Genomic DNA, 142,189 nt, shown 5'->3' with positions numbered 1-142,189 from the left:
CTTCTTGAATAATACATCTCCTCGGGTACAAAGTGACACTTTAAATACCCACTTAATTATTTAAGAGAAACATACTTAAAGAAAACACTTCAATATAAAAAAATAACATAGACTACCACGCTCAAATCCTCACTCATGGGCTCGGACAAAACCCTTTCCTCGCCACGAAGCTCGGCTGTGTGTATGCTATATGTGGAAGCCCAGCTCGGTCACTGCTCGTTTTTTAGCTCAAGAACGTGTACCTATGGAAACCTGTGATTAATGGGTATGTGAAAAATGTTTATGCTTGGACAGCAATGGTCAATGGTTATGTGCAGAATGGAGCTTAAGATAAAGCATTTATTTTTTTTCATGAAATGCTGGTGAAAGATGAATGTTAACAAGAGTATTATAAAAAATATTTTTTAAAAAAACAATTAGAGAAGATAATAGAAAATTTAAAGTCCATAAAAAAAAAAACCTTAGGGTTTTTGAGATTCTAACATACGCAATAAAAATAACGGGCGGACAATTCAAACAGAAGCCCCAAAACAATTGAAAAATCGTGTAAAAATTATTAGAAATAGATCAAATAAATGACTTGGCTCAATATTGAAAATTGATATTGCCACAAACGGCGATTTTCAAAGGCAACAACTGCAACAAGTGGAGAGACGCTTTAACATGCACTAATTAATAAGGGTGAATTGTCTCCAAGAGGTGGCTCAATCGGCTGGGTCCACGCCTAATGAAGTGGAAGTCATTAGTTCGAATCTCCCTTATCCTCTTGTGTGAACATGTCAGAAAAAAAAAAAAAATTAATAAGGGTGAATTGGAGCAGCCAATTAATGATAAGGAATCTCACGGCCGTCCAAACAGAAAAAAGAAATGAAACATTTGCTGACTTGATGAGGTTACACTTCTATGAATTGTTTGTAATATAAGACTTCTTATATTGAAAATGATTATTTTGTTTCTCTACGTACAAGAGCGTATGATACAATTTTAGACACTTTAGATTTTGTATTTTTGTTTATTTTTATAATGCTAGTACTTACATGTTAACTTAAAAATTATATAATATTGCGTTAAAGAGCTTCAAAATAATTTTAGTATATTAAAAGTTGTACAAAGCAAAAATAGGTATGTATGGTGAAAAAAATGAAAAAAAAAAAAAAAAATTATTCTTTGCTTTTCTTTCTAAAAAATGCCCTTTTGGAAAATGAATCTCAAAAACTATTTCTTGATATATAAATCTAAAGCTCCATTTTTCAACACAATTTCACATAGATTCTTACAAATATATTAATTATAGGATATATTTATGAAATCTAATAATTAAATATACTTGTTGTCGTACATATGGTTTACATACTTTTATATATTATAATAAAAGCATTGTATATTGTATATAGAAGAGAGAAAACCGTAAGTGGAAGTTTTGACGAGGGAGGGAAGAACCTAGCCAAGAAGTTTTCTTGTTAACTTAGTAGAGAAGTTGTCGCATGAGAGAGAACGAGCAGAGTAGATAATTGCACTTTACGTTACTAAAAGTAATAAAGAATTTTACTTTTGTTAAAGAGTCCGTCAAGAAAAATGGCACTAGTACTACATTTGCTGGGTATTTAACATTTGCTCTGGTGTCGCTCTTTCTCCTACAATCCGACGCAAAAGAGAAGGAGAAAGATTCAGAGTGAGAGAAAGAAGTGAGATGGGTGTGCCGTCGTTCTATCGGTGGTTGACGAACAAGTATCCGACCGTTGTGGTTAAAGCTAGAGAAGATGAAGGAGAGTGCATCAACACCTCCTTGCCAAACCCTAATGGCATCGAGTTCGATAATCTCTACCTTGATATGAATTTGATTATCCACTTCTGCTTCCAGCCCGCTAATCAAGTTCGTTCTTTTTTGGCCTTTTTTTTCAGCTAGTCTAGAATATTTTAATCATAATTATTATTGTAATATTTATAAGCACCTTATTTTTGAATTTTAATTTTTGTTCTTTCTAGTAAATTAACTCATAATTTGTTTTATATTGTCTTATTTTGTTCATCAGCCTTGCCCTCCAAAAACCTTCGAAGAAGTATTCAATAATATCTTTGAATACGTTGACAACCTTTTCAGTATCGTAAGACCACGGAAGTTACTTTATATGGCAATAGGTGAGACTGCAGTCCTTCAACTTCAACATGCATGTTCCTTAATTTAAATGTTTGGTTGAAATACACGTGCTTAATTTGCTGCGCTTGATTGTAGATATGTAATTATCATTTGGCCTGGAAACTTTTGTCAACTATATATATATCTCTCTTACCTTAGACTAGTTAGGTCCACAACGGACAACAATTTCCTACGATCTGAATTGTTAGAAATTTCTTAAACGAGTGACATGTACGTGTCCTTAATTAGGATAGGAAAAGAATATGTTTGCTTCTCATAATAATATTAATAAGAAAATGTATTTTTTTTATATATATATAATTAAGTAATGAATATGTTTTATTAAAAATGTACTTCTCACATGCTTAAAGGACCGTAGAGATTAGTTTGTAGAAAAAATTCTGTTCATTGACAATGTAAACAAGTATTAGGCTATTCGCGTCCGTGTGTACTCGCAGATGTACCTGTTTAATTGTTGTTTGTTATCAAGAGAAACAGATAAAGATTTCTTTCAACCCAGTATATAAAAATGTGACATGTCACATTGCATGTAAGAAACCCATACTTTTAAAATAACAAGTGAAAAACACTTGACTTTTTAATAAAAAAAATTTCACCTTTAATTTGTCCTTGCAATAAAAATAAATAAAATAAAATAAAAAATGTGATATATTATCACATGCAAGGGGACACACAAAGATTGCAGAAAGTTTCTCCAATTTAATTTAGAGGAAAACTCTCTTTCAAAGAAACTCGATCTCTTTGGTTTGAATCTCAGGAAATGCTTTGCCTTTAACATCACGTACTGAAATTTGTTCTCAAACTTAGATGGAGTTGCTCCATGGGCCAAAATGAATCAACAACGATCTGGACGTTTTCGGACTATTTGGAGATGTGAAAGAGATGTGAGTTTTCTCATCTTGAGTCTGGCTGAATATAGATTTCTGCTTCCTGCTTGAGAGATGATCGTTTTCTTTTATCTTACTGTTATCTACTATATAGCAAGCCGAGAAGAAGAGGCTAATAGAACAGTTTGAAATGGAAGGAAAACCGGTTCTTCTTGAGTATCTTCTTCCGAAAAATGACAAACATGAAGTTTCAACTTCCCATGTAATCACTCCAGGCACAGAATTTATGTACAAGTTGTCAGAGGCCCTCAGAAGCTATGTTATTTCACGTATAAACACTGATCCAAGCTGGAGGGACATCAAGGTCTGGTCTATGTCTGCCTTCCTTTTGAGAATTAACTTTGTTAAAACCATCATATCTAGAGAAAAAATACTAGAAGATAAATGTTATTTAATAGAATACTATACGACTGCCATATAATTATTAGGATAACGTGCACAATCATGAAAATCAATACTTGATTTTTCCTTTTTAGAAGCTCTTCTTGATCCATATGCTGATTTTCATTGTGCATGCCACGCTATTCTAATTGTATGGCCAGTGGTAGAGTCAGACATTTTATAATGTAGGGGCCCTAAAAAAAATTTTGGCGTCCTAAAAAATTTTTTTTTGGGGTCTTAAAAATTTTCTTCACCTTAAAAATTTGGTAATTCATACAATATATGCATCACAAAAAAATATCTAGAAAAGTTCATAAATATGTGCTCAAATTGATATATTAGAAATATAACATGTCGACACTATATCAAAAAGACAGAAATACAAAAAAAAATGTCTAGAACAGCACTTTATGGTCTCCAATTAAATGATTAAATTTTAACAACTAATATCCTCAATATTTAATAACCAAAATATCTGAATTACAAGAACATTTAAATTAGGAATTGAGCTTAGAATACTAACCACAAACGAAATCATAGAGATATCGAGGAAATTAGGAGAAATTATGGTTGTGGCTAACCTTGATTAAGTTCAAAATAAAGTTTATACAAATATAAGCAATCATTCAAATTAATAAGCAATCATTATAAATGTTAAACAACTAATTAACAAAAGATCTTAACCAAACGGAATCAGAGAGAATCAGAGATATCGAGTAAATTAGGGTTGTGACTCACTAGATTTTGATTTTCGAAGAACAATTAAAAAAAGGAAAAACAATTAAAAACAAACCCTTGAAGAAGACAGAAAAGTGCAGAGAGAGAAAAAAAATTAAAATCATTTTGTAAGTTGTGCACTAAGGTGAGTTGGGACTTGTCGGACGAAAAAGAAAAAAAAAAAGTTTAAAAAACTTATTGTAGGGGCCGCAGTACAGTGTGTTGGACATTGGGTGAGGAAAATATGAAGAAATTTTTTTTTTTTTTAAAAAAAAAAAAAATCCTTGCAGGGGCCGTGGCCACTGCCCGCCCTAACGTGGTTCCGCCACTGTGTATGGCTATCTTATAATAATCTAATATATAAGAGGATGATTGTGATTGTGTTGGAAAATATAACTTTTAAAGTACCGATTTTTTTAAAAAAATATATATATCATTTTTAAGATTTTTTCGAAAGTGTGTTTTGGTCATTTTTAGAATAAAAAAATCAAAGAAGTACTTTCGAAATTTTTAGGTATTAAAAATATTTTTTAAGCTCCCTAACGCAATTTCAAACATACTCTAAATAGCATCACTCCTACTAGAAAGATACTTCTGAGTACTGTGGCACATATTACACTCACTATTTAGTTGACTTCTGTGCATTTACTATACAACTAGATACATGGTAATAAAAATCAGTCGTTGATAAGCATTTAGTTTTTGTTTACTGATTTTTACTGCCACATCATCCAATTGTATGACAGTTATAGAGGAGTCTACTGAATAGCATTACTCTATACTAAAATGCAACTTGATTTCAAAGTCACTCATATCCTGTCATTCTTTATTTTGATCATTTAAATAGGTTATTGTTTCTGATGCCAATGTTCCTGGTGAGGGAGAACATAAGATAATGTCTTTTATTCGCCAACAGAAAAACGTTAGTGTTGGATATAATCCAAATACGAGGCACTGCGTCCATGGTCTGGTATGACAACTCTGCTGGCTTCTGTTGTTTGTATTGTCATTGAGAAATGCATATTATGCTATTGCATGGTATTTATCATGTGATATTGCATGCAGGACGCTGATCTGATAATGCTTGCTTTAGCAACACATGAAGTTCATTTTTCCATTTTGAGAGAGGTGAATTTGACTAATTTTTGTAAATTTTAATGATATGTGGTATGGATTGCAAGAGTGAGCATTTTCGGCCTGTATTAGCAATTATTGTAACATGTACCAAGGAACCATGATGCCACTGGTGACATTAGGCCCAACAGAAGGGGTAGAGTTAGAGAGTGGTAATTATGGTATCATTTTGCATGTATTCTTAATCTTCACTTCTTCCTATCTGGAACATTACAGGAGCCTCCAACAAGCAATGAAAGTTCAGAGGAGGAAAGGGAATGGTTTAAAAAGCCTTACGAGGTATCATGATTCACCTAATTACTATCCTTGGACCTTGACTTCAGCTGAAAGCTTTCATATTTGATATTCCTCTTATGCTTTTTTTTTTTTTTTTTTTGTTCCGTTTGCATGCAGTTTGTACAAGTATGGATTCTGAGGGAATATTTGGAGCTTGACATGAAAATATCTGAACCTCCAGCCAATGTGAAGATAGATCTTGAGCGGATAGTTGATGACTTCATTTTCTTGTGCTTTTTTCTGGGAAATGATTTTCTACCCGGCATGCCTTCATTAGAAGTTCATGAGGTCTTGTAGCCTTTTTCATCTACACTGCACCCCTTGAGATTGATGGGGATTCCAATGGTTTTGAATTGAAGACAAATAGAGTAGTTAAAACTATTTGAATTGAAGACAAATAGAGGAGCCACCACAGCCACCTCCGGGGGTGGCTCGCAAGCCACCCCTAGGCCACCCCAAATGTGGCGGGTGGCTCTTCTCCCACTTGGGTGGCTGCAAACCCCTCTTAATTTTTTTTTATTTTTTATTTTTTTAAAAAAAAATCAATACTTTCTAATATAATAGGTGGTTTTTTTTTTTTTTAATTTCTTAACATGTTTTATGCTGAGGTGTCAACTCTTTATTGGTGGGTAAAAAAGGGCAGTTTTGTGCACCAACCCCATTAATGAAGTTATTCTCTTACTTCTTATAGGGTGCTATTGATTTATTGATGAGTGTTTACAAGAAAGAGTTCAAGAACCTTGGTGGCTATCTACTTGACATGAGCAGGGTAACATATAACTCTCATATTGTAGCTTCTTTCAAATACTGGCTGCCACTGTTAACCTTAAAACTTTTCCCATTTCTATTTACAAAAGCTTGTTGAAGAAGATCAAAGAAAGGAGTATATAAATCTATCCAGAGTCGAGAAGTTCATTCTTTTGGTTGGCTCATATGAAGATCAAATTTTCAGGAAAAGATCAAAAACTCGCGAGAGTAAACTTAGACACCTTCGCAAAGATTCAGATAATGTGAGTCAATTTGTTTTCAATTAAATTTCAATCAGCACTAACGTATCATGCATTCTACTCCAAAACTAATGGAACTGATAAAAACTAATATTGCCTTTTCTAGCAAGATGAAAATAAAGGTAGTAATATGGAGATTGGTACAAGAAACAATTCTGATGCATTATCTAGTGAGGAAGCTCCTACTTTCAGTGAGGAAGCTCCTACTCCCAGTGATTCAGCAGAAAGTAGTACATTATCAGATGGGTCTAAGAGTGCCGATGTTTCTGAAGTAAGTCATCATTTTCAAAAAAGAAAGAGAAATTTCGTAGTTCTGAATATAGAGCTGCGTTTGTATTACATAAGGAATTGGTTATATTTATTCTTCTGCTTTTGAATTGAATAATGGCAGTTTCTTTATTGAAGAGTAATTAAAAGTTGTTGAAAATTCTAAAACCGACTCCAAACGACACCTAATCAACTGTCTAGGTGTTTAACAAAAATTATGAAGAATTAGATCTAACCTAACAGTTAAAAATCAACCAAATACAGATATGAAATAAACATTCAAGAACACAGATATTTGGTTACGAAGAGAAAACCATTTAGAAAACTTTATAAATGTAAAATCTCTCCGGGAGAGCCAAACCCAGGAAATCAATCCACTATAAGAAGAATTAGGAATACAAGAAGGATTACAAAACTTTTGCAATTGACACTTCCTTGCACACGACAAGCGACCCACTTGACTTCTACCGCAGTAGCCCTTTCCAGAACATCTGACACAATTCTTCTATATGATTTCCTTTTACCGGAATTCCGATAGACTTCTGAACCGAGCGACTTATCAAAGAAATAACTAAAACTCTAAGATATTGAATTTAATGCTCACCACATATGATCTCTCTTAGCACAGCCTCCGACGAACTCTCTAGGGGTGAAAATTCGTGTCTTTCTCTTCTCCGACGAACATGTTTTTGGGCATAATAGGTACGGGGTGTCCGGACAGGTTAATGGGCTGTCCGGACACGGCCTTGCGGAGCAAAAATAAGGTTTCTGGAATTGCGGTCCGGACACAGCATGCAATGAGTGAAACAGCATTCTGAAAATGCTGTACAGTCTTGATCAACAGCTCCGATTGATGGGCGTTTGTGGTCCGATTGAGTTGAAATTTTGTAGAGATGTTCATGACACATGAATCTACATTATGAACGGTGGAGATTTGATTCTGAGTATTCTATATCAGTGTTTGAGCCCGTAAACAGTAACCTCTGCATTTTAGAACTGAATTAAGCCAACACAAGAACTAACAGTTGTGATATTGTGATATGATATTTTGTGTCTTAAGAGAAACTAGGACTTGTTCAGATGTTACTTGTAGTCTCTTATATTTTTCACTCAATCGTGTATATATCTTCTTGATAAATAGATGTCCCATTTGTTTATACGTGCAGACAAAATACTTTTGGTCCTCTATTATAGGTTACTTATTGGTCTTCATTAGTTTCTTACTTTCTTTCTTGGTGTTGCAGATTGTTAAAAATACAAATGAGTTGCTAGATAAGTACTATGATAATCTTGAGAAGAACTCCGACCTATTTAAGAGTGGTCATTTGGGGTCGGACAAAGTATGAATCACTGCCTTTAAGATTTTTCTTGTTCCTAGCTAGGATTCTCTTTAGAAGACTCATATGCATGTCTGTTCTTAGAAATGTCTGATGGTTTATGTTAATCCCACACACAGGTGAGATTGGGGACTGCTGGCTGGAAAGAAAGATACTACAAAGATAAATTTTCTGCTGAAACCTGGAGGGATATTGAAAAACAAAGAAAAGAGATAGTGAGCTTTTGTTACCATAAACTTTTTCTTGCAGTTTCTGTTATAACAACCCCTATTCCATTTTAAATTGATTGTGTCTTACTGATCTAAGTGTAGCTGAATATTGATTTAATTGTTGTTTCACTAATGGTCTTGCACCATTTTTTGGAGGTAAGAGGAGTTTAAATTGTGCTCATAAAGATTTAACCACTGTCGCTTGATTTCTTGAAGGTAAAGAAGTACACTGAAGGATTATTGTGGGTCCTTCTATATTATTTTTCAGAAGTCCCATCATGGTCATGGTAAGACAATTCTATAAAATGAAGTTCCCCTATTACAATGCCTCTTAATAATGTAATGCAATTTACTACAGGTTTTACCCATACTACTATTCACCATTTGCGTCAGATTTGAAGGACCTTGCTCAGGTCAGTGTAGAGTTTCAAAAGGGTTCCCCATTAAAACCATTTGATCACCTTTTGGCTGTACTACCCCCACAGAGGTAACAACTTTCCTGCTCTCTCTTCTTCTTCTTCTTCTTCTATGTTTGTGCTGAATTTATCATAAATCGGTAAATTAAATGAATGTGCTCTTGTGTAGTGCTCATGTGCTTCCTAAAGTTTACCAGCCTCTGTTGACAGATGCAGAGTCCAAGATTATTGATTTTTATCCTACTGGTAAAGCCTGATTTGTAGAGTTTGTTAAAACCAATAGATTTGATATAAAAACTGACTCTAGTCTTTCTTTCATGCTTAGATGTTGATATCGACTTCGATGGAAAACGCTTTATGTGGCAGGTTTGCTTATATTTCTTATATATATATTTTTTTTCATATGCGTATGATTTTGTAAATCCTTTGTATAATGTCTTAACAAGACACCTGCAATTCTACAAGTACTTGAATTTTTTTACACATTCCATATGGTGAAGTGATATGTTATATTTTCTGTTTCCGATTAAGGGAATCATTAAGCTCCCATTTATAGAGGAAGAACGCCTTCTATCTGAAACTAAAGAATTAGAGAAGGGTCTACAGGTATTGCACTTTAGCCGTATTTTTCCTAACTTTATGTTCTATAGAGATTTGAAGTGTTTTTCTAACTTTATTTTATAGAGGGATGAAGCACTAAGGAACAGAAACAATGTTGATCAGTTATATGTGAGTAGTACACACAATTTGGCATCACAGATTTTGTCACTTTCCCCAAATGAAAACAGAGTGGTTGAGATCGATACCAGTATCAGGTGGGTGGATTCTTGTGCTAGGTTACATTTTCTTTCTTTAACATCAAATTTATTAATATTGTTGTAATATTCTTGTTGACAAATGTATTCCCCACTAAATAAACTGATCAATTAACTTCTTGTTTTCTTTTCTACCTGTCAGTGATGGTATTTCTGGTTTTATTCATCTTCCTAATGAGGATACTGAAATAGTTTACAAGGAAGTCCATAACAGCATTGAAGAAAAATGTGTCTTGTAAGTAAACAACATTAAAAGCACATTTTTCCAGCCTTGTTTTCTCTTTTATGTTTCTTATGGTATCATTTCTATTGATGTTGCAGATGTGTGTCTTTTGAGATGCGTGATGATGTTGTGCATCTTCCCCACTTACTTGATGGTGTTATCTTTCCAATTAAGGTACTTCAATTAAGGGTTTTTTTTTTTTTTAATCCTAGGGGGAGATTCCAACTGGAGCTTTGCTTCATCAGACGTGGTCTTTATTACAACTTAAACAATGTCTTGCATCTAATTCTACCTGAAAATAAAAATGACAAACCATTCACTGTAGTCTATAAAACCACAGTTTTATGTATGCAGAGTATTACTGAAGGAGATATTACAGAAACAAAACTCTGGCATGAATATCAGGGTAACACACCCTCGAACAGGTATGATATCTCAGTTCTTGCTCACAACATATTCCATCTGTTCAATTGGTTCCTATATTTGGTTGATGCACTAGGGTGACTTGGATGATAGTTGCAGATTACAGTACAAAACATGTGATTTGAAACATAAAGGGTATCAAAGGAGATTTAGTACAGATTCATCTTGTGAGGTGATACATAAAGTTGCTGGTATTGGATGGGGTGGTGGTAGAGGAAAAGTGAATGATACTTCCAATACAAGCAAACATATTGAGAGCAGAGAAAGAGTCATATTACCTAGCTCTTCTTTTGCCCAACAGAAGAGTTCAGTGTCAAGTTTGGATAATGTGCAGCAGCAGAGAATACAATTCGGGTCTCCTCCTACTCATCAAGGGGGGGGACATCATGGTTCAGCAGTTTCTCCAACTTCTTCCTGGAAACACAGTTCTGCAACAAGCTCCGTGCAGGGCTCTGGCAGAAGCCAGCATGTTCAACATTCTTCTGTCGAGGAAAGTGGCAGCCACTGATCCGGTGCTTTGTAGCTATTTACCTCGTGGGGGTCATTACATGTACTAATCCAGTGCTTTGTAAATAATTACCTTTTCTGATTTCAAGTTACTTTGACTGAGATTCCTGTGCTATGACATGTCTAAGTTGCTATATTTAGCACCAAAATGTTTGCTCTTTGGACAGTTACTGCTCTCTCAACTATGCCTTAATCAACCACAATCATACTTCATGTCTTGGCATTTTCAAATTTGCTTCCTCTGCTGTAGCTAAGGAAGCTGCTTTGATCGCAGCTGATGGGTTTTGGCCACCATAGACTTCAGACTCCATACTTATTCCTAGCAGAGAGACTATACTAGCCGCTCCAGCCATGAATCCAATAATAGTAGCTTTTGAAAGAAAGGTAATTATAAAACCAAGCCTGCGCAAGTCTTCCAACAAAACAATATCCAAGTATGAAATTATTAATTCCATAACATATCAAATGAGTTTTTAAAGTATATTGCAGATTAAAAAAAAAAAAAAATCACTTTAAAAATCTTAAAGAAACAAGAGGGGGGTCATGGTTGGGAGATACTTCTTGCCTGAGCATTGATCCGAGTACAAGAGAAGCAATAGAAACTGGTCCTACTGCTAGGTCTTCAGCAGTACAAAAACATCTGGCTAATAAGGAAGGAAATTAATCATAGACTTACAAGGAAATTAAATAAATCTTAATATAAAAAATAAGTTATTCTAACATTCTCTCTTCAAACACAAAATAGAAATAGTTTGATTTTTTTTTTTTTTTGAAATTCTAGGTGCTCTGTTAGTGTTCTCCTGGTCGTAGGTGGATATTATTTTCTAAAGATTAGGTGAGAGAAATAAATGCTAGTTTCTTTTTTGTTTTTTATAAAATAATATCCACCTATAATCGAGAGAACACTAACATTCTTTTTTCTTTGTTTAATGGGATCCAATGCGGCAAACATCCAAAGCTGATTGTGAGCTCTAAGAACCATTGATGAAGCAGATAATGATAATGCATAGCAGGCTAAAAAACTTGGCATGCAAGCGTGACTCATATGGGCCAGAATCCAGATAGACGAAAAAAACACTTTCATTGTGAACCCGGGTGGCTAGGAGTGCTGTGAACCACCCACCATACACGGTGCCACGGTGGTGATGATGGCCAGTAAGGACGGCTAAAGAAGGCGCTACCAGAAGTAGGCTGTGGACGGCCAGAGGAGGCGCCACTTAGTTAACGATATTTTGAGGTCATTGAACAATGAACAGTTCGCTAAAGCCAAGCTTAATTCTCAGCCCATAGAAAACGTAATATAACTTAAATGTGTTTCACAATTTGGAACTGTAGTAGCTTCAGCAAAATGTGATCACTTACTTAGACATGTCATAGCACAGCAATCTCAGTCAAAGAAACTTGAAATCAGAAAAGGTAAATGTTTGTTACAAAAAACTGGATTAGCACATCGTCATTGAATGGCATTACACAGAAACATAGGGAACAGTGATTTCAAATGTACATTCAATGGCTGCCACTTTCCTCGGCAGAAGAATGTTGATCATGTCGGCTCCTGCCGGGCACAAAGCTGGTAGCAGAACTGCGTTTCCAAGCTGTGGCAGCATGCTGTCCTCTCCCTTGATGGACAGGAGCCCAAAATTTTGTTCCCTGACGCTGCATATTATTTGTGCCGTATGTCACTCCATTTCTATACGACCAAACATTGTTGTTCATCGACTGAGCTCCTCCATGAGGCCTGACCCGTTCATTTAAGTTACTACTTGACACTGAAATATTGGAAGCATTATTAACTTTTCCTCTACCAGCACCCCATCCATCACCAGCACCTTTATATAACACCTCTGAAGATGAGTCTTTAGTAAATCCCCTGTGATAGCCTTCATGTATCATCTTAGGGGACCGGCTTGAAGCAGAATTCAGGCTACTATCCACTTTTCGACATCTTTCATACTGCAATCTGCGACTCTCATCCAAGTCACCCTAGTGCATCAACCAAATATAGGAACAAATTGAATAGGTGCAATAAATAGTAAGCAAGAACAAGAGATATCATACCTGTTGGAGGGATTGTTACCCTGGTATTCATGCCAAAGTTCTGTTTCCATAATATCTCCTTCAGTAATAATCTGCATACATAAAATATTGTGATTTTACAGTGAATTGTTTGTTATTACACATAATAAAGCGAAGATCACCCGTTGGAATCTCTTATTTCCCCTCACTTGGGGTAAAGGAAACTTAAATGAAATACCTTAGTTGGACAGTCAACGCCTTCAAGTAGGCGCGGAATATGTACGCTACCATTACACATCTCAAAAGACACACATCTGCAACATCAACATATGCGATATCAGAGGATACATAAAAAAAGAAAACAAGAATGAAAAATGTGTTTTTAATGTTGTTTCCGTACAATACACGTTTCTCACTAATGCTGTTATGGACTTCAAACCAGTGAACTATTTCAGCATCTTCATTAGGAAGATGAATAAATCCAGAAATACCATCACTGACAGGTAAAAAAAGAAAAGAAGAAAAAGTTGATTGATCAGTTGATTCAGTAGGAATACATTTGTCAATAAAAATATAACAACAATACTAATAAATCGGATGCTAAAGAAAGAAAATGTAACCTAGCACAAGAATCCACCCACCTCATCCAGCTATCTATCTCAAGCACTTTGTTTTGATCTGGGGAAAGTGACAAAATCAAAATCTGGGATGCCATCTTGTGTGTGCTACTCACATATAACTGATCAAAATTGTCTCTGTTCCTCATTGCTTCAACCCTCTATAAAATAAGTTTAGAAAAACGCTTTAAATATTTAAAGAACATAAAGTTAGAAAACTAAGACTTAAGTGTAATACCTGAAGGCTCTTCTCTAATTCTTTAGTCTCAGATAGAAGGCATTCTTCCACAATAAAAGGGAGCTTGCAGATTCCCTTAATGAGAAACAGAAAATAAAACACATCACAACATCATGGAATGTGTAAAATCAAGCACTTGCAGAGTTGCAAGTGTCTTTTTAAGACAATAAAAAAAGGATTTAAAAAATTTCAAGCACATGAAAGAAATACAAGAAATATAATCAGACCTGCCACATAAAACGTTTTCCATCGAAGTCGATATCAAAATCTAAGCACAAAAGAAAGATCAGAGTCAGTTTTTATATCAAATTCATTGGTTTCAAAAAAACTCTACAAATCAGACTTTACCAGTAGGATATAAATCAATTATCTTGGACTCTGGATCTGTCATCAGAGCCTGGTAAGCTTTAGGAAGCGCATGAGCACTACACAAGAGCACATTCATTTAATTTGAAGATTTATGATAAATACAGCATAAACATGCAACAAGAAAGAACAGAAAAGTCTGTTACCTCTTTGGGGGTAGTACAGCCAAAAGTTGATCAAATGGTTTTAATGGGGAACCCTTTTGAAACTTTAAACTGACCTGAGCAAGGCCCTTCAAATCTGACGCAAATGGTGAATAGTGGTATGGGTAAAACCTGTTGAAAATTGCATTACATTATTAAGAAGAATTGTAATAGGGGAACTTTCTTTTATGAAATTGTCTTACCATGACCAAGATGGGACCCCTGAAAAATAATATAGAAGAACCCACAATAGACCTTCAGTGTACTTCTTTACCTTCAAGAAATCAAACAAGAAAAGTTAAAATTTAAGAGGACAATTTATATGGAGGAGAAACTTTGATGAGCTTTAGAGAAACATCAATTCAATCAACCATCAGCAACACTTGTATCACTAATGCACAATCAGTTTAAAATGAAAATAGGGTTTGTAATAAAAGAAACTGCAAGAAAACGTTTATGGTGACAAAAGCTCACTATTTCTTTTCTTAGGTTTTCAGAATCCCTCCAGGTTTCTACAGAAAATTTCTCTTTGTAGTATCTTTCTTTCCAGCCAGCAGTCCCCAATCTCACCTGTGTATGGGATTAACATAAACCATCAGGAATTGTTAAGAACAGACTTGCATATGAGTTTTCTAAGGAGAACTCTCTAGCTAGGTACAAGAAAAAGCTGTAGAAGGCAGTGATTCATACTTTGTCCAACCTCAAACCATTCTTAAATAGGTCAGATTTCTTCCGAAGATTAGATTTTAACTTTTCTTTCAACTCTTTTGTATTTTTGCCAATCTGCAACACCAAAAAAGAAAGTAAGAAACTAGTGAAGACCAATAAGTAACATACAATAGAGAACCAAAAGTACTTTTTCTGTGCATATAAACAAATGGGACATCTATTATTTATCTATATATATTTGATTGAGAGAAAAACATAAGAAACTACAAGTAACCTCTGGACAATCCTAGTTTCTCTTCAAATGCAAAATATCATATCACAACTTTTACCCTTCAATAAAGAAACTGCCATTATTCAATTCAAAAGCAGAAAAATAAGCATATCCAATTCCTTACATGATACAAATGCAGTTCTATGGTTAGAACTACAGAGTTAGACTATGTTTGATAACACTTTCTTTATCTTTTGTTCTCTTTTTTTCAAAACAAAATATTAACAAACAACCTAAAACAAAATACACTCAAAACTACTTTCACATTTACGCCACATCAAAACACTTTTTAAAACAAAAAATTCCATCTACAAAACATTTACAAACGAACGCAATTACTTTTTCTATTTTGAAAGACTTACTTCAGAAGAATCGGCACTCCCATACCCACGTGATAATGTAAGACTTTCTGCTGAATCCCTGAAAGATGTAGCTTTCTCACTTGATAATGCACGGAAATTGTTCCTAATACCAATCTCCATATCACCACCACCTTCATATTCAACTTGCTAGAAAGGCATTAATCAAATTTTCCATAAGTTCCATTGGTTTCGGAGTAGAACGCATGATACGTTAGTGCTGATTGAAATTTAATTGAAAAAAAAAATGACTCACATTATCTGAATGCTTGCAAAGGTTTTTGAGTTTACGCTCGCAAATTTCTGATCTTTTCTTGAAAATTTTCTCCTCATATGAGCCAACCAAAAGAATGAACTTCTCTACTCTGGATAGCTTTATATATCCTTTTCTTTTTTCATCAGCAAGCTTTTGTGCATAGAAATGGGAAAATATTTAAGGTAGACAGTTGCAACCAGTATTTGAAAAAAGCTACAATATGAGAGTAATATGTTACCCTGCTCATGTCAAGTAGATAGCCGCCAATGTTCTTGAACTCTTTTTTGTAAACAGTCATCAACAAATCAATAGCACCCTAGAAGGAATGTTTCAAACAAACTCACTACTAATATTAGGAATCGACAATCTGTCTATACTTTAATATAAAACAGAATTACAAAACCATTAAAAAAAAAAAAAAAAACAGAGTTACAAAACCAAATAAAGGCACTTGTATCACTCAAACTAGCTCTTCTTCTAAGATATCCATATTTTACATCTTTTATATAATACTTACTTTGTCCATTGCATCAATGAGTAATGGCATTAATAATATAATTACTTTTCATATCACAATTACCAATTTGAAACATGTCTTTCAAAAAATAGATTTTTTCTATTCCTAGTATTGACAATCTTGTCCAAGAACAAATGTACACATAAACAGAGCTTACCTAATTATATAGCTTTTTTCTTTAAAACCTTTGTTAAGATAATAAAGGAAGAATAAACAAGTAAATGAAACTAGTCTAAATTAAAAAGGCCACAAGAGAGACCTCACGAATTTCTAACGAAGGCATGTGGGGTAGGAAATCATTGCCACAAAAAATGCACAAGAAAATGAAGTCATCAACTATCCGCTCAAGATCTATCTTCACATTGGCTGGAGGATCAGAAATTTTCATGTCAAGCTCCAAATATTCCCTCAGAATCCACACATGGAGAAACTGCATGCAAACAGAACAGAAGCAAAAAAGTATTAAGAGGAATATCAAATATGAAAGCTTTCAGCTGAAGTCAAGGATGGTTATTAGGTGAATCATGATACCTCATACGGCTTTTTAACGAAAGATGCAGTTGCATTGACATTGTTAGAAGATTTAAAACCTCCTTCTGCTCTGCATTTAACATCTCCAAACCATCGGCATTGCTTCACTGAACTTTCATGAATTGGTTGATTCTCCTGCATTGCCACATCCTGCATTACAGATAGGAAGAAGTGAAGATTTAGAATACAAGTTTGAAACATGTTACAATAATCACAAAAAACAGGCCAAAAATGCTCGTATAGATGAGAAGGCCCAAGTTTTTGTTAACTCACCACTTGTCCCAAAAGCAAAAACTGATCGGAATAGGTGAATTTAATCATTTAATTAATATTCTAGCAATCTTGCAATTCATACAACATATCATTAATGGATACTATATCTAAATTTACAACAATTAGTCAAATTCACCTCTCTCAAAATTGAAAAATGAACTTCATGTGTTGCTAAAGCCAGCATTATCAGATCAGCGTCCTGCATGCAATATCATATCAAAATTAAGTGATGAAAAGCTAGGAGGCATAATATTTCTCAATGACAATTACAAACAACAGAAGCCAGCAGAGCTCTCATACCAGACCATAGAGGCAGTGCCTTGTATTTGGATTATATCCAGTACTAACATTTCTCTGTTGGCGAATAAAAGACATAATCTTATGTTCGCCCTCACCAGGAACATTGGCATCAGAAATAATAACCTATTTAAATGATCAAATACAAAATTAATGACAGGATATGAACAACTTCAAAAACAAGTTGCATTTGATTGTAGAGTAATGTTATATAGTACAATTTCAGTACAATTGCTGAATCATGACTTGGCAGAAAAAATCAACCCTCGTAAAAAAACTAAGTGCTTATCAATGAATGGTTTTTATTACCACGTATCTAGTTGTATGGCAGTTAGTGTAACATGTGACATTACTCGATCGGGAGTATCTTTTTAGCATGAGTAATGCTATTTAGTATACTATTATATGACTGTCATGCAACTAAGATGCGGTGGCACCAAAAATCAGTATTTGGATTAAGATAAATCTTCAAAAAATAAAAGAAGAGAAATCTGTAATGTCATCTCAATTGTATGACAGTAATATAAACATTTTTTATCTTGTAAATCTTCTCTTAATTATATGATGGTTTTAGCGAATTTAATTCTCAAACCTTGATGTCCCTCCAGCCCGGATCATCGTTTATACGTGAAACAACATGGCTTCTGAGAGCCTCCGACAATTTGTACATAAATTCTGTGCCTGGAGTGATTATGTTGGAATCCGAAATTTCAGATTCGTGTTTCGGAAGAACCGGTTTTCCTTCCATTTCAAACTCTTCTCTTAGCCTCTCTTCCTCAGCTTCCTATATAGTAGGCAACAAATGAAGAAAACTGAAAACTAAAAAAATAAAATAAGAAAATAAAAGAGAAACTCACAGATATTTCCCTGTCCTTAGCAGTCCGAAAACGCCTAGATCGTTGCTGATTCATTTTAGCCCGTGGAGCAACTCCATCTGCGTTTTTAAGGAAAATTTCAGTAGAAAGCATTTTTCATGAGACAGAAACAAAAGATCGAGAGACTCATCAGTCATCACCTATCGCCATATAAAGTAACTTCCGTGGTCTTACGATACTGAAAAGGTTGTCAACGTATTTAAAGATATTATTGAATACTTCTTCGAACGTTTCTGGAGGGCAAGGCTAATGAAGAAAACAAACAAGTTATATATTTACTCGAAAGAAGCCAAAAAAATTTGAGAAATAAAGCCGAAAAAACGAACGAACATGATCATCGGGGTGGAAGCAGGGGTGGATAATCCCATTCATATCGAGATATAAATTATCAAACTCGATGCCATTGGGGTTTGGCAAGGAGGTGTTGATGCACTCTCCTTCATCTTCACTAGCTTTAACGGCGACGTTGGGGTACTTGTTTGTCAACCACCGGTAGAACGACGGCACACCCATCTGAGTTCTCCTTCTCTTTGTGTCGAATTATAGCAGAGAGAGAGAGAGAGAGAGAGAGCGACAGGCGGCTTATTTAGGCATGGAATAGGAAGGGCCATCCATATATGGCAGAATTTGAAGAGGATGGAAAATCCAAGCGTAAGAAAGCAGATGACAGATTGCTTTCTCGTGCTTCTTCACTTTGCATGGCTCGAGGGTGACGGTTGTTTTAAATGAATAGGCTGCTTTCAATTTTGACGGTTGTTTGTCATCATTTTTACATGGAGAGTTTAGTGGATTCATTTTATCCTTAAAAATTTAATGTTGTATTTTTTTAAGAAAATGATTTTATTGTATTTATTAGTGTAAATGATCTCAAGCATTACTCTAAAAATTTAAATAATTTGAAATTATTTACAACATTAGATACAGCTACATTATATCGTGACAATGTTAGAGTATACTTGATTATCTTATATTATGAAATTTGATTGTATTAATTTTAGATATTTGATTGTAATTAGATTTTGATTGTCAAATATGATTGATTTGATAACCATACTTCTTTGTCTCAATTCTCCTATAAATAAAAGCCTTTTGCATTATAACATTTCAATTATAAGAGCAAAACGTAGCTCTTTGAGCCAATAATAATAGCAAAATGTAGCTCTTTAAGCTTTATTACGTGAGCATATATTATAGACCGAATCATGTAAAAAAATTTATGGGGAAAATACACTTTACTCCCTAAACCATCCACAAATTTGCACTTTTAACCTTAATGTTTAAAAAATAACGTTTTACCCTCCCCCCCCCCCTCCAAAGTATCTGACATTGACATTTGACCCCCATAAAGTACACTTTACCCTCTGAAGTATTTTGAGTTGACATTTTACCCCCCGAAGTAACTAAGTTTTGGGGAAGTAAAGTGTCAACTCAAGGGGTAAAATGTCAATTCAAAATATTTCAAGGGAGGTAAAGTGTCATTCATGTGAGTCAAGTGTCAATGGCAGATACTTTAGGGGTAATGTTTCATTTTTTAAACCTTAGGGTTAAAAGTACAAATTGATGGATAATTCATGGGGTAAAGTATATTTTTCCCAAAATTTATATTTATTTCCTTTTGTTCCGCTTTTCATTATATTTTCTTTCATACGCATGGAATGAATTGAATACATCTCAAATAAAATGTAGATGATGTTCCTTGTCCCATGAAGTGGCTTGGGGTTATCTGAATTGAGTTTAATCCAGTCTTTTAAAAATTTTTAGCATTTAATTTCATGTGTCGGTGGGATTATTTGTATATGGCTTGCTTTTGGAAATGTTGTGGCTCAAGATTCGACCTTGCTTAATTGTCCTGTTTTTCTCTCTCTTTTTTTCTCTTTTTCTTTTTGGCTTTTTTGTTTTGCCTTAATCTCGTTATTTGCTAGGAAAAAAACAGGGGAAAGGAATTTACTTTTTATCTATCTCCACCGTCTATATTACTTTTATAGATATGGAATAGTCTTATAAGTATTAGGTTCCCTATACTTTGTAAAAAAAGAGAAGTGTAGTCTCACTATATTCTTAATAGGTTTCATGTTGGCCAATTCGATGTCAAAATTAATTTTGATAATCAGAATATAACTTTAATTAGAATGCAACAACTTTGTCAAATTGATAGTTAGGAATACTTGGTCGGAACCAACTTGAGATCGAATGTTCGAATGAGACACTTTACATGAAATCAAGTTTCTATTCTAAAATCATCCAATCGGTTTGGCAGTTGCATGCACCATGTCCAAATGAGATACTTTTTTAAATATATATATATATATATATATATATATATATATATATTTGAACAAAAGAGATCTGATTTCTCATTAGAAAATTGAACAGTATAGCCTTAGCTCAGTCAAAACAACATCACAAATACATTCCGGGATGGAAAACATCCAAGTCTTATCTATGATATCGTGGGTAGCTGTCTTAGCCAAACCATGTGCCACTGCATTGTTTACTCTACTTACATATCATGCCCTCCAAATGACATACTTCAAAGCACAACAAGAAGGTTTTTAAAACTTTCTAGTCGAAGGGGCAGTCGGACTCACATCTAAACAAGTGTATTCAAGTACATAATTGGTAGCATGTGTATTAATTGTTCGGTCAATTACACGATTGGTCAAAGTTCGAATGCCATAAGGATTACAGTTGGTATAGTTATTTGGTTGGATTCACAGTTGGACATCATTCAAAAAGAAGGAAGATCACGTTTTATGAAGCGGAGGTCACTATTTCGAATCTTCCATCCACCTTCCCTTGTGTGTACATGTTACATTTCAAAGTTTTTGAATTTGACTGCATGCCTTGAAATAATTTTACTTTTGAAGAGTTATTATTTAAAAGATTTTCACTTCTTCGTCAAAATTCGTGTCTTTTATTCTTTTGGCTGGTTAAGGTGATATTACGAGTTGTTTTTAATTTTAGTTTGTCAAGATTTGTTGTACTTGAATCGAGAATGCCTAAAGGAGGTGTGTTTGGGGACAGTAGGCATAATTTCAACCACAAAAGAAGAAAATGATATAAAGAGCAGATGAAGTTTGACTGGACAGACATATATACTTCCTCCCCAAGAAGAGAAGGATAAAGAGTGGGATGAGGTTTGACTGGCCCGACCATTCACAAAAATGCTCTACCAAAAAAAAAAAAAAAAAAAGTGAAGAAAATGAAGCATTCACTAGTGACAACTAATCTTAGACATTTGCTTTGAGAGTTGTTTTTTTTTTTTTTTTTTTTTTTTTTGGTATTTTGGCGTTCATCTCGCTTTATCTTTACTGAGTTGGTATGCTCTGTCTACCATTAATTTAAAAAAAAAAAAAAAAAAAAAAAAAAAAACCAATAATAAATGGATCATGCCAACTCAATAGTAATTTAACACAAAATGAACATCAAAAAAAAAAAAAAAAATCTCTTAAAGTAATGTACGTTTATGTAATTAGGGTCTATGCATTACTATGGTAAGCATGTGTATGTTGCTATAGGATGGACGATGGTAAGGCTCATTATGATGCTTTTATGGGACACTTGGCCAAAGGCATCGGAGCAACGAACAATCGGATCATGATCGTTTAATACTATTAGTGGTTTGGCATGGATCATATGATATTTTATGCGCATGATCTAATGGTTAGAATTAATTAACTATTCATAATCTAAATTGTAAGATTAAATCAAGTGAGATCTAAGGGTCAAAATTATGTGATCACTACAAGTAAGTTTGATCTAACCGTTACAATTAAATGACCGTTAATAATAAGTGCTAACTAATCTATGAAGTTAAATGTTTGTTAATGAACAGACAAAAACAGTTTAAGGTAGTTGTTCACACAGATATCTTGAATACAATGCACCATTTCTTCTATAAATAGCCCACTCCATTTACAAAATAATCAAATATGCATATGTCTCTTTTTTTTTTTCTTTTTTTTTTTTTTTATGACATGTCCGCACAAGAAAGGGAAGGGTGATTCGAACTAGTGACCTCCGCCTCATTAGGCGTAATCTCTTTCATCTTTTAAAAGCTTAATTCTTTACGTTGTACATCAAATTTTGTAATTTTATAAACAAAACATGCGATTTTAAATCAAATTATAAAAAATAGATTGTTTGAGATTGCGTTTTTAAAAAATTGTGAATAATTTATCGAAATCGGAAATTTTGCACCAACAAAGGGAAGATCTATTAATTTAGAATTATTATATATATATATATAATAATAGATAGTGCAACGTGCAACGTGGCACTGGTGAACCCGATAGTATATATATATATATATATATATATATAGCTATATTATAAAGAGCCAAAGAGGGCCAATATTTTAGTCTGTTTGAAGTTAAAGTTCTGTTAAGCGTCTAACAATTGGGCTTTCTTTATCTACTCAAGTTGGGCCAAAAATGAGTTGATTTCGTTTGTAGAAATCTTGGTTAAACTCCTATTGTATCGGGCCTTGTACTATGGCCTACCATAAAAATATTCACAATATTTTAGATTTGTTACCGACTAATTATGATTGCTGCCTGAATTATCAAAGATTAGGGTTCACCCTCCGTAATTCAACCAAATGGATCAAAATTCATTTGGAATATGGGATCGGATCTTGAAATTACTAGCAATTTGAGCAGATAATATAAAAAAATTTATATGAGATTTATCTGTTCAAATAAATTTTGAATTGTTCAGCCACTTATTTAGACAAGTAAATTTCATATAAGACTTTTCATATTATATGTTCATTAGATCGTTATTGTGCCATGAGACGGGCATCACTGTTGCAAGCCGGAAGCTCTTCTAGCATTGAATATAAGGCGATGTGGGGTCGTTTGTGGAGATTACAAATACCCAATGCGGAGAAAAATTTCCTATGGAGAGCATGCCATGAGATCCTTCTAACAAAAGCGAGTCTTTATAGAAGAAAGGTCACCACGGATGTGTTGTGCCCTATTTGTGCTCGAGGAGACGTGTTTCCACATCTTATGAGGCTGTCCCTTAGCAAGAGATGTGTGGAGTTTGAGTATAAAGAATTTTCACAAAAGTTCTCTAAATGGCCCAATGTTTGGGCGGGTGGTGGAGGAGATGTTTAAGATGTGCAACGAAGAGGAACTCGGCTATTTGCGGGGATTGCATGAAGAGTGTGGTTCTGGAGAAACGAGATTGTTCATGGGGGTTCTTTCACTCACCTGAACGTGCTGGTCCATGCCAACAAGCTAGAGATGCTATAGCTTATTTTTCTGCAGTAAATACTCGAGAGGTAGCTACCGTTTTCGCTCTCGAAGAACTGAATGAGGGTAGTAGTTGGTGTAACCTTTGAGGTGGCGCTTACTGCTGTCAGTCATCCGTTAGGGAGAGAATGGAAAGTGGAAAAGGATGTTTACTAGATTGATTTGAGCTGTAATGAAGGAGTTTTGTTGCACTCTTTCTGATCTGATTCATTAATAAAAGTAATTACCTTCTTCCCAAAAAAAATAAAAAAAGAGTATGTACAAATTACCATGTCCTTTGCATAAAGTAGGCACATCAGTAAATGTGAAAGGGACTATATATCAAGTGAAAAAAATGCAGAGTACTACTTCCAATTGCATTAAACCCTAATAATAGCGATGCCACACGGTAAGTAGAAGTAGGTGGAGCAGTTAATCCCACCCCCCTTTTTTACAATGTACGTAACGAAAATTTTTATAAAGTAGAATGAAAGCTAGACTATGATTTTCTTTTATATTAAGATCGTAACATAATGATTTCACTCATAAGGTCCACAATCTGCATCCCACCTAACGTGACCAAAATTCACTCTCAACCCACAATTCGGTTGGAAAACATCACCAAATTTCATGGACTCAACTTGACAAAAAATAAATAATAAAATATTCTTCAATTCAGTAAAATACATGTGCAATTGAGTTTGACCCAATGCTTTATTTATCTCTAGTTCATCCTGATTCGACATTAGAAGTATATTGATTTTTACCCAAGAATATATTCACATCACACTAACACACTATTCTATTAATCCTAAACCAATTTAAATAGACTTATTTGAGGGTTTCATTGGCGTGAATCTAGTTGGGATTGAACCCGCAAATTCACTGGTTATGAGTTGGATGCTTAGCGGGAATCCTTGTACATGGTGAGTAAGCAAATTTCAATTGAAATGAATTACAAAAACATAAAAGACAAAAGAAACAACGTCAGTTTTAGAACAGTTGAAAATGAGTCAAGTAAATGACCCAGTCCATCAAAAGAACTGATACTGTCAAAGAAGGCGGTTTTGAATTAATAAGTGACCGAAATGAACATGACCGTCTCGAGACCTTTCGACACATCTGAATCCCTAGATTCATTTATATAGCAATAGAGACATAATTTTGGTTGGCAAGAGATATAAAACATTTTAAGCTTGTAAATGTCAGAATAGAGAACGTGATTAGGTAAAATGGTGTAGCATTTCCACGGAACACGATCCAAAAGATGTGCTACTTGATAAACGCACCCTTAAATGTTTGTTTTTTTTGTGTAACAGAGTAGATCATAGGTTTAAAAACCAGAGTACTGTTTTCGCAGCAATAAAAAAGGAAGAGAGATTAACAGTATGAGACCTTGGTCAACTCCACCGTGTCGGGCACATTATCAAATCTCTTATAGATTTAAGCCGTTCTTATTATATCATTAAATTTGTTTAAACTATACTAATTCAGTAGCTGCCAAATCTTTAACAAAGAAACTCTTACACAAGTAATTTTTAAGGACTTAAAAAGGAGATATATTACCTAACAACACAATTTTTTATGGCGAGGAACTCATTCACCCCTGTCGGATAAATCTCAAACCCGTGTAAAACGCTCCTCCACATGTATGCCGGTATCCCAAAAAATTGTTTACAACGTTTATGGCTCGATCCAACCCATTAGAGTTGAAAACAATTACCCTTTATTAATGAAGGATACCATGTCAATTAAACACATTTAAATGACACGATAACTAATGGGACACCAAATTGTTTTGTTATTAATTATTTTTCCTCCATTTTCTTGGGAAAAATACTTATTTTCCTCTTTGCTCAATATACATTAATTAATGAATCAGAAGCATAATAATAACCCAAATTAAAACTAATTATTAACCATGTAAAATGAGTACTATTTTCACCCTCTTAATTGTTTATAAAACTCTCTCTTACTTTGAAACAGAAAGTGATGATATAATCCAAAACCAAAAGAAAAAACAAAAGGCTAATGCGGATTAGATAGCAAGGAACGTACTAATTAACAGCAAATGATGATTAGTGTGGATTAAACGTCCACACTGCAAACTTGCGCCAACGTGAACTTCATTACCGGTCCAAAGGGACTCCCGGTATTGGCGCCGCCGAATTTAATGTACGCCGGACAATTCGCGTTCAAGTGGTACTTGCCGGAAAACCACGTGCCTACCTTCCATTTGACGCGCCCGTCGATCTTGATGTTCAGCAACACGGCGCCGACGTTCTGGTCCTGCTGCAGAGCCTCCATTAATCCCGGCCACACCGGCACGGAGTTCCCGTACATGAACGGCGACCACACCGTGTAGTCGTTGTGGCCCTGGTAGGTGGCCGGAAGCATGGTCGGGAGCGTGACCTGTAGGCTGCGGTAGGAGGCGTAGACGTCGAGGTTCTGGTAGTAGATTCCGACGCGGTCCATGCGGTTTTTGGCGGAGATGGTTATCTGCATGGAGGTGGAGACGGTGAAGGGAGGGGAGGCGGAGACGTTGAAGGAGAAGACGGTGGCGTCGCGGAGGACGAACTGGGGCTTGGTGGGGCGGAGGATGACCCAGACGAGAAAGACGACGAAGAGGACGAGGACGACGAAGGCGACGATGCCGTACAATATGTGGCGGTGGAGCTTCGCCCGCTCCTCGTCGTGGTGGGCGCAGTGCTTGGCAGTCATTTTCTTGAGCGGAGGATCCCGACTCCCGAGGTTTTACGGAGGCTTCCGGAGGGTAGCCTGGGTAGTGGGGACCCGGAAAACTCTAGCTGATAAGGAAGTTAAAGAAATGAACCCAATTGACTCTTTGAGGGAAATTTACCAACAAAAAAGTTTCACAGAGTGACAGAGGAAGTGTGCATCATATAGAACTAAAGAAAAAATAACAAAAAAAAAATCACTTGTAGACATGACTTAGGCACGTATATATAACTTTCTTGCCATCTACCCTCTTCTTCTTTTTTTCTTTTTTTTTTTAATATATAAAGCGAAAAAGGTTAAAGAGGGTGAATTTGAGTAGATACACTACCTAATGTATATCAAAAACTGTACACGAGGGGCCTAGACATGTAGTATGGCACATTAAAAGTGACTAATATCAATCAGGTTTAAAGATTTCCATTGCGATAGTCGAATTCTCACCCTATAACTTGTTCTACCACTTGAAAATTCTTTTGAGACTAATAAACCACTACCACAGGTGATTGTTGCTATCTAATCTTAGTTGTTAAGTGGTATGTCTTAAATCTGTTGTCAATACATTAATCGTAATTTTAATTAGATGTTGAAATTTGTGTTTGTGTGTTGATTTAGAATCGGGTCAATTTATATGTATAAAATTATAATTAAATAAATTAATCAAGCCATTCAATTTTAATCTAATAATTTTATATGAAGTCCAGGTCCAATTTGAAAATAATGAACTTAGGCTAAAAGAAATATGCATTGGGTGGTGGAAAAAAGAGGGCAATGGGTTTCCTTTGATGTCATGCCACCTTTTATCTTGATGAGTATACATCATACATGATACATCCCTCTACATCATGATGAGACAGATCAGAATTGGTGGGCCCCATCACATTAGTTGTTGGAGTTGCGAAGGGGTGAATTTATTAAGGTACTGATAATGTTCTTTTGTTATTATTTTTTTTTTCCGTCTAACATATATATAGGGTAAAGTAAAATAGCACGGGCAAATTGGTTTTTTTTTTTTTTTATGCATTAAAATATTTTTAAAAAAAATTTCTGTACGGCGTGCTTAGCAATCACAACTCATATATATAGATATATATAGATATATATATATAAAGTAATATTAAGAACTATTTTTTTATTTTTTTTATCTTCTTAATATTGATGTGGCTTTCAAAATTATTATTGAATCAAAATTCAAATATGATTTATTTAAAATTTAATGATGATTTTAAAAGGTACATTAACTTTTTGAGAATAAAAAGATAATAAAAATATGATCAATAACATTAGACTTTTAATATACAATACCGACAATAATCTGATGAGCTCAACAAGTTGGGACATAGCTTTTGATTTATGACAATTTAATTGTTTGTCGTGCATCGCACGGCCTTGAATAACTATTGGTGAATTTGGTGGACAATGATCTCAACTTCAATATACTTGCCTTTTAATAAAGAGTAGGAAGTCATGTCATGTTTAAATTAACATTACTGGATCTCTATTCATTCGCTGGTTTGTAAAAAATAAGTTATTGGAGAGAAGAATATTTACAAGCTTGTTTGATAATTAATTGGAAAATAGATATTTTGTAAAAGAGTGTATTCTTTGCTAATCTATGAGCTGCTTCGGTTATTTCTGTCGAATATGATATACTCTCCACTTTTGAAGAGATTACAATACAATACAATAGGGGCATTGTTAATTAATTGGTCATAGTAGCACCAATTTTTCCCATCTTTTCTTAATGTTTTTGTTCCACCTTGTTCCATCCCATTTCTTTAGCAAGAACTATTGCCCATGCCCTTAAAGCAGCAACAATTGGATCGGTAATATTAGCTTTTGAGGATTGCAAAATAGCCAACACCTAACTTATAGAATTACGCACAATCATTCATATGCCCATATAGGGATGATAGGTATCCAACTTATTTACTCAACTTAAGTCCAACTTTTGCCTTATTTTTTTATTTTTTTAAAAACAAAAACTAAATAGCAAATGAAAAAAAAAAAAAAATGTGTGAAGGAATAATATTTATTTTTAGTCCTTTTTTGATTTGATATTTAAAAAAAAAATACAAAATGATATTTTTCTTCATAAAAATGTCATTAAAAAAAAACCATTTTTAATGAAAAAAAAATATATATCATTTTCATTTTTTAAAAAATACCAAATAAAAGAAGGGCCAAAATTAGATATTATTGCTTCAGACATTTTTTTTCATTTGCTATTTATTTTTTTTAAAATAAATGTAAGGCAAAAGTTGGACTTAAGTTGGACAAATAAGTTGAGACTCTATCATTTTCCTATTCTTATTATGTATATCTACCGCAGCACCCCAATTTACCTTTACAAATTTCTCAAAATGAGCCTTTCAGCAATAGCACATAAATAGAGTGTTTTTACCTAAAAGATTCATTTTTATTTTGCACGACTTTGTAGTAAAAGTAATTTTTATGTTCTTTAGCCAAATAGACTTTCTCTGAAAACTTCCTTGCAACTTCTAGTTGAAGAAAAGTATAAGGTGGCCCGGGTGGGTGGGTGCTCGATCGGGTCAGGGAAGGGCCACCCCCTCCCTATTTTCTACACATTCCTTCCAAACATGATAGGAAGAGTGAAGAACATCATGAACTAATAATGATGACAAAAGTTTACTAGGAGTTTTTTTTTTTTTTTTTTCTGATTAGATGTGTTCAAATCAAATGAAAAATTAAAGATCAATCAAAAAAGTTTGTACCACGAGTAGCAGAAACCTAACCCTGAAGCAACCATGAACCATGGCATGACATTGATGGAAACCCAAAGCATCAATTGAGAGAATGAGAGTATCATGAGTTTTTTTTTATATATAAATTGAAAGTTAAATGTTATACAATAAGACTCTTATCCTTCGATTATTTCCCAACGTGACGTTTGAGGGAAAAAAAAATCTTATTTATAACATTACTCTAATTGAGAAGACTAATGACTGATGCGGGCAAGTCGCTTTTGTGGAAGAAATTTTTCATGGCTTCCTTATCACTTGAAAAAAGCTTTGTGACCTATTGACTAAGTCATCTAAGCAGACAAACAAAAACCTAATTGTCAAAGGTAATGGACACTTTAGAGGCATATATTTAAGGAGAAATATTTTTTTAAACAAGAAAAGTGATTTAATGCAACTCCAAAGGGTATTATTACATCTTACTTATTGACCTTGACTCCATGAGTCTACAATAGGCACTATAGTTCCTCGTTTCGGTTGGTAATATTTGAATTTAATTCCAACATCTTACCCACGCCACTCCTCTACCATTTGCATTCAATTCTTGAGGTTGCAATAATTTCCACAAAGAAAAATAAAATAAAATATGCTTGTTGTTAAGGTGTTGGTAGGTGTTTAATTTTCATTTTTAGTTTGAAAATGTATTTTGATGGGGTCCGTTTGGCATTGGCATGTTATTATAGTACAAATTGATTGACGTGAAAAAAAAAAAAAAAAAAAAAAAAAAAAAAAAGTAAGAATGCTTGGTATGAAAAAATAAATAAAAAGTTGTTTTATAATGATTTTTTTATTTGAATAGTAGTAAAAAGTGATTAATGTGATGTAAAAAGTAAGAATGTTGATAATTTAAATGTGTGAAGTATAAATAATAACTGTCTATGGCCATTGCCAAACACAACCGATATGACATAGAAGTGAAAATCGCTTTTGTATTTTTAAGAAATAATGTTAAAAATCATATCTTTATCTCATAAATATCCTATAATGCTGCCGTTATCAATTAAAAAATAAAATGTTAAAAGTTGGTTGGAACTACCAGACCAACCGTGTAACATAGTTGTGGGATAAAAATGTATATAATAATACTCATTTTTAACATTAATTTGTGTTTTGAGTTGTTTATTAATGCATGTCTTAGTTAAAAAAACACAGACAAAATAAAAGTACAAACAAATATTAACTAAACACAGACAAAATAAAAGTACAAACAAATATGATGATTTCTTGCTTATACAAAGAATGTCGAATGATTCCTTACCTATATTTTCAATTCATGGACTTCATGATTTGTGACCTCAGCTAACTATCTCATTATAGTTTCCAAATATTAATAAGGTGCGCACATGCACCATGGCCCAATCACAGAGCTAATCATTCACACTCTCCAAATGATCCAGTAACATAACTAATGGAGGAGTATCTGGAAAAGGACAACCTTTTAGGATTTGTAAAAATTTTAAAAGATTAATTCATTTGGATGTATTTTAGCGAAGAGAAATCCACATTCTCATTAAAATGTGGATGCTAAAACGATGTTAAATTCTGCAATCAGTCGCCGGCCACTAACTAAAACACGTTGTATTAAAATGGAATTTAAATTCAAATGAACCGCTAGTTCTCTCGAGTCCTACTCAAGACATAAGATTTAAATCGGTTAATGGTAAATTTAATTACTTAATCATTACTTTAACACTCCCTTCACGTGTGAGCTCAAACTCCTTTTTAATAAGTGACGACTAACACGTAAAATATTTAATTTAAGTATGAGTAATTTGACAGAGTCAAAGTTCGATCACATGATCTTTGGCTCTGATACTATGTTAAATTACTAGTTATTTTAAAAGCTTAAAATTATAGGAAGATGTAAATTTAATTACTTAAGCATTACTTTAACAAATACTAATAAGATTTAAAAATTCTCATTATAGGAAAACTTTCACCCTAATTTTTACCCAACCGCTTAAAAATTACTTTTAATGATACAAAAGAAGCACAGAAAAGAGTCTATTTTGCGATATGACCCATTAGGCACGTGAGTGGTTAATGATAATGTTCATCACGTACGAGGGAGACAACCAACGCTGGCCCCCAAAAATCAACGCGTCAACCAAAAAGTAGCGGGATCCAACGGCCGGAGTTCACAAAGGACAAATGGAGCTGCATGCATTCATACATGATGATGGAGTCTTGCTAAGTGCATGCATTTTTAGAAGCTTTCATACGAAAACGACGGCACTTTGGGTACCAGTATGGTCCCAGGATATACCGCCAGGACCTCCCAACGGTTTCATTAAATTCATGAATATCAAAAAGTCTGTGTGTGGGGTTGAGTGGAACCGGAGACTTGGAATCTAATGAAAAGTTTTTTAATACCGGGAAGGAAAAATTATTTTGTGTACCCACTTCTGTAGGCAATTCGGGACCCATGCGTTGCACTACTCTCAACACAGACCCGTTGAGTCGTGAAAAAATTGACCAAGAACGGTCAGTTTGCACTCAATGAATTTTGAACTTAAAAGATCATGAAGTGTATTACTTTAAAACTCAGGCTTTCACCAACTGAGCTAGCTAGCCACTTGAGTATCCAAGTATGATGCCCTCATTAATTTGGTTGGATAAGGATTTACAACAAATATTTGTTTAAATTACTATCAATTTAAGCCGGTAGCATAGAAATCTTATATGGGATTCACGTGTTAATTTAAATAAATTTTAGAATATTCAATTACCTATTCGGCGTATGAAATTTCTCACATTGTTTGTCCAAAAGCAAAAAACACTCCCTAATTAAATTTGTTTAAGAAATACAAATTCATTATGCATTGTATTAATTACCATCTATGTATTAATGTATAGATGCATTTTTCTCGCTTCAACTGTAAAAAGATTTCACTGCAATAGAGCTCCTTAATACGTTTTTTTTTTTTACATGTCTACACAAGGGAGGGAGAATGAGAGATTCGAACTAATGACCTTCGCTCCAAGAGGTGTGATCTACTGCCACCGATTGAGCTACTCATTGAAGACCTTAATATGTTTTTATATGCATGTTGTCTTCCTACACCTAGAATTACGACAATCAATAATGATAATTAATTAACAATTAACCTTTTATAACATCATGTCGTGGAGCCAGCTAAATTAAAGAAGTAAAGTTACACAGAAGAGAGGAGCCCATATATACTTTCTGATAAATAAAACATATTTATATGATGAAGACATTAGCGAAGGTGGTGGTGGTGGTGGTGGTGGTCAAATGTCAACATCCACAATACTTCGTTGATGTCCATTGATTAACGAACGCAACGATGTGCCGGTTTTCTGGTGGTACCGACCGACTCAAAAGAAGGTCAACAAACGACATGCTCTTCGGACATGTCCGTCACCCTCAACTGACGCTACCAACTGTCAATTTGGATGTATTCTGCATGCAAGTGCAAGCAACAGCTTCCACAATTCCCACCTAATACATCCGTCCAAATTAACGGTGGTTGGGAGTTGTTGACGCTTGGTGAGAAAAACATCCCACAGTTCACATTTTTGCCTTGGCTTTTACGGTAAACTTATAGATCCTATGACTTTTTGAAACTTTTGTATCTTTTTTATTTATTTTTCTTTTAAACAAACACTTTAAACCTTAAACTCTAAAAAGCATTAACAAACCGAAATGACATTCATGTCTGACATTTGCCTTTCTTTAGTTAATTACCGCACTATTAAATTGTACAAATAAATGTTACACACACTCACTCTTATACTTTTAAATATATACTTTCTAACATGACAGTAAAAATTACTATTAAATTTTGAATCTAATTGTGATATTTACTGCCACGTCAGAGATAAAAAGTGTGAGAGTAAAAGTATGTGTAACATTTTTCAATAGCGCACGCTTATGAAACTTTGTACGTACCCATGTTAGAGCATTCGCGTTGGATTAAGCCAAAATAGCTAGCTTTGCTGCTACAATGCTGAGCTCAACAATCTATAATTTATATTAATAAATAATAATAAAAAATCTATAATTATCTATATATTTTTTTGGAATATGGAAAGTAAATAAAGAACGAATATTTTCAATGAAAAATTGAAAGTAAATAATTAAAATAGGAAAAGTGAGTGATCTTACACGCATGTTTATCACCATACCTCTTTGTCTCTCCATCTAACAAAGAAGCTTTCTACTGATTGCTAAAACGTATTGATGAAGTTGAGGCAGATCGATGCTCTTCTTATCAAAGAATATGCGATTGCACTACTAAAATTTTAGCCTTAAAGAGAAAAAATAAAAAAATAAAAAATAAAAAATGATGATTACCTCGTCCTGAAGAATGAACTTTTCCACTATAACCAAAGGTAATTCATACACATCAAGTCTTTAAAGTTGTTTTCGTGTGTGTGCATGTGTTCGTACTATGCTTATGTTGCTCAAAAGATCCGATTGTCTTAGCTCTTGCTGATATTCTATTAGGGTTAAGTCAGGTTATAGGTTAATCAATTAAATTTGAAGGAGTATTTACAGTTCTTATTGTCAAGGCTCCTCATCTACTTCTACCCAAATAAAATAGTTATAATTGGTCTCTCCTATCTGCCTTTTTAATTAGATAAATTTTTTTTTAAAAAAAAAAAAAAAGAGAAAGAAAAGTGTAGTATCTTTAGAGATCTATCTTTGAGCAAATTAAATTAGCCTCAATATATATATATATATATATATATATATATATATATATATTAATCCAAATTAATCTTCCCCACCCTCCACTACATCTCTATTTTGGATTCTGGATTCAATTTCCATCCATCTCTTTTCCGTCAACTTTTCTTCTTTATCAATCATGTTCATGGTTCTTTTCGATAAAAAGAGAACAAGGCTTTCTTAAGCTACACAAGCTAAGGATATATCACACCAATGGCTTTATAACACTCACAATGCAAAAGGCTAGGTTCTCTTTTTCATTTCTTTTTTCTTTTTGTCAAAATATTTTTCTTAATTCTTAAGATTCTAATTCAATTTCTTTTAATTTTTCTTTCTATATATATATTAGAATAGTGTCTCGAATTTTATTCTTCCCGTTAGAATCCACTCAAGGGATTCTGAGCTGCCCTAGCATCTATGGATGGGATAGCTTGTTAGCAAAGAAAACATGTGTAATATTTTTGTTCTCATAAAACCATATAATATGATATTTTTTCAACCTTCGTCACATTTTTGATATTAAGATTTTGGGGAAACTTCACTCAAAACTCCTAAACTTCCACTTGATTTGATAAACCTCCCATAAACTTCAAAATCTCTCAATTTAGTCTCATGAGCTTTCAATTGTTCTCAATTTGAACTCCTTTGTCAGATTTTAAACGTTACATAACGTTTATACCCCCAACTTTGTATAAAATTTCAACTTCAAAAATGTTTTTTTATTTAAAAACAAAAAAAAAACAAAAATCGGAGATATTTTGGTCTTTTTTTTTTGTATTTTTAACGGCTAAAATTGACCGAGGAGTCCAAATTGAGAGGAATTAAAAGTTCAAATGACTAAATTGAGAGATTTTGAAGTTTATAGTGGGTATTTCAAAATTGATGAAAGTTCAAGGGTTTTCAGTGACGTTTCCCCTTAAAATTTTCATTAAATTATTTTCTTCTTCGAAAAACAATACAAATCAAGAGAAAGAAGGCAACATACAAAAAGTAGAGAATAAAGGAAAATACAAAAGGTTGTCATTTCATTGGTTGGGAGATTCTTAAGGCAGAGAATCCCAAAAGAAAAGAGGGAAGAGGAAATGGCAAAAAGAAGGAAAAGAATCATTTAATCCAATGCTCAAAAGAACAAACCACAATTATTTGTTCTTTTGGAGAGTTCAAACTAAGAGCTCCTTGCTTGAAAATTGAGTGAAAAATCTCAAGGGTGAAGGATCTTAAACAAAAATGGTGATAATTCTTATTAATTAGGGTATTTACTACATGGGAGATTTCTGTTGATGGCTACCATTATCTCATTTTATAAATACAATGACGTCTTTTCCCATCATATACAACTCGATCTTCTTTTAAGACTTGCATCTTTTTAAAGAGATGCAACCCTTGAAAGAGATGTGTCCATATAGCAAACATCAAATGACACCTCCCACCAAAATTTATCACTCATTAGAGATTATAGTGTGATTGAGGGTAGGGTGCATTCATGCACATTGTTATGATATCCCTAGCACAAACTTTCAAATGATAATGTTTGAGTCTAATATAATTCATATCAAATAGATCTAGTAATACACAAAATTACTTTTTTTTTTTTTTTTTTAACATACAATTGCCTCACAATAGTGACATAGCAATCTCAGTCAACCTTTTAGATCAACTATTGCCCTAATAAGGTCACCAATTACAAATTGTACAATAAAGGTTATTTCTAAGAGGAAACTCAATCGGCTAGGACTACGTCTTATGAAGTGGAGGTCACTAGTTTGAATCTTCCTCCCTTCTCTTGTGCGGACGTGTCAAAAAAAAAAAAAGTTTTAAAACTCTAGTATAGTAAAAAGTTAATCAAGAATCTCTAATTAAGGCCCTCAATTATGGTAAAAAAATAATTTTACAATATTGGAGCCTTAAACAATTTTTTAGATATGAAAATGAGAATTTATTGACTCTAGACATGTAGTCATTCCATCTCTTCTAATGTGTACAATATATTCACACTCATAAAGAATAGACTTTCCATGAAAGTTAATAATTAAGGCCTCACCGTCGTAAACTTTTCAACGTATATGAATTATTGAAATGTCCACTTATTTACTTATCCATTTTCACATTCATAAAAGTCCAACATGCATAACTTTCTCCAATGTGGCAATTTCAATTTCAATTACATTATCAGTAGAACATGAAAAGTCTTTTGTTTCTAATGTACTCCAACGTCAATCTAAATTGAATATTGAGAAGAATACAGAAAGTCTTGAATTAAATAATTTTGTTAGTAATTTTCATCCTAGAAAGCAAGAAGAATGATTTTAATTTAAAAAAATTAATATTAATTCTAATGTAAATATTTAATAGGGTAAAAGTCCATATAACCCACTCAAACTACCATCCCAATGATAATATATCCTCCAAACTATCAATTACGACAATTGATCCCCTAAACTATCAAACAATGACAATGTACCCCCCAATGCTAGCAAAATGACAAAATTGCCCCTATAAAAATTTCAATAAAACAAAAATACCCTTATTTTAGTAAAGGTAATTTCGTTAATTTATTAAAATTGGGGGTACATTGTCATTGTTTTGATAGTTTGAGAGGTAAATTGTCGCAACTGATAGTTTGAGGGGTAGATTATCATTGGAGTGGTAGTTTGAGGGAGCTAAGTGGACTTTACCTTATTTAATATTTAAGTATAAGAAAAAATTCCTTATTTGAAATTGTCGTCTTAGGTTTCAAAATGTATGGAACCAACCTTGATGATCGGACAGATAAATCTTATAAAAATTCTTTTATTTACTATGATTCTTATAACAAATTTGTCATCATCTAAAGGAATTTAGTGATGGGCTCAGGGTAGTTTTGCCCTTCTGTGACATTGAAAGGAACCTAACAAATGTTCTTATTGACACACAGGCCCACACATTATTAATTCTTAATTCAAAGGGGGGAAAGGGGGCATCATTATCCATTTTATTGATGAGAAAGAAAATGGACAAACTGAAATAGGAAGAACTTGCTAGGAAAAAAAAAATGTTAAGCAAGATGGACATGATGCAACAAAAATTATGAGCACATGGCATATGATGCAGATCAATTTACTGGTGACTTTTAACATTATTGATGCACCTGGCTTCATGCAATCCAAGGTTGTTAATAGTTCCGCCTCAGGTTGATTAAAAAGGCTACATTTTTGTATAGTTACTGGATCAAAATGGGCCGTTAATAGAAGTCTGAAAATCTGGTACAAAAATCTCACTCGACTCATGCTAGAGCGAGATTATGACTGGATTTTCACTTGACTTTTGCTCGACATTGGCTCAAACGATATTGTGACCAACCATGAAACAGAAATTTCACTAAACACTTGCACAGCATTTGCTCAAGCAAGTTTGACGATTATTTTATTTTTTATTTATTTATTTTAAAAAAGGGGGTAATTTCACTTACTCCATAAAGTTACGCGACTTTTGCAAACATCTTTCAATGTTCAAAGTCTCTCATTTTAGTGTATAAAACTTCAATTTTCTTACACTTTCTCCTTTTCGTTAGGCCCAAGGGGGCGGCCGAACCACCCACTTCGGCCAAACCCTCAAAAACAAATTTGGGCTAAACCCTTAGGCCAAGGGGGTGGTTCGGCCACCCCCAGGCCAAACAGGGTGGCCGGCCACCCCCTATGAGGTGGTTCAGCCGCCGCAACATATTTCTTTTTTCTTTTCTTTTTTTAGTTTTTTGTTTTTTTGGATTTTTTTTTTTTAAAAAAAATAAAATATGTGATGAGGGCATTTAAAATATATATATATATATATATATATATATATAAAAAAAATAATAATAATAATAAAAAAAAGTCAGAACCGTCGAATTGCAACAATTTAAAAGTTTAGAGGGTTAAGTGTTACGTTTTAAACATTAGAAGTAAAAGTGCAAATAGGTGAATAATTTATGGGGTAAAATGTATTTTTTTTAAAAAAAAAAAAATCATTACTGCATCACATCTTCAATAATTCGAAGCCCCTTTTAAACATTAGAAGTAAAAGTACAAATAGGTGAATAATTTAAGGGGTAAAATGTATTTTTTTTTAAAAAAAAAAAAATCATTACTGCATCACATCTTCAATAATTCGAAGCCCCTCATCAATTGAAGATCAAAGTTAAGACCACAATACAAGTTCACCAAAGTTTCATATCTTAAATTAGATTAAAAACATCTCATTCTTGATTATCTCCAAGCCAGGGCCAGAAACCACACTGCACCTGGAATATCTTGTCTAAACTTGGTTATAGTTGCTTCCAGTTGGCCTCTGTCATTCAATTAATCAGGTCACCCATTGGAACCACAAGCAGAGTTAAGAGGTATTAAGAACTTGACTACGTTGGAAACGCCATGCTTCCTATAGTACAGCTCTAGATCAATACAACCTCTTGGGATTTCCGCGGGCTTTCAGTGGAAAAAATTAGTAAAAAATTGAAGCTTGACCTTTCTGGCTTAGAAAGCTTTACCTCAATCTTTAAACGGATTTGGCTTACACGCTGTAGTATAAGCAACGGTTAAAATTGAATCTCAAAGTTGACTTACTTTTAAAAGATTTTAATAGAAAAAAAAATAAAAAAATAAATTTTTAGAGATTCAATCTTTACCGTTGCTTAAGCTACAACATGTAAGCCAAATCCTATTTAAACATGATATAGTAGATAAAAATGGATGGGGATTGGGTACAATGAGACTACTAATTGCATATGGATAGCCCTCATGTGAGAGGGCATTCAAGCCCCACCTTGCTTAAGCTGGTGCTACTCAGATTGTCTGGACACCTGCTCAAGTATGGTGGAATCCGAGTGCCATGAGCTGGCTCATTGCACCCGATCTGGACCTCAGAGAAAACAAACCACCTCTCCCAATATGGAAAGAGCAACAGCCAACAACAGTATAAAATAGAGAAATGTTATGGATAATACTTTTTTTATATTTGAACAATCTTATCTTACAAATCAACCATTAAATTTATAGACTTATATGAATTCCATATCAGTTAATGATAGACCCCACAAATTTAATAGTTGATCCCTAGCATTTCTCATAAAAATATACTCTTCAAACAACAAATTTTCAACAGACACGTAAAACTGCTAATAGGATAGTGGATACTGACAACACAAGGGCGTACATTGAAAGAGCAACCTCAACTTGCACGACATTGCAATGAATACAGCACTTTGTTCCTGTTCAGGCACGTCTTGTCCAGTTTTATCAAAATTTCACAAATTAAAACTTTAATGATCAGATGGATTATAACTTATCTTCATGTCATGGTAACTGAGCACAATTTGGAGAGATCAGGGAACAGTTCCATGATTCTTATCATATAGATTGATCTATTACATGAAGATTCAGATGCTGTGATAGAGAATTTCCGATGAAAATGATGAATAGTGGATGAATGTGGAAATGAGAATGGAAATGGTATTGATAATGAACTCCAATTAGGGTTGGAGACAAACCACAAGTGAATCTAATTGGGGCTCGATACAAACTACAAAGACATACGTCTAATCATTCTGTAATTCTTATTAATAACCAAATGGTCTTTAAATAGAAATATAAATAGATAAAGCTTAAAGTGATAATACCTAAAGTTCTAATATTCAAATTCAAATAAACTCTAATCCTAATAATCTAATCTTAATATTAAATAGATTAATACTAATTTAAATAATATAATCCTAATGAATTGGAATGCAATTCCAATTCAACTATTATCCAATCTAATCATAACATTATCCCTATCATGCTGCATACAAAACAGTCTCACATTTTTTCAAAAAAGAAATAGAAAAGATTATTATGTTTGACTGTGGGAATATGAGGCAAGGGAAGTGCCTAAATCGTTTTGAAAATACGTGGCTTGGGGCATAAGGCTTCATTGAGTAGGTGAAGACTTGGTGGAGTAGTTAATTAACTTTCAAGGAATATCTAGCTTTGTTTTGGATAAGAAATTAATAGCCTTGAAAGTAAACTTGAAAGAATTTGGATAGATTGGGGTTAGAAACAGCAAGTTGTTGGTTCAGATGAGGGAGAATAACTTAAAGGGCAATGGGAGATTTTTTTCAAGAGGAGAGGGGAAGACAGGATTGGAGGTCTGAGTTCAAACCAGGGTGGCCTTAGAGTGAAGAAGACTTTATACAGATAATACACATCCAAACTCTATGTAGACTCACCACCCCCCCTTCCTCCTCTCCATGTGCAGCACCTCACAGCACCTAAGCCAAATCTGCAACTTAATTACACTGCATAAGTTTTTCAGCACACTATATAATCCACATTCCCCAAGTGCCCAAGGCCCATGATAACATACCTAGAAGAACTCAATCAAATCCACATGTGGCAACAGGGTGGCCATATCCACCCACTGGCAAGGGAAACAATGCCATTGCTTCAAACAACTCCATTTTCACACTATTGGTTTTATTCATCATCTATTGTCCCTAAACACTTTTCTAAAACAAAGGAAATGGTAAAGGAAAGTTGAACATATTTCGTGCAAGTATCAGAACTGTCAGACGATGACATGGTAGGACATAGAATCACTAGAATCCTTTGTTGAGACTCAACTAGAAGAACTTAACCAGAGTTGAATGATTGAGAACAAAATACAAGCCAAACAGAAGCCAAAATGTTTATAAAAATAGGTTATATGCCTAAACATTAAATAATACAAATCAATCAGCCAGTCCGCCACTAATGAGCAAATGATACGATACAACAATGATCTGATCTAATGGATGAAGGTCTTACACCATAACGATGCCTAATTAGACCTATATGGAGATAAATTGGGTCCTATACAAGCACCTTGGATGAGCTAAATGATTTATATTGGCCTTATTTGGATGGGATACTCCCTTAACTTCATCTATACTGCATTAGGAAAAACAGCAACCTTAGGATTGTCAAGGCGATTGCACAGCAACACAGATAACACTTCTAAAAGCATAACAGGGACTAAGACGAAAATACAAGAGAGTTGATATACCTGTTCTTAAAAAATTATACCAACCAAATTGCTTTAGGTATCCAATCATCAACCACCATCCTCAATCCTATGACTATTGATGAGAGTGGGAGTCTGGGAGATACCAAATTCTCACATGATATAAAACGACAACCAATTAAGAAAAATGCTTCCCAATGATAATCATCCACGATTATGTTGGACCTAAAGGGCCAAAACAAACGAAGAACAATTTTGTAGCAAGAAGCCAATGGCATAGCAAGAATTTCTTTTGTTCATTCCCATGATCCCTCGATTTCTCTCCTTTTTTACCACCTCAACCATTTAAAATAAATTAATTCCCACCAAATTTAAATGCATAACAAAAACCTATTTTTCCAAATAAAATCGAAATAACTTCAAGGATAAGAAACACCAAAACCTAAAGAATGTAACTCCACAACGCAATTCTAGCATTAACCAACACAAAACACAATTGCAGAATAACTGTACAGCCATTAATCAAACCAACTAATCATTCAAAAAAGAGAAAGAAAATAAACTAATTCCAATGTACAGTTAAAACTACCACTAATTCCTCATTTTCAAACAAATCCTGCTTTGGATATGAGATTATTAACCCAAAAACACCTAATTTACTCACAGAGCAACCCTGCAGTCCCTTGGTGCCCCAATCAGATTCCCCGACCCACTGCTATTGGACGAAAGCCCGACCGCCAGACTCTGGCACCAGACCCTGAGCCACCGGCTCCTCACCCTCCACCCACCGGCCCGGAACTGAACCCTAGCCTCAACCTCCACATTGAAGCTGACGGAGCCACGTGCCCTGTCCCCGTTGATGCCATTGACGACCCGCGTATCCACGTAGGAATCTACCGCCGAGAACGCCGCGTTCAAAACCGTCTGGTTCCGCTTCCCCTGCTTGAACGGCGGGAGTCGCGTCTTGGAAATTAACTCCGACCCGTAGAATAGCCCGGACTCGACGACGTCGTACGAGATGGACATCTTCTTGTTGGGGTTGTAGACGGCGAACCGGGCGTTCCAGGTGCCGGTGATGGAGGAGGATGAATTGGACGCGGTGGAGAACTTGGAGAGCGAGAGGGACTCGACGCGGAAGACCGGAAAGCGGGGGCGGAGAACGAGCCAGAGCACGAGTATGACCACGCCCATGACGACGAAGGAGACAATCATGGCGGAGAGGAAGCGGCGCATAAAGGGGCGCGAGGACGCCGGTCGGTACTGGTTCTGGTACCTGTAGGGCTGCTGCTGCGGTGGCGGGGCAACATAAGGGTATGCGGCGCCGTATTGAGGCGGAGGAAAACCGTTGGGGGCTGCCGGGTAGCCCGTGATGGGTCTGGAAGGGTCTTGCATATCGCACGCAGAGACACAGAGAAACTGGAATTCTAGAGTCCAAAGGGAGTGAGTTCAATGCGTTGGAGAGGAAGGGACTCGGAGGATATTTATAAAAGTATTGTCGTTGGAGTTCGAATCGATGATATGCGTGCGCTTTTATTATTCTTTTTCCGTGTTACATTAGATATTCTTTTCAAAATTTCGATTTTCCAACTTAATTGCTTGTTGACACACTAATCGATATTTTCAAATATCTATTGGCAAATACAACAACCGTCACTAATTTGGTAGTTTTCATTCTCTTAAGTTCGACTGTTAGGTGAATGATTTTTATTTTTTGCAAACACGTTAGGGATATAATATAGGTTTTGAGGGAACCTAGACCTTTTAAATTTTGAAAAAATCTAAAAAAAAAATTTCAAATACAAGGTATAATGAAAATAAAAGATTAAGTAGAATAAACTATGGTAATACTTGTCTTTAATATTTAAATTATAACATCTACTTCTAATGTTATCTATAAAGACAACATATGGTGTTAAGGTATTTTAATCCTAAAATACATCTATTATTAGACGCCTAATATCGACCAAGTCATAGCTTGACCTAGTTCTATCAAGCAATCAGTAGGATCTGAGGCAGCTAATACTAATAGGATTGAGAATTTTTATTTTAAGAGTCGAACTTTCAATCTAGTACCTATCGAACTATTTTGGAGATATCCTTAACGCCACTGAACCAACACTACTCATGGTAATGGTGGAATTAATTTAAGGGAATTTAGATATAAACTCATTAGGTCAACGCGCCTTCATTAAAAACTCCTTAGGTGTTTTTTTTTTCGAAAATTGACTTCCTGGGTTAATCGAAACTATAATAAGCCCCTTATCATAAAATTTTTTTAACAGCCGTTAGTCCACTCAAAACTCTCCATTTTATCTGTTTAAAATATTAATTTTTTATTAATTTAATTTAAAAAATTAATGGGGTGGCCGCGAGCCACCCCATGGGTGGAAAGGGGTGGCCGTGAGCCACCCTTTGGGTAGTTGGGTGGTTTGGGGTGGCTTGCGGCGGGGTGGCCTGCGGGCCACCCCTCCACCCATAGGGTGGCACCGCCACCACTGGCCACCCTTCAATTTTTTTTTTTTTTAGATTTAACTTTTAAAATTAATTTAATAAAAAAATTAATATTTTAATTAGGTAAAACAGAGAGTTTTGAGTGGCCCTAACGGGTGTTAAAAAATTTTAACGGTAAGGAGTTTCTTGTAGTTTCGATTGATCCAGGGACTAAATTTCCGAAAGAAAAAAAATACCTAGGGAATTTTTAATGAAGGCACGTTGACCTAAGGAGTTTATATCTAAATTCCCTTAATTTAAAGTATTTCATGAGAAAGATAGAGAGTGTAATTAAAAAAAAAAAAAAAAAAATTGTCCTCAAGAGGTAGCTCAATCGACTGTGAACCACGCCTCATTAAGCGGAGAACACTAGTTCGAATCTCACATCCCCCTTCCCTTGTGTGGACATATCAAAAAAAAAAAAAAAAAAAAATCTGAACTATTAAAAAACTACATAAAATCTCAAATGTCCTTTCAATTTCAAGTGAAATGCAAAGAAGTCATTATAAGGTCGAGATTTTTTTTGTTCCATCTAATGATGTATATGATGTAACATCATTTAGAATTTTTAAATAACGTAACAATATATTCATTACATGGCATCATGTATATCGTTAGATAAAACAAAATAAAATATTGGCCATAAAATAACTCAATTTTTACTTTTAAGTGAAATGAGGATGATTGTTGTCCTTGTCTTTCAATACATACAATATACGAGATTCACTTAAACATAAATAAATGCATGTAAAATTACTATTAAATTTTTGATATAATCATTATTAGATTTTAATTTATAAAAAAGATTAAAAACAAATCATATTTAAAATGACATTAAAAAAAAAAAATCGAACTCCTAGCATTACTCGAGATTGGGGTTCTTCAAATGCCTTGGATAGCAATAAATATGACACGTCTGTCTTCTTTAACCAGAGGAACGCTTTGGAATTTGGCCACAATTTGGTTTTTCCTTTTCTTCAAGAGATAGATAATCGTGGAACGTACAAAAAGCAAAAGAGTAATGCTATGAATCATTTTTTTATTATCTTTTTATCCGCTAGGAATCATCTTTTTATTATCTTTTTATTCTCTTAAAGCTGATGTGGTTTTTAAAATCACAATTGGATCAAAATTTAAGAATGACTCATCTAAAATTTAATGGTAATTTTAAAAGTTACATCAACTTTAAGAGAATAAAAAGATGGTCCATAACATTACTCAAAGCAAAAACCATAGGGGCGTGAGGTTGATGTGAAAAAAGAATACTAAAAAGAAACAAAATTTAATTTCAAGACACCCCCTAATTAATTATTCTTTCTATTTTCACAAAACATAATTTATGGAACAAATTGACTTTATCCACTACGTTAAGTATGCTCTTCAACTTCTTCATGATAAACAGCTACTAAAGGTTGAATACAATGCTATCCATTTCACTTGAATTATACTAAATGATGACCTATACAAATGAGGCTTTGAGATATATATATTTCCTAAAATTGGATATGCTATTGAATAGTGAGCTGTGATCACTTTTGTAATGCCCCAACATTTTAACCTATATAGATAAATTTTTTCGTCATATACGGGCCTGGTCAATGCTTCCTTACAAACGAAGCGAGGGTCGCCAGTACGTCTTTGGACCTACGATCGAAGACACTCTGATGCTCAAATTAGCGTAGAAAAGAGAGAGTTCCCGTTGAGGGAGGATGGGTGTGTGTGTTTTGTGAAGTGAGTGAGACTTCCTTGACAAGGGAAGGAGATGAGACTTTATATGGTCTCTTGGGCCTCCCTTGGGTCTTTTTGATTCTTCTTGGGCTACTGTGTGGATGGCCTCTTTTGCGCTTCTTTGAGCCCTTTTCGGGCTCTAGCTAGAGTTGCACCCCCTCCCCCTTTTCGAAAAAACCAAACAAACAAACTGCCAAGTACCAACTAATCATTCAAAACATACAAAAGTAGTTTCCAACATAAAAATATACCACCAATAATTCGTCATATTTTTTTTAAAAAAAAAATTGCCTTCGAATATGAAATTATTGGCAATGTTTAATTCGACAGACACCCAATTACTCAGAGTCACGCATAAACCATGCAGTCCCCCGCTCCTGCCACCATCGTCCCGAACCCGCTGTTATTGGACAAGAGCGTGATAGCTAGACCTTGGCACGAGACAAGGAGCTGCCGATTCTCCTTGTTGTACCCGGCCTCGAACTTAACGTCGGCATAAACGATCACATCGAAGCTGACGGTGCCACGTGCCATATCCTTGTTGATGCCATCAACGACCCCCTTCTGAACATAGGAATCGGCCTTCAAGAACGACGCTTCTAGAACCATCTGGCTATGCTTCCCCTGCTGGAACGGCGGAAGTAGCGTGCTGGATATTAGCGCCGAATTGTAGTAGAGCGCGGATTGGACGCTGTCGTACGAAATGGACATCTTCTTGTTGGGGTTGGAGACGGCAAACCGGACGTCACAGGTGCCGGTTTGGGAGGCGGAGGAGTAGGAGGTGTACGCCAAGGAGAAGTTGGAGAGTGTGAGAGACTCTACGCGGAAGTGCGGAAGATGGGGGTGGAACGCGAGATGGAGGATGAGAACGACGAGGCCAATGACGACGCCAGAGACGAGATTGGCCCAAAGGAATATCCGACAGCAGCGGCATGAGGGCGGCCGTCGGCATGGTTGGGGTTGGGGTTGGTAGTAGTATGTGGGAGGGGCTGGTTGAGCCACAGCCACAGCCACAGCGACAGACATTGGAATTAGAGTTAAGTGGAGTGATGAGTTAAATGGGGGGTTTTAATAAGATGTACGTAAATTATTAAAAAATCATATATTTTTTATATGTTCGTTTTATAGATTAAAATGAACGAAATTCTCTCGACCTAATTGAAAGAAAAACTCTATAATTTATAAAATTATAAATTACACAATTGAACCTCCCTCCACAATGGATTGTAGGGTGAAGTAAAACAGAACGCCAGGCAAAAATAAAAAATAAAAAATTTTGCCTGATGTGCTTAACACGCCGATGTTGTGTGTATCACGACCCTAGATTATAATATCAACAAATGTATTAGAGTTTGGGTAGCCACGTCACCCACTTTTTCTTTACATTATTATTCTATTAATTAACAATTTTTCTTATCTTTACAAATTGCATGCCATTTTTCTTTTCACAACTCTTCGTGTCTCCAGGAATTTTTTTTTTTTTTTTTTTTAAATAAATATTTAATCATGGATTCGATAACAGAGTTGACTCAAGGATATTGGCCTTGAGGGGGCTAGGCTAGGTGTTTTGCTTTAAGGGTTACTATAAGGTCACTTTTGAAAAGGTTTTTACAGTATATGATAACTAATTACAAAAAGAGTAATGTTTATATATATATATATATATAAAATAGCTGGCCAATTTATAAGATTAGGATTTTACGTCTACTTTTTAAGCATTATTTGCAATCATAGTTTTCAAAATGTTATTAAATTGTCCCTAAATTAAGGATGTCTATTAATTTTGAATGAGACATAATATAAGAAAATTCTAGTAAAAAAAATAGGAAAGATGTATTATCTCACATGCTCTATGTTTTAGGTTATTTTGATTTTGTTGATTGACACAACAGCCAATTTCATAAGACTTATACTTAAAACAAAGACACAACCACACCAAATTATACTCTATATAAGATAAAAAATTATTATTATTATTTAAAAAAAAAAACAAAATTAAAATTAAAGCCACCCCGCCCCCACTTGAGGTGGCCGGCAGCCACCACAAAGGGAGGTGGAGGCGGCGGAAAGCCGCCCCCAGGCCATAGGGTGGATCGCCGGCCACCCCATGGCCTGGATGGAGGTGGCTGCGTGCTACCCCCAATTTGGCTTGGTGGCCGCACGGGCCACACCTAGGCCATGGGGTGGCTCGCCGGCCATACCATGGCCAGGATAGGGTGGCCGGCGAGCCCCCACCTCCCTTTAGGGTGGCTACCGGCCATCCTAAGTGGGGGAGGGGTGGCCAGCCAGCCACCCCTTTAATTTTTGGTTTTTTTTTTTTTTTTTTTTTTTTAATAATTGTTTATCTCATATGGTGTATAATCTGGTGTAAATGCATTTTTTTTTTCTTATTGTGAAATTGGCTGATGTGTCGGCCTGTGAATGGTAGGCACAAAAATCTCTTTTTGTACAACATCTCTATATAAGTTATTCCCATAACATAACGGTGTATAGGATAGGAAGATACTTGTATAGTGTCTGGTTAATTTCTTTAGTGAGTTTTGTATTGGTGTTTTTGATGATATAAAATGTTACTCATTCATTAAAAAATAAAAAAACAAAAAACAAAAAATTGATTTTGATTTTATTGCCTATATATATATTCAATTTTTTTTTACATTGAGATTGTCTTTATATATGGTTTGTTTTCAATTTTTAAATAGAACAAAAAAAATTCTTGCTTTGGATTTGGCTATTATTTTTTGGTTTTTTAACATATTCGCACAAGGGGAGAGAAATGGCTCTATGCTTCATGAGACTTGACCCCTTGAAAAGGATATTAAACTAGATATATAAGAATAAATATAAGAATAACAATAACAATAACAGCAAAAGGACTTAATTTATTGCTTATTAATTAATAATTCCATCTCATTCTCCTCTGATTTTACATGACTTTGCCATAAACTTGAAATAAATTAAATTATTAATAAATAAAAAAATAAAAAAACTTGCTTGATCGTCGCCTTTTAAGCTGCTGCACCGTCATGCGTGGTGATCGAGTTAGGAGGAAGAGCTAGGAATTCTACGGCACCTAGTGTTTCTGGAGCAACCACGTTGATATGGATTCGCAGGCCGTGGAGCACCCTTTTCACAACCCGGGTATGGGCCTCCGGGACTCTTGCATGGGTCAGGGAGGAGAGGGATGAACGAAGGAGGAGCGTCTGCCTCCACATGGTTTACTACAACCACGCTAATCAAAGCCAAAAACAACAACCACCATTTCATGCTGCAGGAGAATACTGCCATTGATGAATATTAATATTCACTTTATATTTTCCCTTTAAATATATATATATAGGCCTTGTGTAGGGTTTCAATTAATACAAATTTGCGTACCCAAATTACAATTTGATACGATAATTAATGTGTATTTTCGATTTCTTTCCATATTGTTTTCTTAAAATTGATACGATAAATATATTGATTCTTAGATTTAACTGTCAAGGAAACTTGCAATTGGATATATTGGATATATATTGAATGTATTGGATATGTATTGGATGAATTGGATGGATTGGATTGAATGTATTAAATTAAATGTATATTTGATATATTATATATATATTGAATGTATTGGATATCAGGTTAATACGTAAATCTGGGTATAAACCCGAATAATTTGGAAAATATATAAACAAAAAAAAAAAAAAAATTTGTCGTGTCAAATGGTGTAACACGTCAAAAATTTGTGACGTGGCAAATTTCTGATCACCACATCAATTTTTTTTTTTTTTTTTGATGTGGCATTTTCACCATGTCAAAAATTTTTGACATGGTAAAAGTGGAATGTCAAAATAATTTTTTTTGACGTTCCAGTTTTTGACATGTCAAAAATTTTTGACGTGGAGAAAATGCCACGTCAAAAACTTGAATTTTTTCACACCTGCCCTTTTAACCGTTGAGACACATAAAAATGACAGGTCAGAAGGGTTTTCTAATGTGTCAGTACCATTGACACGTCAGAAATTGTTGGCAAAAAAAAAAAAACTCAATTTTTGTAGTGTGGTACAGCTGATGAGAGAGAAAGTTACTGATAATATTTATTGTAATTTATTACTTATCAAAAAATATTTATTGTAATTCAGAAATTTTAATAATTGGATATATTTTGAGTTGTCTGGGTCTGTTTGGATGTCTGTTTGAGGAGCTTAAAAATGTATTTGACACTCAAAATGTCCGTTTGAAAAAAAAAAAAAAAAAAATACCATTTTGATTAAAAAATTGAAAGCGCTTTTAAGGGTTCAAAAATAGGCAAAACGCACTTTTGGTAAAAGGTTGAAAATAAAGTTTTGCCAAAAGGCATTTTTTAACTTAAAAGTTCTATTTTTCAAACATAATCCCAAAGATACTCTTACTTCAAATTTTTTTTTTTAAAAAAAAAAACTAAATAAGATTAAAAAAAAAAAATTGTTTATATTTATTAATTCCATATAAGTGTCTACTTGGTCTACACCAAGGACAAGGAAAAGTTGGGAAAATTTATGTCTTTATTAAATGAGGATGATTCCATGTTTAATTAATTATTAGTAATGCTATGTGTCATCTTTTTATCATCTTAAAATCCTCCTAAAGTTGATGTGGCTTTTAAAATCACCATTAAATTTTAGATGAATCATACTTGAATTTTGATCCAATGGTGATTTTGAAAGCCACATCAGCTTTAGGAGAATTTCAGGAAGATAAAAAGATGATATCTAGCATTACTCATTAATTATTTTAGGACATCTAGCTTGATCTTATTAATGTTGGAATTTAATTATTACAAACAAATCAAGTAGGTTTTCACCCACTTTGAATTTTGATTCGAATATTGGATTTTTCTTGATATCATCTTCAATCACGTAGCTTTTATTGCGGCATTATTATATAAATCTTGCCTTTATTAATTACGGCATTACAAACTTTTTGTCAATTCTATAAATTTTTATTTTTGTATTGGATTTCATCCAATTTTAGTCCATGGTTGCTACTATATATAGCATCAAATCAAAGATGACCATTGAGGAAACAAATTATATGGATAATTTTCGGTGATTGAGCATATCCGAGAAAAATGAAATCAAAGAAGAGAAACAAGGAACATAAAAATTAAAGTAAATTAGCAGAGAACATCATGAAAATAATTCGAAATATTTTGAATAGAATAGAGAAATGTTTGTTTTCTGTCTTTTATCTAGCTCTGGTCTATCTCCATACAAGAGATGGATAAATCTACCGTTAAATATGTGGGACCACATGACACAGATTCAATAGTAAATTTGTAAAAAAATGGACAAGAGATGGATGTGTGGCACTTCCCGAATGAAGATAACACTGCAGTCTTATATTAGAAAACGAAGAACCCGCCTAGAGTATGTGGATTATAAAGGCACTCATAGGGCCAAAGCTGACATTAGTTCCTTATTAAGTGAGACTCAGTTTTATAAATGTTTTTAGGAAGCTCTAATTATTTAAATTGTCACTTATTCTAAAAGTTTAAGCTGACAAAAAATTGTAGATTTTTCATTTTAATTATATTCTAATACTTTCCTTCACACGTGAGTCTAAGTTTCCCCCTCAACAATTGATGTTCACGTGAAATTTGAAATTGAAATGAAAGGTGAATGATAGCGAGAATCAAACTAAAGACTCTTTACATAATATCATAGTAGTTCGAGCACATAACTCTTCTTGTCAACTAGCTAAAAAAGGAAAATCCTGAGGTAATTAATTTAGTACACAGAAGAAACTATGCAACTGTGTCTGTTATCTTGGAGCTTCCCCGTCTGTTTTGAAGATAAAAATATGATATTCAGATTCTTGCAGTAAACATCAATTGATCTTTTCACCTGAAGCCATTTTCCATCACTAAATGTTGTTGAAACCAACATCTTCACGTCAAAATTGACCACCTGAGTGACCCCACTATTTAACTCCCTAACCAAGTCCTTCAACTCCTTTGCCTTCACAGAGCAACCCAAATCCGATTGTAGCTGGGCACTCAAAGTCGTTTGTTTCATCTTCTCTAAAGAAAGAGACGACGCCAAGGAATAAGTCTTAGAAAGACGGGTTCTCCTGTAAAGCACAACGATGTTGAAATTGCTGAAGTACAGGTTTAGTTTCTTGTTTGGGTTTCTGATCAAGATTGTGATGTCATACTTTCCCCGTATTTGTGAGCCAGAAAGCTCAAAGTTGGAGACCATGAGGGCGTTGACTCTAAAATCGGGAGTTTCCGGTTTGAGAATGAGCCATGCAACGGAGATGATCGACCCAAAAATGGTCAACCATAGAAACAGCACCAAGGCCAAACGGCGGAGAGCATCGGGACTCCGGGAGTTGCTCCGCTGTGATGCACTGGCGTTGACCTGCTGGTTGGTGTCTAGCGGTGGATTGCCGTAGGAAGACAGCATTGAAAATGTTGATTGAGCTAATGGTATGAAAATGATGCCAGGGGGGGTCCTTATATACACTGTTTCCAAACGCGGAAACCAAGCTTTTAACGTTTCTTGGATCATGCGTAGGTTTTCCCGAAATGCGGAGGTATATTCTGAAATGGGCCCAAAACACGTACTTAGGAGTCTAGGACAGTAATCGTCCTTGGGGCAGTCGCTATATGGTCGGTGCTTCGAAAGCACGGTACAAGCAATTTCCCATGAGATTCACTCGTAGAAGAGGACAAAGGCCATATGCTCAGCACTTCACCGCGTCGTCAAGGCGACTTCTACTTCGGCGACCTTTCCTGTTTGACATGAAACTCAACAGGAAACGAGAAGAATTCAGCCGCCATGGCCCATGATGTGCCAATGGCATAAAAAATAGGCTACTCTCGATCACACTTGTCATTGAAATCATAGGCTGTACGTTCTCATTATAACAGCAGAAATCTTTACAGAACAACAACGACTCCTCTTTTGCTTCCTAAGCAGTCCACGATAGAATTTCTGGAGTAATATAATATAGCCCAGGCTTTTAATTTGACATGATACAAACATATTAATCCAAAAAATGAAACATTTGAAAAGGTGAGAATTTAGTGCCAGAAAAATCACCCAACAAAAGTCTTTAAGGAGTTCTCGTTAAACCTAGATGATCTTTTACAGAAGTTCAAACAAGAACCACTGTCAGAGTTTTAAAACTAAAACATCTATTAACAATTTTTCAGTACTCCATATGAATAATGAGAGTATAATTCACATCTAGCAACTTACCTTGTTGCTTAGTTATAATAGAACAAACCAACAGATGGAGAAAGCTCCAAAACATCCAGGATACCTTCTCTTCAAAAGCAATGTCTAAACAATTACCTTGTTGCTGATAAATGTTCCAGGGGACAATGGGCTTTCTACGCAAGTATCATAGGGATCTTTCACTCATAAATCATCAAAGAAAACTTTAAAAGTAAATATAACCAATTGTCGAGCTATAGCGCACAAGGCAATGGGGTAAATTTGGCCTGAACTAATTGTAGAATGAAGCCGACTTCAATCTGAACCAAACATGGATCTAAGTAACATAAAAACATTTGTTTCTACATCACAACTACACATTCAATTTTTAGTTCTCCTTTTGTTCCATCATTAATCACTATGTTCCATTATCAACAAAGAACAACAATAAGAATGTCGCGATTAATGATAGCACTAACACCACGAGTTACGGCATTACTATATATTTGGAAGGAACACAATGTTATTTAACTTGTATGGTCACTATGTACAACAACAGAAGGCATTGAAAGAATTACATAATGAGACCAAAAAGAAAAAAGGGCAAGGCCTGGTTGTTCTTTTTAAAATCCAAGCCGAGCTTGAATATGAAAAAAAAAATAGAATAAAAGGAAAAAGCATGACAAAAAGCTAAGAGCTACTAGATCAATTACAAATAATATCAAATCAGAACAAGCTTACCGCAGATAAGATACTTCATGAACTCCGACCTATGTCCTCGATCATCATTCCTTTAAGACTCTTTGCTAACCAAATAGCTGTCTCCCTTGGGGAGACTTTGTCTTTCCCAAAAGGCTTCAAAACAACTGCAAGCTCTTCCAATCGATTTTGCTGGAGCAAATCTGCAGACAATTCTAGTAGCCCTTCAAGTGCATCTGCCCTCTGCCTAAAAGACTTTACATCCAAAATTTCTTTTACTGGTGTTTCCTCTTCAATCACAGAAGGGTTAGGCTTTGTTGGCTCCGAGGTATCAGATTTTGGAACTGAAGGGACAGGATCTCTCACATCCACTTCCTTGAGGCCAGATTGATCAGAAACATTTGAATTTAAACTCAGGGTTTCGGAGTCACATGATGATTTAAGATTTGCAGAAGCAGTCATGTTTCTCATCCCTATTTCATCCCTTACTACATTTACGAGCTTACCAACATCCACATTCTGAACCCCCATCTCTACAGTTTCCAGCATTGGCTGTTCACTTGCAACACGGAAACTACTATGCCGTATAACATGTATAACGTCATCAAAAGCTGGTGAAATATGGGTGGCACCTGGCTTTTCAATTGTTGAATTTGGCAAAATGGCTCCTTTGTCCAGCTGCAAACTCTTTTGGCTTGATGAAGTGGGAGACATAATGGAAGGGGTAGTATCTGGAACTGATGATAGAAGTTCCCTTACAGTGAACTTGTCATCACCACTGGATGCATATGTAAGGTTTGGCTGATTCACTATATCGGGCCTACTACTTGGCCTGCTTCCAGCCATATCATCTTTGCAAACAGATCTTTCTTCAGAGCTCAGTACTGGGAGTTCTTGAAACACACTGGAAGTCACTTTCTCGTCAACAACAGTGGTATTCTGAAGACCTAAGATGGCTCCAGAGGTTTGGACTGAGCACATTACAGGTCTAGTGTCATATCCATGGTTTTCTCCAACCATATTTTCAGAAATCTCAGAATGCCACTGGGTAGTAGATGAGCAACTGGGCGGATGTGATTCTAAATATTCAGTATGTGTGATACTTGTATTACCAGGAAGTATGTGTTCTTTCATGTCAATAAAAGAAGTTGTTGCATCATCACAAAGCTCAAATCCTTGCATTGACATTGACGATGAGACAGAATTACTACTTTGTGTTCGCATTTGTTTTGAGTCTCTTTCTTGAGCCTTCTCGGACTCTTGTTTAATCTGCTTAGAAGCATGTGTTAGGCAACTGTTAGGCACTTGCAGAGGAGTCCTTTCAGCTTCACGGGGCATCTCACTTGGACCAAACTTGACAGTACTGCTCACCGCATTTGGAGCATCAAGCCCCACTTGCTTCATACGTCCTGGAAATGGGAATCGTCTAACTGTATTAGGAGGGGTTCTTTGCCTTGGCTTAGCAGGAGATCCATCTTCAACAACTTGTTTAACAGGACCAGATAGAGGAGTCACGTCATGTTTCGGTTTAGTTTTAGGTGAAGACTCAATTATAGGTAACTGCAGAGAAAATTCACAATCTATTCAGTGATCAGGTCAATGCACGTAATGAAGTAACAAAAGATAATATGAACCGCAATTGTACCTGATGCTTTAAAGGATGCGATCCCTGAATCCGCTTTGCAGAGTCAAAGGATGCCTTTGCTGGTGCAACCATCAATGTATCTGCATTAGACTTAAAACCATGAACAATAGCACTAGGTTTGGGCACTTTAGGCAATGCTTCTGTGTTTGTTCTTTGGGTCAATGCACCTCCAGCCTTTGTTTGATGGCCCCTCATTGGAGACTTATTTTCTCTAACTTTCCCTTCTTTTAAAGCCATCATTATATTTTTAATGGTTTTTGACTGCCTCGATTCAATACTGGATATATGTTCATATTGAGTGGGTTTCATCACTGCTTGCTCATCCATTTTGCCAGTGCACATGTTCAGCCGATGTTCCTCTTCACTAAGCAGAAGCTTCTCAGTGCCATCTTCATCATCAATAGAAGCCAAATCTGTGTCAGTGCCTTTATTATTACAGTTTGAGACCATCGCTGGAATGGTTTTTTCATTTGAAAGCAAACTATCTTTGTCACTGCTAGAACTAGTACTGTTTTGGCTTTCAGCCATATTTCTCCGAGAATTACGAGTGGTAGAAATAGGCTTCTCTGGGGAACATACTGTTTGAGGACTAAAGGATGGACGATACTGATCAACATAAGGTTGCAAATATGGGTGCTTCAGAACATCAGATGCCTGACCAAGGTACAAATCCAAAATGTTAAGATGAGGTACTGCTGGTGAAAAACCTGTAATTTGACACAGCAATTTTGGTAGAGATGCTTACACTTGGCCGATGCTCAGGGTTTTTTCTCAGCATGCCCTTGATAAGTGTTTTTCTGTGTATACAATGTAAAATAAATTGTTTATCATGCTTTTCAGTGTTTGATATTTAATAGCATATATAAAGTATATGAAGTTTGTGCAAATAACACTTTGTTTGGGTAAGTATAAATTGTATGAATAACACAACAAGCTCCATTAAACTCTAAATGAGTTACTGATCTCAAATAAGATCCATTAAACTCCAATTGAAACCACATAAATTTGCCAAAACCATCCACTGTTGAGGTATATGTGAGGTGCTTAGATGAGAACTTACAAATTTACATCTTAATTTTAGATGCAACTAAAAATGTTACAGTTAGTTATGTTCCAAAACCTGTATATACTGCATATATGCATGTCTGAGACATGCAAAAAATGTAGCTAAAATGTTAATCATGACATATGAGTAATGCTACATTTCACATCCATTTCACACCGGCTGACATGGTGTGTTTTGAGTGACTTCTTATAGTAACCACTAAAAACATGCCACATCAGCTGGTGTGAAATGAGTGTGAAGAATAGCATTACTCATGACATATATATTGAATGTTTGCACTCAATCTCCAATACTTGCATTCAGAAAAGATGAAAATAAAACGTATAGTCACATACAAAAAGGCAAAAATCAATGACAAATTAATTTTTAAGCTCACATAGTTACGGCAGCAAAATCGAGGGAATCTTCTTTTCCTCACGACAATTCTAAATGGCAATATAACATTCATAACACTTACATATACATAGCTTATATAAATATATTCAGTCTAGCACCCCCACTGCAGGGGCCTGAAGGAATAGCGAGGCAAAGCCACAGCCTAGTCACTACCAATTAAAAACGCAATCTAACTTGCTATCAAAGCCACCTAGGCTCCAGTCCAGGGCCTGTAGACACAGCCAGGTAAAGCAATAGGATAATCAATGCACAGGGACCAAGTAAAGCATTGACAACACTCATGTAATTTATGATGATGTAGCATATTATCAAATTCAAGTAAAATAAGCTTGACAACAAGAGATTGGAACTTACAAGGATGGGGAATAGCAAGAAGGCAAAGGGCCCATAGAGGAACGATTTATCTTGCTAATTAATCCTGCCATATCCTGAAATCAGATGTATAAGGTCAACATCAAACATATAATAACAACTAAATGAAGTCGTAAAGCTAAGACTGCTAGTGATAGCATAAAGATAATTAGTTACAGAAAGCCTTTCCAAAGAATGAAAAGCATATACAATCATATGTTACACCACTCAGCACTTTCAAAGTGATAAATATAAAGCATTCAGAACGCAAAGGCCAGCAGTGTTTAGAACAAATGGATTCTTCTTCTACCACAGTTGAAGTGTGGAGGATTCAATCTCATATAGGTGCATGAGTTGACTTTGCTTATCAAAAAATTATATTCTCATTATACATATTATATATAGGTATGTATGTCCACGATAAAACATGGATAGGCATGCCCATCATCTATACTTTGTCCCATTAAACAGCAGATCAGATGGTCTGCCAACTACTTAATTCTGTGAAAGCTTCCAACACAACAATTAAAAAAAAAAAAAAAAAAACACAGAGAGAGAGAGAGAGAGAAGGCAAAAGCTGAACATAGGTCACCGTTGTGATTCTGGAGCACTAACTAAAATTATTTTAATGACATTCTGTTGTATTGCAGAAAGATGCAAGAAATTTACCAACGGAGAAAACAAGAGAAAAAGTAATGGCAGGGCTCAATTTAGTTTCTCAAAAAAAAAAACAAAATTGTACTTAAACTAGAATCGGCAACACAACAATAGAAGTTATACAATAAGTTCTTGTTGAGCATAATATCCAAAGAGAAATCCTAATATAGATATTAAACAATGTCGGGAACAACAAAAGGCATTCCTGTAAAATATGTCAAAATACAAGAATTGATCTTAAGACTTACGAAAGCTTTGAAAGCGGGACGATGAGCAGCCATCTCATACATACAGCATCCTGGGCAGCAAGGAACCATTTAATCCATAGACAAAATAGAGATAAAAACATCACAAGTATTAGAATCTAAAACACATACCTAGAGACCAAATATCAGATTTAAAGCCATAAGGAATATCTGCAAGCAGTTCAGGACACATGTAATTGGGAGTTCCAACTACCTGCACATGAAGGTACAGAACGTTTATTAACACCAGTAAAAATGCAAATAGCAAAAAATCCTTTCTTTCCTGCTATTATTATGTTGTTGCAAGTTAAAGAGAAGAAGATTAAGCAATGCTATCATAGAAGAGGTAACTAACTTTGAATTAACAGGATACAACCTTTAAGAGAGAATTTACCGTAGTTAACAATGGGAAATTATGGGTGAGTGCTCAATAGGAGAGGCTATGAGTTATTATGCAGCAATTTTCAGCTGTTTTCAGGAACCGTTATAAAAAAAATTTAAACATTTACAAAGACTTTATTAAAAAAAAAAAAAAAAAAAAATCTAATTTTTAACCATGATAAAAAGTAAAAATAAAAATAAAAATTGAGATTTTAGACAATATATCCTTATCATTTATCAACCTCTAAAATCATATGGTACTATATAGAAAGTCAGCAATTTAAGTAATCAAACTTCATTAAAACCATAATTTTATAGGTTATGCAACATGAAAAGGAGGGGGGTTTTGATATGGATATGAAGATATCTCATTATAGGCTAATTATAGTCTATGAAATGTGGTAAAAATTGAAATGAAGTAGCTTTAGCTACTAGGTATCGTATAGGCTTGGCAATTATAACATTTCTTTTTTATTAGTAACAAAGAAGTAAGGGAATAATTTTACTTCTACACTTGTTTAAAAGTGTATGGTCTTGATCTTCATGGCATGGGAGTAAAATGTAAATACTGAGTTTCCTGCCACAAATCTTTGCATGACAAACAAGAGAAATTCCACATAATAGAGCACATACCGAAGAGGCCAAGTCATCTGCCTTCAGAGTTTTTGCAAGTCCAAAATCGCCTATAGAAAAACCAGATAAGAACAAGGAAATCAGTAAACATGCATAACAAAATTAAATCCTTAATCAGTGTAAAATTGATTACAACTCAATAACATAGGCGAACTAACCAAGACGAACATCCTGCTCTTTGGTTAGAAAGATGTTGGAACACTGCCAAGAGAGCAACAAACAAATTAGTTATAAAACCTCCATATGCGATGGGGAAAGAGAAAAGGACTAGTTTGTAGACATACTTTTAGATCGCGATGTAGAACATAATTTCCATGTAGATATTCAACTGCCAGTAGTAGCTGTGTGAACCATTTGCAGAGTTTCTGAGCAATGTTTTATCAGCATAACCATTAGTCATAATCCAAAGATATTGACTTCTAATATGAAAATCAAGGAAAGAACAGTTTTCTTTTTCTTTTTTCTACAAGAAAATATATATAACAGAGAAATAACATTACCTCCTCTGGAAAATAAACCCCATTGGACTTTTTCATCATTTCGGCCCTGTTAAAGGTTTAAAAATGACAAAAATGTGGGAAATTTATATCTTGCATGAATCATCGATCATCAATCATCAATCAAAACCCTCAATTTCAAGTTTGTAAGCATTGCAAGAGAACACTCACATGTCTCCACCTTCACAATATCCGGTAACAATGCAAACATAGCAACCCTACATTGATACATGGACTTTCCAATTCAGGACAAATACGGCAAATGCAGAACAACTTGATCAAATAATCAAGAAATTGATAATTGTGTACCAAAAAAAGAAGCCCCTCACCTTCTCCACCCATGCCTCCTTAAACTCGACAATGTAAGGGTGTTGAATTCTTGCAATTAAAGCCATCTACAATTCCAAATTTCCCAAAAATGCAAAAACGAGGTAATTATCCAATGCTAAATTTTAAATAAATATTGTTTCTTGACAAACCAAAAAAGCAAAATCAGAATTGAAGGTACCTCTTGATGGGCAGATCTTCTGCATCGCTCGGTCTGCCTCGCAAGCCGGATCTTCTTCAAAACATACCTGAAACAAACAGATTCATAAATTCCAACCAGTCCAGGAAAATGTACAATATATGAACACGCCATTTTCACACAGAACACTGAGTGTGCAAGTGTGAGCAAGAGAAAGGCATTACTTCTTCTTCTCGGCCTTGTGATGGACGAGAATGGCGGCTCCAAAAGCGCCGCGACCGATCTGCTCCATGATCTCGTACTGATCCATGCCGATTGAGAATCAATTCCACAAACGCCCCCCAAAAATCAACCAAAAAGAGAACAAACCAAAAAGCAGATCGCCGCTCCACCCAATCAAACTCCTCCTAGTGCTTTCAAACCATTTCCTCAGCATCCAGCACCAAATGCCTCAATTCTTGGACCTCCTCCTACGATTCCTTCTCATTTGCGCAACAAAAAGCTCGGATTTGCTAAAGCCACCGACAGTGCGCTCTCTCTCTCTCTCTGAACTTGTCGCGCAAATGCCAGTCTTGTAGAGTCCTACTTGAATCGAATCATTTTGATTTGCTTCGTTTGAAAAAACAGCGAGCATAGACCTGTAGATTCGAATCTCGTCATCTTCTCTACCTAATCTAATCTTACTGCCGCTTCAATGTGGCCTTGCTGTTCACTCTACTGAAACTCTACATTTATTTATTTTCTGAAAATTATGAAGAGAGAGAGTGAGTGTGTGTGAGAGAGAGAGGTGGTTATTTAACTGGGGAGTGTGGTTAGCGGTTAACCAGTAATCTCTCTCTTATTCAGAGAGAAACGAGGCCTCATGGGCATGCTTGCCTCCACGCCGACACACACTCGATCTCTCTCTCTCGTAGGTAGTCTTTGAGCTAGCATGTCTCTAGTACGTAGTCTTTTACAAAGCTTTAAAGAATACTTTCCTAATCAAAATTGGGGAAAGGGAAAGGGAAAGAGGATTAACAAAGAGGGTCTTTTTTTTCTTTTTTTCTTTTTTTTTTTTTAACTTTTAATCATATAGATTCTTATAGTATAAGAAAAAAAAGGAGAATAAATAAGAACGCTTCAAAACACATGATAAAAAGCAGTCCATTTTGTTCACACATGAATGTCAAAGTTGATAGAAGCACACGACCCCTTTGAGTAAGATACTTTCAAATACCCAATACTCGACGGATTGAGATTATTAGTTATTAGACTGTTCGAATTTCATTAAACATTAAAACAATTTGAAAGGGAGATTGCAGGACCACCTATTCACATACTAGATTGTCCTCCACATTTAGGCCTTGAATGGTCCTCTTTCCTTCAACAAGAAGTTGCGTACATTTGACCCACAAAGGAAAAGAAGACACACACAATAAAATCCTGTGCTATGAGTTGACAATTGGAAGCAATGATTAGTGTATTCATACGCAAAGATAAAATAAAGGGAAAATATCCCTTAAAGTTTAGAATGATTTGCAATTTTACCTCTAAAATTTTAATTTTAACAATTCATCCCCAAAGTTTTAAATTTTTGAAATTTGACAAATTGTATAAAAAACTTTTCATATTACCTTTAATTTTTTTATTTTTTTATTTAAAAAAAAAATTGGGGTGGCCGTAACTACCCCTTTAGCCATCTAGCCATTTTTCACTCTCAATTTTTTTTTTTTTTATATAAAAAATAAAAAATATGGGCAATATGAAAATTTTGAAATAATATTGGTCGAATTGCAAAAATTTAAAACTTTTAGGAGAGAATTGTCAAAATTAAAATTTTGAAGGTCGAAATATAAATCGCTCCAAACTTGGGGGGAAAATGCAATTTTCCTTAAAATAAAGCTCAAGTCATATTATAATACGGTGCATTAAAGCAGCAAGGTGTCATTGGCCTGTCTTTGTTTTCAGGACCATGTGGGCTGCCTCTAAAATCCTAACGTGCGCCAGGCAGGTGTTGCTTTGAATCACAGCATTTTTTTCAACCCATTTGGGTGAGGCCACAAGCAAAATTCCATTTACCTTTTTTGTTTTTGGTTTGCAATAATTGCCACGATGGCTTGATTGGTTTGGCTTTGCTTCCCTCATCACTCCGGGGCTCCTGGATTTGATTATTCTCCCCACTCCGCTAACTTGCGCACATGCACCTCTGGAAAACGACGCAGACATCTGGGGAAAAGGGTATAGTACCAATCCGCCCTTATCGCATTGACCCATTAGAGACTTAAAAGGTGGACGATTTTTTACACTACTATTTCCACATAATTATAAAATTATTAAATTAATTATAAAATTATTAAATTAAGGTAAAGAAGAACTCAATACGAAATTAACGAGTTATGATTGATGGGTCTAACCAGTTTAATTAAATAAGTTTGATTAGAAGTAACCTATATAATCTTATATTTATGTCTCGACAAGGCCTGAATTTGACACACGAACATGAAATACCACTCTTAATTAAACTTTGCTTAATTAAGATCTCATGTACATCATTGGGAATTAGGATCCTCTCTAATTTAAATCAATTAGAAAAATATTCAGTTTTTTTTTTTTTTTTTTTGATATGTCCACTCAAGGGAAGGGGGATGGAGGATTCGAACTAGTGACCTCCGCTTCATAAGGCGTGGTTCACAGCCGATTGAGTTACCCTTTGAGGACGAAAAATATCCAGTTAGTTATATTTGAAATGTATTTTTGTCCCCTTAAAAAGTGAAATGACAAAAATATTCCTCAAATATAACTATTTGGATATTCTCAAGTTCAAATGACAAAAATATTCTTCAAATATAACTATTACTTGTTAAACTAATGATTAAATGATTAAATTTATATGTTACAATAAGCTTAAGCTTTTAGAACAACTGGTAATTTAACATGGTATCAGAGTCAAAGGTCCTAAAATTTAACATTAACTTCGTCAATTCACTCACTATCCGAACATGAAGGAGTTTAAGCCAACAGTTTTTACCAAATTTATAGTTGAATCAGCGTTGGAGACGATGAAGAAAAATTTAGTGATGGAGAGTTTGGTTGGAAGTTGGCGAAGAATGAAGGGAAAGGTACGACCTCGTTTTCGTAACACACTTTTCGGCACGTTTCAATGCGCAATGAGATTGTGATTGTGATTTGTGAGCATATATATTAATTAACAACATCTCAGTTATTATGAAAATAATGATAAGTGGATGGTCATTGTAGAAAGTAGATCAAGTTAGTTAGATGGAAGTTAATCAACTTCTTTAAGAAGGTTAACTGCTTAAGAAATTCGGGTGCATGTCCTTTTTAAACAAGAACTAATTATGCAAATAAATCAAAGAAAGTTAACCTAATTGCTTTAATTTTTCGTACGCTTCAACTAACAGATAACTACCGCTACCTTCTCGATAGTTACTGTGGAGCACACAAAAATGGAGAAACATGGTATAGAGCATGTGTTAGAAGATAAAGTTTGTATTAATGTATATCATGTTAAATATTTTATGTGTTGAATTTTATTTATTAAATGAAAGTCTGAAACAAACGTAAAGGAGAGTATTAGAATATAAATTAAATGATTAAATTTATCTATTCCTATAAAGTTAAGATTTTTGGGATTATAGTGGTGTAATTAATATGGTATAAGAGCTCTTGATCGAGTTCGGACCCTAACTCCATCAAATTCAGCCAATTTAAATTAAATATTTTATGTGCAAAATAAAAAATCGAATCACAAAAACCAAGGGGAATTCAGGCCAAGCCCATTATTGAATTACAAATAACAAGCTATAAATTAAGGATAAAATTATATGATTCTTTGAATAACAATACTTCTTAATTTATTCATAGAGCATGTCCCTAGCCACTGCCCTTTCTCAAATAGAGCATGTCATCAGAACTTTTTCAACTAGACAATGAGTTTTTTTGCTTTTTCATCTCCGTTACAAGCTCATTCATAATGCAATTTTTTTCACTAGCTCTACTATCAATGACAATTCTTTTATATGTCTGATAATTTATCTGTTGTTGGTCAGTGATTTACTCTCATAAATAAAATAGAAAGAAAACAAAAGAAGACCGGAGATCAAGGATTGTTACTTAATTTAAAGGTTTCCATCGTGTAAACAAAACCTTAGAAACTACTAAAGTGAATTGAAACCCAAAAAGAAAAACCTTTGCCAAATCACTACTAAAAGCAAACTACAGAAAGATAAACAAGAATTACTACAAAGTCCACACATCACCGGACTCACTTATACTATATTATTCAGAAAAAGAAAAGAGTTGAGAGCTAAAGTTTTTAGGTGGGTTGTGATTAGAATGTTCATGTTGGAGTGCGTAGGTTATAAAATTACATGATTCAATAAACTTGTCTTATCCAGCATCATGGCACTTGTTATGGACGAACAAAGAAGATTTAGAGGCTCAATAATCACATTAGACAAAGCATAGGACTAAAACAAACCCAATCATAACAAAGAATAGAGGGCGGCTAGGGTTGCAAATTGCAATATTAGACTTTGAGTAGACGAAATCAAAACGTGGGCATTAGGGATTCACACTCTTCACTCACTATCATTCAGACCAAAGAAAAGGAATTTCATTATGATGCGCATGAAGACGGAGCTGAGTGGTCACTGCTCACTCACACCAAGCCATGTTCCTTTTCATTTTCGAAACAAAACGCAGATTAATTTGGTGTGATATCACGAACGTGGTGGCCCTTTAACCTTAACTTCTTCCCGTACTGCATCTACCTGGATTGGCACGTGGCTAGCTACACGTCATCCTATGGAGTTCTTCTTATTATTATTATAATTTCATAATTCAAAATAAACAAAGTAATTAATAACTAACGTACAGTACTGTACTCATAATTAATTAAGTGAGACAGACAACACTTTGCATGCACATGGCCTCACGAGCAAAATATGAGCATTAATTATTATAACGCTCACCGTTATAATAGCTTTTAGGTTTTACAATTATAAATTATATTTTGACCGTTGAAAAAATTGCTAGTTTTCTTAACTACCTAAGCCAAATCCTATAACCACAACATGTTGTACGTTCAGTTTGGTTTCAGATCTGCATAAAATCAACCCTAACTACTGTATTCAAATTTTTTAGAGGTCAACTTTGGCTCCAGCTCCGAGCATTTTCATCTTACCTCTATTTTATTGGATTGATGTGATAGTGTTCATTAGCTATTTATTGATATGTCCGTATAAGAAGATGAGATTCAAACTAGTAACTTTTGTTCTATGAAACGTGGATTCCAACCGACTGAACTACCACTTGGCAACAGTACCCATCAGCTGCATTGATTAGTCCAATGGAAATAAGAATGAGATAAATGTGTAGTATATAACATTTATCTTTAAAAAGATTGATTGAGTTGGAAGAGTCTTCTCCAACTCAATTTATAATGGCATAAATAGAGTTGTAGGAAACTCTATTAAAAAAAAAAAAAAAAAAGTGATTCTCACATGTTAAGAGAAACAACAATTTTAGAGAAATTTGATTAGTTATAGGACAAAGTTTTCTTCTAAATAAATTCCTCTAATCTAGTTTATTAAACTAACACGTATTCAAAATGTATGTGAACATTTAGTAATGCTCATATGTCAAAACTCATATGCTTTTTTAATATATGTCAATTTAATAGACCAAATAAAAAAATCTTTCAATCCAATTAAAAGAAATTCGAAAAATTTTATTCCGAGTAATGCTACAAGTCTCTCTTGCGTCCCTCTTGAGTCCCTCCAAGAATGATGTGGCTATTAAAATCACCATTGGGCTTGTGATTGATCATTATTGAATTTTGATCAAATAGTGATTTTAATAGCCACATCATTTTTGGAGGAACTCAAGAGAGACTTGTAGAATTACTCATTTGTTCATACTTATAGTCTCGGTACTCAATGACAAATGAAAATTGGAGACATTAATTTATAGGCCCAGTATGCCCAAGCTTAATGACAGATCCAACCTATAAGGCACTCAACCCAAGCCCAATTACTGTGTTGGCTGGACATTACAATCATAGATGGGAAGAGGTTGTTTATGTACTCCAATTTATGAATTTACACAAGCAATGATCGTACTATATATTTGCCAATGAACTCAATTGTTATCTAATGATCATAACAAGACACATTACTTATTTATCTTATTTTGTGCTTGATAATTATGTGCATTGCCATTTTAAGGGTTTAATCATATTTAAGACAATGTATGTGAGAAAATGATATACATAAGATATTGCTATCTAATGCCGTTGATATTGTTATTAATTGCTTAATTCTTCTTCAAGAGGTAGCTCAATTGGCTGAGACCACGCTTAATAAAGCGGAGATCACTAGTTCAAATCTCCATCTCCCCTCTTGTGCGGACATGTCAAAAAAAAAAAAATTGCTTAATTCTTAACATGAAAGATAATTACAAATATGACAAACATTTTTTTTAAGAAGTTCAGTTCTAGAGATGTGCTAAATTGCTATACGAGTAATTCTAAAAATCTTTCTTGTATTCTTAAAAAAATGAGGTTTAAAAGCACAATTTGATCAAAATCTAATAGTAATCAATCACAAGCTTAATGGTGAATTTTAAGAGCCACATCATCTTTGGACGAAACACAAAAAGGATTTATAGCATTACTCGTGCTATACATCTTCACTCAATTCTTCTCTTATCTGTTTAATTTTTAAAATTATCATTGAATCTCTGAAATTTATATGGGTCTCAGATATGGACCACGATCCTCTCTAGTTGAAAAAAAAAATGGAGAGAAATCAGTTAGTTATAAGATGAGGGTAAAAGGGTAATTTCACGTTTTTATTTGAACAATTTTACTCTCCTCTACGGTTTTTTTTTTTCCAACTGTTCTTCACATATAGTCTATAGACCCCACAAATTTAATTATAATTTAAAATTTTAAAAAAAATGAATCAATTCTCTAATTTTGAATTATGTACGAATTTAGGGTAGCTCTTCTAGAAGCAGAAGCAGACAGTTTAGTCTCCGATAACGGTTTGACCGTTGTCCTTCCACCCGAAAATTGAACAGACGCGTTTTACTATTTTCCGCCCAAAACCGCTTTTAAAATTCCTCTCTCTCTCTCTCTCTCTCTCTGAATATCGCCGAGTCCTGCGATCCAGAAGACGCCGCAAAAAATGAAGACGCAAGAGAACGAAGCGGCGAGCAGGAGGTTGGTGATCATCGGAGGAGGCGTTGCCGGTTCCTTCCTCGCTAAATCCTTCCAATTCCAGGCCGACGTCACTCTCATTGACCCGTACTCTTTCTCTCTTGAATTTAAAGATGTTATTACGCCTCTTTTCTATTGTGAGAATTAATAACAATTTTGCTCACATGATTCTTGTACAACCCTACGTTGAAGACGGTCATAGGGCAAAGCTAATAGGACATGATGTTTAATTAATATTCCAAGATTATTTATATAGAGAGCAAATATGCCTGTTTTTGTAGATGAATTTCTGGCAGAAAATTATAATTACATGAGTCAATTTTCCATGTACAGAGCTGTCATCATTTTTGTAGCTAAGTGAAAACAAAATTGAATTCAGGAAGGAGTATTTTGAGATTCCATGGGCAAGCATGAGGGCAATGGTGGATCCATCAATTGCGAAAAGGTCAGTGATCAACCACAGAGACTACTTCACCAATGGCCAACTTGTTATATCCAGTGCAGTCAATGTCACTGAAACTGAAGTGATGACTGCAGACGGCCAGCTGATTCCCTATGATTTTCTTGTCATTGCCACCGGCCATTCCGAACCTGTCCCGGAATCTAAGACTGAGAGACTCAATCAATACAAAGCAGGTAAAATCTATATAGGCAACTGGAAGCATTATCTTCATTTTCATCAAATTGAGTGCTGAGAGACAACTGGCAGATTGCATATATGTGTTTTGATGATGGCTGCATTATTTAGTGAGAATTTCCAGTATTATGAGAGTTTACAAGCATGATACAACATTGAAAAGGAAATTCTTAACGATGTAGTTTTTGCTCCTGCAGAAAGTCAGAAGATAAATTCAGCTAGTTCCATTTTGATTGTTGGAGGAGGCCCCACTGGTGTTGAACTTGCTGGAGAAATTGCTTTTGATTACCCAGATAAGAAAGTTACTATGGTGCATAGTGGATCAAGGTTGCTGGATTTCATTGGACAAAAAGCTTCTGACAAGACTTTGCATTGGATGAAGTCAAAGAAAGTTGAAGTGAAATTGGAGCAAAGAGTGAATTTGGACTCTGTTTCAGATGAAACCAAAACTTATCAAACTTCAGGAGGAGAAATTATCAGTGCAGATTGCCATTTTCTATGCACAGGGACACCACTGGGTTCAGCATGGCTTAAGGAAACTATGTTGAAGAATAACTTAGATACTCATGGAAGGTTGATGGTTGAGGAGAATTTGAGAGTCAAGGGTCAAAATAACATATTTGCTATTGGAGATATTACTGATATTCCGGTAAGTCCCATTTGTCACTCTGTCATTATCATCCAATTGATAGAAAATATTAATAAATCAAATAAAGTACAATTGAATAGATCAAAATATGAAAAACGTCTAATGTGCATAATCTCAAACGCATGTATCCTGATTCTATTACTGGAAGTTCTTTCTTTTCCCCTCTGTTTGATGCATTCTTGGAAGCTAAGTGTCAGTGGTATATGTTAATAAAATCTTATGTAATATTGTTGATTGAAAATTGGTACTTTAGGAAATCAAAGAAGGGTTTTTGGCGCAAAGACATGCTCTTGTGGCTGCGAAGAACTTGAAACTATTGATGACAGGAGGAAACGAAAGCAAAATGGCAACTTATAAGCCAAGTTCAGCAGTGGTAGCAATCATTTCGCTTGGAAGGAGAGACGCAGTGGCACAACTCCCATTCGGGACGATCATTGGAAGACTCCCTGGCTGGATAAAGTCTGGGGATCTGGTTGTGGGAAGAACAAGAAAGCAAATGGGTCTACAACCTCATGTTGCTGATGATTAAAGTTCATTTGTATTTTATATGAAGAACACAAAGAAAACAAGAACCTTGTATGTACTGTTGAACATGAATAAGTTTCAGGAGTGTGATGGTGTGAATTAATTTTGGGACTCAAAATTATTGCTGAAATATGAAATAAAAGTAAAAGAGAATAACATCAAAAGCTATTCAGATCATACAAATTTGGTTCAAATAGAATACGACATAAACCTTAACCATAATCACCTTGGGTTAACAACTATTACAAATAAAGTAACCAAAAGTTTGAAAAATATATAACATAGCAACTTATCAAAAAAAAAAAAATATATATATATATATATATAACAATAAAACGAGAAATAACAAAATGCCAATAACAATCTAACATTCAATCACCCACCCACAAAGTCATGGGCCGGCCACTCTCAATGTCCATACACACGCGTGATCGGTGACATGTGTCGAGTGTTCGGACCAAACTCGCTTGGGGTTGGAAAAACTTGACCACGTGATAGTATTATTATGTCATTTTCAAAGTATATTTATTTCAAACGCACCCTTAAACAATACACTTCCGTTAGGACAAACCTCATATGCGGATGCTGCATAAAATGTGGGTTTTGCAGCACCCAATAGCATAAAGCCATATCATATAAAGCTAAAAAAATGCACAAAAAAACTCTACAACCTAATACGCTTGATTTTCTCTTCTTTCTTCTTCTCTTCTTCTCTTCTTCACCGAAAATTTGCAACAGCTTGCCAGCCTCTTCTTCTTTGGGTCACGCTCTTCTCTGGGCCGTGGGTCTCTCTCCGGCGCCGTGAGTCACATTTTCTGGCGCCGAGGAGTAATTTTTTCTGGCTTTACGGTGATAGAATCCCTAAAGGGTTAACCATCTACCTCTAGATTTTAGTTTTGAATCCAAAAAAAGAGTTTTGATGCAGTAGAAACGGGTTTTGATGCATTAGAATCGGGTCATGGCCGTTGAAACCAGCCGGCAAAACCCACGGCGTGGGTTTGGCGTCGTGGGTCTCGCCACCAGACCCACGGGTCTGACGCCATGGGTCTGGTCGGCTAGTCTCGCCGAATTTGGCTGCCATGTGTCGCGGGTCTTGCCGAATTTGTTTGGTTCCTATTCAAAGAAGGATCTTCTTCATTTCAAATGAAATGAAATGGAGGGGAACCAGTTAGTTACTTTTAGGGGCCATTTTTGTCAAAAAAAAAAAAAAAAAAATGTAAAATGATAAAACTATCCCTCCTAAAAGTAACTAAATGGATCCCCTCCATTTCATTTGAAATGGAGAGGATCTTGTCCCTATTTTGAATGGGTATTGTGTTCTCATTTTAATTTGTTGCATTTTTTTTTGAAATGCTGATGTGTCTCATGTTTATTGGAGGCTGCAAAATGGCTTGTTTATGAACCATCTGCATAGTAGGGCCTCTCCTTTCGTTATATTGTTTAAAATGTGCATTTGATCCTTTCATATTATTATTATTATTTCGAGAACCTATGAGCATCTCCAGCAGGCTGTTGCAACTTAGCTAAAAGACTAATATTAGCTATATTTAACTATTATTGCTCTTTTTTTAGTTCCAATAGAGTAGCTTGCCCTTAGCTAGAATAGCTACATTGCTATCGTTAATAGCAATTTAGAGCTATTCACTGTAACACATTATATGAATAAAATATTGTTTATTTTTTATTTATTTATTTTTTTTATTTTGCCCTTTTTTACCCAACATCTTTTATTTCTTCTGAACACCTCTTCACATCTGTTACGTCTTTTTCTCAAACACAAAATTTATCTCTCTCGCTTACAAAATTTCTTCACACAATTGGATGAAAAAATTAAATGCAAAAAAAAATTTATTTCATGGAAACAAATTAATTGCAAAAAATTATTGCATAAAAAAAAACGGATGGAAACAAATCAATTGCAGTTGGATGAAAAAATTTATTTATGTTATTAATTTTAAGAATTAATACCTGTATGTGAGATGAATGTTTCTCATACGTGTTTATTTTTGTTTTTTATGAATGATTTCTATATATATGTTTGTTTATCCCTTTAATTAAGTGTTAGCAATAATATAATATAAAAAATGAGAAATAATATTTTAAAGCAAGTACAGATTGAAATAGAAAATCTGTTGAAGTGTATAGTGAAAAAAAAATAGTTAAAGTAAATAATTGTACTTTTTCACTAAGTAAAATGAGCTTGTACCCCGTGCAATGCACGGGTTGTTTTTTTGTTTTTTTGACATGTTTGCACAAGAGGAAGGAAGGGGATTCGAACTAGTGACCTCCGCTTCATTAAGCGTGGTCCAAGCCGATTGAGCTACCTCTTGGGAACCACGGGTTGTTTTTTAAAATGACATGATGGAAAATAATAATAATAATAATAATAATTAGTGGGTGGATAAATGACAAGAAAAAAAAATAGTTTGATTTTGAGTTTTTTGTGAGCATTAAACCTCCCAAAAAGAGAGCCATTGTGAGCATTAAACCCCACTACCTATTCTCGATGCAACAAATATCAAATAATGAGCTTAAGGAAATATTTTACAAATTATTTTATGATGACAAAATATTTTGGCATGACAGGTTATTAATATTAGATTTTTAATCAGACCTATGGTTAATTTGGCCCTTTTCCATGACTCAATTCTGCCAAATCTTCGTATTACCAATGGACATATTGCTTCATTTATATTCTAATATAATGTGTTATTTTTTACCCATGTTATATTCTAATATAACATTCACTCAATAATGAGCTTAAGAACAATTTTTCATTTATGAGTTTAAGGAAATCTGTTTGAAATTGTTTAATTAGGACATTATTTTGAACAAATATCAAATAGTCATAGCAAGAAGCAAAAATGAGGCAATGTGAATAAGTATTAACTATATATAGTAAAAGTTCAAGCATGCAATTTTTTTTTTTTTGAAGGAAAATCATTCTTATCTCATTAATAGAGGAATCAAGAGCATTAAAACTCTTACAATCACAGAACATAACGTTCTGAAAGATCCTAGCCGAAGCTAAAATATAAAAGTCGTAAATAAAAGATTACATGTCAAAGACGCCAAACATCCGCTAACCTATAACTAATTTTCAGTTGGAATAACAGATATGCGCTAGGCAGACACAAACTAATGTATAAGTAGCTCTTATTCCTCGACCCTGGGATCAAAAGGACCCCATGCCGACACACATCCTCCTGAACCCGAAAGTCAGGATATCGTTCACATCCACAACCCCAGGGATCTGGACCAAAATAACAAGCGAGGAGATCAAGAAAGAGGACATGGCCTTATTACAAGCAGCAAGAAAAACGAGAAAAATACAGGGAAAATCAAAGCAATACAATTAAAAATTTAAAAATAGGAGCACACTAGGCGGATGACAGCAGCCGGAAGAAAAGCCGATCACGTGCTTGCCGAAAACCGATGCGTAGATGGCGTTGGAAGCACATCACGGTGGGGACGCGTGAAAAGACCCAGCAGAAGACAGTAAACGGCAAAGCTGGCGCAGAGGAGATCGGCGGCGCACTCAAAGAAATTGGAGGGAAGTTTGAGTGAATCCCCCATGAGCGGCACCCACAAAGTGTGCCCAAACAAACACCTAGCAAGAAAAAATAAACAAGCATACAAAGAACAACAACAAGGAAAAGAAAGCGAAATCCAAAAACAAACACAAAAAAGAAAAGAAACACAGATCGGGGAAGAGAGGGGGGGAAGGAAAATGGGGAAGGGAGGGGGGAACAGATCAAGGAAAGAGAGGGGGAAAGAGAGGAGGGGGGGAGGGGGAGAAACCCCTCCCCCTCAGCTGTGCGGCACTTCCTTAAGCTCTGCTAGGGTTTTTTTTTTTTCAAGCATGCAAATTATGATTAAGTGGTGGAGTTATTTCCCAATTTCTTTTCTATAAGTTGTTTCTACTTTCTGTTTTTTCTACATTCGGGTTTGAAGGCCAAATTTTGAACTATAAGTAATAAACGTTTTGCGATAATGAAGAGAGAAAGCTCATGTAAAAACTGCAGAAAAATTTCAAATGAGTATCTATCAAAATGTTCTAAAACTTTTTGGGTTCTTATTATCATAAAAAATCATTAAAATCATTTAATGATTTATAAAATTGGAATTGGTTATAAATTAAATTAATATCAAAAGCATTTACGAAGAAAACAGTGATCAAAACATTGTTGGTCTGAAAAAAAAAAAAAAAAAAAAAAAAGGTTAAGAAGAATAATTACCTCCAAGTTAAATTTTTAGGTCAATAGATTATGTATTTGTTAATGTTCGAGAGTGGAGAAAAAAAATGAGAGATATTAATGTTGGAGAGTGGAGGGAAAGAGATTTTTTTTTTGAAATTAAGAGAGAAAGGGATGTTGAATGAGAGTGAAAGACTTGGAGAGAAAAAAGAGAGAGAGACGTGGAGAGAGAGGAAAAAAAGGAGAGAGAGAGAGAGAGAGATATGAACCGGTTCAAGAAAAAGAGATGTGGAATGAGAGTAAATGACTTGGAGAGAAAAATAAATAAATAAATGGAGAGAGAGACGTTGAGAGAGAGGAAAAAAAGAGAGAGAAAAAATGAACCGTTCAATTTTTAACTGTTCACTTTTTAAAATAATGAGTTAAAAAATCAGTTTACTCTTTAAAAAAAATTGGTCTTTCAATCAAGATTTAATGCAATCAAATAAATCATCTATCTTATTTCAATACAAATAAAACCTATATAATTCCGTCCCCAAGAAGTAGCTCAATTGGCTGAGACCACACTTAATGAAGTGAAAGTCACTAGTTCGAATCCCCATCTTCCCTCTTGTGCGGACATGTAAAAAAAAAACCTATATAATTCCGAATATTAAAAAAAAAAAAACAAGCAAAAAAATATTGCTTTCAAAAGTAGAGAAAAAAAAAACTTAAAAATATGCTTGAAAATCGAGTAAATTACCAAAAAAAAAAAAAATCTATAAACATTCAAATGAATTAAAACATAAGACCTTTAATTTTAGTTTAATTTATATAAATTAGAATATGTTAAAACAATGTTGGTCTGAAAAAAAAAAAAAAAAAAAAAAAGAGGGGGGTTAACAATAATTACCTCAATATTACCTTTAAGTTGAATTTTTCGGCCAATAGATTATGTTTTTGTTAATGTTGCAGAGTAGAGAAAGAGAAAGATAGAGATGGAGAGAAAAAAGAGGAAAGATATTAATGTTGGAGAGTGGAGGGAGAGAGATTTTTTTTTTTTTTTTTTTTGAAATTAAGAGACAGAGAGAGAGATGTTGAATGAGAGTGAAAGACTTGGAGAGAAAAGAGAGAGAGAGACGTGGAGAGAGAGGCAAAAAAAAAGGAGAGAGAGATATGAACCGGTTCAAGAAACAGAGATGTGGAATGAGAGTAAATGACTTGGAGAGAAAAATAAATAAATAAATGGAGAGAGAGACATTGAGAGAGAAGAAAAAAAGAGAGAGAGAACAAAAATACCAACAATTCAATTTTTAACTTTTAACTTTTTACAATAATGAGTTAAAATATCGGTTTAGTTTTTTAAAAAAATTGGTTCACGTTATATGTCGCGATTTGAAGACACTTCAAAAGAAGGCTTCGACTATTATATATGATATATGATATGATATGATTTGATTTGTATTATTTGTTTCTTATTTGATTTGGACATTAATAATACTTAATTTATTAAATAATTTATATATAGAAAACTCTTGAAATATAATTAAATGTCATTAATTACGTTAATTTACTGACTGGTTTTTTAAGTAAGAACTGGTTCACTGTTAAAAAACCGGTTCACAAATTATGTCTTAAAAAACTAGTTTAGCATTGAAATAAAAATGGTTCATGCATGCCACATATCGCAATATTAAGGCACTTCTGAGCGTGATTTGGCTTTCTTTTTTTTTTTCATTTGTAGAAACGGTTTGTTTGTTTTGATTGTTTTTTTTGTTTGTTTTTTTTTTTCATTTGTTTTGTTTTGTTTTAAACGTACGGTTTAATTTAAACCGTTTAATTAAAAGTAAACATTTGTCAGATAAATGAAACGCCACATGTCAAGCTATTAGACCCTCATGTTTAAAACTTTTAAAAGTAAACAGTTATCAGATAAATGAAGCGCCACACGTCAAGATACTAAACCCTCCTGTTTAACACTTTTCTTATGCCAAAAATAAGTATAGTAGAAAAGCGACTGATTTGTGGTTATGGGGAATGAATAGGAAGAGACTCTTTTTTTTTTTTTTTCCTAATTAATAGGAAGAGACAATTGTTAGGGTAAAGTCCATTTAACCTCATCAAACTACGACTCCAATGATAATCTACTCCCAAAACTATCAATTGCGACAATTTACCGTCCAAACTACCAAAACAATGACAATGTACCCCTAATTTTTAAAAAATTACAAAATTACCCTTACTAAAATAAAAATAAAAATACTAAATTTTAATTTTTAATTTTTTTTTTCAAAATTTTAAAGGTATTTTTATCTTATTAAAAATTATATAGTGGTAATTTCGTCATTTTGTTAGCATTGTCATTGTTTTGGTAGTTTGGAGGGTAAGTTGTCGTAATTGATAGTTTGAGAGGTAAATTATCATTGGGGTGGTAGTTTGAGGGGATTAAGTGAATTTTATCCCAATTGTTATCAAAGAAAATGGAAAATAGACCTTGAATTTAAAAAGTGTTGAACTTCAAAAAGGAATATATATATATATAGATAGTCATATTTCATCCGTGAAAATTGGCAATTTATTTTGGATTACATTTAACCACATTATAAAAGGACATAATTTTGAACCCATTGAATTGAACAACAAAAAAGCGGTAATGAAATCTATTTAATTTGTTGTTTTTCAATGGACCATAATTTTGTCGACACCCTTAGAGGAAAACAAAAGCAATTGAGAATAATGTTGAGATAATGAAGAGAGAAACACCATGTAAAAACTGCAGAAAAATCCCAAATGAATATTCTAACAAAATGAGTATTCTAGCAAAATGTTGTAAAACATTTTGGGATTGAGACTTGAGCCATTTTTTAATTTGCGGTTTGCAGGGAAATTTTTGAACTAACCATTAAAACGTGTTTTCAAATAGAGTACTCATCAAAAATAATAACAGCAAATCGAACAATAACGGTGAATGACAATGTTAACATAAACAATAACATTGAACAATGGCAATTTGTTAACATAATAAAAACAATTGAAATTTAAACAATCTGCCATTGACTAAATATCATAATGAACTCAAATAAATGCACACAGTAAATGGCAGTTTGTGAACATAATAAGCACAATTTAAACTAAATTTTTAAAAGGAATAGATTAAACTTACTGGGTGTAGAATGAATGATGTTTCAGAAGGTATAATGAGATATTAGACATAAGAGAATTGTAAGTGTTTGTTGTTGAATGGGGTAGAAACTGTTTTTGTGGTTTTAATTTGTTTTTGTTTTTTAAAATGTTGATGGTGGTTGAGCGTACAGTTGTACCCAATTCAATGCCATTAACGCCCATTTTTCCCAATTCCCCTAATATCAATTCACTACACCCATATATGGCCTCAAATAAACGTATTAGAAAAAAGAATCTAAAATAAACATATTTCAATGAAATTCAATAAACAGAAAGCAAGGAAGAAGATGGAGATCTAATTGGCAGTCTCAAAAGGTAATTAAATTTTAAAAAGAGATAAAATAAACTTACTTAATGTCGATAGAGTGAAATTTCATAGGGTTGTGAAACAATTGGAAAGAACAGCAGAATAGAGGAAGAGAGACAGAGCAGTTTCATGGCTAAAAGAAACTGTACAAAGTTATATATTTTGAACTTTTGATGGTAGTTGTGCGTGAGAAAGAGAGTGCAGTTTGAAGTAATGTGAAAAGGTGTTACGTGTGTTTTGATTTACAAACTTAAACGCACAGTTTCATTTAAAATAATCACTTGTCAGATTAATGGCATGCCACATGTCATGATATTTTGTTATGTTATTTCATTCTTCGATTTTTTTCCTTATATTTTGTTCTAATATATATATATATATTTATTCAAATTGATTATTTTTCTTTATTTTTATTTTGTAAATTTTACGTTGAATTGAAGGAAATGATAATGAAAAAGAGGTATGAGGTATGAGGTAGGAATTTTTAGATTATGTTGATGTTCATTGAGTTTCTTTTTTTTTTTTTTTTTTCTTCATTTTGTCCAAAAAGTAGTTCATTTTATGTTATATACGTGCATGATAGTCGAAATGAAAAAAAAAAAAAAAAAAAAAAAAGGACAAAAACTTTATTTGATAATACTTTTTTTCCTATTCCTCTGAATTTCATTGGATTTAGGAAAAATAAAGAGAAAGAGACATTTATTTCATGTTGTTTTATTTTTCATTTTTTTTCCTAATTTTATGTTCTAATTTATATATTATTTTTCATTTAAATTTCTTATTTTTCTTTTGTAAATTTAATTGACTTTATTGTTCATTATTTTTTTTGTGTTCCAATATTCATTCCATGATTTTTTATCTCTTTTTTTTTTATGAAAGAGATAAAACTACTCATATGGGAATAAATATTTTCATATGTTTTATGGTCTTATGTTTTAATTGATGTCAAAGTTTTATGTGTTTTTTTTTTCTTTTTTTTTTGGTGATTTACTATGTATTTTTTAATGTGCTTAAATTAAAATTAATTATGGGTCTTATGTTTAACTAATTCTAGGTTTTCTTCTTGCTGTTTTCTCTTTTCTGTAGACTTTCTTTCCATTTTAAATTACACATATGGGAATGTTTTAATATGTATTAATTTATGTGGATTAAAACTAAAATTATATATGGTTCTTATGATAGTATATTTTTATGTGATTTATATATTCATGCAATCTTATGTGTAACTGTGTCACTATGTTCAGTAATATATTGTTGTATAACTTTTAGTTGGTCTATTAAAAAAAAAAAAAAAAAAAAAAAAAAAAAAAGAAGTTAAGAAGGATAATTACCTCCAAGTTGAACTTTTAGGCCAATAGGTTATGTTTTTGTTAATGTTGGAGAGTGGAGAAAGAGAAAGATAGAGATGGAGAGAAAAAATAGGAGAGATATTAATGTTGGAGAGTGGAGGGAAAGAGATTTTTTTTTAAAAAAAAAAAAAAATTAAGAGAGAGAGATGTTGAATGAAAGTGAAAGTGTAGCACCCCAGATTTTTAAAGTCTTATTTTAGAGATATTAAATTGATGCTATGATTATATTAATATTCATATTAGGTAATGACATTTATTTTGAGGTTGAGATATTTATTGATGATATTAGGTAATAATATTTATTCTTGAGGAACTTATTAGATCTTATGAATATTATTGGAATGAATATTGATTTAAGGTTATTATATCATGATGATGATTTTATATTGATTATTTTATTGGGAGATTTAAGAGATATGATAATTGATGATTGATTGGTATAATTTGGAGTATGATTGTAATAATTGGTGAAATAATAGGATAGTAAATGGAAGGTAAAAATAGTATAGGGTTGGTGGAATAGTATAGGGTTGGTGAAATAGTAAAATGAGGGTATAATTGTAAATTGAAGATAGAATGAGGGTATAATTGTAAATTGAAGGTAGAATAGTATAGGGTTGGTGGAATAGTATAGGGTTGGTGGAATAGTATAGGGTTGGTGAAATAGTAAAATGAGGGTATAATTGTAAATTGAAGGTAGAATAGTGTTTGATTTTCTCCTATAAATAGAGCTCTTCTCCTTCACAATTTTCACCACTCATCTCCTCTCCCATCTCTTGCATATATTCTTCCTTCTTCCGCTTTTTACTCGGTCTTTCTTCTTTCTAAGAGTATTTACTCAGAATAGAGAGAGAAAGGGCGAGACCAAGCGCTACAAGAAAGAAAGAACACAAGAGAAACCGAGAGTGAGATGGGAAATTTAAGACAGAGAGCTGAAGAGGAAGAAAGAGAGTTTAGGCGAGAGAGAGAGAGAGAGAGAAAGTCAGTAAAGGGATTGTTATGGGTATGGACCAACTGCAACAGAACGGGTTTCAAGTAATTACCTTTGATGATCCATTCATGTAATCCACTGTAAGTATTCTTACTTACTGAGTATGATATTGATATCCAATAATACGGATTTTTGTGGTTTTATAACTTGTCTAGCATTTTGCTATATATATGATTCAACAATGATTTATATTGTCGGAAATCAATTGACTCACTACTTCACAGTTTTTTGTAGTGCTTGCAGGAATGGAAAATCAAGGTAATTATGCAGTTGTGATTAAAGATTCATATTGAGATGTACAGAGATTCCAAGTTGGTTAAGTTTTGTCTAGAGTTTAGACTGTCGGATAGATTTGTATAAATGCCTTGTACGACATAGCTTTGGGTATTTTTGTATAAAGAAAAGTATTTTAACAGTATTTTTTTGTATTGATAATTACAGTTTTTCCGCTATATGAGATCAGAATGTTACAGAAAGACATGGAAAGAAAAGAGAGAGAGCGAGAGACGTGGAGAGAGAGGAAAAAAAGAAAAGAGAGAGAGAGACGTGGAGAGAGAGGAAAAAAAAGGTGAGAGAGAGAGAGAGATATGAATTGGTTCAAGAGAGAGATGTGGAATGAGAATGAATGGCTTGGAGAGAGAAAGAGAGAGAACAAAAATATGAACCGTTCAATTTTTAATTGTAAACTTTTTAAAATAATGAGTTAAAAAATCAGTTTAGTCTTTGAAAAAAATTGGTCTTTCAATCAAGATTTAATGCAATCAAATAAATCATTTATCTTATTTCAATACAAATAAAACCGATATAATTCCAAATATTAACAAAAAAAAAAACTTAAAAATATGCTTGAAAATCCGAGTAAATTACCAAAAATAAAAAATAAAAAAATCCATAAACATTAAAATGAATTAAAACATAAGACCTTTAATTTTAGTTTAATTTATATAAATTAGAATATGTTAAAACATTGTCGGTCTGAGAAAAAAAAAAGGTTAAGATAAGTACCTCCAATTTGAATTTTTAGGCCAATAGATTATGTTTTTGTTAATGTTGGAGAGTGGAGAAAGAGAAAGATAGAGATTGAGAGAAAAAAGAGGAGAGATATTAATCCTGTAGAGTGGAGGGAGAGAGATGTTTTTTTTTTTTTTTTGAAATTGAGAGAGAAAGAGATGTTGATGGTCGTTGAGCGTACAGTTGTACCCAATTCAATGCCATTAACGCCCATTTTTCCCAATTCCCCTAATATCAATTCACTACACCCATATGTGGCCTAAAATAAACGTATTAGAAAAAAGAATCTAAAATAAACATATTTCAATGAAATTCAATAAATAGAAAGCAAGGAAGAAGATGGAGATCTAATTGGCATATGAAAAGGTAATTAAATTTTGAAAGAGATAAAACAAACTTACTCGATGTCGATAGAGTGAAATTTCAGAGGGTTGTGAAACAATTGGAAAGAACAGTAGAATAGAGGAAGAGAGACAAAGCGGTTTCTTGGCTAAAAGAAACTGTACAAAGTTATATATTTTGAACTTTTGATGGTAGTTGAGCGTGAGAAAGAGAGAGCAGTTTGAAGCGATGTGAAAATGTGTTACGCGTGTTTTGATTTACAAACTTAAACGCACAGTTTCATTTAAAATAATCACTTGTCAGATTATTGGTATGCCACATGTCATGATATTTTGTTATGTTATTTCATTCTTCGATTTTTTTTTCCTTATATTTTGTTCTAATTTATATATTTTTTTTATTCAAATTGATTATTTTTCTTTATTTTTCTTTTTGTAAATTTTACGTTGAATTGAAGGAAATGATAGTGAAAAAGAGGCATGAGGTATGAATTTTTAGATTATGTTGATGTTCATTGAGTTTTTTTTTTTTTTTTTTTTTTTTCTTGGGTTTGTCCTAAAAGTAGTTCATTTTATGTTACATATGTGAATGAAATGAAATGAAATGAAAAAAAAAAAAAACAAAACAAAAACTTTATTTAATAATACTTTTTTTCCTATATCTCTGAATTTCATTGGATCTCGGAAAAATAAAGAGAAAGAGATATTTATTTCATGTTGTTTTATTTTTCATTTTTTTCCTTATTTTATGTTCTAATTTAAATATTATTTTTCATTTAAATTTCTTATTTTTCTTTTGTAAATTTAATTGACTTTATTATTCATTATTATTTTTTTTTTGTTCCAATATTCATTCCATGATTTTTTATCTCTTTCTTTTATGAAAGAGATAAAACTACTCATATGGGAATAAATATTTTAATATGTTTTATGGGTCTTATGTTTTAATTGATGTCAAAGTTTTATGTGTTTTTTTTTTTTTTTGGGTGATTTACTATGTATTTTTTAATGTGCTTAAATTAAAATTAATTAAAGATCTTATGTTTTAATTGATTCTAGGTTTTCTTCTTGCTCTTTTCTTTTTTCTATACACTTTCTTTCCATTTTTAATTACACATATGGGAATGATTTAATATGTATTAATTTATATGGATTAAAACAAAAATTATATATGGTTCTTATGATAGTGTATTTTTATGTGATTTATATATTCATGCAATCTTATGTGTAATTGTGTCACTATGTTCAGTAATATACTATTGTATAACTTTTAGTTGGTCTAGAAATAAAATAAAAAAAGGTTGAGAAGGATAATTACCTCCAAGTTGAATTTTTAGGCCAATACATTATGTTTTTGTTAATGTTGGAGAGTGGAGAAAGAGAAAGATAGAGATGGAGAGAAAAAAGAGGAGAGATATTAATGTTGGAGAGTGGAGGGAAAGAGATGTTTTTTTTTTTTTTTTTTGAAATTAAGAGAGAGAGATGTTGAATGAGAGTGAAAGACTTGGAGAGAAAAAAGAGAGAGAGACGTGGAGAGAGAGGAAAAAAAAAAGGAGCGAGAGATAGATATGAACCGGTTCAAGAAAAAGAGATGTGAAATTAGCGTAAATGACTTGGAGAGAAAAAAAAATAATAATAATAGAGAGAGAGACGTCGAGAGAGAGGAAAAAAGAGATATAGAGAGAGCAAAAATATGAACAATTCAATTTTTAACTGTTCACTTTTTAAAATAATGAATTAAAATATCGGTTTAGTCTTTAAAAAAAATTGATTCATGCTACATGTCGCGATTTGAAGACACTTCAAAAGAAGGCTTCGACTATCATATATGATATATGATATGATTTGATTTGTATTATTTGTTTCTTATTTGATTTGGACATTGATAATACTTAATTTATTAAATAAATTATATATGGAAAACTCTTGAAATATAATTAAATGTCATTAATTACGCTAATTTAATGACTGATTTTTTAACTAAGAACCGATTCACAAATTATGTCTTAAAAAACTGGTTTAACATTAAAATAAAAAGGGTTTATGCCACATGTCGCAATATTAAGGCATTTTTTAGAGGGATTCGGCTTCTTTCTTCTTCTTCTTCTTTTTCTTTTTTTTTTTTTTTTCATTTGTTTTGTTTTTTTGTTTTTTTCATTTTTTCATTTGTTTTGTTTTGTTTTAAACATACGGTTTAATTTAAACCGTTTAATTAAAAGTAAAAATTTATCAGATAAATGAAACGCCACGTATCAAGCTATTAGACCCTCATGTTTAAAACTTTTAAAAGTAAACAGTTATCAGGTAAATGAAGCGCCACGTGTCAAGATATTAAATCCTCTTGGTTAAAACTTTCAAAAGTAAATAGTTGTGAGATAAACGAAGCGCCACGTGTCAAGCTATTAGTCTCTCTTATTTAAAACTCTCATATTATATATAGGAAAATGTTAAGGTTACAACATAAATCCAACTTATGGCCAACTTCTCTCCTACGTGTCATTTAAAAAAAAAAAAAAAAATTCCTGATATAGGGAATTTTGGAATTCTGAAAATTTGGGAAAAAAGACAATTTGTTTGGTTTAAAATTCAAATTTTTTTTACACATATATATTTGTGAGATAAATGAAGCGCCACGTGTCAAGCTATTAGTCTCTCATGTTTAAAACTCCCCTATTATATATATAATATGATATGATTAGATTATTATTATTTTTCTAAGCTATTATTGTTATTATTATTCGTCGGTGGGTCATGGACTCATGTGAACTGGGATGCCTGAAGACTTGGTTAACCATTTGGCATTTGCCGTCTTTGCTTATTCTTCCAGATGGGCAACACCCAAAATTCAACAGAAACCCGTTGACAATTCTGCGCCCAAAATCCCTTTAAAATTCCTCTCTTTCTCAATTCGAAACCTTAAGACGTAGTGCTCTGAAATTAAGATCAGAAATCGGTATCGCCAAATCCTGTGATCGAGAAGACACAGCAAAAAATGAAGAAGCAAGAGTTGGAAGCGGCGAGCCGGAAGTTGGTCGTCATCGGAGGAGGCGTTGCTGGTTCCACCCTCGCTAGATCCCTCCAATTCGACGCCGATGTCACTCTCATTGACCCGTACTCTTTCTCTCTTCAATTCAAAGAAATTTCACCTCTTTCCTGTGTGGGACTTGATAACAATTTTGCTGACATTATTGTTATTCTCTAATATTATTTGTTGAATCACCGGTGATATCATGACGAATCCCAGTAATCTTAAAAACTTAAGCTAAGCGGAAAGTGTGAATTTAATTATTTTGGATCGAAATTGTTAAATCACCGAGCTTAGCTGATGAGAAAGAGTAAATTTAATCAGTTGATTAGTATTTTAACTGAAATTACATTATGCTGCTGTGAACACTTGTCTTCAATTTGAATTAGCAAAAGCAATGCATCCTTGCATAATATGGATACCAAATATTCATGAATTTCTTGCATAATAGAGATATGCCTCCTTGTGTAACAAGAGTAATACATGAATTTCTTGCAGGAAATTAGTCAAAGCTCTAGTGTACATGAAACCCACAAATATACACCCATTTCTAACAACTTGATTAATTGGTTCCACCTTCTATCACTTGCTTTACGTTTTTAAGTTTCATTCTTCTGTTTTTTTTTTTTTTTTTTTTAATGTCAAATTGAAATCTGTTTGGTGATTCTAAAATGTTGCTGGGTTATATCATTACATGAGGCACCATGTAGAATTTTCCATGTACAGAGCTGTAATCATCTTTGTTGCTAAGTGAAAACAAAATTGAAAACAGGAAGGAGTATTTTGAGATTCCCTGGGCAAACTTGAGGGCAATGGTGGAGCCATCGTTTGGGAAAAGGTCAGTGATCAACCATAGAGAATACCTCACCAATGGCCGTGTTGTTACATCCAGTGCAGTCAATATCACTGAAACTGAAGTGTCAACTGCAGACGGCCAGCTGATTCCCTATGATTTTCTCGTCATTGCCACTGGCCATACCTATCCTGTCCCGGAAAGGAGGACTGAGAGACTTAATCAATTCAAAGCAGGTAAATCTATATGTGAACTGAAGCATCATCTTCATTATTCATCAACTACTATACTAAGTGCTGAGACAATTGGCAGATTGCATATATGTGTTTTGATGATGGCTGCATTATTTAGTGAGAATTTCCAGTATTATGAGAGTTTATAAGCAAGATGCTTGGGAAACATGGCTGCCATCAAATTGTCTAGTTGCAATTAACTTCCAAGCCATTTTATATAACTCAAAATTGAGCATTATCTTATGTAAGTTCAAACTTCGAAGAAATTGAATCAAAGTTGTTTCATCAAATATGTTCTCTTAATGGTGTCAATATCTTAGAAGAGATTGCGGCAGCTTGCTTGCTAAGGTGTAAACTAATGCTGTTATAAGTGAATGAATTTCATGGTTATAATAATGATTAAGTAATTAAATTCATTATTTCACCATCAGTTTAGACTTTTGAAATAAATGGTGATTTATTATGATTTCAAAATCCGAACTCTGACATTACTTTACCTCCTATTTAAAATTGAAAATTTTCATATGTTGGGACCTTTCACTGAGGCAGAGTCTGAGTTCGTATTATGGAAGAATAATAGAGTAGTGGTTAAATTATTAAAGTTCTCGATGTTGCTAAGCATTCCATTAGAATAGAAAGAAAAAATGAATACAAACACTCTTGTACTAGCCCCCTCTTATTAATCTAATCCTATGCCATTTGAAACAAGGAGTACTATTGGACTATAAAGGGCATTGATAACCCTAACTGCCTAACACAAGCTTGAAAAGGTAATTATTACAGTTCAGAATAACTATTCAATGGAATTCTAACTTGTTTAAAACTAACTTCAATTATATTGGGCTAAGAAAAGGGAGCATCTGTCTACTACTCTGAACCTATGCTTAATGATGTAATTTTTGCACCGGCAGAAAATCAAAAGATAAATTCAGCTGGTTCCATTTTAATTGTTGGAGGGGGCCCCACTGGTGTTGAACTTGCTGGAGAAATTGCTGTTGATTTCCCAGATAAGAAGGTTACTCTGGTGCATAATGGATCAAGGTTGCTGGAATTTATTGGACCAAAAGCTGCAAACAAAACTCTGCGCTGGTTGAAATCAAAGAAAGTTGAAGTGATATTGGAGCAAAGAGTGAATTTGGACTCTGTTTCAGAAGAAAGCAAAACTTATCAAACTTCAGAAGGAGAAATTATCAATGCAGATTGCCATTTTTTATGCACAGGGACACCACTGGGTTCAGCATGGCTTAGGGAAACTGTGTTGAAGAATAACTTAGATACTCGTGGAAGCTTGAAGGTTGATGAGAATTTGAGAGTCAAGGGTCGAAAGAACATATTTGCGATTGGAGATATTACTGATATTCCGGTAAGCGCCACACCACACTGTTATTGTTTGGCTTTGTTTAGTTTTGTTACGATTTATCTCTTCACAATTCTAGCTGTTCTGAACTCAAACTGATAGTATGGCCACACACACACGAAAGACATATAAGGTAAGAAAAAGACAATCAATCTTGAAATTGTTTTATGTCCCACAACTCTATATATTATATTTATAGGTTCATACAAATAGTCTTGATACATACAATAAAAGTGAAAGAAGCAAGAATTTGCAACAGGCCAAAGAAATATTGTCATTGCATGTGTAATTTGCAACCAAATCTTGTGTAAAATTGTTTCTTGAAAATGGGTACTTCAGGAAGTCAAACAAGGGTTTTTGGCGCTCAAACATGCTCTTGTGGCTGCGAAGAACTTGAAGCTATTGATGACGGGAGGAAATGAAAGCAAAATGGCAACTTATAAGCCTAGTTCAGCAATTGCAATTGTTTCTCTTGGAAGGAAAGACGCGGTGGCACAATTCCCTTTCACGACAATCATCGGAAGAATTCCTGGGTGGATAAAGTCTGGGGATCTGTTTGTGGGAAGAACAAGAAAGCAAATGGGTCTACAACCTCATGCTGCAGATGATTAAAGTTCAAAGAGCTAGTGTGTGAATGGCTTTGTATTTTATACATGCAAAACAAAAACTTCGATCGTATGTTGAACATGATTAAGATCAAAGAGTGTGATGGTGTGAATTAATATTTGGGACTCAAAATTATTGTTGATATATGAAATCAAATAAAAGATCATATTTTTTGAATTTTCCAGCCAAAATGATTCAAGACTTTGAATATAGTTTTTGACATACTGGGCTGCCAAAATCGTGATTAGGTTTAGCAATTTTTTATGGACAGAAATTTCTTTCAAATTAGTTAGGAAAAAGTATTCTCCAACCCATTTAAAATAGTGCCAAGTGTCTATAAACATTTAAAAAACACATTAAATTTAGTCTAAGTTAGTAAACTGTTATTAATGATGTTAAGAATATAATGTGTCTTTTAAATGTTTATAGACACTTGGCACTATTTTAAATGGGTTTGAAAATATTTTCTCCAGACTAGTTTGAAGGAAATTTCTATCCATTTTTTATTTCTTGTTTTGAGATAATAAATATCACTGTTTGAGTTTGTTATTAGAGAAAAATGAAAAACCAGTCTGGCTTAAATAATAAAAAGGAACTGGTTTAGGTGCTGTAAAAAAGTTATAGAAAGAGAGAGTGAAAATAAATTTGGATCGGTGAAAAAACTATAACACATATGCTTTAGTTTTTTTACAGTTCCTAAGTCAAATTTGCTGTTCAAAATTTGTTCATCCGTCAATATTCAATGACTTAATACTATATTCATATATAATAAAAAAAACATTTTAATTCAGCTTATATGTTGATTCTTTCATGATTTTTTATTTTTTATTTTTTGCCCTTTTTAACTTTAATTGAGAGTCCTGGGGGTAACAGAGTACAGCTGGGATGGGTGGTGATGAAATATGGTTAATTGATGACGGTGTTACTGGGGGGGTTAATTAATTTTATGGAGGATTTTGCATGACGGATGTGACTGAGAGAGTGATTGACGTAGTGTTTCTTTTTCTTCCATAATCGCCATTATCCCTTCTGCTTTTTTACTCTGGTTGTTATTTATTAACGCAGAAGATATGGTTGCAGTAATTAATATTACTTTGACATGACATCATGCTCTGCATTTTGTTGGCTGGGCGGCTCCACTTTCAAATCTAAATTTACGTTACAATTGTGAACTATGACGTCAGCCTCCTTCACCCTCTTGCCCTTCCCCCCCCGCCCCCTCCCCCCCCCAACAAAAAAAAAAAACAGAGAAAATTCCTTAATTTCCATTTCCATAATAATGCATGTTACTCTTTATCATATTTATATCAATCATGTATTTAATTTTAAGTGGCTTTTTGTTTTTTGTTTTTTGAAAAAAAAATTTAAGTGGCTTATACAATATTAATTACTTAAAAAATATAAATATAAGCTTGTTTGGAAAAGACAATTATTCTCAATTTTTTTTCTCTTTTTAGTTGATTTGACATTACTAAAATTCAATTTAAAAATTTTTTAATTTTATTCAAAATTTATATTCTTCAAACAACCCAATTTTTATTCGATATTCGTAATTTTAAATTTAGTTTAGTAGAATAGAAAAAAAAAATCACAAATCCAAATGAGCCTAAATTACTTGAAGCACTATATCTCCCAAATCAGTCCATCTTGCTCTCCAAATTTGGGAGAAGCTTTGGCAGCCCGTCTTGCGGTTTCCTTAGCATCTTCGCTTAGTCTTGATCGCTTTATTCTCGAAGGAGATTCTGAAGTGGTTATCCTAAATCTCCGTCAACTAGATTCATTTCAAGATTGGAGGATCTCCTCCGTCATTTTTGATATTATAGACTCTATTCCCTTTGCTGCCTTTTGGGAAGTTAGAAATGTTAACCGAAGTGTAAACTTCTATGCCCACTATTTAGTACGTTGGGCCGCAAGGCCCGCAACCAAATTTCACTCTGATAGTATTCCCTTTTCCTTAGGGGTGTCAATTTTAACCACCTACTAACCGCTATAACCGCTAACCATTAACCGTTTAACCGCTTAACTGTATTAACCGTTAACCGTCTAACTGCTATAACCGCCTAGCGGTTAGCGGTTATTGAGTTTACTAACCGTAACCACTAACCACTAACCGCCTTTTTATAATTATAGTTATAAAAATATTTATAATTATAACATAATCACTTGATCATTAAATCACAATTTTTTTTAAAAAAATAATTAAATCACAATTTGAGTATTAATATATTATCACTATAATTTATATGATTATATCATATAATCACTTTATCATTAAATCAAAATTTGAGTATTAATATATTATCACTATAATTTATATAATTATATCACATGATCAATTGATCATTAAATCATTTGATTATATAATAACAAATTATACATATATAATATGACATAACTCATATGTATACCAATTCATACTAATACAACAATTAAATATCTAGAGACTTATTTCCAATGTATATTATAAACTTATAAGTCTATGTTATAAGTCTATATAAGTCTACATATGTATATGAATAATATAAATGTATAATATCAATACTTAATTATATGATTCAATGACAATTCAAATACTTTATTCAAGACTTCAAGTAAATCATATTATTAATGTACAATGATGATATGATACGTATAATATGATTCGTATAATATCAAATTAAGTAATTGACATTTGATTAAACAATGACCAATTAATGTGTTACTTATAAACACAATTTAAATATTAATGTATTATCATTATATGTTGTGACAGTTGTCTGAATTCTGAACTTTTTTTTATATGTTAGGTTAATTTTTTTTTTTTTTTTTTTTTTTTTTTTTTAAAAAAAAAGTTAACTCGTTATGATTTAATATTTAAGGAAATTTTTTTAAGTGCAAGTAAATGTAAATTTTGGGTCAAATATTTTTGATTTTTCAATATAGGCTCTTTTTATAGCAATTGGGCTCAAGAAGACACTAAAAATAAAAAATAAAATAAAAAGAAAGAGGGTAAATAAAAAAGTCAAAAATCATCCAAAAAGCCCAAAAAAAGAAGCAAAAAAAGGCTCGAAAAGCCCAAAAACGCCCAAAAAGCCCAAAAAAAAGGCCCAAATTTGAAAAGCGATTAACGGGCGGTTATCTATTTCATTAACCGCTAACCGGCGGTTAACCGCTAAGCGGTTAGTGAAATCTACTAACCGCTAAGGCGGTTACGGTTAGCGGTTATTGCCAATAACTGCTAACCGTAATCGCCTTGACACTCTTACTTTTCCTCTTCCCCTTTCAATTCTTCTAGGTTTGTTAGCGGAGAGGACCATCCTTTTTTCTGTTTGTTTTTTTGTTGTTTTTCTGGTTTGTAATGTACTTAAAAACAAAAAACAAAAAAAAAAACCATGTTATAGGGGAGTGTGTGAGGTGCAACGTTTACTGTTAGAATAATAACTAGTTTTCTATTCTTTTAATTTTTTGTTCTTTATAAGATTTGTATGTGTACTTGGGATTTATATTGAACAATAACAAATCAAATTATAATAGTTCTGTTAAATATTATGATCAAGGGATTCATATTAGTCATACAATATTCTCATATTATTCTTTTTATACTAATTTTGCATTATTGTTATATATATTTCAAGGTTATCTATGGTGTACGTTGATTGATTGGATACTAAAAATTATTTGTTTTTTTTTTTTCTTTCTCAAAACAAAAATAAACACTCTTAAAAACACTAAAACAAAAAAAATTATAAAACAAAAACCATGCACCACTTAAAACATATTAACAAGTACAGAGCTATTAAAAAATCATCTTTGGGTGATTCATTTTACAAAGAATGGCATGAATCCACGTGTATATATATGTGGGTTGACAATTAATTAGAATATTAAACAACAATAGAAGGATCTCTTATAATATTAATTAATTGAAGAACTCTTTAATTGAGAGGGGATGTTTTGTTTGTTTTGATTCAACAAAAGAAAAAGAAAAAGAAAAAGAAACTTGCCACCGCACAAAGGATACGGAAGGAAAACAGCAAATCAATCAGTAGTATCTTATTCCATGATGCAAAATCTTCTCCTCGATCACACCATAAGTAAATATATATATATATATATATATATATATATATATATACACATGTACCATCATCACCCCATTTCTCTCTGCTACTCGAAAATCCCAGATAGGTAGCCGTAGGGGGAATCAAATCAAAGGCATAACGGAAAACATACCCCCTCCTATGTCAAAACCATGACGTCACTCGTCGGGTTCCAGATGCGGTGGCGGGGAGGGTCAGGGTTTGGCACGTGCCTACATGAGAGATGTTTGTGACGGTGGACGGACGTCAGTCACGTCACTGAAGACGGCGCTAGCTGTCATTCATTTTGAGAGGTTTAATTATATATATTTGCTTCGGCTGAGCAAATAGAAGTCAATCATTTCTCCACAAATGGCTGCATGGGCAATCATTTGTGGACCTTCTATAAATTGGGTGTTCCCGCTGCAGTAACCCTTCACAACTCTCTCACCTATTTTACTTACTTGCACTACTCTTCGCAGCAACAAACAATATTCTAACCCTACTTTCACTTTCCCAAAAATGGTCTCCAAGCACATGTTTGTTTGTCTGGTTTGCGTTGTGCTTTTGTGTTTGGTGTTCATGGAGAAAACTTCGGGTCTGTCTCTTTTCCCTCTCTTTCTCTCTTCTCTCCCACTCCCAGACAGACAACCTAGTACACTTTTAAGCCTTTGTCGACGGCATCGGATCCTCTCCATTTCATTTCATTTAGTGCATTACCTTCCTAAATGCACTAAATGAATACTCTGCATCTCAAATGATTTTTATTGCGTCAACGCGCGGTGCAAAAAGAACTAAACAAAAAAAAAGTGCTTTTGAGTTTTTAAGTCAAATGTATCATTTTTATTTAGTACAAATTTTTGAAGTATAAAAAGTGTTTTTTTTTTTTTAACTCTTTAACACAATCTCGAACCAAATTTGCAAAGAAAGTAGGCAATATTTCATATATAGTCGAATAATTTTTGGTTTTGTAGCTATATAGTGATTGAAATTGGTTTATTTGGCAGAATGCGGTGGTGGGCATGGGTGCTTTTACTCAAAGGCAGCAGCTTCCTTGAAGACAGAGAACAGAAAGGTCGGTTTTAACACACACACATGCTTTGAACTTAATTTGAAGTGCATGCATGGGGTTTTTTTTTCTTTCTCTTTGCTTATGTTTGATATGATATACATGTTGTTGATGTTTCTGTAATTTCCACTCCATTTGTATATATATATATATATATAGCTACTGGCTGGTTTGAAGGAGAAGAAAGAGGCTGTGAAGGGTGGCCAGCAAGGATCAGCAACCAGTAGAAATGGTCGGAGCTCTGTCGGTTGGGAGTTGAGGAATGTTCCCTCCGGCCCGGATCCGTTGCACCACAACGGCGGCAGCCCCAAAAAGCCTAGAACTCCCTAAATATATATTGACCGTTGGAATACTCAAGGCTTCTCTCTTAATTTCAACGGAAGATGGCATTTTGCTTGTACTAATTAGAAATATGTTTAAATTTTCATGCATGTCTTAGCTAGTACTTGTCATAGAGGAATCCTAAGCTCTCCCTCTTCCTTTTTGGACGCCAAATATATATAAATATATGTTTCGATCTCTTAATGGATACGGTTTTATCTCATGTTCTTGTTTCTCTTTTTAAATTAAACTGGTTTGGCAAGAAGAAGATAAACGACAAAGGAATTAAATATAAAGGTTATAAGATGAATGGGATGGATGGATGGGTTTCTTTTGGGGCTGGAGCAGGAGCACAGACATCACAGTCAACAATGACCATTTATGCTGAGCCTTTTTCTGGATTGGAATAGAGTTAAATGAAGTGCAACGTGTGTGAGCTTCCAAATCAATGCATGGTGGGAGGGAGGGAGAGGGATGTGACGGTGCTGACGTTTTAAACTGAAAAGATAGCAGTAATTGCAGTAATTAATGGCGGATAATTGATTTGGTCTAACGCTAATCTATTTTTATATTTTTTCAAATCTATCATTGAATGTGTTTACATGTGATATGGGTAAATCAGCCCAATTGATAAAAAATAAAAATAATAAATAAAATAAAAAATAAAAAATAAAAAATCAGCCCAGTTGATTTGCATTCAAATATGTTCAAATTAAATTCAAAATATAAAATAAACTAAAACAAACTCTATATATCTTTCTACAGCCTGAGACTAGTTCAACTCATTGGATCCAATGATAGAATTAAAAAACAGTAGGACAAAAGATAAACATTGACTTTAATAATACAGACATTGATACAAGTACTAGGAGCTTCTCATGATCCTACGGTAATTTACAGTAATTACAGAATATATTATATTATGGACAATAGATAGTTTTCCTTCTTGAGTGTTGCATTTCAGTTTAATTGGTAACAATCCGTGTATTTCCTTGAAGAAATATACATTCCTTTTCGGCTGTAGCGGAGTTGAGAATTCCAGCAGTATATATATATTATTTCCTTTTATGTTGTGATTCTTTCCTTTCATGTTTGAATATTAATGTTGCAGCTAGCTGTGAGAATTTATATTGTAACAATATTTGCTGGAGTCACGATTGTTGGTTGACAGATCATGTGATTGAGCATTCAAAGGTTTGAGTAAAAGAGAAGCAGAAAATATATGTTAAAAGATTTTAGGGTGTTAAAGTAATGATTAAGTGGTTAAATTTACTTCTTCCTATTAGCTTAAGTTTTTAGGATAACTGATAATTTTTTTTTTTGAACAAATACTCGATTAATCTTATTGCTAATGATCAGAAAGTGGGGTTAAGGCCCCTACAAACAATCAAGAGAAAGAGCTAAATGCTCCTTCATTACAATGTCATGAATACAATTTGGAGTAAGGTTCCTCCAAACTCTATCACCAACACCTTGTATGGCTGCTTTCGCCAACCTATGAGCAGCCTCATTTGCTTCCCTAGGAACATAAACACAGGACCACCTTGGGAATGTCTGTAGCAGATTCTTTGTATCGTCCACTAGATGTCTGAACCGGCTCCACGTGGTCATAGATGAATTGATAGCATCCACTATCTGCTTGGCATCTCCCTCCACAATAACAAGTTGCAATCCCAGCTCCCTCATCAAACGGACAGCATGAAATGCTCCTAGAGCTTCCCCTGTTGCAGACTCCAGGGAACCCCTTCTTGTTTTGCTCATTGCCGCTATAACCTGCCCTCTCTCTTCCCTTATGACAATTCCAATTCCCATTATATTTTGGGTTGTGTCAAAAGCCACGTCCCAATTCGCCTTAAAGCTTCCTGTCTCCGGAGCTTGCCATGATTTCCCCTTGTCTGCAGGACTCACCTTCAAACTTTGGGGGACGCGATCTTGTTGCTGTTTGAACTCCAGCAAGCTCTCAACAGATTTTTTGACGATCTCATTCGGGCTAGAGAAGTGACCTTCATGGATCCAAGTATTGCGCCTGAACCATAGCTGTCGAGCAAGAGCCACGAACAACAGAATATCATCCATATTACATCTTCGAAAGATATTTTCAGCTAGCTGCATAAAATTGGTTTCCTCCTGCCCCCATTTTTGGAACACACGACAACTATTGCCCCATGCATCTGAAGCTGCCGGGCATCCCCATAGGACATGTAGGACCGTTTCTGGCTCCTTTTCGCATATGGGACACCTCGGGTCCCTCACCACTTGTCTCTTGAGTAGATTCTCCATGGTTGGAAGCAGATTATGGCAAGCTCTCCAGAGAAACGTTTTAGCAGCATTTGGGATGAGCAGCTTCCATAGTTGTTTCCATAAGAAACTCTGCTCCTTCGGTTGTGAGCTGCTAGGACACTTACTATTATCCAGTTCATTGGCTAGATGATAGGCGCTTTTGACCGTGAATGTCCCCAGATTCGTTCCCCTCCATATCCGGACATCTGGCTGACTCGTGTGGCTGATAGCTATGGAAGATATCGCCTTTATCTCCTCCTCAGTGAAGATTTGTGAAAGCAGAGTATGATTCCACCCTTCGGAATCCAAATCAAAAAGTGCACTCACCTTGCTACTTGGTTCTATCACCGTCGGTGGGGAGTGGGGCTTATATGTGCATGGATATGGGATCCATTTGTCCCCCCAAATATTAACCAATTGCCCATTGCCAATTCGCCAGATCGTTCCCTCTTCAATAATCTCCTTAGAGCCATATATACTGCGCCAAGTAGGGATGGTTTCGAGGTCAACTTTGCATCCATAATTGATGTATTGGGGTAATATTTGGCTTTAATAATTCTAGCAGTGAGTGTGTCCGGGGCTTGTAATAACCTCCAATATTGCTTTGCTAGAAGGGCCTTGTTAAAATTCACCAAATCTCTAAATCCCAAACCCCCACGGTCTTTTGACATCCCTATTTTGCTCCATCTCATCCAATGAATACTACGCTCTTTCCCTTGAGAATTCCACCAAAACTTCTGCATCAATGAGTTAATCTCGGAACATAACCCTTTCGGTAGGAGGAAGATATTCATGCTATATGACGAAATGGCTTGGATCACCGCTTTGAGTAAGATCTCCTGTCCAGCCTGCGACAACAATTTTACTTTCCAATCTCCAAGGCGTATTTGAAGCTGTGTTTGAAGGTATGAATCTCTCTCCCCTCTCGATTTCTCCTCCTCCAATATCTCTCTTTGCTTTTTCCTCTTTATATGTTGTGGATTATGGAGGTTTTGGTAAAATTAACCGATTGTGTTTTGGCAAAAAAGATACACATACCTTAAATCCTAGCTTAGGTTGTAGGTTAGCCCTTGGTGATGGATAAGAAGTGCAAGCCTTAATAGTCAGGCTTAAGATAGCTTAGTAAAGTGGTATTAGAGTTATCTAATAACTTCAGGCCATGTAGTACTAGAGCATTGCATAAAATGACCTCATTAAGTGTTTAAAATGGACACCTCGGTCTTATATTGAAAAGATAAGGAATAGTTAGTTTATAATGATAGTCATGAGATATTGCCTAGCTAGTTATTATGTGAAACAGGACTTTGTAAAGAATTTTAAGAAAGCTCCAAATTGACTAGTGAAAATTGAAATTCTTGGTGTTTGAGTTGGTTTCTTGGTGCATGTGAGCTTGATTATATGAATTAAATGTTGAGTTGGGGTTGATGGATTAAGCTCTGTAAGATAAGTTTTTATTTTGGTTGAATTTCCTTCTACATGTTTTAGTTCGTCTTTTGAGTGTCCACCCGTTTGGTGTTAATATATGATTAATTAAAAGGGTAAGAGGGAGCGACCAATTATGGTTACTTTAATTTTCAAGGCAAATAATATTAGTTAAATTTCTGTAAGTTATTTTCTCTTGCAGAGAGTCGAACCCATGCCCTAATACATGCCCATTCTCATAAAATTTTTTTTGAAACCACATAACCACCGCCACCGGTGGTGACATAAGTTGGTGTGCTTTATGTGGCTTCCCCCCTCCTCTCTTCATTTGAAATCCAATTCCTAGGAAACTGCACCTATCTATGCGGAGTAATGCAAAAAATTATTTTGTATACATTAGTGCTTTTTAAATCTCAATTAAAGTAAAATTGAATAATAATAATTTCAAATCCAATAATAATTTTAAAAACTTTAAAATCATAAAATTAAGTTAAAAAGATGGTCTCAAAGTTCACCATATATCTTCTTCATACCCTACTTAAAAGGAAATGGCAATTGGCGACCCATTTTTCTCCATATCGCTGAAGTAGAGCTCTGGATATATATGGGGTGAGGTTGAAGACTCCTCTTCCTCCGGAGTCATGTTCATTGTTTTATTTAAGGGGAAAATGCAGTTTACCCCCATGAAGTTTCAAGGGTTTTTCAATTTTAATCCCAAAGTTCAAAAATTGGCAATCTACCCCCCTGAAGTTTCAAAAATTGGCAATTCAAACCTTCCGTTTAATTTTTCCGTCAAAATAGACAGAAATATATGAAATTACATCATTGCCCTTTGGCTTTTTAAAAAAATTTTCCGTCCAATTTAATGGAAAAATTAAACTGAAGGTTTAAATTGCTAATTTTTGAAACTTCAGGGGGGTAGATTGCCAATTTTTGAACTTTGGGGTTAAAATTGAAAAACACCTGAAACTTCATGAGGGTAAACTGTATTTTTCCCTTTATTTAAATTAATGTTATCTTTATTCTTGAAATTATTGTGGAAAAATTAGAGCTCTGGCTTATTTTGAAGAATCTTTTGTGCAGGTTTTGGGGTAGACCTTTTCAGGATCGGCATCAACAGTTTGCAAAATGGCCACCACCAGTAAGATCATACCCTTTTACTCCACTCTCCTTGAAACCTGCTCCTCCACCAAGAACCTCCAAAAACTCAAACAGGTTCACGCCCGAACCATAAGACTCGGCATTTCGCCCCATGATTTCATCCGAACCAAGCTCATCTCAGCCTATGCATCCTGTGCCCAACTGTACCAAGCCAATGTGATTTTCTCTTTCGCCACTCGCCGACCAACCTTCCTCTTCAATGTCCTTATCAGAGCCTATGCTTCTCTCAATTTGTTCTCTGACTCCCTTTCCATGTTCCGCCAAATGCTCGTTGCCGGCAAACCCATTGACTCCAACACTTTGCCCGTTGTGCTTAAATCGTGTGCCAGCTTATCAGCTTTACAACTGGGCCGGCAAGTTCACGGAGCGGTTCTGATAAATGGGTTTTCCTTAGATTTGGCGAATTCAAATGGTTTGGTGACTATGTATGCAGAATGCGGCGATTTGGTTAATTCACGTAAAGTGTTTGATCGAATGCTGGTTAGGAATGTAATTTCGTGGTCAGCAATGATGGCAGGGTATGGAATGGATGGAGTGTTTACTGAGGTGTTTGAGTTATTTGATAGAATGGTAGGGACGGGAGAGATGCCAGATGCTGCCACTTTTACTGTGGTTCTGACAGCGTGTAGTCATGGGGGGTTGATCAACAAGGGTAAGCAACATTTTGAGATGATGGAAGGGAGGTTTGGCCTGAGACCAAGGCTGCAGCATTATACTTGTATGGTAGATATGTTCGGAAGGGTGGGGCAGGTGGAGGAAGCAGAGAAGTTGATTTTGGGAATGGAGGTGGAGCCTGACGGTGCTTTGTTGCGGGCAATGCTGGGGGCTTGTAAGATTCATGGGAAGGTAGAAGTAGCTGAGAGGGTGGCAGATAAGTTTTTTGGGAAGAGACTTGGTGTAGCATTTGTGTGAATTATTTCAAGGGATTTACCTGCCATAATATGGACTTGGGATAGTTGCTTTTGGCGAGTTGGTGGCATGATTGGTTGTTTGAATATGCCATGAGAGAAACTCGATAGAAAACTGTCTCAAAAGGGGAAAAGAGAATGCCATAGTTTGATATAAGTTACAATAACTAAATTGGTTTTTGTTCTTCTCTAAGTTCAGGCAATTCATTAGGATTGATTACCTGTATATCATCATTCTTTCTCATATAACTCTAGCTATTAAATCGACCGTATGACCACTTTGACTGACTGAATTGTCTTGTATACTTAAATCTACTTCCATTCAATGAACGTCCTAATAGGAGGTTCTGCAATTGAACAGGTAAGGAGGTTTATCTATCTATCACGTTTAGAACTTTTCAGGAACCTATGGTGCTAACTTCACAGATAATTCATTGTTTAATTTCATTAAGAGATCAATTCGTTATGGCTTTAAATTGCAAAAGCTATCAAAATTTCACAAAAAAATTCATCAAAAAACAGAAATTTTTGTATGAAAAAATTGATTTCTTTAGCTCCATCATTAGTTTCAAGACATATTACATTCTTCTATCTACGACCAAGAACAGGTTTCTTTTTGCTAAACCTCAATAGGAGGTTTCAATCATCTTCGTAAGATTCCTTTTCTATAGTTTCAGGAACATAACCACATAGTTTGAGGTCAAGGGATAGAAGCTGTAACATTGCATAAACACAATCTTTGTCGGTATGGGACTTGTCACCAGCCACAAATTTGTGAATGCTACAATCAACCTCAATCGAACTAAATCCCGGTTTTTTTTGTATGCCACGGGCTTTCATTTTCCTTCTAATCTTGCCTGCACCATCCCACCTACCAACGGCTGCATATATATTCGCAAGGAGAACATAATTGGAATCACCACCAGGGTCCAATTCAGAAAGGCGATTCATTAATCTTTCAGCCAAACTGACATTTCCACAATTCTTACAGGCAGCCAGCAACGACCCCAAGACAATTTCGTTTGGCTTCATCGGCATGTTTTCTATCACATTAAACGCATCGTCCAACCTCCCTGCACGGCCATAGAGATCCACTATGCAACCAAAGTGCTCAATTCTAGGGGTAAGTCTATGAACACTCTTCATTTCATCAAAGAATTGGAGCCCCCCATCAACTAATCCAGCATGGCTACATGCTGTGAGAGCTCCCGTGAAGCTGACTCCATCTGGCTTGAACCCTTCCTTCTGCATCAAACTGAAAAACTCCAGTGCTTCTTCTGCATGGCCATTAACAGCAAAGCCCACAATGATTGAATTCCATGATACTAAGGTTCGCCTCTGCATATTCTCAAAGACTTGACGAGCAAATTGGATACACCCACATCGGGAATACATGTCTATCAACGAGTTACTTATTTTAATATTATCCCCATAGTCTTGCTTCATAACAAATCGATTTATCCACAACCCCAAAGCAAGCGTTCCTAAATTGGCACACGCAGAAAGCACTGCAATAATGGTGACATAATCTGGTTCCACACCGGATAGCTGCATTTCTCGAAACCATACCAACGCTTGCTCAACGTGACCTTTCTTGACAAACCCACCAATCAAAGCGGTCCAGGAAATCGCATCCCTCTTAGGCATTTGATCAAACAACTCGACCGCATCCTCAACTTCCCCATTCCTCATATACCCATCGATCATCGTATTCCAGGACACCGAATTCTTCTCAACCATCCCATCAAAAACCACTCTCGCAAGATCCACACGACCGCATTTTGCGTACACACCAACGAGCGCTGTACCAACCATCACATCGTTCTTATCCAAGCCCAACTTATGAACATACCCATGAACCGAAGTCCCCAAAATCACACTCTCTAGTGAAAAATCAGCACAACCCGAAAGAAGCGCAACGAATGTGATGTGGTTGGGTTCGACGTCGGCAAGTCTCATGCGTGCAAACTTTGCCGCGCCCTCGGCTATTCGGCCATTCCGGCAGGACCGGGCTATGGAAGAGGTCCACAAGACAACAGGGTCTACGGGTTTGTTGCTCTGTCGGAGGGAGACACAACGGTCCGGGTTAGGGAAGAAGGGTTGGTTTGGGTTCGGGAGTGGTGGCGGTTTGGATCCTTTGGGAGGTTGAGAGGGTTGGGTTGGAGTTGGAGTGGCTGTGCATGCAGGAACGTTCATTGTTCAATATACCGTTTAGTGACAGAAGGAGCACCATTTGCCTCATGAACGGTAACACAAATTAAATAGCATTTCTCAAAATTATTTATTACTCAAATAAAAGAAAAAAGTTTTAAATTAGGGTTAAATACCAAATACCCCCTGAGGTTTGATACCTTTATTTTTACCCTCTTGGGGTTTCATTTTTATCACAGGACCCCCTTGGGGATTTGATAAAGGACCAAGTTAGTCCATTCGTTAGTTGACCGTTAGAACTGACACGTGAACCAATCAGATGTTGACACGTGACATATTTAATTTTTTTTAATTTAAAAAAATTTTAAAAAAATTAAATATATGCCACGTGTCAACATCTGATTGGTCCACCTAACGGTCAACTAACGGATGGACTAACTTGGTCCTTTATCAAAACCCCAGGGAGGTCCTGTGATAAAAATGAAACCCCAGGGGGATAAAAATAAAGGTACCAAACCCCAGGGGGTATTTGGTATTTAACCCTTTAAATTAATTGGCATTACGAATTTAAATAAAATTTATATGATAAAATATTGGACATTATATAGTTTAATTAGAACTTCATTTGAGTGAATTGGATCATAGATTCATAAAGAATCGGAACATGGGTATTTTTGTCTTTTCACTTTTTGAGGGGGCAAAAATACCCATCCACTATGACTAACAGGATATTATCCAGTTCAAATGAAATGGAAAAGATCCTAATTCTCAAGAATCTCCATAATCTTCCCGCAAGAATTGGGATCCGCACTAATTAATGGTTTAAATTGCTAGAGAGTAGAGAGAATATTAGAATATATATAGAACCTATCTGTTCAAATAAATATTGAGCTGCTTGACTACTTACCCAAATAGATGAGATGAGTCCTATATCTGCTCTCTCATATTAGCAATTTGAACAGTTAGAAGAAAAGAATCATATGATCATGTAAATCATATTTGAATTTGTAACTCCGATAACTAAAGTTATACTGTACAATCTCATTATAAATATAAGAAACATCACCCACAAATTGATGAATTAGGATACTCTCCGATTCAAATGAACTGAGAATGATCCAAATACTTATATTTGAGGTTGTCCTAAAAAAAGTAAAAAGGGCAAAAATGCCTCTCAGAAATAAAGAACTAGATGCTCCTTCATTTCATTTGAACCAAAAAGAATTCGATTCCCAAGTCAATAACAGGAAGCATGGTCATCATCGTTAAACTCTTTAGGTAGGTAGAATTTAGAATGATCAATTACTTCTAAAGAGTAGGCGAAGTGGTAAAGACACTTCACAAATCCGTTTTTCAATATATGCTCAAATTGGTGACATTATTCATGGCTTTTTCTCAATTTATCCCTCTCAAAACTCTGGTTTAGATGTTTCCCTATCGAGAAGTGATAAGGAGCTAAACAAATGAACCAAAAAAAAAATTTAAACTGACGTGGTAAGGGTTTTTAAATAAAAAAAAAATGCAATTCCCTCTCATTTGTTTGCCACGTCAATTTGAAAATTTTTCAGGGTTTATTTGTTTGGCTCCATAACACTTTCCTTCTCTACCAGCTTGTTTCATTGGAACAAGATCTTTTCTAGTTCAAATGAACAAGATAATATCCAGTTAATTATAGTGGAGGGATATTTTTGTCTTTTCACTTTTTGATGAAACAAAAATATTCCTCCACTATAAGTAACTGGATATTATCCAGTTCAAATGAAATAGAGAGGATCCTAATTCCGTTTCATTGTTCAGAGCCATAAATATATAGTGAAAAGACAAAAATATCCATCCACTATAATTAACTGAATATTATCCAGTTCAAATGAAATGGAAAGGATCCTAATTCTGTTTCATTGTTCAGAGCCATAAATATATCCCTACATGCTTATATTAATCAATAATCACTTTATCTATTCATATCCCAAACTGATACAATTGGTGACAAACGTTGCTAAAACCACGCACCTATTCAATGGCTCAAGAAACAGCCAAATATGATTTGGTGACCATGTTGCTGTATGTGTCCCACGCTCCCACAATTGGTAAAGTGGGGAAAAGAAACTGAGCATTGATAAGGATATGGTATAAATTGATACATTTTAAAATGACATCAATTCTTTTACACAGAAACATAAATTAAGTATGAAAAACCAGACTTCATAATTCAAGTAATAACAAACAAAGAAGTATATATAATCAACTGCTTTCTATGTATATAACTTCGACAGTTCACAGAGCTCAAGAAACTCCTGAAACACCAAGGAAGGGAGCTTGGGCATGCACAAGAATTCTGACCATGACCTCATTGTATGCAACAATCAATGGAGATGCTCCTCGAAAGACAATATAGATCCATTGGAAGCAACTAGTCAACCAACTTTTTAAGAAGAATTCAACTAAACCCATTAATTGCACTGGAGTTTGGTTTACTTATCGACCATCAGCAGAAGTGAAGGACTGTGCAAATCCAGTAGGCCTTGCTGGAATACTTCCCTTGCTGTCATCAAGACTAATATGACTCGCTTCAAATTCTGTTTCCTGCCAAACCTTTAACATCTGTGGAAGGGGTAGATTGTAATCAACTCCGGATAAACAATCTGACTCGTCGTTAATTGGTTTCCATTTCTCAACCAGTAGGGAAAGCACATTCACTGCATGGCCCATATCAGGTCGATGGTTTGGCTCCCTTGCAGTACAATGTCCAGCAAGTTCAGCAATGATGGAGATGCTATCAAAGATCTCTTCATCTGCATCAAGGGCTGGATCAATGGCAGCCATAAGCTTCTCTTTGCTTGACTTGATTCGCCAAAACCACTCGGCCAAGTACCGGCTTTCCTCTGAGCGTCCCTCATCAAGCGCCATTAATCCGGTCAAAAGTTCCATCAACACCACTCCAAAGCTGAACACATCAACCTTAGTAGTGATTTTCCCCATCACTGAAACACAGAGAATTGAACATAAGAGACTCAAATGCATCGGACTGTTTGTCTATAATGACATGTAAATTCTAAAAAATACATTCATCATAAGGACATCAGATTCCCACAATTAGGTGATCAAGAAAATTGATTTTGGAATCAAATACAATTGAATAGTTTTTAGTTTAGATATATACCAAGGATCACAAAGTCACAACTCTATGACTACATCATACTCACTGCTAGTAGAACTTAGATCACTTTTCTACACTACATATTTGTGTAAAATCGTATTCCAGGCAATCTTTAGTTTAATTGTCATCTCTACTTGAACACAGTTTGGCAGAAAACAGAAGCTTAAAACGTGTATGATCTGCAGGTTGTCAAACACCTTGGAGCTTTTTCAGAAACGAAGCATATTAAAAAGAAGGTTTTGCTTGATTAAACAAAGCATAAATAGGCATAACTAACAAGAACAGGCAGCAAACAGGATCTTTGCCTTTAGTGAAAAATACAAGAGTAAGATCTAAACTGTAGCAACAGAAGCATTCTGTAAGGGCTCATCAGATGCACATAGTTTTAAATTCAAGTAATATTTTGGACCATGTTCCTCTACGGCTGGCAACTTTAATGCTCATTCAAAGTACTCAAAGTTGTTGAGTTGAAGACAGCCCAAGTAGTCAGCCGGTACTGAATTTTCAGTATCAGCTTCCATATCTTTTGGTAACAGAAGTTGCAACCAATTCAACTCAACAAAGTTTTAGAGACAACTACTCAGGATTGAATATTTTAAAAACAATATACAACTCGCTCCAAAAATTACTTTAGATTTCTGTTTAAAAGGGGGAATTGATAGATTATAAGGTGTAAACAAACTGACAAAAAAAGAAGAGCTAACATGCAAAAAGCAAGAAGGTTGGCAAGATCACATTTACAGTAATAATAAATCATAGCAAGTTTTTGGCATACTAATATCTCAGAACTACTTTCTTATAAATGCTAGAACTAAGAATTAACAGGGGATTCAAAAAAAAAAAGAAAGAAAGAAAGCAAAAAGAAACAGAAAATTTACCAGCATATTCAGGAGCAAGGTATCCAAATGTCCCGGCAAGCCTTGTAGCAACAGATTTCTCTCCATCCGGAGCAAGTTTTACCAACCCAAAGTCGGCCACCTTTGCCCGAAAGTCATCATCCAGAAGAATATTAGAAGACTTGAGATCTCTGTGTATAAAGATCTGGCGGGCCAGATTATGAAGATATTCCATCCCTCTAGCAACATCCAAAGCAATTGAGAGCCTCCTAGTCCAAGATAATGGTTCCAGTGTCAGGCTCTTCCAATGGAAAAGATGCCTGCTTAGAGCACCCTGAGGCATATACTCATACACCAGAAGCCTTTCATAGCCTTCTGTAGAGTACCCCAACAGGGATACCAAATGGCGGTGCCTGACCTTAGAAAGAACAGCAATTTCAGCCTGAAATTCATCTAATGCTTTGTTGCCAATTGTCCCACATTCCATTCTCTTCACTGCTATTTTTGTCCCATAGTCCAATTCACCCTTATAAACAGTTCCAAATCCCCCACGGCCAAGTTCATTTTCTGGTGCAAAATCCTTAGTTGCCTTGCGGAGAACTTGAACAGATATCATCACATTCCCGGCCTCAATCAGGTGAGAATTTTCAGTTCCACCACTGGTGTTACTCGTAGAACTAGTCCCAGTTTGAGTTGATAAGCTGTTATTCGAAACCGCAATCTTAATCATATTTCCTGGATCAGATGGATCTCTAGGATGAACAACAATGGAACTAGGCGCGTCCGTAGTGCGTTTCCGCTTTTTACAGCAGCATATATACAGAAAAATGCTAAGAACAACAGCTGCAATAACAGAAGTTCCACCCACAATCATTACCGTTTTCAATCTTTTGGAGCTTTTTGGTTGGGATTGCACTGGGACACTAGAAGGATTAATTGGGGCCGGTGGTCTATAGGATGGAGGTGGTTGTCTAGAACTTGAAGGTGGGTTGTTTGAGGGAGGTTGTGGACTCATAGGTGGTGGGTTTTTAGCAGGTTCTGGCGGTACCCCAGTCTGATTAGCAATAAACAGAGGATTTCCCTCAGTTATAACCTTCACACTTTGACGAAATTTTGGTAGTGGTGGCTCAAGATTGTTTCCACTCAAATCCAACAATCTCAAGGATTTCAATTCTGTAAAATTATCAGGGATTGTACCATTTAAGTTGTTTCCTGCAAGCCTAATTTCAATCAGGGAATCTAACTTTGCAATTGAAGGACTCAGAGTACCATTAAGCATACGTCTTGGCAAATTTATAATAGAAACCTGGGAATCCGGATTGCAGCTCAATCCCAGCCATGGCCCATTACACGGTTCGTTACCAGACCATTCAGAATCAAGGTTCAAGGGATAATTCAGAGAACCAACAAAATCCAAAAGTGCAGAAACTTCTGGGGCACATTGAAGCCCAGGAGCAGGTTGACAGAAGGAATTGTAAGCATAAGAAACGTTACCAGCCTTAAACTTTGGTATTGGACCCATTAGCCGGTTATTGTTCAAATCCAAGATCTCAAGCTCCATACTTGCTAAACTCTCAGGAATCGGACCAACAAGTTGGTTTCCGTTGAGGTTGAGATATTTCAAAGATGTCAGATTTCCTATGCCTTCTGGAATGGTCCCTATGAAGTTGTTTCCATGTAGCCAAAGCTGTGTCAGCGAAGTCATTGATGCAACTACATCAATTGAACCTGCCATACCGCCACCATCTTGATCATTAAGCCATAAAATCTGCATCACCGACTGTCCAAAACTCGCTGGAATCTCACCGGATAATCGGTTATATGCAAGCTTCAATGCTGAGAGAGACGGCAACGTGCCTAGAAATTCTGGCAATGGTCCAGCCAAATTACAATTTACCAAAGAAAGATTTGTCAATTGAACTGATTTTGCTAACTCATCTGGAAGAGACCATCCGGTACTCGCATTAAACGGATTGTAATCCAAAGCCAAGACGCGAATACTGCTAAGTCCATCAAAGAAGTCAGATGGGATGGAATCGAATTCATTGAAATCTAAGTATGCAAATTCCAACTCCGATAAACCGCTAAAGGTCGGCAATGACCCATTGAACTTGTTTCTTTGAAGGCCGACATTGGAGAGCCTCGAGAGCTGGTTAAAGTTCTGAGGCAGAGGTCCCTTGAGACCAACACCCGCAACCTGAATTTGAGACACTCTATCCCCAGAACAGAACACTTTAGGCCAAGAAGGCGGGCCACAAGGGTCATCATCTCCATTGGCAGGCCATTTGAGAAGCTCTGGATTTTCCAACCCTTTTCTGAAATCATTCAGAATTTTGAGGTCATTAGGATCTGTGGCACCATAAGCCACAGTGAACAGGCACAAAGCAACACAAAGGCACAGGCTCCTCTGGTCACCTTCCATGACTACTCTCTTTTAGAGAATGAAATCCAGATAAGAGCAAATCCCAATGTACCTCAGAAAACCCCCATGAATGCCAGACTTAACTCACTCATATCACCAAAATCAGAAAAACAAACCAAGACCCAGATTCAGAAAAAAGAAAAACAGAGTGAATGGAAAAGAAAACTGGAAATGAACTGTGAGTTATTTCTTCGTCTTACCAAGAAATAGGCACGAAAAGGACAGGTTTCATGAAAAATGGTGAAGACCCGGATTTCGGAAAATGGAGTTGGCAAGACGAGACAGAGACGGGTAGACAGAGATCAGCTTCTAATTTTGAGGGTTTTATCCATTTCTTGAGGAAACAAACCCAAAAGAATATAGTAGTCCACCATGACTGTCGTCTGTCTCACTCTCGCTTTGCTTTTCTTTCTCTTTTTGTTCCTTAATCCAATTACACACTTATTTTATTCAATATTAATAATAAAATCTTCATTAAGAAAATGACTGTACTACCCCCGGACGAGGTGGGGGCACCTAGACAGTAGGACAGTAGACAGCGACAGAGATATGCTAATACCCTAATACAGTGGAGTTATCATATCATAAGATTTTGTTAATCCAAAGATTTAATATAATACTTACAAAAAAATAAATAAAAAATAAAAGATTTATTTATAGTGTGGGTCCACTAAAAAAGAAAAGAAAACAACACTGTGGGTCCCGCTTAGTCTATAGGATCCGATGGCGGCTTCTTGAAGATAGTGCTCCGCTGATTTAGGTTAAGAAGTTGCTTTTCTGCTTGCCGTGGTAGAATTTTTTTTTTTTTTTTTTTAATAGAATTTGAAAATGCTTTCTTTTATTATTATTTTTCTTTCTTTTATTTATTTATTTTAAATGCAGTCAGAGAATTTTGTTGGGTGGAAGATGAAGAACCACATAAAGTAGTGTACTTAGGTGAGAAATGCTATAGTAATGGATGAAGTATTTATAGTCAAAGATCAAAATAGTGTCAGTCATCACATGTGGTGTGCTACTCCTATCCATATAGTTGTTACATCAAATGCCAAATTGCAGGCATGAATGAGGATAATGAAGATGATATCCGGTTTTATTTTGTTATATTTAATAGTATATATAATATAGGGATGACAATTTGTGTTGGTGTGTCAAGTTTGAGAATTAGGATTATCACATGTTCAAATGAACTGGAGAATATCTAGTTGAGTAATGCTATAAGTCTTTCTAGAGTCATCCCAAATGAGATGTGGCTTTTAAAATCACCAATAGATTAAAAGTCAATAAATCACGAGTAATGCTATAAGTCTTCCTAGAGTCCTCTTAAAGTCATTCCAAATGTAATGTGGCTTTTAAAATTATATTGAATTTGAGATGTGATTTATTGGCTTTTGATCTATTGGTGATTTTAAAAGTCACATCACATTTGAGATGACTTTAGGATGACTCTAAGAAGACTTATAGCATTACTCTATCCAGTTAGTTATAGTGACTATCTCTCCACTATAACTAACTGGATATTCTCCAATTTATTTAAACTGTAGAGGATCTTGTTCCCAAGTTTGGGTAGTGTCCATGTATGTGTATATGTAGGTCAATTCTAACTTGACCCATTTGATTAAATGAGTTAAATATCTCAACCCTAACTCTTTAATTTTGTATTGAATTTGTGTCGGATTCGTAGGTCATGTCAAAAATTACCTACTATTATATTGTGTATCGGGTTCAGGTCATGTCGAAGCATAAAGACAAGACTATATATGTTAATTCTAATATGATCAATTTAATTAAACGGGTCAAACTTTTCAATCATAACCTTTTAATTTTGTGTTGGTTCATATTGATTTCGCATCTCGTGTCAAAAATGACAAACCCTAGTATAAAGACAATGTTTTGGCAAGTGAAAGGGATTTTTTTCACCCTTTCACTTTACATAATTCCATTTCTCTTTTCTCTCAATGTGCTACTGAAAAAAAAAAAAATCTATGACTCTCTAAAAGTTTTTTCCTCAATCTTCTCTTGAATATCGTTGGGTTGGATTCTAGAACCACCCTTGATCTTTAGTTCTCTTGAATACCCTGACCATATATTACAAAAAGAAGAAAAAAACTAAATGATAATTGTTTATTTGTTTCTGCTGTCTACATAAAAATTGACCCAATATATTTGACTTGTTGAACCCTACAAATGACAAATGCCTTGGATAATTCTCTGCCACGACTTGAATTTGCCCCAACTTTCCTGTCATTATCTATATTGATTAATCAAGGTTTGGCACCTAACTATTCCAACATTAATTTTTTTTTTTTTAATTTTTTAATTTTTAATTTTGGTCTTTAAAGAAACATAAAAGAAGTGCATGGAAGGGACAGGCCTCATGGTTACACCCAGTTGGTATTAATTGATTCCAAAAATTAACCCCCATTGCACTCAACATGTATAAATTGCACTCAAGTTGCTACAATTATGTGCCTCGTCTAATGCGCTACACATATGCTCCCTTGAATGATCCTGCCAGGATATTGGTGGGAGATAATAAGGGATACAAGCAGATCGTTTTTCTCTAAAAATAAACTGGAGAGGATCATGTTCAAACACAATGAATTAGAATTCTCTCCAATTCATTTGAACAGGAGAATATCCAGTTAGTTATAATGGAGGAGCATTTTTATCCCCTCAAAAAGTGAAAAGACAAAAATACCCATTCACCATAATTAACCAGAGAAAATCTTGTTCCAACACAATGAATTAGGATTATAATAGAGGGGTATATTTGTTTCCTTAAAAAGTGAAAAGACAAAAATACGCATTCACCATAACTAACTGAATATTCTCATGTTCATTTGGATCATGTTCCAAACACAATAACTTTTGCCAGGGCTGACTTTAAATTCTGACCATGAAATAGATACTATCAATTTTATTTGAAATGGAGAGAATCCTTGTCCGATTTTTATTGAGTTAGTCATTTAAGAAAGCTATCAAATTAAACTATATAATTACAATGATGCTTTTTAAAATTATTTTGCTTATACATGCCTTTTCTATAATGCCTTGGGCATATGCTTATTCAAATGATTTTGCAAGGATGTAGGTGACATATATATGAGTAGTAGGCTTTTGTTACAATAATTAAATTAAAGTTGACAGTTGTGAACCCACTTGTTAAACAAATTATTATTACAATTTGACTCATCGTTGATAATTAAATTTTAAAAATTGAGTTAAAGTATAGCTCCCTCTTCTACTTTCATCATGCACCAGGGTATAATTCGTTGCTTTAGAGTGCATTTGACACTGTAATTTCGTAGCAAAAAATGCAATCTTAATGTGACATTGAGAGAGAAGTCTCCCAAGGAGAGGGAACCGAATCCTTTTCCGTTCAAATTACTTTTTTTTTTTTTTTTTAAAAGGCAAAATTGTCATTTCGTTTTTTGATTTGGGCCACAAAACAATGAGATCCTGAAAGGAAATCAGAAGTTAAATCACTTCCTTTTCAGCCGGAGAATCAAGTGAAGAAGATAGGGAAAAAGGTTGCCACGGTCGTTTTCTTCATCAGATAGCGTACAAGAAAATCCCGTTGACTGGTCTGAGCTTCCAATTCATGATGGCTGCCGGAAAAGAAGAATTTGATCATAGTTTGTCTAGAAAATGAAGTCGTGAACTCCATGTGACAACTTCAAAGTTGGTTCGTTTTTCTAAAGGGAGTTTGAAATTATTCTTATGTGTTGAGAATTTCACATCACTCATACCAGCTTAATGATAGCAAGCAACAACTTATCTTGCCACTCATGGATGACCCATTAACAAGTCAAGTTCAACATTTTGATTTTATTGGGGCTGAGGGGTTCATGAGTACTTCGGTTTATTCTTGTGTTAGCAATTTCATGTGTCAAAACGTAGGATTGGTCTAGGTTGAGTCTATATAATTGGGGTTTAGCCGTCTCCTAGGCTTCTTTCTTCATATCCTTACTTGTCTTATGGATTCTCCTCCCGCTACTCAACCAGCTAACCTTACTGATAGCGAGTCGGTCTCTTTGATGAAGACTTTACCCTCTCTCAGGTAGCAGCCACAGCAATCCGAACCCTAAATGAGTAGGTTAAGCCTAGAGTTAAAGATTTGAAGACTTTGATCGCAAGTTCGATGGCATTTGGTTCGCTTGAAGTAATGCAATAGCTTTAAACAATTTCAGAGAAGTTCGATCAACCGAAGTGTGTCATACAAAAACCAAAGAGGCTCGATTGCAGTTTCGCTTGAAGTTTGTTCGATTGAAATCGAAACCCTAAAGTTCAATCGATCAAATTTTACTTTGGATCAATTGAACCGGCTGCACACAAAATGAATTGTTAGCCAACTTAGCCTTTAGACCTAAGTTTTTTCACTACTTATATAAGCCTAATGACCTATGATTTTCATATAGGGAGAGAGGTTGCAGTTCATTCTTCTTTAAGAGATTTTTAAACTTTATTAAGCCTAGACAGTTTTTATTGCTCTCTTAGTTTTTATTAATCAAACCACAATAAACCTTCAACCACCAAAGTTTTGGGTTGTAGTGGACAAAGTTTGTTTGTGAAGGTAATTCCTATAGAAAAAGACCAGGGCTTCGGAGGCCATTGCGGTAAGAGGCGAATTGGTCATTTGATAGGGTTGTGAGCGTAGTCAAGGTTTACAAATGTTTTGTAAGTTAACTAGTTGTAACACATATCTTCTATAGTGGATACCTTTGAGGTTGGCTGCTCTTTAGAATGGTTTTTTCGGTTGTTTCAAAAGTTTCAATTTTATTACCAAAAATTCTTTTGTTAATTTATCTTCTGAAGGAACAATGTGAAGGTTGAAGTTTGGAGTAGGTGAAATATTAATGGATTGATCCATGGTTCAGGAGGTGGCCCATGGAAAAGAAATGTCCACCCAAATTTCACCCAAGCGAGACAAGAAAGAAACATGTTTTTTTTAGGTAGGTGAGAGCTCATTAAATAAGAAAGGATTAATTTAATTATATATACTACCATGGGGAGAGGGAAAGGTCTTACGTACAGAACTCAAGAGAGAACCAGAGAAGAGAATGACCCATCTAGCCTTCACTACTTCCTCCATTTATTCTAGTGGGAAGGATTTGAAGCCACCCATGGAGTTAACACTCATCAAAACAAAGACTACAATACAAACTTTAGCGAGAAGTGACTCTTAAAAATTGATTTGTAAGGAGAGGGCGTTAGAATAACTTATATACACACGAGTCAAATTACACTTAAACCATGTGAGACACTTGATGTCATAACATATCACCACCCTTCATAATCTGATGTCTACGACAGCCGACTCTATCTAATAGATCGTTCCCTCTGTAACTCAAACCGATGAGACGATAATAATACCAAATGACCTTTTGGCCATCGTCCTATCCATCTCAACTACCAACTATCAAACATGGACATCGACCCATAGCCATAAGGACAGCTTCTTTATTTTGATATAGACATGACCATATTCCTCCCTTAAATCACTCCGTTTAGTTTAGCAACTATAAATAAAGTTATTCCTACATAAATCCTTGACTAAGGCCCAATAATACTTTTCCATTTGTAAGACTCTAGCAATGATGTGGACTCCCTCATGTTGATCCAATTCAATCAATTGCCAATCAAAAATAATCTTATCAAATTCTTTCTATATCAATAAAAAATGGGATGAGAATCTCTTCTCAAATTACATAATTTAGGCTATTTTTAAGCATCAAAACGCTTAAAAAATGCTACCTATTAAAAATGTGGCATGTTATCAACATAACCAAAAAGAATTTTCGCTTTTGTAGAGACGATTCTTCTTCATAAAATCAAAAGACAGTTTTTATTCAAAGCTTTTTTACAACATACAGAACAATAACCTCAATTTTCAACCGTAATGTGTCACATTTTTAATAGATGATATTTTTTTCAGTGTTCTGATGTCTAAAAGGGACAAAATTGCGTAATTTAACAATCTACTATTTCTTTAAAATTGAATGGTGTCCTAATAATTTTTTTTTTTTTTATGCCATGATCCCATAATCACACATTTAGTAATGTGTTTTACACTCTTATCTTATGAGAATAAAGAAGTAGATGTCCATATTGACCAACCGACAAAAAAAGAAACTCACATTACTATGAAGCCTTATTAAGAATCCCCGCTGTCGGTTTGAACGGCTGTCAGCCTCTCACTGTCACATTTGTCAATCATCGACAGAAGCATGTGCGCCAGGATGTCATTTGCTTTTGTCCATTTGGTAACCATATGAAGCCTTGAGAAGGCCCATCTCGTGAAAAGTAGCCATCTTCAACTCGTCGGCAACTCACCAGCTTGATTGTGACGCCGCCTTATAATGCCTAAACAAAACCAAAAGAATTGCTAGTATCTTTTGGCGTAAAATAATTTTTAAGAGAAATTTTACAAAGGATTTTTAAATTATCACGGGATTTAAAAATACCCATTTAAATTTTAAAGCATCACAATTTCACTTTCCAACTTGATTCAATCTACTCAATCGGTCAGTTTTTGGACGTCAAAGTGATGAAATAACTTTTATACCATTTTATAAAATTTCAAATTTACCTTTAATTTCAAATTGAAAATGAAAAAAGAGAGGAAAAATTGTAGGGTAATTTGGTATTTTTAGAGGTTTCCGGTAGGGTTTAACGAGTAAGGCTCAATTGCATCAAATTAAAAGTTTGGGAGTGAAATTGAGAGTTTTTAAAATTTGAGAAAGTCTTCTCAAAACGTGTGGTAGTTCAATGGTTTTAAGTTGAGGTATCCCTAATTTTTAATTTTAATTTTTTTTTTGGTATTTAGTGAGACGAAAAATAATAATCAACATTACATTTTCGTTTTGATAAAAAGTAAGTTTTTGCAATTTTTATAAAATGATAAATCATTTTTCGAGTTTGAGCTTCTCAATTATTCATATTTTCTTTCTTTTGTTTGGATTAATAGCGTTAAAGATGACACCCCCTTTTTTTTTTTACCTTGACATCAAGATTAATCTTTCGTATAAGGAGCTTCCACATTTTCTTTAAACCTTTCATGTAAACTACAACTAGTTAAAATTCTGAAGGATAATGCCTTTTGATCAACTATAACAATAATTTTAATCATTTAAATGAAGAATTATTTCTATATTATCTCACAAAAGACACTTGAAACATACGTATAAAATATATATTTACTACAATACTTAAATCTTTCTCATATATTTTCTCATGGTTAATTTCTAATTTCTCCCCTGCCTACCATGATTCTTTACTATACTCAAACCAAACACATGAAGCCATAAGCAGTCAATAAACAAATTTACCACAAATTTAATATCATATATCACAAGTTTACCACTGGAAAACAAATTACAAGTACAAAATTTAAAACAAATACCTCCAAATTAAGCTCCTTTTAGAAATGGGAAAGTGCCGTTTTGGTACTGCTTAATGGATTCAATTACTTTTACAGCAAAGGCCTCATCCTCTGGATAATAAGCTATGGGATCAGATAGCAGAGGAAGTGGTAGGTTGAGCACTCCTTCAAGTGTGGCATGGAGACAATAAGCTGAATATGTAACATGATATCCGCCTTCTTGGACAATAAGAAGGCGGCCGCCACTTTGCCTAGCCGCCAAGCTATGAACCATCCGCCCAATCTCTCGATAACCCTCCATTGTCAAGCATTGCCTTCCATTTGGATCAAACTAAATCACAAGTAATCTTACTGTATAAGAAGAAACTCCAACCTCTATCAACATCAATAATATTTAAAAATCCAGAGTTAAAGGATAAAACAGTTTAATGATCCATTTTACATTTCTATTTTTGTAATTTTGTTTACAGAGATCATAGTTGAGGTACACTGCCTTTGACATTGATATTGCATTTGAGTTTTTGCCGTGGCTTTATAGAGAAAGAAATAATAATAATAATATAAATAGCTCCAAACAGAAGAGGATTTCTTTACTTGATGATGATGACAGTTTCCAGTAAGAAGAAAGGGCCACATCATTCTGTTTCTAAGTGTAGGAGAAGTGCAAATTCTTAGTTCCAAGTGAAGGTTATAAATCATGTCCTACATTCATCAAAGAAAGTTCTGTTTCCAAATATGTTAAACAAAAACATGTTCAAACAAGTACCAAGTACTTGAAGAAGAAATCATATATGTTTCATTATATTCATTTACAGGATGTTCTAAAGAGCAAATTAAAGTCAAACTGGTGCCACAAGGCATCACCAAAAGGATGAGGGATAACCTTAAGTTTATCAGCAACTTCCAACAGAGACCATGCAAGAATGACAAATATTTTCATTATGTCCTCACAACAAAGAAAACCCATTACATGCACTTGGAAAAACCAAGATGTCTATTTTGCTCTTACAGCATTTACACCAGATTACCATATGTGTTCTCTATTTTTCTGAGGGCTTCAACAAAGTATGTAAGACAAAAAAGAGATATGAATAGATCATATTATTAACCTAAAATTTAGTCTGCACTTCTCCTTATTAGCTCCCTATTGCTTATTATATATGGATATGTTGTCTTCAGCATTTAAGCTCAGGGCAAATCATCGACTTCTATTAAAATAAACCAAGAATATTTATGAATTGTTTAATTCATCCAAACAATCTTTGTCATCTTTGTATGTATTCTAGTAAAACAGCTTCTCCTGCTTCATCTAAAGAAAGGATAAACTGATAAACAAAACAAGGACCAAATACAAACCACTATTGAATCAAGGAAATTCACATTCATCTCATTGTTTTCCTTGAGCTCACTGCATCTAGAGAACAGCAAGATCTTTCCGATTTCTTTGTTTTGAAAGAAGGGTTATATTGTTAATTACTTCAAACTCAAAACTTTTTCCCAGCCACAAGGCAAAGAAAGGATATGAGCTGATCCTTAATCTGAAATGCCTATCAGGAATAACATTTTGGTAGATATAGCTTATATGAGAATGATCTGGTGAGTTAATTTTGTAACATTCCTTAAAATGTGTTCTTTAAAGCAATGTTAGTCACTGAAGACACCTGAATTATCACTGCATGAAACGTTAGGTACACAAACCAAGAAAATGGCAGTACCAAGTAGACCATTTCTATCACATATTCACAGTTTAGTTCATTTACTGATCTTTAAAGCAATGCTTTCACCCTTAAATGTTTACAACATTCAACAGTCTATCTCCATGAAACTCCATGGTTTATGTCAAGTCCTTTTCTGAATAATCGGTACTCCATAGGTCTTATGCCAGCTTGATTCAAAGAAAAAAAAAATAACACTCAAATCATACTTCTCAAATACAGTTCAGTAGTTAAGATAAAGATTTTGGTAAACTTTACAAAGCCCCCCTAAATTTCCATGTGTTTTGACATGACCCCCCAAGTTCAAAAACTTTCAATTTCACCTTTCAAACTTCTAATTTGATGCAATCTACTCCCTCCGTTAGAATTTGGCATTAAATCCTAATAGATATTATGAAAAATACCAAAATACCCTCAATTATTCCCTTGTGACCTTTTATTTTATTTTTTTATTATTTTTTTTTTTAAGTTGAGGGTATTTTTATAGCCATTAAGTCTTAACGGAGGGGGTAGATTGCATCAAATTAGAAGTTCGATGGATGAAATTGAGAGTTTTTTAACTTTGGGAAGTCATGTCAAAATACGTGGAAGTTCAGAGGGGCTTTGTGAAGTTTTCCCTAAATAATTTGACTGGATACCCACACACACACACACACAGGAGGAGAGGAACTTACAGCACTTGAATCTTGGCCAACAATCAAAACCATCATATCAGCCTCAAACTTTTGAACAGCTGGAATGACCAACTCGGTCATGGCATATGCATATCCTATGTCACCAGTTCCATTCGGTAGAGGTATATTCATATTATAACCAAACCCTTGTCCTTCACCAATCTCATCAACAGATCCATTCTGTGGATGAGAAGGACCCCATGACCCATGATTCATGTGAAGGGAGATGGTAAGAACATTATTTGACTTGTAAAACCCCTCTGCTGTTCCATTGCCGTAATGAACATCAATGTCAATAACTGCAACTTTTTGAAACCCAGAATCTAAAGCCAATTGAACAGCAAGACCCGCATTGTTAAGGAAGCAGTACCCATCAGCCTGAGTAGGCTGAGCATGGTGACCTGGAGGCCTAACCAATGCATAAGCAATTTTCCCATGCCCATCAAGTATATGCTTCATCGCCGTCAGTGTAGTACCAGCAGCAAGCAGCGCAGCATCCCATGATCCAGGGTTCAAGAAAGTTCCAGCACAAAGCATCTTCCCTCCATTTCTATCAGCTTCGATTAGCTCATTTATGTATTCTGGGAAATCAACATATCCGAAATCATACCCAGCATTCTTTATAATGAAATAACTTACACAAATTTTTATCAATCGAAATAATTCCCCCCCCCCCCCCCCCCCCCAAGATTTCTTCCACATATTATATGATTTCCTACAAATTATGGGAAATGCAAAGCGGATTGAAAGCCCCACAGCCATTGAAATTCCAATACATCACAATATTTTAAGCTTCAACACCCAGAATAATACTTGATTAAAAAAGAAAAAAAATCCATTTCGGTGTAGTTTGGAAATCTTGCTTCTCCTGTTGATTAATTTTTCTAGTAAATTTGCACATCTGGGAAATCAAATTCAACAAAGAAAAAACACAGAACAGGGGTTCACTCCAATGAATTAACATTAAAAAATCAACCGCGTATTAACACGAAACCAATAACTAAAAGCAACCCAGATTCACTTAATAAAAATCAAACAAGAAGAAGAATCGGGCAACCGAAACTGATTGATCTGTAAGTAAGCAAAGTAGTACCCGCGTACCCTGAGTGTGGAAGGAGAGCAAATCAGGGATGCGAGCAGGTCTGCCGAAGTGCCAAGAGATGTAGGGAGAGATGGGGCCTCGTTTGAGGATGGAGAGCATGTTCCTGACCCTGTCTGCGTTCTCTGGGTGCTTCTCCAGGACGTCAAGAAAGCCCGGGTCCAATCCGGAGTCGAATACGCCGCTGCCGCTGTCATGGTTGAGCATCCCCTCGTGCCAGAAGACGTCTATGCGGTCCATTGGAGTAGGAATAGGAGAAGCATGCATGGAAGGTTTTCCAGTTTGATGCAGAGTGAACAGAATTGTGCCCCGATTCCCTCGTACTGGACACTGAACTAATTAAAGGGAGTAATGCCATAATTCTCTATTTTCTCACTCTTATCTTATGAAATCATTATTGAACTTATGATTAATCATTATTAGATTTAGATTAAATAATAATTTTAAAAGTTAACTTATATTTTAAGGAAAACAAAAGTGACACAAGAGAGACTAATAGAATTACTCAAGTAAAAGCATAATATGTTCCCAAGGTAGCTTAATCAGTTATGGACCACATCTCATAAAGCGAAAGTCATTAGTTCGAATCCCTCTCGCCATTTTCTTGTGTGGACATGTTAAAAAAAATAAAAAAATAAAAGCGTAATATGCACATTATCCGAATTGATTTGTACGATGAAAAACCCGGTCTCATTTAGTGGGCTACTTTGGCGATAGGATATAGATTCCAAACATTCTTATTTTTTATATAATATTAATTATTTTTTATTATTATTTAAAATAAAAAAAATTTACTATAATTTTTTATTTTATTTTACTTTTTCATATAAAAAATTTAAAATTTCTATCTACTTTATATTACATTAATCACTTCACCTATCAAATTCATTCCCAAATAAGCCCAAGACTAGAGTGATTTGGTCTGTCCACTGTCCATCTCAAAAATGTCACAACTCAATAAAAAAAGGCAGAGAAAATATGCTTTAATTTGACCATTTTTCAATCTTACTTTTAATGTTTTAAAAGTGACAATCAACCCTCCAAAATTTTAAGTAATGGTAAGTTTGTCCATTAATTAGCATTTTTGGAAGATGAAGTTCCAAAAAATACACCCAATTTAAAAACATGATCATCTCTAGTTTATTTGAACCAGAGAATATCCAATTAGTTATAATTAAATGATATTTTTGCTTTTTTCACTTTTTGAGATTACAAAAATACCCTCTAACTTCTGGAGAGGATCAAATTTCCCAATTTGTGTTGTGCTTTCCCATAATGACTTGGCCCTTTCACTTGAGTTTTATAGGAATATTTGCAAGCTCAACACTTAAAATAATGTTTCTCAAAAGGAAAAAAAAAGAAAGAAAAACACTTAAAATAATGACTGGAGAAGACTTAATCTAACATCAGACAAACAAAAGGAGGCTTCTACACTTCTTCAACAAGTCCATCCCAAATCTCTTTCTAGACCAAAAACAAATCTAAATTAAAGAGAAAGTGATCGTGTTACAAAAGGCGTTTTTAACTGACTTGCTTTTTTGGTTGGAGGTTTGTCGAAAAACATTCTTTTTAAATTAGGGTTGTGAGCAAACAAATTAGGGGTTTTGGGTTTATGTTGCTCATATGTTAAATTAAGTAGTTTTTATTTTTAAAATTTTTGTTCTTAAACCCGTTCCCTTGTTCGCAGATTATTGTTTTATTGAAGAGGACCAATGGTTCAGTAAGTTGTACTGTGATTAGGGGTGATAATTCATGTTCGCGTGTCGGATTCGGATCGTATCGAGACATATATATATAAGATTATATAAGTCATGTAACTCTGTCCATTTAATTAAATGGAATCTTTCAAGTCTAACTCTCTAATTTTGTATCAGGTTCGTGTCGAGTTTAAAGAACATGTCAAAAATTGCATGTCATTATGTTGTGTGTCGAACTCAGGTTGTGTAGAAGCATGAGTATAAAGTTATATAGGTTAACTCTAACCCAACCCATTTAGAATTCTTAATCCTAACAATTTAATTTCATATTAGGCTTAGTCAAATTCTCAAGTTATGTCAAAAATTGACAATCTTAATCGAGACGTTGCTTTCACATGTGCATGGTGGAGTTTGTACTTTATTATCATTATACTTTGTTTACTTTGATCGTGTTAAGTCCATTGTGTTGCAATAATATATATTATTTATCAACATGTGAAATGCTTATTTTAATGGCACGGTCTAGTTTTTGCAGCAAAAGTCTTTGCTAATCTTAACCCTCATTGTGTTTAAGATGAGTGGTTCCCAATTATCTAAGTTCTAAATCTACATAACATTCTATTTGTGTAACAGAGATTTGAGTAAAATACCAATTTCACAACCTAGGTAAAATACTAATCTATCATAAAAAGTAATGTTACAAGTTTCTCGTATGTCCTTTTAAGAATGATATAGCTCTTAAAATCACCGTTGAATTTGTGATTAATCATTATTGAATTTTAATCGAATAGTAATTTTAAAAGTCATCTCAATTTTTTTTTTCCTCTATTTTTTTAAGAATTAAAATAACGCTACTCATTGTCTGCTTTTAAGAATCAAAGAGAATCTCAATTCCAAAAGCGTCGTAATTTTTTCAATACTCAGTTTTCCAAAATGGAAATCTAGAAAAGTAAAAATAGTTGACCTCTCGTGAAGCATATGTGAGTACGTCAAGTACGGAAGAAACATGATTTTTCACCGGTGTGACATGTTTAAAAAAAAAAAAAAAACATGATTTTCACCGGTTTCAAGAGAGGGGAAGGCTTTTATTAGTCAATATGGTGGTGCTACATTTATTTCTTTAGTGAAGTAGATTTCACAGGAAAAAATATCAGAGAAAATTAAATGGGTGCTTATTTACATCTTGTAGACATATATGTCATTTTTATAGATTAAATTGAAAGAAAAAAAATTTCAACCCACTTTAAAAGAAGACTTTGTCCATATATATATATATATATATATATATAGAGAGAGAGAGAGAGAGAGAGAGAGAGGCTTCAGAAAAATCTTAAAATAAGATATAAGGATTGTTTTTGGACTAAAACAACATTAAAACTTAAAATTTAGAAAATAAGAACGGGAGGGAGCTAAAAAATTTATGATACTACTAATTATTAATGTTAGAGTATTGATTAAATGCTCTTCCTATAAGCTTAAGTTTTTGAGACAAATGATAATTTAATATGGTATATATATATCATAGAAAAAGTCGTAAGTTTGAATCCATCATTTATCTTCTATTTCAATTAAATATTCTCATTACTTATTAAAAGAGAATTTAAACTCACACATGAAAGAGAATAATATTATAATATTGATTAAGGGCATGTTTGCGAAATAAAGTTTTTAAGTAAAAAAAAAAAAAAGAAGGTTTTTTGACAAAAACTTAAAAATGAAGCTTTTGCCAAAAGTGTGTTTCAACAATTTTTAGGCTTTTTGGATCCTTAAAAGTGTTTTCAATTTTTTTACCAAACGTCCAAATGTGTGTTTTTTTCTTCAAATGAATTTTTTAAGTATTAAACGCATTTTTAGACCCCTCAAATACATACCCAAACAAACCCTAAATGTGCAAAGTTTAAGCTTTTCAGAATAAACAGTGATTTAACAATTAGAAATGATAGCAGCCTTTAACTAATATATGAGATTAAATATATAGGATTAAAAGTCAAGTTAAATTTTCAAATTTCAATGAAATCATTGCATCTTTATGCCTTGATGTCCGGAAAATCAGTGGGATTGTAAAACTTGTGGGTCTAAGTTTAATTTCCATCAAATATGACGTACTGCAACAAATATTGCATATTTTTTTCAACAATCTTTACCTCTTGATCTTTGTTTATATAACGAATTACATCAACCTTCCCAAGAAACTATATATTCTCTCTTTGACTTCTCAAATACTTGTTCAATGAGTACACCCCCCAAAAAAGAAAGAAAGAAAGAAAAGACTTCTTCAGATGCGCAGTCTTGAAGATGTGGTGTCCTCACTTGGTATTTGGACGTCAAAATCGTCATTATTATCTCTTTTAATTTGTAAGAATTGGAAAAGAAAAGAAAAAAATTGACTTGACTAAAAAAAATGTTTATTTCATCAGAATCGTTTTAAACCGTTATCATTTTCATACATAGTTGACCAAGGAAAACATTCTTTGCTTACCAGATCGTGTTTATACTATTAATATTGTTTATCATCCTACCTTTCTACGGATTGAGATTTTTTACAAGTTTTTTTAAATTTGAGATTTTCAAATTCATAAATTTCAGTCGTTCATTTCATCTAAGCGTCTAAAATAAGTAATGTTTCAGCATTTAATAAGAGAAGCATTAAACTCATAAATTTTTGTAGTGTGTTAGCAAGCAAAATAGTTCAACCAATTCCTTGTGTCTAACGGGAGCCCTATTTACTTCAAAATTTCTCTCTTTGTTTACCAAGTAAATTAAAACAAAACTTGCTTCTTAAAAATCAAGGTATATAAAACTTTTCTTTTATAATATATGCAAGTCTTTAGAAAATTGCCGCGAAAACGCGCCTTTGCATGCGGAAACGTCAGTGTAAAAGCTCTTTTCTTAAGTGTTAAAATATTGAGAGAGAGCCAATGGTGCATGATTTTCCAAGTACAAGTATCCCTTAAATATATTTAAACTTTATTCCTGTCACTACTTAATGATCTCATATGCTCATTTCGTGGATACATGTAAATGTGCATTTTCCATAACTGTCAAAACACTACAAAAAAAAAAAAAAAAAAAAAAAACCCTAATTAGTAATGTTTGAAATATGGACGTTTTTTATAAATGTTACTAATGTCTCCTTTTAGGGACATTTTTTACTATTTAAACATTCATAAACCTTTCAAACACAAGGTTTGTGGATAATTCTTTTCATGCATTTATTCATAGTACAACCTCTTTAAATAGAGGATTCATTACATATTACATAAGAGAGCTAAGATGGAGTCAGCAGCTCTTATTGAAATATAAACTAGGGTTGAGTCATATGAGACTCTGATTGAAATAATATCATAACCCTAATACGGCTAGAGTTAGCCGACTTACGGTAATATAATATAAATTTAATACATAAAAGTCTAATATGGAAAGGCCCGTAACATAAGAATTATGAATTCCTCTCCTTCTTCAAGTATTAATGGTTCCACTAACTTTATGATGGATTCATGTCACATGACTTCAACGTATGTATACACAGTAAATATAGATGACTTTAAATTAAGCCAATACTAGGGGTCAATAAGTTTCTCATATTTGGCCTATATTTCCTTACAATTAACTATTGAATTTGTAGACTTATGTAGATCACACATAAGTCAATGTTGGACCTCACAAATCCAATGGTTGATTGTAAGAAAATATGAGCTAAATATGAGAAATTTATTGACCTCTATCATTTCTCTATTTCTTATCATACCCATTTCTTATAGACGTCTTGGGCATAATTTCTTTTTTTTAAGAAAAAAAAAAACCTTCAACTCCGACATATAGGATGAACCATCGGAAAGTGGCAGTGTTGTTCCCCCCGATCGATGGCCGGAGCAAAAATATATATATATATATATATATATATATATATATATATATATATGTGATTACTATGGTGACACTCTGGCGCCGTCCACCCTCTCGAAACGTGCAAGAGAGGCTAATTCATGAAAGGCCTCAGAGATCTTCTCGATGCATGGCACAATTTCCATTAGGATTAAAGCAATTGCAGCAGTTGGAATGATCTCCTGGAGACTATCATTTTCACAAAGGCAGGTTGTATTGAGCAAGGATTTCAGGTTCTCCGCGGCGATTTTTGAGTTTGTAATATGGCGATTAATTGATGTTGGCTGGGTCATTTTTTTGAGCTCTGATGCTAATTCCTTCAGTGCTTTCCCTGATTCTGTGCAAATCTTTGTGCATGGCTCTTGAATTTTGCTTTGGAACTCATTGGGTGTCTGAAAGGACCAAAAGAAATATCAGTTGAAGAAACTTCGAGACATGAAGGGTCTATGTCATTAATCTCATTTATTTCAGAGACATATTAATTCTGGTCCAAAAGAAGAAAAAAAAATTGAAAGAGATAATCTATTTAGAAATGGGCATTGCTGATTTACCTGGATCTTAGAGCTAAGGTAGCTGTTGAGAGCATCAACTTTGTAGGCACATTGCCTACTAAGGGATCCAATTTTAAGGTATTGTTTCCAAGGATGTCGGAACCCAAAACGATAGTGCCACAGTTCCCATCTTGCTAGATTAGCCTGCAACATTAAAAAAAAAAAAAAAAAGGTTTGAATTAGAGACACGGTTTTGAACTCAAAAGTTCTGATACCATGTTAAATCAGAACTTATCTTAAAAGTTTTAATCAATAGAATTTAATGAATTCAATAATTTAATTTATATTCTACCACAATATCAACTTTAGGCTTTATACTCACCATAGCTTCTTCGGTGTCTTTTGAAGTGAGAATGCTTTTATACCCTTGAAGAAATGATTCATCCATGGACGGCCCTCCTGGTATGTTGAAGTATTCACCCCCAAATCCTGCAAATTTGTATCTGTCAATATCGATGCTCAAAGAAAAGAAACAAAATACCATCAAGGGTGGTGGTTTAATGGCCCAAAAAAGTTTTCAAGTGATCCAGGCATGCAGTAGGGCATGAGTTCGAATCTTTGCAATAGAGAATTTCAACATATGCTTGATTCGTATTAGCCACTTTTTTTTTTTTTTTTTTTTTGACGTGTCCACACAAGGAGGGGGGGGGGGGGGATTCGAACTAGTGACCTTCGTTTCATAAGGCGTGGTCTTTAGCCACCTTGGATTTCCATTGATGCTCTAGTGGGGCTGGGTCAGACTATGTCTTAGTTGGACTTGAAGGAGCGCTTGCGGTTCCTACCATCTAGGCCCCTCCTGTGTGGCTCCCAGCAGGTAGGTGCTACTATGGTCACGCCCGGGTAAAATAACTACAATTGGTCTCCCCGGCATACCATTTTTGCTTTGAAAAATAAAAATAACAAAATATATAGAAAGGAGTTAATATGGCTTTTGTATATATACCTTCTAAGAAATTCCCAAGCTTTTCCATGTTGGTAGCCTCGAGATTGTGAAGATTCACACCAATCCAAACAGGGCATATACAGATGCATATAACGATTGCAATAGAGCAACCAATGATGATTGTGGTTAGCCTCTGATGGGCCATCTCTAGCACCTCATCCTCTCGATAACTCGAAATAGATAACAAGCAGAAGGTCAATATGAATATCATCAGCCCATAATCGTATCTTGCCTTCATTGCAGGAATGAATCTCACAAATGTTACTGTAGAAGCTGCATCACGCCCTCCAACACTCAAATGAGTTTCACAATTATTTTTAACTAAATATTAAATTAAGAACTACACTTAATTAAAACGTGACAATTGATTCTCTAAGTGTAGTCTTCCAAATATTAATAAGTAATTCTATTTAGTAGCTAGCTATTTGATTAACACTTTTTTTTACAAGTAATAATTCAATAACTAATTTTTACTGTCAAATCATCTAACTAAATTGTAGTAAATAACATTAGTGTACCTGTCAGAAAGACAAAGAACCCAATTACTATGGCCTGTCCTATCTGATCACCCGACAGAGTTGCTAGGGAATGGACTCCAACACCTAGAGCACCAGCTGATAAGGTTGCCAGCATCCTGTTTAAGCCTTTTCCCAGTGTTGCTCCTTGAAAAGATGGCAAAGAAAAACAATTGTAAATTAATCAGTTTCTCTTAGTAAATATATAAATTCATCAATCAGAAATTGGAAGGTAATTACCAACAGAAAACTCGAAGACAAGAGTGACAGTTAAAACAGCCCATATTGCATTGACACCAAAACCATCGTAGAGTGGTCGGATGTAGTAGAACAAGGAAACCAAGGTGAGAGCCAGCCCTACTTTTAGGGAATGGATAATTCTTCGTGGATCATCTTCTCCAAGTTTCTTCATCTTCTTTGCAACATCTACTACCTTTCCCCATAACTTCTCAGGCAAGGCCTTGAGCCATCCATATGCACGAGTGAAAGCTCCAGCATTTTCATGACTTACACTAGAATCAATATTCATTGCTATGCTTTGAAAGGAAAGATTGCAGTAGTTGAGAGAGAATTAGCCCAACAAGAGTGAAGGGAGATGAGGGCTTGGGGGCTCAATATGTATATATGGTGTTTAGCAAAAATGTTTTATAGACGTGACAATTAAACCAGCTGACCTGCTATCTAGTTTATAGGTGGGAAAATTGTTTGAGACTACACTGCATGCATGTCACAATTGTTATGAACAATGTGTAAAAGATGACCAAGACAGAAGAAGGCTTATAAATTAATAGGAAATGATAGTGAATTTAATTATTTTAATGGAAAAAAAATATAAAAAGGCCCTCCAAATTAGCAACTGTTTTTTAATTAAAGGGCCACATGATATTCAAAAAGTACTAAAGTAGCCAATCAAAATACTAAAGTGTGTCAAAAAGGCCACATATTTGTTTATTTTCCTATAATACTCTTATTCTTTCAAAAACTAAAATAAAATAAAAAACTAAAAATATAATTTTTTTTTAAATTTAAAAAGAAAAAAGAAAAAAAAGAAAAGGGTGGTTGGGCCAACCATATGGTTTGATTTGACATACTTTCGTAATTTGATGGACTACTTTAATACATTTTAAATATTGTGGGGCTCTATCGCAAACCGTTGTTAGTTTGTGAAGCTTTTTTTTTCCCCTTTTTTAATTAATTAATATTCTAACACATACAATATCTCATTAAGTAATTACAAGCACAAGAATATTTAATTGAAATGTGTGGTAAATAAGTTTAATTAAGACATTTCCTCGGATTAATACGACCAGTACTTGTTCCAAAATATTCTACCAAGAGATCGAGAGGCGGAGGAGCTTGGGGAGAGATGGCGGTGCTGACGTTGAAGCATTGGATCAAAATAGGCCAGTCCAACCAATGACAATGGCATCAAAGATTTCAGGCACATTAATGCGCGCGTTTGATCTAAATCTGTGAACTGTACGTGATTGTGTGGGAACAGAAGTCTGTGACGGGAGTTTGGATGGGTGTGAAACTGTTGACAAACGGCCAAATTCATGACATCCATGCGTGCGTGCAACCGGCCTAGAAGACAAAATGTCGCAGAAATGTTTTTCGACGTAGAAACAGACGCCCCAATAAAGAAAACAAAAACTTGAAAAACGTGAATTTCAAACGCCGACCTCATGATTAATGATGACGTATGTAACTATGTTTAAAGTTGTATCAGTTTCTTTGTCAAAGAGACAAAAAACGAAAGAAAGAGAGAGAAGAGAAAGAAAACAGATACTAGTGTCATTGTTGTATTTCGGTGGATTCTTAATTACGAAAAATGTAAAATCAATATTCAAGTGGTTTACTTGTAATTAGTGGTATTATAATGTTCTGAAAGTTGTCTGGAGTATGCATACAGTGGCGGACCTAGGTGTTGATTTTACCGGGGGCGTCAAGAAAATAATAAAATATAATGATAAATAATTTTTTTTTCTTTATATATTATATTTTTATTATAATATGATAAATACAATAATAAAAAAAAATTATACCACAATATATGTATCACAAAAAGCATATTTATATGCTAAATTGATATATTAGTTACCATGTAGGCACTAGTACAAAAGTAAAGGAAAATACAAAATACAAAGTGCCTAAAATTGCATTTTATGTAGTCTTAAAGAAACAAAATCATTAAGTATTAAATCTGAATCGAAGCTTTTAGTAATTTCTCTTTCAATATAGACAAGTAAATTATCTTTAAGAAATTTATCTTTCATTTTGCTACGAAGTATTGTTTTAATAATTGTTTACTTCTCATACTCTAATAATATTATAATAAAATTATTAGCATATTCCGATAGCTATTAGCTTAAAATGAATGAATAAAAAGAACAAATCTAAGATTGGTAATAATCTTCTGAAACTTGTTGATGCTTAAAAAAATCCCAAAGTACCATATAAAACACACCAAAAAAAAAAAAAAAACAACAACAACAACAATATTGTTTTAGAATAAGATAAACAAAATGCCAAATATTGATAAATAAACATTAAATTTCTTGACTTTTTTTTTTTTTTTTTTTTTTTTTTTTTTTTTTTTTTTAAATGTGAAACCGAAACAGCCGGAGGAGTTTTTTACTTTTTTTTTTATTTTTATTTTTTAAAAAAAACAAAATTTTGTTACCTGGGGCAGTAAACAATTCAGCCAAAAAAATATTTTTTAAAAAAAAAAAAAAAAAAATTTTTTTACCAGGGGCGACCGCCCCCAGGTCGCCCCTGCTTCTCTCCGCCACTGTATGCATAATTAACAAATGAAAAATGTTAGGTGTTCTTTTAGTATTTTCTTGGTGTTCTCTCAACTATGATGTAGCTTTTAAAATCACTAATAGATTAAAAGTCAATAATGATAATATCAAATTTAATGATGATTTTAAAAGCCACATCGCAGTTGGGAGGACAACAGAAGAACAATAGAAGAACACCTAACATTTCGCTTAACAAATTGATTCAAAACTTGACAGATTTTGTTAGTATATCATGTCAGAGTCAATAAATTCATTACACGTGTCCTCATAATAATAAAAAATATAAAATTGAGAAATGCTAGTATATCATGTCAGAGTCAATAAATTCATTACACGTGTCCTCATAATAAAAAAAAATATATAAAAATAAGAAATGCTAAATGTTTTTTTAATGTTCTCCTGGTGTTCTCATAACTGTAATGTTGCTTTTAAAATTACCAATAGATTAAAAGTCAATAATGATAATCTCAAATTCAATAATAATTTTAAAAGCCACATTACAGTTGGGAGAACACTAGAAAAATACTTAGCATTTTCCTATAAAATATATAAAATTTATGAACTAATACTCAAAACTAAAATAAAATAAAATAATAAAAAAAAAAGATAAAAAAAAAAAGATAAAAAAGTAAGGTGTTAGAATAGAGGGTTGTCAAGCCACCCCTTGACTGAGCGTGTCCGGCAGCCCATGGTCTCAACGTTTGAGCAGATCGAGTCACTAAATATGTACTGTTTTCAAAATCCGAAACACTTTTTTTTTTTTTTTATCAAAACCATTAACAAGAAGAAGACAAAACAGTTAACGCTTCTCACGTTTATAACAAATCAAAACACTTTTCAAATAGGAAGACCCTCTGCTCATTGTTGGTAGGCTTTTAACGTCGACATGTTCACCATTGGGCATTGACATTTGACCTGTTGTTTACAATCCCAGCACCACCTTTGCCGATGATTTTGCCCGCCTTCAAGCAATTCAAGACATCATCGGCCGTTAAGTCAACCGTTGGAATGGAGCCAAGAACTTGTTGAAATGCCAAAAGAAATAAAATTACTAGTGCATGCGCAATAGCAAAGGAAAGTGATTGAAGAACCGAAGTTAGACCTTGACAAGAAAAAAAACAACCGATCAGATTCAGAACATTCAAATCCGTACAATGATATTATGTGGGATTTGAAAATATGTTTTTTTAAAAACGCAATTAAGCGTTTGATAAAATGACAGTTTGACTTTTAAAATTGTGTATTTTCAAAAAAAAAAAAAAATCATTTACCTGCAATTTGAAAACACATATTATTTGCATCTTTAAATCACAATCCGGATCTTCTCCGGTCCGAGAATATCCAATTAACAGCTTAGATATATCCAAGGCTAAAAATGAGACACCCGGAATAAAAAAATAATAATCATATATGAATGTTCAGAATTATGAGTTTTATTTGTATTAAAATGTAATAGGTATTACACCAAAAGTATTAAAATTTTATACTAATTTTATATTAATACTTTGATAATCAAAATTCATGTTTTCTTGCTTTTTTTTTTCTTTATGCTTTTCATTTTAAACTACACATATGAGAATGAATTTAGGTTGTTTTAATTTATTTTTTAGATTAAGGGAAGATTGAAATGATTTATTTGATTGCATTAAATACTGAGCGAAAGATTTTGTTATTTTTGTATCCATAAAAAAAAAAAAAGATTTGTTATTTTGCTTTATATTATTTTTTAAATGTCCATAATTTTATGAGTTTTATTTGTATTGAAATATAATAGGTATTACATAAAAACCTATTGGGTTTAGGGTTATAGGGTTTATGATTCTCTTTCCTTATTTTCTGTTCTAATTTATATATTATTTTTCATTCAAATTTCTTATTGTTATTTTGTAAATTTAATTGACTTTGTTGTTCATTATTATTATTATTATTTTTTTTGTGTTCCAATATTCATTCTATGATTTTTTATCTCTTTCTTTGATGAAAGAAATAAAACTACTCCTATGAGAATAAATATTTTAATATGTTGTATGGGTCTTATGATTTAAGAGTCTTATGTTTTAACTCATTCCCGTTGGTTTTAAATTACACATATGAGAATTTTTTAATATGTTTTAATTTATATGGATTAAAACTAAAATTATATATGGTTCTTATGATATTATATTTTTATATAATTTATATATTTATGCAAACTTATGTGTAATTGTGTCTAGGGCTGTTAAGAGAGCAAGTCGCTCGCGTGAGCTTGGGCTTGGCTTGGATAAGCTCAGCTTGTGCTCAACTCGAATATTAAATGAAGCGTTTCGTGAACATGAACCCTGACTCGAACATTAAACGAAGCTAGCTTGGCTCGACTCGGCTAAGCTCGTGAACCGCTCGTATAAGGCTCGAATTGGTAGTTATTCACATAATTTCTCATATTAATATTAAAAATTGATGATTTTTTTTTTTCTTCTAATAGCATCATTTTATTATAAAAGGATGCATATCCTCTCTCTTCAAAACCAGGTTCCTTGTTATATTGACTCGGGCTCCATAGTCCGCTAGCCAGACTAAGCAAATGATCATATGCAAGCTGCTTCTTGAGCTGTTTAAGAATATTTGAAGTTTAAATTTATAATAAAAAAAATAAATTGAATATAAGAGTCAACTCGTGAACTGGCTTGGCTCAGCTTTGCTTATTATAAGCTCGAGCTCGAGCTCAATTTTTTGGCTCGTCCTTAAGCTCGGCTTGAGCTCGAGCTCTAGTAAAATTTAAACAAGTCGAGCCCAAACAAAAGAAGCTTGCTCAAGCTCAGCTCGTTTACACCCCTAATTGTGTCACTATGTTCAACAATATACTATTGAATAACCTTTTATATATATATATATATATATATATATATATATATATATATATATATATTATTGAAATAGGCATGATAGATTTTTTTACAAAACTTTTTTAACCTATAATAAAAATACAATAGAGATGTATTTTAAGTTTTAAAATCAAATTATAATAATCCCGCTCATAGCACGGGTTCTAAGCTAGTAATAATAATGGAGAAGTTAACATCTCAATTTTTTTTTTCTTCACTTTCTTTTTCCTCAGACCCCACGAACAGTTGAAGCACCGACCCATCGCCGCCTCGGTGTTTTCTAGCCTCCCCACTGCGTAAATTCCAACTCTCACACTACTAAAAAGCACCTGTCTTGGAAAATTTTCACCATTTTTTGGATGCACCCAATTTCTTATTTTAGATTCTTCTGATTTTGCAGGAACCCAGTCCCCAGAGAGACTTTCCTCAGCTAAGAAAGTTCCCAAGTGAGTTTTGTTGAAATTTTGTTGGGTTTTCGTTTTGGGTTGGTGGGGATTGAGCATTTGCAGTGGGTGAATGGAGCAGAAGATAAGGTTGTTCCACAAGATTGACTCATTCAAATGAGTGCCGAGACCCTTGAATTCAAATGATACAACCACAACTATTGCCAGTATACATGATCCAGCACGGATTGTTGAGTAGGAGCAACTTGGAAGAGCAAATCATTCGAGCAATAATCGTCCATTAGCAACAAATTAGGTGGAAAAAATAGAAAGAACCCAAAAAATAGAAGTTTCACCGCTACCAAACAGAGGAAAAAATAAACACAAGCAGCACAATGATTTCGAAAGGGAAATGCTAGGTGTCCTTCTAGTATTTTTCTGGTGTCCTCCCAATTAAGGGTGGCAAAATGGGTACCTAACACGACCTGATTATGACCCGTGGGCACCCATTACACGATTAGCCTATACACAGACACGACCCGTTTAACTAAACGGGTAATTGGGTCTGACAAGAAAATAACCGGGTAACCTGACATGACCCGTTTTACCCGTTTAAAATAACCGGGTCTAATCGGGCAGACTCGACCCAGTCCAGCCCGACCCGACCCATGAAAACCCTAAACTCTATATATTAAAGGCTTTAATAAAGGATAAGAAAAAAAAAAAAAAGGGAAAGTGACCGTAATTGTACTCCATAAGAAATTACTAAACTCATAATTTCACCTAAACTTAAAACAAGCAAGCATATTGACTAAGTTCATTTATTAAAATAATTTTTAGTATAAAGAAATTTAATTTTCCTCAAATTACATTCCACTAAAAAAGAATTATGTATATTTCAACACAAATATGATATCTATAATCTGTTGAAATTAAATGTCTCATAACAGAGATGAATTTTGCTAATCATTTGAAAAGAAAAAAAAAAATTAAGGGCAAAAAGCAAGAAGAATGTTTTTAAATTAAAATCATTTAATTAAATATTTAAATATAAAAAAGGCCCTACCTAAATTTGTTTGTCTTAGGCCTCAAAATTTATTAAGTCGGACCTACTCGAGAGGTTGGCTTGGTTATTAGTAAGCCACTTGGCCCTCATCGATACCTCATAAAGCATAAAGTCTAAGTAGGGGCAAAACTAAAATTTCTATTTCAAAATGATCAAAATATGAAAGAGGGGTAAAATGTGTCAATATTTTCATCATAGCAATAAAGAAAAAGATAATAAAAAAAAGCTAACAAAATCAAAATCAAAAGAAAAAAGAAACAAAATTCAAAACTACATCATCAATAGATTCATTACAAATTAGGTTTCCATGGGCCATTATACCCGGTGTTATCCACTTGAAGTCTTGAAGGATCCATGATCCATCCCATGTAATCAAAGATATGAATTATAAAACACTACAAATATGCTCATTTTTTTACTTCTTTTTCTTTTCTTTTCTTTTTTTTGTTAAATTTTTTTTTTTTAACCGGGCCTGGTGGGTACCTGTTAGACAGTACCCGCCATACCTAAACAGTAACCGGGTCTAACGATCGCGAGTACCCACCAGACCCGAACAATAATTGTGTCTGCCGGGTAGACCCGCCAGACACGAAATTATCCGGGTCTTAAACGGGTAGACCCAATTAAAACCCGAACCCGATAAGGCCAAACCCAATACCTGTCTTTTCGTGTCGTGTTCGTGTTGGGTTCGTGGGTCGTGTCAAAATTGCCAGCCCTATTCTCAACTGTGATGTGGCTTTTAAAATCACCGTTCAATTTGAGATTATCATTATTGACTTTTAATCTATTGGTGATTTTAAAAGCCACATCATAGTTGAGAGAACACCAGGAGAACACTAGAAGAACACCTAGCATTTCCCATTTCGAAATGAGGAGAAAATTAGAACAACCCATGAACGACAAAAGTCAAAAAATTAAGAACCCATAAAACATAGATGAAAAATCTTGCACCAAATAGAGGAGAAAATAAACAAAATCAACACAATGATTTCGAAATGAAGAAAATTAGAACGACCCATGAACTACTAAAGGAAAAAAAAAATGAAGAACCAAAATTTTTTCACTCCCGAATCTGTCCCTGCAACTCTTTCTTCACGCCTTTGCCTTCATTGTTTTTTGCTTTCTTTTTATTTTATTTTATTTTATTATTTTTATTTACTGATTTTTTTATTCTCTAAAGACCGTCTAATGGAGAAGTTAACGTTTAACTTACCATTCTTTTATTCTAAGTCCGACGTGTCTCATTTTTGGCGCTTGGATTTCTTTTAACTGAATATTCTCCAGTCCTTTAGAGAATTTGGATCCATAAAATTGTAATACCAAATGCACCCTAAATTGCACATAGGAACACTAATTTACAGGAAAGAAATGGATACGGCAAGGGAATCCTTTGTCTTGGTAGGCTTCAACTCTTCGCATCAATATTGTACAACGTACAAGTATTGCGAATACCTAGCCATCACCCAATGAACCGGCCAAATTCAACCACAATGCGTCGCACTATAGATCCCATCTCTTAGTACCAGCATTGCTCCTCGCGATGCGAGTAGGAAATCATGGTTTGCAGGAGTCATGAGACTTAGGGAACGCCACATTAGGAAAGTCTCCAATAAGTACGTTCCATATGGCTGGCAGCTATGGCAAACCGGCTATAAAAAGTAATAGACAACAAGTAAAAGGGGACTTTTGTCTCCTCTTGAATTCCATCTTCTATTCTCCTCAATCATGTCATACCGACTTAAGCATTCAACATATCCCCCATCGGCTCGCTCCGATAGACTCTAATATACTTATCTTTTCCTTCTTTGCAGGTACCTAGCTTAGATCGGTACTTCGGCCCACAGTCAATTAAAGAATATCTATTTAAATCACAACCTAGCTACTGCTTGATTTGCTACTACATTTCACTACTCTATTAGTTTGTGTAGAGTGAAGAAAAGTCTTCCTGCTTACATATAACATTAAGGGACTCACTTATTAATTATGAGGTGAGGCTCTACTTTGTGTGCCTGTTTTTCTCCTTACGCGTTATTTGATAGCTATCTGCCTTATTTTTCTCTCATTTCTACCCATTTTTTCTTCTCTATTTTGATGTGATGTTGTGTTCTTGAATCTGGGTACAAATATAGAGTACAAATCTAACAAGAGTTATAATATAATGAGAAGAAAACTTGAATAAAGGTTTTTGTGAGTTTTAACCAAAATTTAATTAGCTAAACATCACATTTGAAGATGATCGAGGTCATTGCTGGACTGATCTGTATTGGCATAACGAGGCCCGAAATTAGAATTTTAAGTGTGGGGAAAATTAAAAATACCATTTTTTTAGGGAATAAAAAATTAATTTTGAAGTGTCTATCTCATAAAATTAAAATAAAAAATTAAATATATAATTCAACGTGGTTCCACCCATACACCTATGATATTAAGCCCAGGAGTTTTTACCGGTTTCGTAATTTTCGCTTTAGATGAATGTAAACATAAGCATTACATTATGTTATATGTTAAATCATCAGCAGTAGTCTCCAATTAATAGTTTAATTAATTAGTAGGTTAAATACGCTTAAACTGCCTCAAATATCAACCATTTCCTAAAGAGCCACATAGTAAACTGACATGTGTGATATTAAAAAACATCAAACTACTATTTTGTGGCAAAAATGCCACTATGTTATAGTTAATTAATTATTAAAAAAAAAAAACAAATACCACAAAGTTGATAAAAACATTTTGAAAATACTCTCACTTTGGCCGTTGCAAAAACCAAATTTACCTTTTATAAGGTGTATAAGGTGGTCGGCCGTACCCCATGAATGGGGGGTGGCTTACGACCACCCCTTGACCCATTTGGGGTGGCTTATTTGCTACAAAATTATAATTTGATGTATCTAAGTGTTACACATGTCAGTTCTTAATGCTATTTTTTTTTTTTAAATGAGTGGTACTGTGGTAGTTTATAGGGCTTAAATGCATGTATTTAACTTTTAGTTAATACTCTAATACCATAAAAAAACCAAATCTATAGAAAATACATATAAGAAGAATTTGAATGCTAAAGAGAAATATTAGAACATGGAACATGAAAAAATTTACATTAATTTGATAAAGCAAATTAAGAAAGTGAGTAAATATATTTTTAAGATCATTTTTTAATAAGAGGGCGAAAAATCTCTGTGGTGACAATACTACTGGGGAGATAATGCATTTTTGGCCCATGTAGTTTGGGTTTTGATCACAAATAACTCCCTGAATTTTAAAAGTGATTAATCACTCTCTGGTGTAAGCCGAAAAAAAAAAAAAAAAAAAAAAAAAAAAATTAGTCACTGCTATCAAAAAAGTTGACACAATCTGTTAATAAGCCACATTAGCTAGGATCAAGCCAGCCAAAGGAGTTGGCCAAACAACCTGGTCTCATGACCATTGGTGATGGTTTAACCACCTTCTCAATTTTTTATTTATTATTATTATTATTATTTATTTTTATTTTTTTGCCACTTGGGCGGGTGAGGTTGGCCAAATTAACCGGCCACTTCCACATATGCTCAAATGGGGTGGCTAGACTACCCCAAGGCCATTGGGGTTGTTTGATCACCTTCATTTAGCACATTAACGGATTCTATCAACTTTTTCAATGGTATTATATAATTTTTTCTTTTTTGCTTACCTTATAGAGTGATTAATCACTTTTTAAAACTCATAGAACTATTTGTCAAAACTTCAAACCACATGGACCAAAAATGCATTTATTCTTATTAATAATTAGAGCATTACACATTATTGAAGTGGAGTGGAGGTCAATTGGCTGGGACCACACTTATTGAAGTGGAGGTCACTAGTTCGAATCCCCCTCCCCCTCTTGTGCGGACATGTCAAAAAAAAGAAAAAAAAAAAAAAAATTAGAGCATTACACATTAGCCTTGCCTGACTAATATATTTCTATTCCCATTTTTCGGTATTTTTTTTAAAAAATTTTTTTTTCCAAGTCCTGAAAATAGAATAATTAATACTATTTAATGCATGCATGCATGAGTAAACTCCATGCACTTAAATTATTCAATCAGGAGATTATATATTAGAACCTCGACCACCAATTGGGGGGGGGGGGGGGGGGAGATTCCCACTTGCCAAACCAAACATTAAGGCTAATTACAATATCTATTTAATGTGTTAATCCCAACCACAATGCTCTTTTCCTTCTATACAGGGAAAGAATATGATCCTCTCCATTTCACTTGGCTTAGCTTTTAAGAATTAATAAACCCTAGCTAGCTTGTTATTTCCTATCAAGAACACCCACTTGTTATCGACCATAGGATCGATTAATGATGTTGCATGTTCCCTAATGATAAAGCACAAGATAAAGCTTCATGTTTGAATTCAAATATCATTGAAGATAGTTCACATTTGAATTCAAGTGATAAGGGATAATGTCTCTTATCCCTTATCTGTCACTTGTGTATATCTTAGTTTAAATATTATTTGTTATTTGATGTAATCTGATGGCTACTTGTAATTGAGAAATTGTAAGAAATCTTGTTGTAAAGAATTACGATGCTCTTTTCCTTCTTTACAGGGAAAGAATAGGATCCTCTCCATTTCAGTTGGCCTAGCTTTTAAGAATTAATAAACCCTAGATAGCTTGTTATTTCCTATCAAGAACACCCACTTGTTATCGATCATAGGATCGATATTAATGATGTTGCATGTTCCCTGATGATAAAGCACAAGATAAAGCTTCAAGTTAGAATTCAAATATCATTGAAGATAGTTCACATTTGAATTCAAGTGATAAGGGATAATGTCTCTTATCCCTTATCTGTCACTCTCAAACCATTAAACGATTTTAAGGCAGTATCGTATCTTCTTGTTGGACTTGGATCACAGAGTACTATCCTTTCGTCACCTCCGTTACCACAAGGGTTGATCCTCTCACCCTTGATGATATCTATGACCATTTGTTGGCTCATGAGTTATGTCTTGAACAACATTTTCCAGTTGCTGATTTGCCTCTACCATCTGCGAATGTCTCAGCTAGATCTCCTAGCAACCGTGGCAAACACATTCGTTTTTCCTCCTTTGGCCGAGGGAAGTCTTTTGGAGGTCGTAACTCACGAGGACATGGGAGTTTTTTCTATGGCCGTGGACGTGGTTCATCTGCCAACTCCAACCAGCCTCGAGTCATCTGCCAGATCTGCAATCGTCCTGGACATTCGGCGCTCAATTGCTACCGTTGCCTTGATCGATTCTCTTCCCAGCATGAAGGATCCTCTACTCCACATGCCTTCTACTCCTATCCCGATCTGGCTGATGATGAAAACTGGTATCCGGATACAGGGGCTACAAATCACATCACCAATGACATGAACAATCTCAACCTTGCGGCTGAGGAATATGCTAGGTCAAATCAAGTTTGAGTGGGTAACGGCACAGGTTTGGCCATCAATCATATTGGTTCTGCTTCTCCATTTGCTTCTCGTCGTTCATTTATTTTAAATCAATTACTTCTAGTTCCACAGATTTGCAAAAAACTCCTTTCTGTGAGTTAGTTTGCTAAAGATAATTTTGTCTTTTTTGAGTTTCACGCATCTTTTTTCGTGATTAAGGATTGTCACACAAAGAAAATCCTCCATCAAGGTCCACTTAGAGCGGGTCTCTACCAACTCAATCCATCACATGCTTCTCTCCAAATAAATTAAGCTCTTGTTGGTGAACGGATCTCCACTGATCACTGGCATCCCCGCTTGGGCCACCCTGCCTTTCGAGTCGTCAATCATGTTTTGTCCAAGTTTTCATTACCTTTTGCTTCCAATAAACCGGGATTACCTTGTTTTGCATGTTGCCGAGCCAAGGGTCACTAGCTTTCGTTTTCAGCATCTACGTTTGTGACGTCTAGTCCTTTAGCTTTAATTTATTCTGATGTATGGGGTCCCTCTCCAATTCTTTCATGTCATGGAAATCGTTACTATGTATCGTTTATTGATGATTTAGTAAATATACATGGTTGTTTCCTATTTCTTTCAAATCTGATGTGTATGCTATTTTTCTTCAGTTCCAATCTATGGTTGAACGCCTATTTAATCGTAAAATCATATGTGTTCAAACTGATTAGGGTAGAGAATTTTGACCTCTCTCATCCTTTTTTAAAAAGATTGGAATTATTCATCGGATCTCCTGTCCACACACTCATCAACAACAAGGGTGTGTCGAAAGGAAGCACCATCACATAATTAATACTACTTTAGCTCTTTTAGTTGACAATAATGTTTCCAAAGCTTTATTGGATGAGGCATGTCAAACTACATGCTATCTCATAAATAGGTTAGCAACTCCAACTCTACGTTACATGTCTCCTTACCAAAAATTATTTAAATCAATTCCTGACTATAAATTCCTACGTATCTTTGGTTGTGTCTGGTTTCCAAATCTTCGACCTTCCAATATTCACAAGTTTGAATTCTGGTCAAAAAAGTGTGCTTTGATGGGTTACAGTTCAAAACACAAAGGATATCGTTGCTTCCACAGCCTTGAACTATAAACAAAGCCTTGTTGAGCAACCACAAAACAGAACTTGGCAAACCAAATACGAAGAGCCTGCTTGAGACCATAAAGTGCTCGACGGAGTCTACAAACTTTGTGTGGCGTATGGTGATAGCCAGGTGGAGGGTGCATATAGACTTTTTCTGTAAGATCACCATTGAGGAATGAGTTTCTTACATCCATCTGAAATAACTACCAATGACGAACATCAGTAACTACAAGTAAGGATCTAACAGAGGCCAGTTTAGCAACAAGAGCAAAAGTCTCCTCATAGTCAATACCATACTCCTAAGCAAAGCCTTTCGCGCGCAACAAGATGAGCCTTATAGCGTTCCACAGATCCATCTACATGAGTCTTAATTTTATAAACCTACTTACATCTCACTGCAAACTTCCGAGGAGGCAAATCCACTAGGTCCCATGTATGGGTTTTAAAAAGGGCATCTAGTTCATCAGACATAGATTTCTGCCAAACAGGGTCAGCACTATCCTCACAATAAGAGTTTGGTTCGTGAAGAGTGGCAAGAACAAAAAAACAATGATAATCATGGAGATGGGTAGGTGGTGCTCTTACCCTATCGGAGCGACAAGGTTCATGGGAAGGCTCAGGAGTGTGTGATGGAGCAGGAGGATCTCTAATCGAATTAGGAAAATTAGAAGCAACCATAGAAGGTTCGTCCAATGACTTGAGTTATTTGCAGATGATCCAAGAAATAAGACAATGGAAGGGTTAATGAAGACAGGAAAATATGCGGAGGAGGAATGCGAAAAATGCATTTGATTGGTGAACATTTTATGTTCCCAGAACTCCACATGACGAGATATCCGAATTCGTCAGGCAATGGGGTCATAGCAGCAATAACCTTTTTGAGTGATGCCATAACGAAGGAAACAATACAGGTGAGAGCGGGGTTCAAGTTTGATATGCTCATGTGGAGGAAGAGTGACAAAACAAATACAACCAAAGATGCGATGCAAAGAATAGTTGAGTGTGTTACCATGCAAGCGCTCATAAGGAGTTTGGTTGTGAATAGTCGAGAAGGCGCACGAGTAATCGTGTAAATAGCAGTGAGAACAAGCTCACCCTAAAAACGTTTAGGAAGAGAGGCAGAGATGAGAAGAGCTCTTATAGTGTATAAGATGTGACGATGTTTGCATTCTACATGTCCATTTTGCTAAGAAGTGTAAGGGCAAGAACGATGAGAGAGGGTCCCATTTTTTTTAAAAAAAAAAATTGAAAAGATTTCTCATTATACTCTATAGCATTATCTGAACGAAAAATTTTGATGGTACGAGAAAATTGGGTTTGTACCATTTGATGAAAATTTAGATAAACTTGAGTGAGTTCAGAGCGATGCTATAATAAATATATCCAAGTAGAGTAATATCAAGAAAAATAAGAAAATAACGAGATCCTCCCTCAATGGGAACAGGGGTAAGGCCCCAAATATCAGAATGAAGCAAATCAAATGGTGCAAAAGATGAAGACTCACTTTTATTAAAAGATAAATGTGTTTGTTTTTCAAGATGACAAGAAACACAATCAAAAGATTTTACATCTACTGATCCTATATGACCTTGAGATGCAAGAAGTTGGACACGTGGTAGAGAGGCATGACCCAAATGAGAATGCCATAAGTTGGAAGAGGCAATGAATGTTGTGACAACAACTGCTGAGTGAGTAGGAGTCTGCAGGAATAAAAGCTCAAAAAGATGTCCAATCTTACAGCTGATCCCAATTAGTTGACGAGTCTGTGGATCCTGCACATCAACACCCCTGTTAGAAAATGTCAAATCAAAACTTAGTTCATAAATTTGGCCAACTGAAAGAAGATTTAATGACAATTGGGGACCGAGATATGTGTTATCAACAGACAAATTAAGCGAAAAAACAGACTCACTATGACTAACAAGTAACCTAGAACAATCAGCAATATAAATCGCAAAGTCGATGAACCATGAAGTTTTACCTGATGTGATGGACAAGGCAGTAGAAGAACGAGACAGAACCTAATGGATTAATGCCTCAACGTTAGATGCAGTGAGAGCAGAGGATTAAGATGGGTTCTCAGTGTAAGATGCATGTGCAGAGGAACCAGATGAAACAACCGTGGGTGTCTGTTGGAAAGGAGCCTGTGACTGACGTCTGTTTTGGAGCTTGTAGAAATTAGCAATAGAGTGATCTGGTTGTTTGCAATAGTTGAAAATTAACTTCGTGGAGGACGACTGCGGTGTGGATCATCTAGGATGAAATCTAGGAACACTTTGAGGTGTAGTAGCAACAACCACATCTAGAGATTGCAATGCATAGTGGATAGTCAAGTCTGTTCAGAAATATATAAGTTCTGTTATAGCAGCTTCTAATGTGGGAAGAGGATTGCGGTGTAAGAGAGGAGCCCGGGTGGATTCAAAATTTGCATGAAGAGCCATTATGAAATGCATAAACTTTCGACGATCCCGATACTTTGCGAATATTTCCACATTTTCAAGATACTTCAATTGCGGATCTTTAGCAGATAATTGCTCCCAAAGATTATTAGTTTAAGAATAAAAATCAACAATAGACTGACCTGACTCCTAACGTGTCTGACAGAATTTAGTTTCAATCTGAAACTCTAGTGAGGCATCATAAGTACAATTGTATCGTTTTGCCAAAAACTCTCCGGCAGCCTTTGCATTTCCAAGCTTGGGGAGCAAACTATGGATGAAAGGAACTGAAGTATTGATAAACCAAGAAATAATCTTATAATTTGCATTATCCCAATCTTCAAGTTGATTGGCAAATTTGTCAGCTGATTCACCTTCTTTTTGTGTGGGTGCAGCAACATCTCCATAAACATAATGCCATAATTTTCTCCCTCTAAAAAAAACTTCCATATTTTGAGCCCACAACATATAATTGAAACCGTCTAAAATATTGTCAATTGGACGGACAATATTATCAAGATTGGTAGACATTTTTTCATTTTCTGAAAGGGAAAAATATTAAATAAATAAACCTGAAAGCAGTAATCCGATGTGGCGGAGGTGCAGGTATAGCCTCAGGAAGCAATCACGTATGGCGCGCGCACAACAACTAATATGGACTAGTAGGGACTTATCAGGTGCAACACGCTGCACAAGAAGAAGTATGGACCAGCAGGAAGGGATCTAGTGTGACGCGCTACAGCGGAGCAGCGTAGGTTTGGTGCGTGGAGGAGCGTGGCGAGCGCGAGGTGCATGAATTTGACACCCCGAGAAGGTGACCGGCACGTGTTGGATAGAGGGAGGCGCGTGACGACGATTTTGGAACTCTCTTCTTCCGAGAATCTTCGATTTTAAGCTAAAAGACCTTTACAATTTCTGTCACATACAAAAACAACCGCAACAAGTGTTTGGTGTATTGTTTAAAAAAAAAAAAAACAAAAACAAAAAAACAAAAAAAAAAACTTATATGGAAAGGGAAGAGAGGCTTAAAAGAGGCACCAAGAAAACGGTGGCTCTGATATCATGTAGAATAAGACAACAGAAAGATAATTGTAGAGGAGAAAATTGTATTTATGACATGTGTTCAATTGTACAATAGAATATAATGACCTATTTATAGTTGAATGAGACCATAAAAGAAAGAAAATACAATAATTACAAAATCACATAAAATCAGCATATTTACAATAATGAATACGGTATCAAATATTTCCATAATATATTGAGAATATTACGGAAATATAATATTCTAACAAAACCGAATACTTGGTCATCACCCAATGAACCCAACTTTAACCACAAAGCATTGCACTAGAAATTATGGTTTGTAGGAGTCACAAGACTTGGGGAACGCCACATCAGGAAAGTCTCCAATAAGTACGTGCTATATGGCTGGCCGTTATATATGGCAAACCGGCTATAAAATGTAATAGACACCAAGTAAAAGGGGACTTTCGTCTCCTCTTGAACTCCATCTTCTATTCTTCTCAATCATGTCATACCAACTTAAGCATTGAACATATCTCCCATTGGCTCGCTCCGATAGACTCTAATATACTTATCTTTCCCTTCTTTGCAGGTACCTTTGATCGGTACTTCGGCCCACGGTCAATTGAAGAATATCTATTTAGATCATCACAACCTACTGCTTGATTAATTTGCTAGTACATTTCACTAATCTATTAGTTTGTGTGGAGTGAAGAAAAGTCTTTTAGGCTAGCATGGGTTTAGCTTTACGACTTGCTAGGGCATCCTGCTTACATGAGATAAGTAGTGCCATAAGATGAAGGGACTCACTTATTAATTATGAGGTGAGGCGATGTGTGCCTGTTTTTCTCCTTACCCGTTATTTGATGCCTTATTTTTCTCTCATTTCTACCCATTTTTTCTTCTCTATTTTGATGTGTGTTCTTCTTTTTTTTTTTTTTTTTTTTTCAGACCGTCCATTATTTTAACAATCAATCTTTTGAAGTTGGCAATTATATGATGAGTTCTTTAAACTTTACTTCAAATCCAAGATTAAATACCTATTAATGATGACCAGAGCTTTTTTATTGAACTCTCTAATCTTTAGTTAAAATTTGACTAAAAAAAATCATTTTTTTAAGTTTAACTCACGGTCCCACATATGCTCACATTGGTCGAACCTCATAAAGCGATTAATCACTTTTTAAAACTCACGGTCCTTTTTTTTTTTTTTTTTCGAAGGGCTGAAAATAGAATAATTAATACTAGTATTCAATGCATGCATGCATGAGTAAACTCCATGCACTTAAATTTTTTAATCAGGAGATTATTAGAACCTCGACCAATGTGAGGGGATAACATTCTCATTTTCCTTCAAAAAAAATAAAAAATAAAAAATAAAAAATAAAA

At 34.4% G+C, this 142,189-nt stretch overlaps 15 protein-coding genes and 1 pseudogene across 17 annotated transcripts in view; 5 read left to right on the top strand and 11 right to left on the bottom strand.

Annotated features, from left to right (window-relative positions):
• Positions 1–1,666: 1,666 nt before the first annotated feature.
• Positions 1,667–10,893, top strand: LOC132163835 (5'-3' exoribonuclease 3-like). The gene is made up of 23 exons (XM_088519025.1): positions 1,667–1,873; positions 2,034–2,139; positions 2,966–3,042; positions 3,140–3,349; positions 4,991–5,113; positions 5,209–5,271; positions 5,494–5,556; positions 5,671–5,841; positions 6,245–6,322; positions 6,411–6,563; positions 6,667–6,831; positions 8,072–8,167; positions 8,284–8,379; positions 8,590–8,660; positions 8,732–8,860; positions 8,959–9,035; positions 9,115–9,155; positions 9,321–9,395; positions 9,474–9,604; positions 9,747–9,839; positions 9,926–10,001; positions 10,182–10,252; positions 10,350–10,893. Exons 1-23 carry the CDS (start codon positions 1,691–1,693, stop codon positions 10,756–10,758), a joined length of 2,757 nt encoding a protein of 918 aa, XP_088375151.1. The 5' UTR covers positions 1,667–1,690; the 3' UTR covers positions 10,759–10,893.
• A 1,370-nt stretch (positions 10,894–12,263) lies between these two features.
• LOC132163905 (5'-3' exoribonuclease 3-like) lies at positions 12,264–18,698 on the bottom strand. The gene is made up of 23 exons (XM_088519011.1): positions 18,516–18,698; positions 18,326–18,431; positions 18,168–18,244; positions 17,903–18,094; positions 17,314–17,436; positions 17,134–17,212; positions 16,741–16,799; positions 16,469–16,639; positions 15,931–16,008; positions 15,693–15,842; positions 15,440–15,586; positions 14,828–14,920; positions 14,612–14,707; positions 14,341–14,411; positions 14,141–14,269; positions 13,977–14,053; positions 13,856–13,896; positions 13,629–13,703; positions 13,415–13,551; positions 13,174–13,269; positions 13,012–13,087; positions 12,816–12,886; positions 12,264–12,717 (listed from the first exon to the last, which is right to left on the bottom strand). Exons 1-23 carry the CDS (start codon positions 18,696–18,698, stop codon positions 12,264–12,266), a joined length of 2,781 nt encoding a protein of 926 aa, XP_088375137.1.
• A 6,742-nt stretch (positions 18,699–25,440) lies between these two features.
• On the bottom strand, positions 25,441–26,348 carry LOC132164193 (NDR1/HIN1-like protein 1). Its single transcript, XM_059574630.2, has one exon. It carries the CDS (start codon positions 26,141–26,143, stop codon positions 25,511–25,513), a length of 633 nt encoding a protein of 210 aa, XP_059430613.2. The 5' UTR covers positions 26,144–26,348; the 3' UTR covers positions 25,441–25,510.
• Positions 26,349–41,049: 14,701 nt separating this feature from the next.
• LOC132164302 (NDR1/HIN1-like protein 10) lies at positions 41,050–42,114 on the bottom strand. Its single transcript, XM_059574790.2, has one exon. It carries the CDS (start codon positions 41,996–41,998, stop codon positions 41,267–41,269), a length of 732 nt encoding a protein of 243 aa, XP_059430773.2. The 5' UTR covers positions 41,999–42,114; the 3' UTR covers positions 41,050–41,266.
• A 3,058-nt stretch (positions 42,115–45,172) lies between these two features.
• LOC132163904 (NDR1/HIN1-like protein 10) lies at positions 45,173–45,850 on the bottom strand. Its single transcript, XM_059574280.2, has one exon. The coding sequence runs from the start codon at positions 45,848–45,850 to the stop codon at positions 45,173–45,175; it is 678 nt and encodes a 225-aa protein (XP_059430263.2).
• A 4,644-nt stretch (positions 45,851–50,494) lies between these two features.
• LOC132164671 (uncharacterized) lies at positions 50,495–51,612 on the bottom strand. The gene has a single exon (XM_059575216.2). The coding sequence runs from the start codon at positions 51,358–51,360 to the stop codon at positions 50,578–50,580; it is 783 nt and encodes a 260-aa protein (XP_059431199.2). The 5' UTR covers positions 51,361–51,612; the 3' UTR covers positions 50,495–50,577.
• Positions 51,613–52,480: 868 nt separating this feature from the next.
• Positions 52,481–59,957, bottom strand: NEK6 (serine/threonine-protein kinase NEK5). Its single transcript, XM_059573790.2, has 14 exons — positions 59,272–59,957; positions 59,090–59,156; positions 58,911–58,976; positions 58,753–58,799; positions 58,585–58,630; positions 58,369–58,449; positions 58,243–58,285; positions 58,085–58,134; positions 57,203–57,284; positions 57,074–57,123; positions 56,172–56,245; positions 55,101–55,152; positions 54,356–55,009; positions 52,481–54,270 (listed from the first exon to the last, which is right to left on the bottom strand). Exons 1-14 carry the CDS (start codon positions 59,355–59,357, stop codon positions 52,768–52,770), a joined length of 2,901 nt encoding a protein of 966 aa, XP_059429773.2. The 5' UTR covers positions 59,358–59,957; the 3' UTR covers positions 52,481–52,767.
• A 6,247-nt stretch (positions 59,958–66,204) lies between these two features.
• On the top strand, positions 66,205–68,091 carry LOC132164619 (uncharacterized). The gene is made up of 4 exons (XM_059575154.2): positions 66,205–66,356; positions 66,649–66,905; positions 67,104–67,555; positions 67,809–68,091. Exons 1-4 carry the CDS (start codon positions 66,238–66,240, stop codon positions 68,082–68,084), a joined length of 1,104 nt encoding a protein of 367 aa, XP_059431137.2. The 5' UTR covers positions 66,205–66,237; the 3' UTR covers positions 68,085–68,091.
• Positions 68,092–82,227: 14,136 nt separating this feature from the next.
• Positions 82,228–85,628, top strand: LOC132163596 (FAD/NAD(P)-binding oxidoreductase family protein). The gene is made up of 4 exons (XM_059573944.2): positions 82,228–82,548; positions 83,235–83,491; positions 84,400–84,851; positions 85,185–85,628. The coding sequence occupies exons 1-4, from the start codon at positions 82,430–82,432 to the stop codon at positions 85,455–85,457; spliced, it is 1,101 nt and encodes a 366-aa protein (XP_059429927.2). The 5' UTR covers positions 82,228–82,429; the 3' UTR covers positions 85,458–85,628.
• Positions 85,629–90,031: 4,403 nt separating this feature from the next.
• CLV3 (CLAVATA3) lies at positions 90,032–90,908 on the top strand. The gene is made up of 3 exons (XM_088518701.1): positions 90,032–90,107; positions 90,517–90,584; positions 90,738–90,908. The coding sequence occupies exons 1-3, from the start codon at positions 90,032–90,034 to the stop codon at positions 90,906–90,908; spliced, it is 315 nt and encodes a 104-aa protein (XP_088374827.1).
• A 4,215-nt stretch (positions 90,909–95,123) lies between these two features.
• Positions 95,124–96,958, top strand: LOC132164387 (pentatricopeptide repeat-containing protein CRR2, chloroplastic). The gene is made up of 2 exons (XM_059574895.2): positions 95,124–95,210; positions 95,685–96,958. The coding sequence occupies exon 2, from the start codon at positions 95,730–95,732 to the stop codon at positions 96,672–96,674; it is 945 nt and encodes a 314-aa protein (XP_059430878.2). The 5' UTR covers positions 95,124–95,210; positions 95,685–95,729; the 3' UTR covers positions 96,675–96,958.
• Positions 96,959–97,229: 271 nt separating this feature from the next.
• LOC132164210 (pentatricopeptide repeat-containing protein At1g05750, chloroplastic pseudogene) lies at positions 97,230–98,899 on the bottom strand (annotated as a pseudogene).
• Positions 98,900–100,930: 2,031 nt separating this feature from the next.
• LOC132163849 (receptor protein kinase TMK1) lies at positions 100,931–105,640 on the bottom strand. Of its 2 annotated transcripts, XM_059574230.2 has the most exons (3): positions 105,437–105,640; positions 102,857–105,323; positions 100,931–101,802 (listed from the first exon to the last, which is right to left on the bottom strand). In XM_059574230.2, exons 2-3 carry the CDS (start codon positions 105,234–105,236, stop codon positions 101,297–101,299), a joined length of 2,886 nt encoding a protein of 961 aa, XP_059430213.2. In that variant the 5' UTR covers positions 105,237–105,323; positions 105,437–105,640; the 3' UTR covers positions 100,931–101,296. The 2 variants fall into 2 exon arrangements, with proteins under 2 accessions (XP_059430213.2, XP_088375419.1); XM_088519293.1 differs by having other exon boundaries at positions 102,857–105,640.
• Positions 105,641–111,266: 5,626 nt separating this feature from the next.
• HDA08 (histone deacetylase 8) lies at positions 111,267–116,444 on the bottom strand. Of its 2 annotated transcripts, XM_059574861.2 has the most exons (4): positions 116,108–116,444; positions 115,007–115,587; positions 112,639–112,948; positions 111,267–111,599 (listed from the first exon to the last, which is right to left on the bottom strand). In XM_059574861.2, the coding sequence occupies exons 1-3, from the start codon at positions 116,370–116,372 to the stop codon at positions 112,646–112,648; spliced, it is 1,149 nt and encodes a 382-aa protein (XP_059430844.2). In that variant the 5' UTR covers positions 116,373–116,444; the 3' UTR covers positions 111,267–111,599; positions 112,639–112,645. The 2 variants fall into 2 exon arrangements, with proteins under 2 accessions (XP_059430844.2, XP_059430842.2); XM_059574859.2 differs by lacking the exon at positions 111,267–111,599 and having other exon boundaries at positions 112,533–112,948.
• A 5,287-nt stretch (positions 116,445–121,731) lies between these two features.
• On the bottom strand, positions 121,732–124,225 carry LOC132163903 (aluminum-activated malate transporter 8-like). Its single transcript, XM_059574279.2, has 6 exons — positions 123,937–124,225; positions 123,700–123,843; positions 123,182–123,454; positions 122,561–122,667; positions 122,239–122,382; positions 121,732–122,079 (listed from the first exon to the last, which is right to left on the bottom strand). The coding sequence occupies exons 1-6, from the start codon at positions 124,223–124,225 to the stop codon at positions 121,732–121,734; spliced, it is 1,305 nt and encodes a 434-aa protein (XP_059430262.2).
• A 17,948-nt stretch (positions 124,226–142,173) lies between these two features.
• LOC132164482 (aluminum-activated malate transporter 8-like) overlaps positions 142,174–142,189 on the bottom strand; it is a 2,761-nt gene continuing 2,745 nt past the window's right edge. The window contains exon 6 of the mRNA XM_059575001.2: positions 142,174–142,189. This exon is cut by the window's right edge and continues 606 nt beyond it. The gene's annotated coding sequence lies outside the window, so the exon portion shown is untranslated.

The sequence above is a fragment of the Corylus avellana genome, chromosome 8 (genome assembly GCF_965113065.1).
Source record: "Corylus avellana chromosome 8, dhCorAvel1.hap1.2, whole genome shotgun sequence".
NCBI lineage: Eukaryota > Viridiplantae > Streptophyta > Magnoliopsida > Fagales > Betulaceae > Corylus > Corylus avellana.
This window is presented reverse-complemented; position numbering and strand designations above follow the sequence as displayed.

What these genes read in the sequence shown, in the direction of transcription:
- LOC132164193 (XM_059574630.2), bottom strand. Translation starts at nt 26,143, where the DNA reads ATGACTGCCAAGCACTGCGCCCACCACGACGAGGAGCGGGCGAAGCTC.
- LOC132163596 (XM_059573944.2), top strand. Translation starts at nt 82,430, where the DNA reads ATGAAGAAGCAAGAGTTGGAAGCGGCGAGCCGGAAGTTGGTCGTCATC. An exon ending in GATGTCACTCTCATTGACCC is followed by an intron (nt 82,549 to 83,234) that starts GTACTCTTTCTC and finishes AATTGAAAACAG; the next exon opens with GAAGGAGTATTTTGAGATTC. An exon ending in ACTTAATCAATTCAAAGCAG is followed by an intron (nt 83,492 to 84,399) that starts GTAAATCTATAT and finishes TTGCACCGGCAG; the next exon opens with AAAATCAAAAGATAAATTCA.
- LOC132163835 (XM_088519025.1), top strand. Translation starts at nt 1,691, where the DNA reads ATGGGTGTGCCGTCGTTCTATCGGTGGTTGACGAACAAGTATCCGACC. An exon ending in GTTACTTTATATGGCAATAG is followed by an intron (nt 2,140 to 2,965) that starts GTGAGACTGCAG and finishes TCTCAAACTTAG; the next exon opens with ATGGAGTTGCTCCATGGGCC. An exon ending in ATCTACTTGACATGAGCAGG is followed by an intron (nt 6,323 to 6,410) that starts GTAACATATAAC and finishes TATTTACAAAAG; the next exon opens with CTTGTTGAAGAAGATCAAAG.
- CLV3 (XM_088518701.1), top strand. Translation starts at nt 90,032, where the DNA reads ATGGTCTCCAAGCACATGTTTGTTTGTCTGGTTTGCGTTGTGCTTTTG. An exon ending in GTTCATGGAGAAAACTTCGG is followed by an intron (nt 90,108 to 90,516) that starts GTCTGTCTCTTT and finishes TTTATTTGGCAG; the next exon opens with AATGCGGTGGTGGGCATGGG. An exon ending in TGAAGACAGAGAACAGAAAG is followed by an intron (nt 90,585 to 90,737) that starts GTCGGTTTTAAC and finishes ATATATATATAG; the next exon opens with CTACTGGCTGGTTTGAAGGA.
- LOC132164302 (XM_059574790.2), bottom strand. Translation starts at nt 41,998, where the DNA reads ATGCAAGACCCTTCCAGACCCATCACGGGCTACCCGGCAGCCCCCAAC.
- LOC132164619 (XM_059575154.2), top strand. Translation starts at nt 66,238, where the DNA reads ATGAAGACGCAAGAGAACGAAGCGGCGAGCAGGAGGTTGGTGATCATC. An exon ending in ACTCAATCAATACAAAGCAG is followed by an intron (nt 66,906 to 67,103) that starts GTAAAATCTATA and finishes TTGCTCCTGCAG; the next exon opens with AAAGTCAGAAGATAAATTCA. An exon ending in GAGATATTACTGATATTCCG is followed by an intron (nt 67,556 to 67,808) that starts GTAAGTCCCATT and finishes TTGGTACTTTAG; the next exon opens with GAAATCAAAGAAGGGTTTTT.
- HDA08 (XM_059574861.2), bottom strand. Translation starts at nt 116,372, where the DNA reads ATGCATGCTTCTCCTATTCCTACTCCAATGGACCGCATAGACGTCTTC. An exon ending in GCTCTCCTTCCACACTCAGG is followed by an intron (nt 115,588 to 116,107) that starts GTACGCGGGTAC and finishes TTGATTTCCCAG; the next exon opens with AATACATAAATGAGCTAATC. An exon ending in TTGGCCAAGATTCAAGTGCT is followed by an intron (nt 112,949 to 115,006) that starts GTAAGTTCCTCT and finishes CTTGTGATTTAG; the next exon opens with TTTGATCCAAATGGAAGGCA.
- LOC132163905 (XM_088519011.1), bottom strand. Translation starts at nt 18,698, where the DNA reads ATGGGTGTGCCGTCGTTCTACCGGTGGTTGACAAACAAGTACCCCAAC. An exon ending in GTTACTTTATATGGCGATAG is followed by an intron (nt 18,245 to 18,325) that starts GTGATGACTGAT and finishes TTAAAAACGCAG; the next exon opens with ATGGAGTTGCTCCACGGGCT. An exon ending in GGGGTCCCATCTTGGTCATG is followed by an intron (nt 14,270 to 14,340) that starts GTAAGACAATTT and finishes AATTTTCAACAG; the next exon opens with GTTTTACCCATACCACTATT.
- NEK6 (XM_059573790.2), bottom strand. Translation starts at nt 59,357, where the DNA reads ATGGATCAGTACGAGATCATGGAGCAGATCGGTCGCGGCGCTTTTGGA. An exon ending in TCTTGCTATTCCCCATCCTT is followed by an intron (nt 55,153 to 56,171) that starts GTAAGTTCCAAT and finishes TTGTATACACAG; the next exon opens with AAAAACACTTATCAAGGGCA. An exon ending in CGCATCCTTTAAAGCATCAG is followed by an intron (nt 54,271 to 54,355) that starts GTACAATTGCGG and finishes TTTTCTCTGCAG; the next exon opens with TTACCTATAATTGAGTCTTC.
- LOC132164671 (XM_059575216.2), bottom strand. Translation starts at nt 51,360, where the DNA reads ATGATCCAAGAAACGTTAAAAGCTTGGTTTCCGCGTTTGGAAACAGTG.
- LOC132163849 (XM_088519293.1), bottom strand. Translation starts at nt 105,236, where the DNA reads ATGGAAGGTGACCAGAGGAGCCTGTGCCTTTGTGTTGCTTTGTGCCTG. An exon ending in CCTTGCTCCTGAATATGCTG is followed by an intron (nt 101,803 to 102,856) that starts GTAAATTTTCTG and finishes TCTGTGTTTCAG; the next exon opens with TGATGGGGAAAATCACTACT.
- LOC132163904 (XM_059574280.2), bottom strand. Translation starts at nt 45,850, where the DNA reads ATGTCTGTCGCTGTGGCTGTGGCTGTGGCTCAACCAGCCCCTCCCACA.
- LOC132163903 (XM_059574279.2), bottom strand. Translation starts at nt 124,225, where the DNA reads ATGAATATTGATTCTAGTGTAAGTCATGAAAATGCTGGAGCTTTCACT. An exon ending in GTTCTTTGTCTTTCTGACAG is followed by an intron (nt 123,455 to 123,699) that starts GTACACTAATGT and finishes GGCGTGATGCAG; the next exon opens with CTTCTACAGTAACATTTGTG. An exon ending in AAGACACCGAAGAAGCTATG is followed by an intron (nt 122,383 to 122,560) that starts GTGAGTATAAAG and finishes TTAATGTTGCAG; the next exon opens with GCTAATCTAGCAAGATGGGA.
- LOC132164387 (XM_059574895.2), top strand. Translation starts at nt 95,730, where the DNA reads ATGGCCACCACCAGTAAGATCATACCCTTTTACTCCACTCTCCTTGAA.